This window comes from Peromyscus eremicus, chromosome X (assembly GCF_949786415.1).
Source record: "Peromyscus eremicus chromosome X, PerEre_H2_v1, whole genome shotgun sequence".
Taxonomy (NCBI): domain Eukaryota; kingdom Metazoa; phylum Chordata; class Mammalia; order Rodentia; family Cricetidae; genus Peromyscus; species Peromyscus eremicus.
The window spans coordinates 133,455,636-133,599,814 of record NC_081439.1 but is presented as its reverse complement, the minus strand read 5'-3'; the positions used below and the strand labels follow the sequence as shown (position 1 = coordinate 133,599,814).

At 38.0% G+C, this 144,179-nt stretch overlaps 3 protein-coding genes across 3 annotated transcripts; 2 read left to right on the top strand and 1 right to left on the bottom strand.

Annotated features, from left to right (window-relative positions):
* The first annotated feature begins 50,968 nt into the window (after positions 1-50,968).
* Positions 50,969-64,199, top strand: Clic2 (chloride intracellular channel 2). The gene is given in 6 exon segments (XM_059251569.1): positions 50,969-51,061; positions 52,192-52,301; positions 52,426-52,551; positions 62,650-62,754; positions 63,554-63,755; positions 64,015-64,199. Coding segments are annotated over 6 exon segments (792 nt in total). The 3' UTR covers positions 64,171-64,199.
* A 22,864-nt stretch (positions 64,200-87,063) lies between these two features.
* Positions 87,064-91,933, top strand: Rab39b (RAB39B, member RAS oncogene family). The gene is made up of 2 exons (XM_059250656.1): positions 87,064-87,456; positions 90,635-91,933. Exons 1-2 carry the CDS (start codon positions 87,242-87,244, stop codon positions 91,059-91,061), a joined length of 642 nt encoding a protein of 213 aa, XP_059106639.1. The 5' UTR covers positions 87,064-87,241; the 3' UTR covers positions 91,062-91,933.
* Positions 91,934-122,596: 30,663 nt separating this feature from the next.
* Positions 122,597-136,959, bottom strand: Vbp1 (VHL binding protein 1). The gene is made up of 6 exons (XM_059251246.1): positions 136,829-136,959; positions 133,764-133,888; positions 132,461-132,527; positions 130,165-130,263; positions 126,265-126,403; positions 122,597-123,628 (listed from the first exon to the last, which is right to left on the bottom strand). The coding sequence occupies exons 1-6, from the start codon at positions 136,916-136,918 to the stop codon at positions 123,558-123,560; spliced, it is 591 nt and encodes a 196-aa protein (XP_059107229.1). The 5' UTR covers positions 136,919-136,959; the 3' UTR covers positions 122,597-123,557.
* Between the last annotated feature and the right edge of the window lie 7,220 nt (positions 136,960-144,179).

Genomic DNA, 144,179 nt, shown 5'->3' with positions numbered 1-144,179 from the left:
GATATGCAGTATAAGGACAATGGCCTCAAAATTGTGACAATATTCTGTGGTGATATATTGTGTACACCAATAAAGCTTACCTGGGGATCAGAGAACAGAGACAGCCACTAAATTAGACATAGAGATCAGACAGTAGTGGTACACACCCTTAATCCTATCACTCAGGAGGCAGAGATCCATCTGGATCTCTGTGATTTCAAGGTCACACTGGGCTACATGAGAGAAACAGAACCAGGCAGTGGTGAAACATACCTTTAATCCCAGAAAGCAATATGACAGGACACAGGCTCCAAAAAGTCAGCTCATGCACCAGGAATGGATCCTGATCCTACTGCCAGGGGGCCCCTTAAGCAGATCAAGCTACACAACTGTCTCTTTTATGTAGAGGGCCTAGTCCTGTCCCATGAAGGCTCCACAGGTGTTGGTCTAAATTTCATGAGTTCTAACTAGTTTGGTTTGGTTGTCTCTATAGGTTTCCCCATCATGATCTTGATGCCCCTTGCTCATAGAATCCCTCTTCTCTCTCTTTGACTGGACTTCTGGAGATTGGCCTAGTGTTTGGCTGTGGATCTCTGCATCTGCCTCCATCAGTTACTGGAGAAAGGCTCTATGAAGACAATTAGGGCATTCACCAATCTGATTACTGGAGTAAGCCAGTTCAGGCACCCTCTCTACTATTTCTAGTAGTCTAAGCTGGGGGTCATCCTTGTGGATTCCTGGGAACTTCCCTAGCACCTGGTTTCTCCCTATCCCCATGATGTGTCCCTCTATCATGGTATCTGTTTCATTGTTCTCCCACTCTATCCCTGTTCCAGGTTGACCATCCCATTCACTTAAGTAGGGGATGGGGGAATGAGAACATAAGAGAATGTAAGATAACTTAGAATTCTGTTGACGTGAGACATGATTGCTCCTGGTAGCACCAATCTACTCCTGAGAGAATGTTGGGCATCTAAGACACTCTGAATGAAATTTTGTCTTCTTCTTGGCACAAAATGGCCCGCTGGGCAAAGAACTGCCCTTGCCTCAACTGCTGACAATATGCATGCTGTCCTTTCTAGACAAGCAGGACACAAGGAAAAACGACTGCTGAACCTTGCCAAGACAGGGTAAGACACTCTTTCAAAATTACTGCTTCTAATAATGGTCTGTCAGATATTCTAGGCCTGTAGCCAAAATGGATGCCCCAACCGTGCTGAGAAACATTAGGTAACTGTCCAGACTGCCAGCTGTCTCTGTCTATTCTGACAATTTTTCAAAAATTGCTTGCTTGCACTTCCTGTTTGCTCAGGTAATATTATTTTAGTTCTCGGGTCTTTGATGTGGTTAAAGACTAGATAGTTACAGTTATGCTGTGGGATGGTCTGTATGTCAGATGTGTTGCTCTGATTGGTCAATAAATAAATCACTGATTGGCCAGTGGCCAGGCAGGAAGTATAGGCAGGACAAGGAGGAGAATATAGCTGGGAAGTGGAAGGCTGAGTCAGAGAGACACTGCCAGCCGCCACAATGACAAACAGCATGTGAAGATACCGGTAAGCCACAAGCCATGTGGCAAGGTATAGATTTATAGAAATGGATTAATTTAAGCTGTAAGAACAGTTAGCAAGAAGCCTGCCACGGCCATACAGTTTGTAACCAATATAAGTCTCTGTGTTTACTTGGTCGGGTCTGAGCAGCTGTGGGACTGGCAGGTGAGAGAGATTTGTCCTGACTGTGGGCCAGGCAGGAAAACTCTAGCTACACAGTTATAATCTTCTCATATCTTAGTTAAGAACATTTTAGTTACTAAAGTTAGATTCTTCAGGACAGGACAGCTATTGGAGTAATCTCTCTAACTTGCCATTTACCTATGGTCTGGACATTTCTGGATGTTTAGTATGTGTCTCTTGTTTGATGTTGTTCTTGTTGGTTGTATTTCTATTTTGTTTATGTTATTACCTTTCCCATCTCCTGGACAATACTTAACAATCGTTCTTATTGTATATGGTTTTGTATTAGTTTAGAACTTTCTTATTTAGACAAAAGGGGGAGATGTAGTGGATACCTTTCCACCTATGACCTTGAAGTACCTGCCCCTGGGGAATGGCCTCAAGGCTACCCTTAAGACCTGAGAAGCATGTATGCCACTCGCTTCTCTCTCTCATGGGCTTGGGTGGTGTAGACTGACTCAGGCAACAGAACAGCATGTGACAGGACCTCAGCCTTCCAGGACCCTGTGACAATTGGCCTATTCTGTTTTGTGAGTTGTCTTTTCCCTTTTATGTCCTAATGAAGTCATTAAACCCCTTAAGCAGACTCCCTTGGATTTCTCGCTATACTTCTTTTTTTTTCTGGTCTGCATTGGAAGTGTTTTTTAAAGTTTCTTAATTTTTCAGAAAAGCACTTTGGAAAACCCCTGAAGTAGAAGAAAGAAATAAGTATTTCCAAATTAGATAATAATGAAAATATTCTGTGTTATTTCAAATAGAAATTAAAGTTTCCTAAACCCTTATATTAATTCTTTAGTTTTTCCATTTATTTTAATTCACTAATGGAAATATTCAGGACAATATTATTAATAATAACAAAATTAAACTCATATGGTGCCAGAGTCCTTTATAAATACTCTTAAGCACTTCATGTGCATTGCTTCATTTACTAACATCAACTTAGAGCACAGGTTATTTAATAGTACTCCTAGTAGCAACATCAATAATGGTGATAATTACTATTTCATTAACAGTTTTTGTTTGTTTGTTTGTTTGTTTGTTTGTTTTTTCAAGACAGTTTCTTTTTTTTGTTTTGTTTTTTGTTTTTTTGTTTTTCGAGACAGGGTTTCTCTGTGTAGCTTTGCGCCTTTCCTGGAACTCACTTGGTAGCCCAGGCTAGCCTCGAACTCACAGAGATCCGCCTGGCTCTGCCTCCCGAGTGCTGGGATTAAAGGCGTGTGCCACCACCGCCCAGTTATTAACAGTTTTAACTTACATATGTTCCATCTACAGATAAGGGTAGATTTGATCAAAACACATTGTGTGCATGTATGAAATTCTTAAACAATAAAAATGTAAGTTATTACAATATTATAGTACAATTTTACTAATCATTTCTAGGTATGTATACTAAAACAATGAAGTTTCAGTGACATTTCTAAAACTACATAACCTCTTAGTGGCTTACAGAGTCATAAAATATACTTGTTAAACATTTATTGGCAAAAGTAATACTCTTATAACTATTTCAGGTTAATAATATCACATATATTCACCAAAGACTTTATCATGCTGTGTTTTCAAAATTATAACAAAAAAACTCTTTAATTCTTGAACAGCAAGATAATCCAAATCAATTTTATTAACTACTTCTCTTATCTCTGGATTATAGAAAAACATATTGACTCTTCAATTAGTATATAGATGTCCTGAATTTTTAACTTACCATTTACATCTACCAATTCCAACAAGTGATAATGCTTCTCTATAGGGAAACTAAAGTGTTCTTTTTATCTAAACTGTTCCCTCAATTCAACCATATTTCTCAAGTCAGTTGTTGGCACTTCCTTATGTACTTATCTTCATAGATTTCCATACCACATTTGGATAGTAATGTGAACACATATTGGATGAGCAAATGTTGAATGAAAAAAAACCTTTAGCTTACTAACCTACTGAGTACTCAGTATATGACAGGAAATGTACTGAGGGGTTTATTATTAACCCTGTTTTATGGATATAGAAACTAAAGCAAGGAGCACCTAGGTAGCTTTGTCTAAAGTCATACAACTAATGAATCAAAGAGTTTGAATCTTGATTCATTAAAAGATCTACATCTAATTTTATTCAATTGTTTTCAACTGGGTGAGCTTTTAGTAAAAACTTGCAGAATTTCATCAAATAGAATGCTTTAGATATAATCTTTTGTAATGGTAGTGGTACAAATTACAAATTTTCTGTAAGAACCTTGAGTTATACATGGACCAAGATTCTTGTTTTGCTTTGCTCAGACAGATGTTCCACAGATCTCTAGGAATTACACAGAAAATACAAGGGGAGGACTTAAGTGGTAAAAACAGTAAAACGCTAATGAGCAAGTTTAAAGATGAAATGAATCTATTGGTTGTAGTTTAAAAACTCTACCACAACTTTTTGCAACATATTAATATGATTCTAGAAAAGATTAAGTACTTTCTTGCCACAGTTAAGAAGCCATATCAGTGAAAAATTTCATTTTACCTAAATACAAGGCTCATCTAATGATTTTTTTGTTCATTGCTAAATTTAATATTTGATTTCTCTACCAAGTACTCTAAAATTATATTGTAGTATATTTATAAAAAATTTGTGGAATCAAACATTTAGATTTTGAATTCAATCTTTTTGTTGAAAATTTTTTTTTAATATTTTTATTTTTATTTTGCAATACAATTCAGTTCTACATATCAGCCATGGATTCCCTTGTTCTCCCCCTCCCACCCCCCTCACCTTCCCCCCAGCCCACCCCCCATTCCCACCTCCTCCAGGGCAAAGCCTTCCCCGAGGACTGAGAACAACCTGGTAGACTCAGTCCAGGTAGGTCCAGTCCCCTCCTCCCAGGCCGAGCCAAGTGATCCTGCATAGGCCCCAGGTTTCAAACAGCTGACTTATGCAATGAGCACAGGACCCAGTCCCACTGCCTGGATGCCTCCCAAACAGATCAAGCCAATCAACTGTCTCGCCCATTCAGAGGGCCCGATCCAGTTGGTGACCCCTCAGCCATTGGTTCATAGTTCATGTGTTTCCATTCGTTTGGCTATTTGTCCCTGTGCTTTATCCAACCTTGGTCTCAACAATTCTCGCTCATACAAACCCTCCTCATTCTCGCCAATTGGACTCCCAGAGATCCACCCGGGGCCTAGCCATGGATCTCTGCATCCAGATCCCTCAGTCGTTGGATGAGGTTTCTAGCACGACAATCAGGGTGTTTGGCCATCCCATCACCAGAGTAGGTCAGTTCGGGCTGTATCTCAACCATTGCCAGCAGTCTGTTGTGGGGGTATCTTTGTGGATTTCTGTGGGCCTCTCTAGCACTTTGTTTCTTCCTATTCTCATGTGGTCTTCATCTACCATGGTCTCCTATTCCTTGTTCTCCCTCTCTGTTGTTGATCCAGCTGGGATCCCCCACTCACCCAAGCTCTCTTTCCCTCGACCCTCGCCCTTCACTACCCCCACTCATGTCCAGGCTGTTCATGTAGATCTCTTTTCTGCGGCACCAGCTTTACAGATCTCATTCCATTTCTCTGTCATTGGGCGATCCCCGTGTCCTTCCTGGGGTCCTGTTTTCCAGGTAGCCTCCCTGGTGATATGAGTAGCAGTCCAGTCATCCTTGTTCCACATCTAGTATCCTCCTATGAGTGAGTACATACCATGTTTGTCTTTCTGAGTCTGGGTTACCTCAGTCAGGATGATTTTCTCTAGATCCATCCATTTGTCTGCAAACCTCATGATGTCATTGTTTTTCTCTGCTAAGTAGTATTCCATTGTGTATATGTACCACATTTTGTTTATCCATTCTTCAGTTGAAGGGCATCTAGGTTGTTTCCATGTTCTGGCTATTACAAACAATGCTGATATGAACATAGCTGACCAAGTGCTTCTGTGGTGTGGTTGAGCATTCCTTGAGTATATGCCCAAGAGTGGTATAGCTGGACCTTGGGGGAGATGGATTTCCAATTTTCTAAGAAAGCACCATATATATATATATATATATATATATATATATATATATATATATATATATATATATATATATATGAGAGAAGAGATTCTGCTCTTTCCTGAATGGTCACACCATTTTCAAACTCCAATCTTGGGATTATTACAATGACTACTTAAAATAAAAATCCAATGTAAGTATTGGGTGAGTATTGAAGAATGGATAAGACATTCCTAGATTTGCTAAGTGAGAAGAGTGTATTTGTTATTAATTCTTCACTAGCTGAGTGTTTTTGAGAAAGCCAGTCTGTTTGTGCACCACTTTCCTGAACTTAAAGCAAGAGCAAAACAAAGTCTATCTCACAGGATCATCTTCATTGTAAGGATTAAAGGAAGCAAGTTGTAAGTCACAATGGTTGACAACATAATAAACATTAAATACTGGCTATTATTTTCCATGTTTAGAAATATAGATCACAAACAGAAAAGGTTGGTTTCATAAATGACTGCCTTTTTCATCTAAAGATATGAAAGAAATAATTTGTCACTTAGTGTTAGAAGTTTATATCCTAAAAATTCATGTGATGACACTTTAAGTCAGCATAACTAAAGAGAAAACAACTTTGAACTTTCCTGTGAAACTTCACTGCATTTCCCCCACTCATCAGTGTTTTGATTCTCCTCTTGCCAAAGGTGATCCACCCTTCCTGCTATATCTACTTTCAGACTTCATTCTTCTTCCTGTCTCTCAACCGTAATCATATTTTCCTTCACTAAGCTCATATTTGATTGGATTCTTAGTCTGTTATAGAGGAAATACAAGACTTATTGCCTCTTTCTGTGGTGATATATTGTGTACCCTAATAAACTTTGCCTGAAGATCAGAGAACAAAACAAGCAACTAGATTAAACATAGAGGCCAGGCAGTGGTAGCACACACCTTTAATCTTAGCACTTGGGAGGCAGAGATCCGTGTGGATCTCTGTGAGTTCAAGGCCACCCTGGACTACATGAGATTGACTCAGACTAGGAGAGAAAACAGAGCCAGGCTGTGGTGGCACACACCTTTAATGCCAGCACTGGGAAGCCTACATGCCTTTAACCCCAGGAAGTGATGACTGGGTGGAGAAAGGCATATAAGGCCTAAGGAGATAGGAACTAAAGGCTTTTCAACAGAAGCGTCCCTTTTAGCTAGAGGCTTTTTCAGCTGAAGCCTTTTTGGCTGAGGAAGCTCATTTGGCCAAAGGCCTATCAGCTGAGACTTTTTTCAGGCTGAGGAGTTGGTGGGGTAAGAGGTGGTGGCTGTGTCTTGTCCTTTTGTCTCTCTGATGTTTCAGCATTTACCACATTATCTGGCTGTGGTTTTTTGGTTTTTTTTTATTAAAAGACCATTTAGATTTTGAGTTATATCTTTCAATTCCTATTCACTCTGACATCAGGAAAATGCAGCAAAAAATGTAATTTCCTTCATTGAGTGCACTGTTAGGAAAGGAAATTTTTCCAAACAACTGAGCTTATACTCAGGTTTTCTATGACCTTATATTGCTACAAATAGCAGGGCATAGCAGCTTTAAGGCAAGTGACATTCATTTCCTTCTTCAAGCTACAGACTAGGATCTAAGAGACTTGAGGCCAGAGAGAAAAAATTAGTCTACAAAAGATAAGAGATGCTGATAGGTTAGACTTCAGTACCTGACAACCAACTGTCTGACAGATACCAAGTATCAAATAAACATTGGATGGATGAGTGAATTAATGAATAAATGGAAAAGGAGAGAATGGAACTTATCTGTAAGATATAGAACAGATAAAATTGACAAAAATTAAGGAGGGAATCAATGTTGGGATTAAGCAGAATGAGGCTCCCCAATTTCTAGATTAGGCAAATAAATTGATAGCAACACTGACTAAGTAGCTTAATCAACAGTTCTGGAAGCCAGAAGTCTCCTCTTGCTAACACAAGAATCCTAGATTTCTCCCTATATGAGATTTGGTGGTGGTGGTGGGGTTCCAATTTCTTGGGATCTATTGTTTCAATAGTCTGATAGTCAAAGGGAGGGGGACAAGTGTCTCTTTAGAATATCCTCATCCCTGCTGAGATAGTTACAGGACCACTCACAGAACTGGGAGCTCTAAAGAATGAATAAGTCTGTGGGTGGAGTAAAGAAAAAGTATTAAGGGCTGGGGAGATAGCTCAGTGAGTAAGAGTGCTAACTTCACAAGCACAAGGACCTGAATTCAGATTCCTAGAAACCACAGGAAAGCTAGGCATGGCTGTGCATCTGTAATCTCAGTGCTGAGGGTTAGAGATGAAGACAGGAGGATTTCTAGTGCTTGCTTGCCACCAGCTTAGTTCCAGGTTCAATGGGACACCCTGTCTCAAGAGAATAAGGCAGAGAGAGAGAGATTGATAGAGGACACCTAACAACCTTCTTTAGCTTTGGCACATGCACACCTAAAGACAAGTGCACATATACCATGTATACACAAAAGTGAGTTTGTATTCATTTTGGTGAAACTGAAATTAAAGTGTCTTTCAAACCTAGATTTTTGTAGATGAATTTCTAAATGGTCTTATTAAATAAAAAACATGGAGCCAAATATAGGGGTGAAAGCTTTAGCAAGATCAGGGAAATAGGGAAAGCCACCAGCCAATCTTACCTTACCAACCAGCAGCTTCCAAATGCAAGATACTTCCTGTCTACCTACACACATATATATTTTGCTGTTCTGCCATCTGATTTGTTCTCTGTCCAGCTACATTACTTCCTCTTCCTACACAGCTCTGTCACTTTCTGTCTGTCTGTACAAACTCCATGGTTAACTAGTGTTGGAATTAAGGCGTGTGCCACCACACCTGGCTCTGTTTCCAGTGTGGCCTTGAATATACAGAGATCCTACCTGCTAAATGATAGGATTAAGAGCGTGTGCTATTGTTGCCTAACTTCTTTGTTTACTTATAATGGCTGGCCTTTTTCCTCTGATCTCCAGGCAAGCTTTATTTATTAAGGCACAAATAAAATATCACCACATTTCAGCACAAATAACCACAAGATTTCCCATATAGACACTATGTAAGTTATAGCACCCTAATTCCTCTTATCACTGAGCCTGGATATGGGGTAGATGTTTCTTAAATAACTTTACTCCTCATTGCTATTTTTAGACTATTCTGCCTACTCTGTCTGGGAAAATACCCATGCTGAACCTCATAGTAATACAACTAGCCATCCACTAACCTCCTATTACTGTAGTCTTCTAAAACCCTAGGACACTTTCTCTTCTGTGTGTGTGTGTGTGTGTGTGTGTGTGTGTGTGTGTGTGTGTATGCTTGTGTAAGCCAGAGGTTGATGTTGGGTATCTTTCTCAGTCTTTCTCAACCTTATTTTCTGATATAGGGTCTCTCACTGAACTGAGATGTCTCTGATTTGGCCAGTGAGCTGTAAGGATCTGCCTGTCTCTGCTCTCCCACCATTGTCAAGCCTGGGTTTTTTTACAAAATGCCAAGGATCCAGACACAGGTTCTTAGATTTGTGGTGCAAACACTTTACTGATGGAACTATTTCCTCAGTCTTTATTGTCCCTTATTTATTAAAGATCATTGTCAATCTTCCAGTACTATACTTCTATTTTAGTTCTTGCAGATTTTAATATTTGGACAGGTGACCTTTCCAACATAGCTCAGCCCATTGTCTTCCTCTCCTCCATATCTTATTCTCCACCTCTCATGTAACCTGCTTCTCATAGTCACACACTTACCCTTGACATTGCATTGTCTCTAAACCCTACATAATATTTACTTGAGTTTTAGGAGGATTCTGCTTTTTGAGATTTTATGCTTTAATATCCTTTATTAAGGTAAAACTTACAACTTAAATAAAATAAAATGCATAGTTCAATGAGGTTTGACATATAAACACCATTCCAATCAAAATGTAAACTATTTCCATTACCTCAGAAAGTCCCCATATATCAATTTGCAGCCAATAGTCTCCATCCTTCTCCACAACCCCTGACCCTCCAGGCAACCACTAATCTGCTTTCTGTAAAGATAGGTTGACTTTCATTTTCTATGCATGGAAACATATACTATGTACTCTTTTCACATGGCTTATTTTAGTTAGCATAATTATTTTTGAGATTTTCACATGCTATCTTCTTTATCAATAGTTTTTTGCTGAAACATTATATTTTGTGATTTTGTCATAATTTTTTCAAGCATTCACCCCCTATACGCACATGATATTTTTCAGTTTTAAGATACTATAATTAAAGTTTCTCAAAGTATTCATATACGTGTCTTTCTGTGTCATATGCTTTTAATTTTCTTCAGTTAATACCTGATATTAGAATTGTTAGGCCATATGATAGGTACAGTATGTGTTTAAATTTGATAAGCTTTTATATTTATGTTGGGTGTGGTGGCACACACCTTTAATCCTAGTGCTAGAAAGGCAGAGGCAGGCAGATCTCTATTAGTTTGAGAACAGCCTAGTCTATATAGAGTTCCAGGCCAGCCAGGGATACACAATGAGACCCTGTCTTAAACAAAGAAACAAAATGTTTTATTTTTGTTAAGCAGGTGTACCACTTTACACTCCAATATTTATATACATATATACATGATAGCTGCTGCTGAATTAGATAGATAGATTATAAAATAAAGATGGTCAAATTTTAAATATAATTTGTTCAGTGGGTATATGTTAAGTGGATTAATGAAAAACAGAAGATCCATAGATTAACTCAGTATATGTTAAAAATAGAGTAGAAAAACATTACTGTTCTTAATCAGTATGAGAAAGATGTATTGTATTTAATTAATGCTATAAGACCATTATTAACAATTTTCACAGTAAAACTTCAAAATGCTACAGCAAGCTCAATTCTATTCCCTTGGGACTCAGCCTCATTGTGTGGACCTAGAGTCTCCTAGTTCTTACTCACCACCCCCTTCAGCCATTCTTCCTAGCCTATCTCCATTACTTTGTGATCCCCTCAAAAAGTCCAGAGAACTGCCCTCTACCAGGTACCTTGCATCCAACACTTTCAGCTGGTACTCAGGTAGGCTACCTGCCCTCCTTTCCCTCCTTGATTCTGTTCACAGCTGCATACCTTAGCCCCTCTCCCATCCCATCTCCATTCCCTTTGGACTCTACACCATCTGTGGCTGGACCCAGAGTGCTCCTAATTCTGCTCCTGCCACTCTATGTGGAGCTGTATCCAAGTCCTACTAAGGAAACTTCAGAGTCATCTAGCCTATCACCGATCACACTAATTGTACTGATCAACTGCTTGAGTCTGAACACAGAATTCCAACCAAAACTTTAGATCTGGGACCATTTTTAATTTGAGCCCTAAAACCCAGAGTAGCCCCAAGACTGAAAACCAAGCATCATTCTTCTGGTTCAAAATCTGTCATTGGGGTAACAGCAACCATAGAGCTGAAAACCCACCTAATGAAGGCAAGAATAGATAGCCACACCAAGAAACATCAAAAACATCATAACTCCAGATACCTACATCCTAACACAAAAATACAAACATGAACAATTAGGACAATCTACCTCTTCCAGAAACTAGAAAAGCAATTTATCTAAAGCATAAGAAAAGGACTTCAAAAATAACAATTATGAATATGTTCAAGGACCTTAGAGAAGAAATTAATAAATTCCTCATTGAAGAACATGAAAGCAAAGCCTAACAGTTGTATGAAATAAGGAAAACAATTTAAGATATGAAAATAGAATTTAACAAAGAAATAGAATCACTAAAGAAAAGTCAAACTGAAATAAAACTGGAAATGAAACATTCAGGAAGTCAAACAAGAAGGTCAGAGGTAAGAATCACAAACAAATTAAAAGAAGTAGAAGAGAGAATTTCTTGGCATAAAGAAAGGGAAGAAATGAATAGTTCAGTCAAAGGAAATGTTAAATCTAAAAAAAATTGCAGGCACAAAACATCCAGGAAATCTGAGATACTAAGGAAAGAACCAACCTGTGAATAATAGGTATAGAAGAGGTAGAAGAAACTCAGGTCAAAGGCACAGAAAACATTTCTTAAAACATAGAAGAAAAATTCCCCAATCTAAAGAAAGAGATGCCTATCAGGGTACAAGAGGCATACAGAATACCAAATAGGACTAGAAAAAAAAGAACTCTCCACAACAAACAATAATCAAAACATTAAATATAAGGAACAAAGAAAGGATATTAAAAGCTGCAAGAGGATTGTGGCTGAGCATGGTGGCATACACCTTTAATCCCAGCACTCAGGAGGCAGAGGCAGGTGGATCTCTGAGTTCAAGGCCAGCCTGGTCTACAAAGCGAGATCCAGGATGGCCAGGGCTATTACACTGAGAAACCCTGGCTCAAAAAAAAAGAAGTCAAGGAAGGAAGGAAGGAAGAAAACTGCAAGAGGAAAAAAGGCCAAGTCACATATAAAGGCAGGCCCATTAGAATAACACTTGAATTTTCAATGGAGAGTGATAGCCAGAAGGGCAGGGACAGATATTCTACAGGCTCTGAGAGACCACAGATGCCAGCCCAGAGTACTATACATAGCAAAATTATCAATTGCAATTGACAGAGAAAGAAAAACATTTCATAATAAAAATAAATATAATCAACTTATGTCTACCAATCCATCTCTACAGAAGACACTAGAATGAAAACTTTAGTCTGAAGAGAAGGTTAACTATACCCAAGAGAACACAAGAAGTAAATAGTCCTAGAACAGTTAAGAAAAAGAGGCAAAGACAAGAACAGCAACAAAATAACAGGAATTAATAAACACTGCTCATTGATAACTCTCAACGATAATGGTCTCAGTTCCCCAATAAAAAGATACAGACTAACAGATTGGATTAGAAAACAGGATTCATCTTTTGGCTCACCTGAGAAATATACATCACCATAAAGATAAGACAACAACTTAGAGAAAAAAATGGAAAACAATATCCCAAGCAAATGGAACCAAGAGGCAAGCAGGAATAACTATTTTAATGTCTGAAAAAATAAACTTCAAACTAAAACTAACCAATACATCAAAGGAAGGACATTGCATGCTCATTAAAGAAAAAAATCTGTCAATAGGATATTATAATGCTATATATCTGTCAATAAGATAATATAATTCTATATATTTATGCACCAAGTACAATAATACTCAAGTGCATTAAAAAACACTGCTACAGTTAAATTACATATTGATCCTAACACAATGATAGTGGATGATTTCAATACCCCATAATTAGCAATATGTCAATAATGGTAGCTTGAATGTAAGTGGCCCCATAATTTCATAGGAAGTGGCACTATTAGGAGGCATGGCTTTGCTGGAGTGGGTATAGCCTTGTTAGAGGAAGTGTGTCACCATGGGGGGAGGCATTGAGGTTTCCTATGCTCAGGATACTGCCCAGTGTGTCAGTTCACTTCTGTTCCCTGCAAGATGTAGGACTCTCAGCTACTCCTTCAGCAACATGTCTGCCTCCATGCCACCATGCTCCTCACCATGATGATAATGGACTGAACCTCAGAAAATGTAAGTGAGCCCCCTCAATTAAATGTTTTCCTTGGGTCCTATGGGCAGGCCAATCTACCACCACTGCCACCCAATGGACTCTATAACCTACAAGACCCACTCCACCACCTAAACCCACAGAACCCATCATACTGCCCCTGGCCAAACATCCCCCTCAACATCAGTAGCCCTAGAGGCACAAGCACTACCCACATCAATTAGAAGAATAGGAACAGGAAAAACCTATACCAGTTGGAAGAATAGACTCCATAGACATAGGCACAACCCACACCAGTTGGAAGAACAGACCTCATAGGCACAAGTAAAGCCTGCACCAGCTGGAAGAACAGGATGATATGCTGGATCTAGGCACCCAAACCCCACAAACCTCATCTGAGACAACCCTACTCAACCTGACACCAGCCAATCACCAGAACCCTTGGCCATTCAGGCCAAAAGACAATAAAGGAAACAAACAAAATCCAACACCACTTCATGATAAAGGTCGTGGAGAGATCAGCGATACAAGGAGCATACCTAAAAATAATAAAGAATTTATAGCAAGCCAACAGCTAACATCAAATTAAATGGAGAGAAACTCAAAGTGATTCTACTAAAATCAGGAACAAGACAAGGCTGTCCACTCTCTCCATATCTGTGGGCCAGGCAGGAAAACTCTAGCTACAGAGAAGAATTCTGGGAAGTGGAAGGCTGAGAGAGAGACATTGCCAGCCGCCATCATGACAAGCCGCATGGGAAGATCCCGGTAAGCCACGAGCCATGTGGCAAGGTATAGATTAATGGAAATGGATTAATTTAAAATATAAGAACAGTTAGAAAGAAGCCTGCCACGGCCATACAGTTTGTAATTAATATAAGCCTCTGTGTTTATTTGGTTGGGTCTGAGTGGCTGTGGGACTGGCGGGTGAGAGAGATTTGTCCTGACTGTGGGCCAGGCAGGAAAACTCTAGCTACAGAGAAGAATTCTGGGAAGTGGAAGGCTGAGAGAGAGACACTGCCAGCCGCCACCATGACAAGCCGCATGGGAAGATCCCGGTAAGCCACGAGCCATGTGGCAAGGTATAGATTAATGGAAATGGATTAATTTAAGATATAAGAACAGTTAGCAAGAAGCCTGCCACGGCCATACAGTTTGTAACTAATATAAGTCTCTATGTTTACTTGATCGGGTCTGAGTGGCTGTGGGACTGGCGGGTGAGAGAGATTTGTCCTGACTGTGGGTCAGGCAGGAAAACTCTAGCAACACATATCTATTCAATATAGTACTCAAAGTTCTAGCTAGAACAGTAAGATAACAAAAGGAGATCAAGGGGATACAAATTGTAAGTCAAACTTTTGCTATTTGCAGATGATATGGTAGTATAGATAAGTGACACCAAAAATGCTACCAGCAAACTCCTACAGCTGGTAAACTAAAGATAACAGAATTTTCCCAAGTTCCAGCCCTGAGAAAATTCCTCCCAGAGTCCTGGGGAAGATGCTACGTCAGATGTGGGGTATCTGAGGCAAAGGAATCTATACATACTACACTCTTTTGTCTGTTTACTTTATTACTCTATGACAAAATTCTATCTATACAGCTTCAGCTCTGTCCTCACATTCAGCTCCTCTCTGTGCCCAGTTTTCTTGTCCTCATAGTTTCAGTAAGCTCCTATGCTTTTGACCTGATCTTCATCCTCTGTTCCTTCATCCTCCATATATCCTTCCTGGCTCCTTACCCCTGCCCTGATAAACTCTACTAGAGATCTGCTTTATCCTCTACAGAATCTCTGTCTTCCTCTCCTCTCTCTGGCCATGAGGTTCTGTGTCTCCTCTGGAATTGTGCTCCAGTCCTTATTGTCCCTGGTTATGCAAAAAGCCCTATTGTCCTCAGTCAATCTTTCTTCCATGCCCCTAGGCCTGAAGGAAGGGGATGGTCTGAGCTTCATTTGCACAAGTAAAGCTATGCATCTACAGCCTGCTTGTCTCCTAGGCTCAGTAGGGGAGTTAGTTACCTAGAGGTTCAGCAGTTGTGAGAAGCTGAACTGTTTGTCAAATGGTCTAGTAATATATGGGCCCACAAGAAATTCATAGCAAGGCATAGCTGAATATTAAGGCTATAAAACACCAAATATTCCATGATAAATGGCTTCCCATTTGACAGACCCTTGGTCAGTCAAAGTATAGCTTTAATACACAACTGAATCTCTATAATATATTCTTGTGCCCTGCAAGAGTAAACACCTTCAGTAATGTAGCAGGATACAAGATTAAGTCAAAAAAGATTAGTAGCCCTCCTATATACAAATGATAGACAGGCTGAAAAAGAAATCAGAGAAACACCCTTTATAATAGCCACAAATAATATAAAATATCTTTGGGTAACTCTAGCCAAACAAGTGAAAGACCTGTATGACAAGAACTTTAAGACTTTAAAGAAAGAAATTCAAGAAGATAGCAGAAAATTGAAAATTCTTTATGCTCTTAGATAGGTAGGAATAACATAGTAAATATTGCAACCCTACCAAAAGCAATCTACAGATTCAATGCAATCCCCATCAAAATTCCAACACAATTGTTCACAGACCTCAAAAGAACAATACTCATCTTCATATGGAAAAACAAAAAAACCTAGGATAGCTAAAACAATCCTGTACAGTAAAGGAACTTCTGGAGGCATCACCATCCCTGACTTCAAGCTCTACTATAAAGCTGTAGTAATAAAAACAGCTGGGTATTGGCATAAAAACAAACACATGGATCAATGGAATAGAATTGAAGACCCTGATGTAAATCCACACACCTATGAACACCTGATTTTTAACAAAGAAACCAAAATTGTACAATGGAAAAAAGAAACCATCTTCAACAAATAGTGCTGCCATAACTGGATTCCACATGTAGAAGAATGCAAATAGATCCATATCTGTTGCCCTGCCCAAAACTCAGGTCTAAATGGATCAAAGACCATAAATCCAGTCACACTGAACCTGATAGAAGAGAAAGTAGGAAGTAGCCTAGAATGCATTGGCACAGGAGCATTTTCTCTTCTATCAGGTTCATTGGCACAGGAGACTACTTCCTGAATATAATGTCAGTAGCACAGACACTGAGATTGACAATTAATAAATGGGACCTCCTGAAACTGAAAACTTCTGTAAGGCAAAGAACATAGTCACTAAGACAAAATGGCAGCCTACAGAATGGGAAAAGATTTTCACCAAACCCACATCTGACAGAGGGCTAATCTCCAAAATATATAAAGAACTCAAGAAACTAGATAGCAAAATACCAAATGATCCAATTGGGATACAGGTTTAAACAGAGAATTCTCAACAGAAGAATCTCAAATGGCTGAAAGACATTTAAGGAATTGTTCAACATCCTTAGTCATCAGGGAAATGCAAATCAAAATGACTCTGAAATACTATCTCACACCTGTCAGAATAGCTAAGATAAAAAAGACCGATGACAGCTTATGTTGGGAAGGATGTGGAGTAAGTGGAACACTCATCCACTGCTGGTGGGAATGTGTAGATGTAAACAACCTTCTTATTAAATAAGAAACACAGAACCAATGCAAAGAAGAAAGCCAAGAGGTCAGAGCTAAGAGCTAAAACTTTACCCTTCCTCCTGCAGTGGTCCTACCTCTCCGAACCAGAGCTACCCCTGTGTTAAAGTCTTTATATATAGTTCCTGTTCTGCCTTCTCATTGGTTGTAATCCCAACCACATGACTGCCTCGTCACGGCCTGTCTGTATAGGCCTCCAGGTTTTCCATGATTGGTATTGAGATTAAGGGCATGTGTATCCAATAATGGCTGTATCTCTGAACACACAGAGACTTACCCAGCTCTGCCTACCAAGTGCTGGGATTACAAGTGTATGCCACCATTGCCCTGCTTTCCTATGGCTTGCTAATAGCTCTGACCCCCGGGCAACTTTATTTATTAACATACAAATAACATTTTAATACAAATAAAATATCATCATAGGAATGCAAATTTATACAGCCACTTTGGAAATCAGTATGGCAGTTTCTCAGAAAATTGGGAGTCAATCTACCTCAAGACCACTCTTGGGATGCTCAATCATACCACAAGAACATTTGCTCAACTATGTTCATAGTAGCATTATTCATAGTAGCCAGAACCTGGAAACAACCTAGACACCCCTCAACAGAAGAATGAATAATGAAAATGTAGTACATTTACACAGTGGAGTATTACTCAGCACTAAAAAAAAACCAATGACATCATGAAATTTGCAGGCAAATGGATAGAACTAGAAAAAATCATTCTGAGTGAGGCAACCCAGACCTAGAAAGATAAACATGGTATGCATGCACTCATAAGTGGGTATTAGATGTAGAGCAAATGACAACCAGGCTACAATCCACAGCCCCAGAGAAGCGAGGTAATAAGGAGGACCCTAAGAGGAACACACGGATCACCCTGGGAAGGGGAAATAGATGAGATCTCCTGAGTAAACTAGGGGTGGGGGTAGAGTGGTGGAGATGGGGAATAGGAACATAAGGGATCAGGATGGCTGAGTTGGGAGAGGGACAGAGAGGGAGAGCAATGATAGAGGGGGCCATTATGGGGTTAGGGTGAAACCCAGTGCCAGGGAAACTCCTATGAATCCACAAGAATGACCCTAGCTAAGACTCTTAGCAATAGTGGAGAGGGTGTCTGAACTGGCCTTCTCCTGTAATCAGATTGGTGACTACCCTAATTGTCATCATAGAACTTTCATCCAGTAAATGATGGAAGCAGATGCAGAGATCCACAACCAAGCACTGGGCTGAGCTCCAGGAGTCAAGTTGAAGAGGGGTAGGAGGGATCATAAGAGCAAGGGGGGGGGTCAAGATCATGAAGGAGAAACCCACAAAGACAGCTGAACTGGATCATGGGAGCTCAGGGACTCTAGACCAACAGCTAGGGAGCCTACATGGGACCAACCTAAGCCCTCTGCATGTGGGTGATAGTTGTGTAGCTTGGTCTGTTTGTGGCCCCTAGCAATGGGACAAAGATCTGTCCCTTGTACATGAGCTGGCTTTTTGGAACCCATTCCCTATGGTGGGATGCATTGCTCAGCCTTGATGCAGGAGGAAAAAGCTTGGTCTTGACTCAACTTGGTATACCATGCTTTGTTGACTCCCATGGGAGGCCTTACCCCTTCTGAGGAGTGAATGGGAGGTGGGCGTAGAAAGGAGATGGGGATAATGGGATGAAAGGAGGGAGGGAAAACTGTGATTGGTATGTAAATAAATTAAAAATTTTAATTAAAAAGTGTTTTCCTTGTAAGAGTTGGCCTAACCGTGGTGGCACACGCTTTTAATCCCAGCACTTGGGAGGCAGAGACAGGAGGATCTCAATGAGTTCGAGGCCAGACTGATCTACAGAGTTAGTTCCAGAACAGCCAGGACTGTTACACAGAGAAACCCTGTCTCAAAACAAACAAACAAACAAAATTAAAAAAAATAGTTGCTGTGCTCATGGTGTCTTTTCACATCAATAAAAAAAACCTTAATTAAGACAGTCATTCAGACAAAGACTAAACAGAGAAACTCTGGAGTTAAATAACATTGTAAATTCAATGGACCTAATAGCCATGTACAGAACATTCTACCCAAAATACTACAGAACATACTTTCAGCAGACCATGGTACTTTCTCCAAAACATACCACATATTAGAACACAAAACGAATCTCAACAGATATATAAAAATTGAAATAACATCCTGTATCCTATCTGACTACTATGGGTTAAAACTTGGTATCAACAATAAAACAGAAAGTACACAAATTCATGGAAGCTAAACATCCTACTATTGAATGAAAATTGGGTCAATACAGAAATCATAAAGGAAATTTCAAAATTTTTAGAATTGAATGAAAGTGTAAACACAACATACCCAAATCTATGGGAAACAATGAAGGCAAGACAGTTTTAAGAGGCAAGTTCATAGCACTAAGTGCCTACATAAAAAAAAAGTGGATAACCAATTGGTGTGCTCTTCCCTGGGGAAGACTATTTCTCCTACTCTCAGCATTCTGTAGTTGCCTATAGTTCTTTATGTAGGGTTGAGGCTTCATGGGTTTTCCTGCATCCACTTTAGCATATCTATTGTTGTTGTCAAATAGTCCTGAAAACATGCATACAAGTATCATTATACAGATTAAGCAGGTTATGTTTAGGAGTGTGTGTGTGTGTGTGTGTGTGTGTGTGTGTGTGTGTATGCGCATACGCACGCACGTGTGTGTGTGTGACAACAATTAATAAAAAGAGGCCATAAATTTGAACGAGAGCAAGGAGAGGTATATTTCTTTTAGTTTTTGATATGTTACTATCATTACATAATTTTTACCTTCCCATTCCTGTAGATGTAACCAACCTTCTTATTAAATAAGAAACACAGAACCAATGCAAAGAAGAAAGCCAAGAGGTCAGAGCTAAGAGCTAAAACCTTACCCTTCCTCCTGCAGTGGTCCTACCTCTCTGAACCAGAGCTACCCCTGTGTTAAAGTCTTTATATATAGTTCCTGTTCTGCCTTCTCATTGGTTGTAATCCCAACCACATGACCGCCTCGTCACGGCCTGTCTGTATAGGTCTCCAGGTTTTCCATGATTGGTATTGAGATTAAGGGCATGTGTATCCAATAATGGCTGTATCCCTGAACACACAGAGACTTACCCAGCTCTGCCTACCAAGTGCTGGGATTACAAGTGTATGCCACCATTGCCCTGCTTTCCTATGGCTTGCTAATAGCTCTGACCCCCGGGCAACTTTATTTATTAACATACAAATAACATTTTAATACAAATAAAATATCACCATAGGAATGCAAATTTATACAGCCACTTTGGAAATCAGTATGGCAGTTTCTCAGAAAATTGGGAGTCAATCTACCTCAAGACCACTCTTGGGATGCTCAATCATACCACAAGAACATTTGCTCAACTATGTTCATAGTAGCATTATTCATAGTAGCCAGAACCTGGAAACAACCTAGACACCCCTCAACAGAAGAATGAATAATGAAAATGTAGTACATTTACACAGTGGAGTATTACTCAGCACTAAAAAAAAACCAATGACATCATGAAATTTGCAGGCAAATGGATAGAACTAGAAAAAATCATTCTGAGTGAGGCAACCCAGACCTAGAAAGATAAACATGGTATGCATGCACTCATAAGTGGGTATTAGATGTAGAGCAAATGACAACCAGGCTACAATCCACAGCCCCAGAGAAGCGAGGTAATAAGGAGGACCCTAAGAGGAACACACGGATCACCCTGGGAAGGGGAAATAGATGAGATCTCCTGAGTAAACTAGGGGTGGGGGTAGAGTGGTGGAGATGGGGAATAGGAACATAAGGGATCAGGATGGCTGAGTTGGGAGAGGGACAGAGAGGGAGAGCAATGATAGAGGGGGCCATTATGGGGTTAGGGTGAAACCCAGTGCCAGGGAAACTCCTATGAATCCACAAGAATGACCCTAGCTAAGACTCTTAGCAATAGTGGAGAGGGTGTCTGAACTGGCCTTCTCCTGTAATCAGATTGGTGACTACCCTAATTGTCATCATAGAACTTTCATCCAGTAAATGATGGAAGCAGATGCAGAGATCCACAACCAAGCACTGGGCTGAGCTCCAGGAGTCAAGTTGAAGAGGGGTAGGAGGGATCATAAGAGCAAGGGGGGGGGTCAAGATCATGAAGGAGAAACCCACAAAGACAGCTGAACTGGATCATGGGAGCTCAGGGACTCTAGACCAACAGCTAGGGAGCCTACATGGGACCAACCTAAGCCCTCTGCATGTGGGTGATAGTTGTGTAGCTTGGTCTGTTTGTGGCCCCTAGCAATGGGACAAAGATCTGTCCCTTGTACATGAGCTGGCTTTTTGGAACCCATTCCCTATGGTGGGATGCATTGCTCAGCCTTGATGCAGGAGGAAAAAGCTTGGTCTTGACTCAACTTGGTATACCATGCTTTGTTGACTCCCATGGGAGGCCTTACCCCTTCTGAGGAGTGAATGGGAGGTGGGCGTAGAAAGGAGATGGGGATAATGGGATGAAAGGAGGGAGGGAAAACTGTGATTGGTATGTAAATAAATTAAAAATTTTAATTAAAAAGTGTTTTCCTTGTAAGAGTTGGCCTAACCGTGGTGGCACACGCTTTTAATCCCAGCACTTGGGAGGCAGAGACAGGAGGATCTCAATGAGTTCGAGGCCAGACTGATCTACAGAGTTAGTTCCAGAACAGCCAGGACTGTTACACAGAGAAACCCTGTCTCAAAACAAACAAACAAACAAAATTAAAAAAAATAGTTGCTGTGCTCATGGTGTCTTTTCACATCAATAAAAAAAACCTTAATTAAGACAGTCATTCAGACAAAGACTAAACAGAGAAACTCTGGAGTTAAATAACATTGTAAATTCAATGGACCTAATAGCCATGTACAGAACATTCTACCCAAAATACTACAGAACATACTTTCAGCAGACCATGGTACTTTCTCCAAAACATACCACATATTAGAACACAAAACGAATCTCAACAGATATATAAAAATTGAAATAACATCCTGTATCCTATCTGACTACTATGGGTTAAAACTTGGTATCAACAATAAAACAGAAAGTACACAAATTCATGGAAGCTAAACATCCTACTATTGAATGAAAATTGGGTCAATACAGAAATCATAAAGGAAATTTCAAAATTTTTAGAATTGAATGAAAGTGTAAACACAACATACCCAAATCTATGGGAAACAATGAAGGCAAGACAGTTTTAAGAGGCAAGTTCATAGCACTAAGTGCCTACATAAAAAAAAAGTGGATAACCAATTGGTGTGCTCTTCCCTGGGGAAGACTATTTCTCCTACTCTCAGCATTCTGTAGTTGCCTATAGTTCTTTATGTAGGGTTGAGGCTTCATGGGTTTTCCTGCATCCACTTTAGCATATCTATTGTTGTTGTCAAATAGTCCTGAAAACATGCATACAAGTATCATTATACAGATTAAGCAGGTTATGTTTAGGAGTGTGTGTGTGTGTGTGTGTGTGTGTGTGTGTGTGTGTGTATGCGCATACGCACGCACGTGTGTGTGTGTGACAACAATTAATAAAAAGAGGCCATAAATTTGAACGAGAGCAAGGAGAGGTATATTTCTTTTAGTTTTTGATATGTTACTATCATTACATAATTTTTACCTTCCCATTCCTGTAGATGTAACCAACCTTCTTATTAAATAAGAAACACAGAACCAATGCAAAGAAGAAAGCCAAGAGGTCAGAGCTAAGAGCTAAAACCTTACCCTTCCTCCTGCAGTGGTCCTACCTCTCTGAACCAGAGCTACCCCTGTGTTAAAGTCTTTATATATAGTTCCTGTTCTGCCTTCTCATTGGTTGTAATCCCAACCACATGACCGCCTCGTCACGGCCTGTCTGTATAGGTCTCCAGGTTTTCCATGATTGGTATTGAGATTAAGGGCATGTGTATCCAATAATGGCTGTATCCCTGAACACACAGAGACTTACCCAGCTCTGCCTACCAAGTGCTGGGATTACAAGTGTATGCCACCATTGCCCTGCTTTCCTATGGCTTGCTAATAGCTCTGACCCCCGGGCAACTTTATTAACATACAAATAACATTTTAATACAAATAAAATATCACCATACGTTCCTCCCTCCACATCCTCCCATATACCTCTCCTTGCTCTCTTTCAAATTTGTGGCCTCTTTTTATTAATTGTTGTCACATTTATGTTTCTATGAGTGATGATGGTGTTAGTGAAAGACAAAAGCTCAGTTACAGCAAGAACATTTTCTTAAATGTGCAAAATGTTGCTAAATATGCAAATAACAATATAAAGAGACCCTATTTGTCTTTGTTATTTTTCCAGACCTCTTTTTAGCCTATTGGCTGTCATTACTTTTAGACTGCTTCCATAGAATAGCCTTTCTTGGTTCTTCAGTCATTCATTTCTCTGACCTTGTTAACTTTCCTGATTTGATGGTATGTCTTATCTTCTATTGGAGAGATAACAGGTTCCCTGTACAAGAGACAACAAAGAAGCTTAATGTGGAAAAAGAAAAGAAATATTTTTCTAAAAAAGAGTTAAAAAAAACCTAGTGCTGTGGGATTTTTTGTATGCTGCAAATATGTGTTGCTCTAATTGGTTGATAAGTAAAGCTGTATTGGCCTATGGCAGGGCAGGATGGAGCCCGGCAGAAAAATCCAAGAGGTAGTGAAAGGAGAAAGGAGAGTAAGGGGAGACACCAAACCACCATCCAAGGAGCAACATGGGATGCAGGTAAAGCCATGGAACATGTGTCAATAAACAGATTAATAGAAATGGGTTAGTTTAAGATGGAAGAGATAGCTAGCAAGAAGCCTGCCATAGGCCATACAGTTTATAATTAATATAAGCTCTGAGTGATTATTCTATAAGCAGCTATGGGACCTCAGGGCTGGGCAGGACACAGGAAAACTTCCAGCTACATTTAAAAAACTAAAAGAAATATTTTTTTCTAAAAAAATAGTTTAAAAAACCTGGTGAGAGCTCTTATTAATAATTTAGTGGTACACTTAAAATATTTAGAAAGATCAGAAGAAATAACACCTCAATAAAATAAAAGGGAAGAAATGATCTAACTCAGGCTGAAATTAATGAAACAGAAACAAGAAAGAACACAAAAAATTAATAAAACAAAGAGAAGATCAACACAATTGACAAACTATTATCCAAACTAACCAAAAAACACACACACAGATGGTATTCAAATTAATAAAATTAAAGATGAAAAAGAAGATATTAGAATGGACACCTAGGAAATTCAAAGAATAATAATGACATAATCTAAAAATCTGTATTCCACCAAATTGGAAAACTTAAAAGAAATTAATTTATTCAGCTACAAAAGTTAAGTCAAGATGAAATAAACAATTCAAACAAATTCATAACCCCAGGAAAAAATAAATAATTAAAACAGACTCATAACCCCTAGTGATATAGAAGCAATAATGAAAAATTCCCAACTAAATAAAACACAGAATCAGATTTCTATAGTGGCTGCACAACTTTGCACTTCCACCAATGAAGGAGTGTTCCCCTTGCTCCACATCTTCACCAGCATTAGCTGTCATTAGTGTTTTGATCATAGTCACTCTGACAGGTGTAAGATGGAATTTCAAAGTCATTTTGATTTGCATTTACCTGATGGCTAAAGATGTTGAACATTTCTTTTGGTGATTTGAATTTCCTCTTTTGAGAATTTTCTGTTTAGATATGTACCACATTTTTAATTGGATTGTTTGGGTTTTTGATATCTAGTTTCTTGAGTTCTTTATATATTTTGTGTATTAGACCTCTATGGGATGTGAAGTTGGTAAAAATCTTTTCCCATTCTGTAGGCTGCTGCTTTGTCCAATTGATGGTATCTTTTGCCTTACAGGAGCTTTTCAATTTCTTTTTTTTTTTTTTGCTATCATTGAACTTATTTTATTTTTTTTTTGCTATCATTGAACTTATTTTTTTTTAGCTTTTCAATTTCATGAGGTCCAATTTATTAATTTGTTGATCTTAGTATCTGTGTTATCAATGTTCTGTTGAAAAAGTTGTCTCCTGTGTCAATGTGATCATTGTGGATGGGTTTTTTTGATGTGTTCTTGGATTCAGTTTGCAAGTATTTTATTGAGTATTTTTGCATCTATGTTCATGAGGGTAACTGGTCTGTAATTCTCTTTCTTTGTTGAGTCATTATATGGTTTAGGTATCAGGGTAACTGTGGCCTCATAAAATGAATTGGGCAATGTTTTTTTCTGTTTCTATTTTGTGAAATAATTTGAAGAGTATTGACAGTAACTTCATTGAAAGTCTGGTAGAATTCTGTGATAAAACTGTCTAGGCTTTTCTTGCTTTGGAGACTTAATGACTGCTTCTATTTCCTAAGGGGTTATAGGTCTATTTAAATTGTTTATCTGATCTTGATTTAACTTTGGTAAATGGTGCCTATCGAGAAAATTATTCATTATCTTTAGATTTTTTCCATTTGGTAGAGTACATGTTTTTAAAGTATGTCATTACAATTCTCTGGATTTCTTAGGTGCTTGTTGTTATGCCCTCCTTTTGTTTCTGATTTTATTAATTTGAATATTTTCTGTGTATATTAGTAAGCTTGGATAAGGGTTTGTCTATGTTGTTCATTTTCTCAAAGAACCAACTCTTTGTTTCATTGATTCTTTGTATTGTTCTCTTTTGTTTTTTATTTTAGTGATTTTTTTGGCCTCAGTTTAATAATTTCTTGCTGTTTACTCCTCTTGGGTATGCGTCTTTTTGTTCTATAGCCTTCATGTGTATTGTTAAGTTGCTAGTATGAGATCTCTCCAACTATTTAAATGTAGACACTTAGAGCTATGAACTTTACTCTTAGCACCACTTTCACTGTGTCCCATAAGTTTGGGTATGTTGTATATTCATTTTCATTGAATTCTAGATAGTCTTTAATTTCTTTCTTTATTTCTGTCTTGACCCAGTTTTAATTCAGTAGAGAGTTGTTCGGTTTCCATGAGTTTGTAAGCTTTCTGTTGTTTCTGTTGTTGATATCCAGCTTTAATCCATGGTGGTCTGATAGGATGCTGGGAGTTATTTCAATTTTTTTGTATCTATTGATACTTGCTTTGTGGCTGGGTATGTGGTCAATTTTGGAGAAAGTTCTGTGAGGTGCTGAGAACTTTTGTGTTTGGGTGGAATGTTCTGTAAATATCTGTTAGGTTCATTTGGTTTATAATGCCAGTTAGTTCCAGCAATTCTCTGTTTAGTTTTTGTCTGTATGAATGCCCATTGGTGAGAGTGGGGTATTAAAGTCTCCCACTACCAGTGTGTGAGGGTCAATATGTGATTTAAGCTGTAGTAATGTTTCTTTTACAAAAATTGGGTGCCCATGTGTTTGGGGCTTAGATGTTAAGAAATGAAATGTGTAGATGAATTTCTAAGCAGTCTTATAAAAGAAAAAACATGGAGCCAAATATAGGGGTGAAAGTCTTAGAGATCAGGGAAACAGTGATAGCCACCAACCTTACCTCACCAGCTCTGCATCTCCCAAAAAGTGAATTACTTCTTGTCTACCTGTGCCTTTATTGCCTAGCTGTTCTGCCCTCTCATTGGCTCTTAGCTTAGCTACCTCACTTCCTTGTAACTGCCTGTCTGTACAGACTAACAGGTCTCTATGGTTGGTACTGGGATTAAAGGCATGTGTCACCATGCTTGGCTCTATTCCCTAGTGTGTCCTTGAACACACAGAGATACTGCCTGCCAAGTGATCAGATTAAGGGCATGTGCTACCTCTGTCTGACTTGTGTTAATGGCTTGTTATTTCCTCTGATCTCCAGGCAAACTTTATTTATTAACATACAAATAAAACATCACCACATTTCAGCACAAATAAAATATCACCACATTTTCCCTTTTTTGTATAATAAAAATAAAAAATAATAAAAAAGTTATAACTAATACAAGAAAAACTGTATACAATAATAATATACAATATATACAAGCAACAAACACATCAACAATGTCTAGTTCATTTGCATTTGACAAATTCAGAGAAAATATTCCATTATCTATCCTATTTTGGTGAGTCCAAAATGTACCTGATTCACTTTCTACCCTAACTTGTATTAGTAACAGAGAACCATCTTATGATGTCTTTCAAATTTATACACTTTACACTTTCAGTTTCTTTTCTGAAATTTCTTAACAAAGAAAACTATAACTACAACTATCTAATCTTCAACTCCCTCAGAGATCGAAGAAAAAAATAATATTACCTAGTAAAACAGGAAGTGCACACACAAGCAGCTTCCAAAAAAAAATGTGAGTTTACAGAAACAGCCACCTGCCTGGACAGTCACCTGGACAGTCTTAGCGTATCTAACAGACTCATTTGTGAAGGAGGATGTACACAAGGCCTACAGTTCAACCTCATATTCGGTGAGAGTAGTCCATGTACCACATAAACCTGAATTCCGCCAATGTCCTGTCATGATTCAGGATTTTGAATTCTGAAAATTGTTGGTGTTTTTTGAATTTGGCTGTCCATTCTTCTGGGCTTGTGGGTGGCTTCATCTCTTTTATTAAATGTCAGTCTACCATTGAGAGGTTAAACTCCATCAGCCTAGTTACTCTTACAAGAATAATTGTTTCATCTACTGTTCCACTGCACACCAGAAGCCATCTGTCCATTGCCTGTTCAACTGCCTTTAAAGAAAGGGGTACTGTACCTTTTCTGGATTGCAAAGCCACTTCAGTGATGGTGCTATTATCCTGGCCTCAGAGGTCACCTGTTGCTAAAGCCACAACTGCACTTGTCTTGGCAAGGATCAGTAGTCCTTTGTTTTGGGTCCTGTCTATCCATTTTGGATAGCATACTATCAGCAGTCGATGTGAGGGCACTTTGTTGTCCAGTGGCTAACTTTTGCCACAATGAAAATTAACTCTGTATGTAGTTTCTTCAATGCCCATATCTTCTCTGAAGTAGATTGTTACTGTCAAGAGCCAACATGTCTCATAGTCATAAAAAAAGAAAAAATTCTAAGTTATTAAAACATTTTTAAATGCCATATTCTGTGGATCTCTGAAGGGTTTGAAGATGAACTGTCTATCTGAAATATATCTCTGCTTAGCATTGAAAACATACCTAATATGACTGCAAGTTCAATTGTCATGTCTAACTACTAACTTTCATTTCTTTATATCCTAATATTTGGTAATAATAACATTCAAGGATTAGCAAATTGCATTACATTGTTAAATGAACTGTATAAGTACAATATCCTGAACAAGATTAGAAAAAATATATACAGCATTTTCTAGCAATATCAATATATATATATATATATATATATATATATATATATATATAATTTGTATACAATATATAAAAATCCAATCCAATGTAAAGTATTTAAAACTAGCAATTGTCTTTTAAAAGTAGATTAAAAAATCTACCTTTTTATCTATATCATATCTATATCCTCTTTCCTTTTCAGAGTAGATTCAATAATCTACCCTCTATTCTATGATTACTATATATCTTTTTTTAAAAATAAGAACCTTAAATCTAATCCCCTTTGCTTAGCCCTTTTCCTAACCATTAACAACAACAACTTGTAGCCAATCCTCCTAAAGAATGAAAATTATCCCAAACCCAAAACCCATTGAAAGATCACAACCTCTTTGGGTATGTGGGCATTGTGTTCTTAAAATTGCTTCCTGCTGTTTGTGGGCAAAGGCATCTTTAGGGGACTCTGAAAAGAAAATTTTGGGTTAATTGTCAAGTTCTATAAAGGTAGCTATATCATTTGTTGTCCAGTCTCTGCATAATGCCAAAGTTCAGGGCTTATCTCAAGTACTCGTTTGAGTAGTCTGTGAAACTGGATCATCTCAGCTAGCCATCTCAAAATTGTTCTGAGCAGTTTGTAGTCCAAAGCTTATCTGTGGGTGATGTTTGTCAGCTTAATGGTGTTATTATTGTCCACGTGGAATCGTTGTTGTGGGCCCCATCATCTTTCTGGAGACTTCAAATTCAATGTTAGGCCTGGTTGTGATTCCCTGTAGAAAACTGATACTCAAACACAAAAACATGTATAGGCAGCTAATTGAAGCCTTTTTTCTAGAATTAGTTAGTACTCTATATGACCATTAATATCATAACAAAAGTTTAAAATATATATATTAATCTTATAAATTTTAATATCAAATTCATACCTTAAGAAAAGTTTGAAGAATCAAAATAGAACCAAACAATTGAGATTAGTAGCAACAGAATACTCCCTTAATTTTTTTTGTTTTCTTCTGTCCCATATCAGAAGATGGCTCTTTCTTCTGGCATGATACAGAGATTTTGCATTTTCCTTTTAACAACATGCTTGGGTTTAAAGGAGGAGAGAGCCATTCCCCAAATCCAAAGCTAGCTTTAATTTTTAATTGAACTGGGACTACAGAAAAAAACCCATTTGTGTTAAGTGTTTGTAGAGACTAGCAGAAGCAAACATTTAGGCAGACTTATGAAATTTTATAGATGATATACCAATAGGCCAATTTACTCCTTTTCTTGGGGCATTTTTTCTAGATGATTTGTCCTTTTTCTTCAGATGTCTCATTTGTTCTTCAGATTCCTTAGCCTTCATTCTCCCCAAAGACAAAAACAAAAACCCTTCCCCAAGCCTAACATTGGGGAGGTTCTCCTTTGGCAAGTTATATCTGATTAAATGAAAAGCATTTGTTAGAGGTATGTTAGTTTAAATTGAATGGTCATGCTGGTTGATGAACTATTGCCTCTTCTAATTAAGAGATATCTTTTTCAAATCAAAACTTTATCAATTTTTACAGTATCTACAGCTTATCTTCTCCTGTAGAAACAAAAGCAAAATCTTGTTCCCAACATAACACATATCCTGGTTTCCATCCTGAGGTCAGCATATATCTTTAAAGTATACAGGCTGATTTAATTCTGAAGTTTTTTCTATTATCCAATGTCTCTCAGCAGCTGTTGTTCCTTTATCATTAGCACTGAGAAAATTCAAAGTTAATAGAGCATTATGCAGTCTATTTCTGGGGTTTTTTGTTACCTCTTTCTGTTTATTTAGCATATCCTTTAGAGTTTGGGGTCTAATATTTTGTAGACCTATTGTTTTATCCTAAAGAATTAATAGAATCTCCTTTTTGTATCTTTTCAGGAGCAATCTGTAATCCCCAATAAGGCAAAAATTGTGTAATCTATTTCTGGAGGGGGGTGTTTCCCTTTCTGTTTATTTAGCATATCCTTTAGAGTTTGATTTGATCCTTCTATAACTGCTTCGCCTGTAGGATTATGTGGTATACCTGCAATATGCTTTATATTGTAATAAGCAAAAAAAGTTTCATTTTAACAGAGACATATGCTGGGGCATTGTCAGTTTTAATTTGTGCAGGTATACACATAATGGCCATAACTTCTAGCAAATGCATGATTACAGAATCATCTTTTTCAGAACACAAAGGAGTTGTCCATTGAAATCCTGAAAAAGTATCGATGGTATGGTGTACATATTTCAATTTTTCAAATTCTGCAAAGCGAAACACATCCATCTGCCAGATTTCATTCCTCTGAGTACCCTTTGGGTTACATCCTGCTAGTAATGGCATTTGATTGTAGAAGAAATAAGTAGGACATTTCCTTACAATTTCCTTAGCTTGTTGCCAGGTTATGGAAAAATCTTTTTTTAAGCCTTTAATATTGAAATTATTTTCCTATGAAATTCTGAGGCCTCCAGCACATTTCCTATCAATACTTTATCAATATCATCATTATCTTGTGCTAGAGGGCCTGGCAGACCAGTATGAGATTGGATGTGAGTTATATATAAGGGATGCTTTTTTTTCCTGATTATATCTTGTAACTGAATAAAGAGTAAAGTTAATTCTGACTCATCAGGGATAAATTCTGCAGTCTCAATATGTAATAACCACTCTTTCAGCATACTGAGAGTCAGTAACTATTTTGAGAGGTTCTGAAAAATCCACTAATACTGACAGAATAACATACAATTCTAATTATTGAACTGAATTATAAGGATTTTGAACCACTTTACTTGTTTTCTGATTTGTAACCTCCCTTTCCTTGTTTGTTTGCATCTGTATAAAATGTATGAGCTTCAAATATGGGTGTTTCCCATATAATGAGAGGCAAAATCCAATCAGCTCTCTTTATAAGATCAATTCTATCATCTTGGGGATATGTTCTGTTAATCTCTCCCAAAAAGTTACTGCAAGCTCTTTGCCAAGGTTCACATTCTGCCCATAATTTTTCAATGTCCTCCTTAGTTAAAGATATGACAATTTCTGCTGAATATATTCCTGCTAATTGATGAAGTGTTAATTTTCCTTTTAAAATCAAATCAGATCTTTTCCACATAAGTTTTTAATTTTTTACTCTGTTTATTTGGTAGAAATATCCATTCCAATATAATATCTTCCCCTTGCATTAAAATTCCTGTAGGAGAATGCCTAGAGGGTAAAATAACCAAAATCCAATCAAGCATTGGATGCACACAATCCATATGTCCTTCCTGTACTTTCTTTTCCACCAAGGCCAATTCTTTCTCAGCTGCAGGTGATAATTCTCTTGGATTATTTAAATCCTTGTCACCTAAGGTTTTGAACAAATTACTCAGTTCATGATTTTTTTTTACCCCAGCAATAGTTCATAGATGAGAAATGTCTCTGAATAATCTTTGAAAGTCATTAAGAGTCCATAATCGTTCTCTCCTAATTTGCACCTTTTGGGGTCTAATATTTTGTAGACCTATTTTTTTATCCTAAAGAGTTAATAGAATCTCCTTTTTGTATCTTTTCAGGAGCAATCTGTAATCCCCAATAAGGCAAAATTTTCTTTACTTCTTCAAACATTCTCTCTAAGGTATCTGCATTTGAGCCAGCTAGTAAAATATCATCCATATAATGATGAATTATAGATTTAGGAAATTTTTAATATATCACTGTTTGCTGTGGGATGGTCTGTATATCAAATGTGTTTCTCTGATTGGTTAATAAATAAAACACTGATTGGCCAGTAGCCAGGCAGGAAGTATAGGTGGGACAAGGAGAGAGGAGAATTCTGGGAAGTGAAAGGCTGAGGCAGAGAGATACTGCCAGCCGCCTCCATGACAAGCAACATATGAAGATACCGGTAAACCACAAGCCATGTGGCAACTTATAAATTAGTAGAAATGGGTTAATTTAAGATATAAGAACAGTTAGCAAGAAGCCTGCCACGGGCATACAGTTTATAAGTAATATAAGTGTCTGAGTGATTATTTTACAAGTGGGCTGTGTGTAGCTAGGGTTTTCCTGCCTGGCCCACAGTCAGGACAAATCTCTATCACCTGCCAGTCCCACAGCCGCTCAGACCCGACCAAGTAAACACAGAGACTTATATTGGTTACAAACTGTATGGCCATGGCAAGCTTCTTGCTAACTGTTCTTACAGCTTAAATTAATCCATTTCCACTAATCTATACCTTGCCACATGGCTCGTGGCTTACTGGCATCTTCACATGCTGTTTCTCATCATGGCGGCTGGCAGTGTCTCTGTGACTCAGCCTTCCACTTCCCAGCTTTATTCTCCTCCTTGTCCCGCCTACACTTCCTGCCTAGCCAATGGCCAATCAGTGTTTTATTTATTGACTAATCAGCAACACATTTGCCATACAGAACATCCCACAGCAGCTGTGGGACTGCGGGGGCTTGGCAGGAGCTGGAAAGAAAACTCTCTAGCTACAGCTGTTGTACAAAATATTGGCACAGAGTTGGGCTATTCAACATTCCCTGTGGGAGACCCCTCCATTGATATCTCTTAACTGGTTGAGAATTATTATAAGTAGGCATCAAGAAGACAAATCTTTCTCTGTCTTTTTCTTGTAAGGGTATTGAAAAGAAACAGTCTTTTAAATTGATAACTATAGGAGGCAATATTTAGGTAACAGAGTTGGCAAAGGAATTCCAGATAGTAGAGAGCCCATTGGCTGAATTACTTTGTTAATTGTTCTTAGGTCTGTTACCATTCTCCATTTACCAGATTTCTTTTTAATAACAAATACAGGAGAATTCCAAAGGCTGGTTGATTCTTCAATATGTTGAGCATTTAACTGCTCTTGTACCAGCTCTTCTAAAGCCTTGAGTTTCTTTGTTGTTAAAGGCCATTGCTGAATCCATACAGGCTTGTCTGTTAACCATTTTAAAGGTAGAGCTGATGATGTCTTTGAAAGATCATCAGTTGTTGTTCCCTGTTCTTGTACAATCTGGATGGCTAGTGACCACTTGTTAGAATAATACCTTCTAATATTTCTCTCAGAAACATGTGTTAGTTTATGATTTGTTTCTGAAGTTGGAGGAATGTTAATCTGAGTATTCCATTGCTGTAATTGATCACAGCCCCATAAATTCATACTATGTTAGCCACATATGGCTCTAATTTTCCTCTCTGTTCTTCTGGACCTATACATTTGAGCCATCTTGCATTCTGTTTCACTTGAGATAATGTTCCAGTCCCTAACAGCTGAACATTTACCTCCTAAAGAGGCCAATTTGGATGTCAAAATTCTGATGCAATTATTGTCACATCTGCACCTATGTCTACTAAACCTTCCAAGAGAACATCATTTATTCGTATTTTTAATTTTGGTCTTTGTTCATTTATAGAAGTTTGCCAAAAAATTGCTTTATCATTTCTTCTAAATTTTCTATTCTTTCTGCTATAGCTCTTCTATCACCCCAAACAGCCTGGTTTATTCCAATAGGCATTTGGTTATTTAATTGCTCTGAGCAGGGGTTTCTTCTATGATGGCAGGAAAGTTCTGAACTGAGTTTCATTTCTTGAGGACAGAGGCAAAGGACTACCTAGTCTGTCCCTTGTTGATCTACATTTGTTAGTCTAATGTTTACAGTTACCACACCTTCTGCATAATCCGGAAGGGAGGGGCATTCTCTTGTCATTGTTCCTGCAATAAACATTCTTTCTAGGAATGCCCTGTTTAATTCCCTTTTCAAATGTCTTTGCTTTCCACACCCAAAACATCTGAAATTCCTCAAATCTTTTGAAGTTGCTTCTCCTATCCACATATCATGGCCATGAGACTCAACATTAATTGTGTCTCTGATGCAATCCTCCAAGGATACAGATCTTGCATTTAATGGCCTGATTATTCTTTTGCATGGTGCATTCATGCTCTCAAAAGCCAAAGATTCAGTTATTTATCTGTCTAGCTTCTGAATCTGGAACCATTCTATTTACTGCTGAAGACAGCCTTTGTAAGAAATCCATGAAGGATTCTTTCGGGCCCTGTATAACTTTCTTGAATAATTCAATTCTCTTTCCTGCTTCCTCAATTCTGTCCCATGCATTCATGGCTGCCATGTGCCATAGAATTAAGGTTTGGTTATCATATAAACTTTGTCTTTGTATTTCAGCATATTGGCCTTCTCCAAGAAGCTGATCCTGGGAAATTTCCACACCTCTAGCTCTACACTGATTTTCTATTGTCTTAGCCTTGTATCTATACCAAGTTCACCATTTCAATTGTGCTCTGGGTTCCAGGACAGCTGTTATTAATTCTTTACTGTCCTGAGGAATAATCCTACTACAAGTTGACCACGAGTTTAACATTTGCTTTACAAATGGAGAATGCATGCCATAAGGTACTATAGCTTCCTTAAATCTCCTCAAATCTAACATTTCAACTGGAGTCCAATTAGTTTGTACATGCCCTTTATCAGGTAGTTGCTGTATGGCTACTGTATAAATTAAGTTTGACTGTTTGAAAACACGCTGTCTCTCTGTAACCTTATAATTCAATCCTGAAATAATTTCACCTTTAAATTCTTCTGTCTGAGTCTGAATTTCTCTATAATTCATTTTTATAGGTTTTTCTAAAACTTTTGTCTTGGCACTTAAATTAACCAACTTTTTTAATGTTAAAACAAGGATAATTAAGCAAATAATATGCATAATTGATGTTATATACATCCCATCAACATTAATTATCCTCTCATTTAATTGTTCCATTTTCAGACTGCCTAATGTGTTATCAATCAAAGACCAATTTCTTCCATTATAAAGATATTTCCCATTTTTTAATGTGGGAAAATTTTTTTCTATTTTAACTGATTTCTCCATTTAAAATATCTAATATCTTAATTGACTTACCAAGTCTGCATAGAACAGAAGAAATCCAAGGGAATTTCAAAGCAGCTACCTGTAGCAGGAATCTTTAAAGTTCTTATTAATAAAATCAAACCTGAGCCAGTTATTGGGATGAACACTGGAAGATCAGAGAACCAGAACAAGCCACAGCTACCTCACCTTGCCAGATCCTCAGCTGGTTTTGTTTTCTCAGACTGGAGGCCTCTGAGTCCTCATCCAGAATGGGTCTCAGGTGAACTGTGTTGCTAGAAGCCTGAACGCTTAACTGGCCAAATGCTTCTAGTTTCTCGTCCTCATGCCTTATGTACCTTTTTGCTTTCTACCACCACTCCCTGGGATTAAAGGCTGGCTTTCTGGGATTAAAGGTGAGTCATCATGCTTGGCTGTATCCTTGAACAGATGGATTTCTGCCTCTGGAATGCTAGAATTAAAGGCGTGTGCTACCACTGCCTAACCTCTATGTTTAATATTGTGGTTTTTCTGTCTCTGACCCCAGATAAGTTTATTAGAGTGCACAGTATTTTGGGGAATACAATACCACCACATTTCCCCTGTTTTTGTATAAAATTAAGAAAAGATAGAACTAATACAAGAAAAATTATGTCCAATAAGTATATACAATATACACAGTCAAGATTACATTAACAATGTCTAGTCCATTAACATTTGACAGATTCAGGCAAAAAATTCCATTAATATATAACAATGTCCAGTCCAGTAACATTTGATAAACTCAGACAAAAAATTTTCATTACTTATCTTATTTAAAACAAGTAGTTCTTTTTAAAAGTATTTGTTCTTTTCATAATAGATTCAGTAATCTACCTTTTGTCATGTTTATATCTTCCTCTTTTTCTTTTTAGTGTAGATTCAGTGATCTACCCATTTATCCTATTATTCTTTATCTTTTTTCTCATCTCATCTATCTCATAGCTATATTCTTTTCTCTTTTTTCTTTCTCTTTTAAACAAAACCTCTGAATCTAATCTCCATGTTCAGCTTTTTTCCTGACCATTAACAATTAACAGCTTGTAACCAACCATCATAAATAATGACAATATCCATAACTCATTAAATGACCAAAAACCTCCCATCCAACCTCTTGGGAATGTGGGCGTCATTTTCTTAAAATTACTTCCATCTTTAGGGGATCCTGAAAAGAAAATGTTTGGGTTAATTGCCAAGTCCTATATCATTTGTCCAGCTGCTGCATAATGAGAAAGTGCAGGGCTTGTTTCAAGTCCTTGTTCAAGTAGTCTGTCAGGCTGGATCATCTGAGCTAGCCATCTCAAAATTGTCCTAAGCAGTTTGTAGTCCAAAGTCAATCTTTCAGTGGTGTTAATCAGCTTAATGGCTTTACCATAGTCCTTGTGGAATCATCATTGTGGAGTCCTGTTGTTTTTTTGAAGATTTCAAAGTCACTGTTAGGCGTGATCATGGTTCCCTGCAGCTACCTATTGTGGTTGCAGTCTGAGATGGGAATCCAGAAAGGAGAGAGAGAGAAAGAGAGAGAGAGAGAGAGAGAGAGAGAGAGAGAGAGAGAGAGAGAGAGAGAGAGAGAGTACTACCTACCAGGAGAAGGAAAAAAAGCTAAAAGCTAAAGTCCAGCCATGTGCTCTGGCCTGAACTGTTTTGGGCCTGAGCCAGGGGGTCTAGAAACCCACAAGCAGTCTAGCAGCTTGTAGTTCAGGCCCCTTTAAGCTTCAGTCATGTGAATTGGAGATCCAGCCACAAGTATCTCCAGCTGCATGTAGCCAGACCACTTGTAGCTATGGTCGAGTGCAGCTCTGGCTGCATATAGTCCGGATCCCTTGTAGCTCCATCTGGGCCTGGGGGCCTTTAAACTCCAGCTGAGCAGAGGCCTGTAACCCCTGGCCTGTAAGGCCACCAATTTTTTTTAAAGAATTCTTGCCACATTGGGCACCAATTGTAGATGAATTTCTAAACAGTCTTATTAAATAAGAAACACAGAACCAAATACAGAGGTGCAAGCCGTAGAGATCAGAGTAATAGCCACCAACTAACCTTAGCTTACCACCTGGCTGTAGCTTCCCAAGAGAGTCTCTTCCTGTCTAACCTGTGCCTTTATTGCCTTCCTGTTCTGCCTTCTCATTGGCTCTAAGCCCAGCCACATCACTTCCTCATCACTGTCTGTCTATAGAGACCTCCAGGTCTCTCTGTTTGGTACTGGGATTAAAGGCATGTGTCACCACACTTGGCTATGTCCTTGAACACACTGTGCCTTGTGATAGGATTAAGGGAGTGTGCTACCACCGCATGACTTCTGTTTATGGCCTCTGATCTCCAGGAAAACTTTATTTATTAACATACAAATAAAATATCACATTTCAGCACAAATAAAATATCACCACACTACCTCTTATCTATATCCTTTTTTTTTCAAACAAGAACCTTAAATCTAATTTCCTTTGTTTAGCCCTTTTCCTGATCATTAACAACAACCACTTGTAACCAACCCTGCTAAACAATGACAACTATCCCAAACCTGAAACCCATTGAAAGACCAAAAACCACCTGCCCCACCCCACCTCTTGGGAATGTGGGCATCCTGTTCTTAAAATTACGTCCTGCTTTCTGGGGGCAAAGACATCTTTAGGGGATCCTGAAAAGAAATTTTTTGGGTTAATTGTCAAGTCCTGAGAGTTAGTTGTATCATTTGTCCAGTATCTACATAATGGGAAAGTGCAGGGCTTGTCTCAAGTCCTTGATTGAGTAGTCTGTGAATCTGGATCATTTCAGCTAGCCATCTCAAAATTGTCCTGAGCAGTTTGTAGTCCAAAGTCGATCTTTCTGTGGTGTTAATCAGCTTAATGGCTTTATCATAGTTCATGTGGAATCGTCATTGTGGGATCCCATCATCTTTTTGAAGATTTTGAAAATTGCTGTTAGGCGTGGTCATGGTTCCCTGCAGAATTTTTTTTTCTGCCTCTTCTGTAGTTTGGAGTAATCACAGTCTGATAAATGTCTGCCTCTTGGAACCACAAATGGTCTTCCCTAGAATAGAATATCTTCATAGCAACTTCTTTTCCCCACCATTTGTCTCGCCAAACTTCTCCAAACTGATCTTTGCCGATGCTTTCTTGTAACATGATGGTCCTGGCAATTGTTCTCTGAACAAGCAGTGGTAAACCCTTCATCCCCAGTAGCAGCACCACTGCCACCACCAACATAATGAGAAGCAGCTGGCAATGCAGTGCCACCTCCATGGTCCCTCTGCTACTGTTTGTGGTCCGGCCTGACCCCAGCTGCAGCTTCCCCTCAGCAAGCCTCTTACATTGGTCTCAAACTTGGGATCCTCCTGCCTCTACCTCCTTCAACAAATCCTACCTCGTGTGCCACCACAACTGGCCTCATGCAGCTTGGGCCTGATATGGGGAATGCAAGGCCACAGGCAAGTGGCTGTTTTGTGGATTCATACCCAACAAGTTGGGCACCAGATGTAACATGAATCTCTAAATGTCTTATTAATAAAAACAAACCTGGAGCTTGGTATTGGGGAGAACAGTGAAAGATCAGAGAAACAGAACAAGCCACAGCTAGCCTCACCTTGCCAACTTCTCAAATGGATTTTTCCTTTGATGAGTATGTAATATCCTTCCCCATCTCTTTTGATTGATTTTGGTTTGAAGTCTATTTTGTTAGATATTAGAATATTTACACCAGCTTACTTCTTAGGTTCATTTGCTTGGAATATCTTTTTCCAACCCTTTACCCTGAGTTAATGTCTATCCTTGATGTTTAGGTGTGTTTCTTATATGTAGCAGAAGGATGGATCCTGTTTTCACATCCATTCTGTTAGTCTGTGTCTTTGTATTAGGTAATTGAAGCCATTGATATTGAGAGGTATCAATGAGAAATGATTGTTAATTCCTGTTATTTTGTTGATGTTGGTATTGTTGGTGTTGTTGGTGATGTATTGTAGTAGGACAGGTCCATAGGTTCAAGGAAATTGGCTCAAACCAATTGCCAAGGAAAGCACTTGATGTACTTCCTCATGAGCCAACATACGGTCTGCCTGAAGGCCTAGCAACAGGTGCTGTCAGAGTTCCTGGTCCCTATCAGAATTCCTGATCATGCCCAGCCAACGAGGGACAACTGTGCAATGCCACCAGATTGTGTCACAGACTGGGATGCTGGGAGGAGGGTATATAAAGCCTTTTCCATTATTGAATAAATGAGTCTGCTGTTTGCCTTCAACTGACTCCCAGTGTCTGTGTCATTGATGCCTTCTCCCCTTCTCCCCTGAGGGAGCCATTAGGATCCAGCAACAGTGTATGTGTGTGTGTTTCCCTTCTTTTGGTGTTGCTGGTGTTGGTTTCTGTTTCCTATCTGGATCTTCAGAGGGTGTGTTGACTGTATGTTGCCTGTTTTTCTGGCCTGCTCAGCTGGTGTGTTCATGGGTAATACTTGCTGGTGTTGGAGTCTGGGGAAAGAGGAGGCCAGGGGGAGATAGTCTGTTGCAAAACTAGGGGCGACCCTGAGGATTGGGTCTATGGTAACAGAGAGAGTGGAGGTCTGCAGGCAGCCTACCTGGTCTTCTGGTAGGTGCAGCCTTGGAAAAGCCATTCTGAACAGGACCCTAATGACACAGGCATTAAGACCAACTAAAAAGCTTCTGTACAGCAAGAGATACCACAATTTGAGCAAAGGAGCAGCCTACAGAATGGCAAAAATCTTTATCAATTATACATCTGACAGAGGGTTAGTATCTAGAATATACAAAGAACTAAAAAAAAACCTGGACATCAAGAAAACAAAAATACAATTTAAGAATAGGATATAAAACTAAACAGAGAGTCAATAGAAGATGAAATAAAAATGTCTGAGGAGCAATTTTAAAGTTGTTCAACATCCTTAGCCATCAGGAGAATGAAAATTAAAATTCCTTTGTAATTTCATGTTACCTCAATCAGAACGGCCAAGATTAATAAAACAAATGACAGCAGATGTTGGTGAGGTTTTAGGGAAAGGAGAACACATATTCATTGCTTGTGGGTGTGAAAACCGGTAAAGCCACTATGGACATTAGTGTGGAGGATTCTCAAAAAATCAAAATAGATCTGCCACAAGATTCAGCTATACAATTATTGGGCATGTACCTAAAAGATTTTATATCTTCCTACAAAAATACTTGTTCATCCGTGTCCATTGCTCCTCTATTCACAATAGTCAGAAATTGTAAAGGGCATAGATGCCTAAAAAGTGATGAATGAAAATGGAAGTGTGATACATTTACACAATGGAATATTATTCATCTGTTAAGAAAAATTAAATTTGCAGGTAAGTGGGTGAAACTAAAAACAATCATTTTGAGTGAAGTAACCTAGAGCTATAAAGACATATTTCCTCTTCTCTGTGCATATTAGCTTTTAATCTATAAATATGTGTGTTTCATTTAGAATATCCACAGAGGTTATTAGCTCATAAAGGACCAGAGTTAAAGAGGGAATCTTCAAAGGAAGGGGAAATAGAATATAGTGTTATAAAGAGATAAAAGGGAAACTAGATTACAAGGATTAAATGGGGAGAAGGATGGGAAGACATAGTAAAAGAGGAAATGTGGAGAGGGGTAACTAACACTACTGGCCTTTTGAAAACCCATATGTTAACTTACTACTTTAGATTTTTTCTAAAATATATAAAAGAAATGTAAATGGAGTTACCGTATGTTTCAGACAATATCTCAACTGAACATCATCTGCTACAAGTAAAACTCCCAGCATAAGAACAACTTCTTTTTGAGTTGTTGGCCTTAGAGGTTCCCTAGACCCCCTCCAAAATTGCAGTCTAGTAATAGTGCCATTGTTTGCCCTCTACAACCTGAAGGTAAGGCCCAATTGCTAAAAACACCACTTACTTACATTATTGAATATGGAGAAATCAAGCCTGTGCCCAACTAGAAGCTTTACCCTTCCTGACTAGTAGCCTTAGTGCTGGAAGGTCCTTTGCATACTACCAGAAGAGAAAATTAACCACCACTCTCTGTAGGTAGAAGTTTCTCTCCTGTCTGCCTGTTCCCAAATACCCAGCAGCCACTTCCCAAATAATTTACTTGGGAGCTTAATATTAAATTATAAATTTCAGAGTTCTTGTTTTGAAAATAAAAAAATGGAGATATAGAACTGATAGGATAAAAGGGTAAATTATTGACTCTACTTTTAAAAAGCAACTACTTGTTTTAAATATTTTACATTGATGTGGATCTTTGTATATTGATACAACGTTGAGATTATTTTTTAGAACATACTGTACATACATTTCTAATCTTGTTCAAGGTATTGTACCTGTACAGCTAACTTAACAATGTAATGCAAATTGCTAGTCCTTGAAAGTTATTATTACCAACTAATTAGGATATAAAGAAATGCAGGTTAACAATTAGTCACCTATTACAATTGAACTTGTAGTCATATTAGGTATGTTTTCAAGGACAAACAGATATATTTTAGATAGGTCATCTTCAAACACTTCAGAGATCTATAAAATATGGCATTTAAGATTTTTTAATAACATAGGGGTTTTTTATGACAATAAGACATGTCTGCTCCTGGCAGCACCAATCTACTTCAGAGAAGATGATGGGCATTGAAGAAACTCCATATGGAGTTTACTTTCTTTGTGGCAAAAGTTAGTCACTGGGCAAGAAAATGCCCTTGCCTTGACTGCTGACAATATGCTGTTCAAATGGGACAAGCAGGACACAAAAGAAAGGACTGCTGAACTTTGCCAGAACACAGTAGGACAGCTCTTCAGATAATCCTACTTCACAGATAAGTCTGTCAGATATTCTAGGCCAGTAGGCTAAAGATGGGTGCCCCAACATTACAGAGGAGCCTTGAGTGACTGAACAGGAAGTCAGCTGTTTTTGTCATTTCTCACATTTTTTGAAGTCCTTGCTTACACTTCCTGCTTACTCAGTAAATATTACTTCCTTCTCAAATCTCTGAGGGAGTTGAAGACTAGATAGTTATATAGTTATAGTTTTCTTTGTTTATGAGACTCAGAAAAGAAACTCACTAAGAGGTGTAAAATGTATAAGGTTGAGAGACACCCAAAGATAGTAGATTAGATGGTGATGCAAGATAAGATAGAAAGTGAATTAGGTAAAAGACTTTAGACTCAAAGAGAGGATAGATAATGGAGTATTTTCTCTGAATTTGTCAAATGCAAATGGCCTAGGCATTATTGATATATTTATTGCCTGTATATATAGCATATAGTTATTGTATTTTGTATATAGTTTTTCTTATATTAGTTATAATAAGATGGAGACAGGAAGTGATATGGTTTGGTGGAGAGGGGAATATAAGGTGGGAGGAGACAGAAGCTCACTCTCTTTCAAGCTGAGGAGTTGGCCAAATAAGAGGTGGTGGCTGTGGCTTCTGGATTTGTCTCTCTGATCTTTCAGCCTATATCTGCATCTGAGTTTTTTATTAAGACCAATTAGGATTAGTGCTACATTCTCACTCTGCTATGAAGCACTCTACCTACAACAATGACTTGCCTGCAAGGTATACTGGTGTGATAGTGGCACAAATGTTAAGGGAGTAACCAATCACTTTTTAAAATTGAATTTGAGTGCTGACTTGACTAAGAGGGGAGTCTTTGTGCTCATAGCCAAACACCCCAGCCTCTAGGCTTTGGGCCCAGGGGAACAACCCTGTACCCCCATGCTGTGGGATGTTCTGTATGTCAAATGTGTTGCTGATTGGTCAATAAATAAAACACTGATTGGCCAGTAGCCAGACAGGAAGTATAGGTGGGACTAACAGAGAGGAGAATAGAGAGAACAGGAAGGCAAAGGGAGACACTGCTAGCCTCCGCCATGGCAAGCAGCATGTGAAGATGCTGGTAAGCCACGAGCCACGTGGCAAGGTATAGATTTATAGAAATGGATTAATTTAAGATGTAAGAACTAGATAGCTAGAAGCCTGAGCCATTAGGCCAAACAGTTTAAGTAATATAAGTGTCTGCGTGTTTATTTTATAAGTAGGCTGTCAGACTGCCAGGACTTGGTGGGAGCTGGAGAGAAATTCTCCAGCCACACACCACACCACCACCCATTGCAGTCCCAGTTTCAGGCGTCACCTGCAGACAGATCAGAATACTACTGTCCCCCACCAAACCCTGTAACCCTCAAGCCCCACCTCCTGCAAACCTCACACTCCCTCAGAGACTGCAACTGATCCCTGAGACAGAGCCCCCCAGCACTGATTGGAGTAAGAGCTGCTCCCTAAAACACAGTCCATCCAGCAATGATTAGACCAAGATCCCTAATTAGACCAAGAGCTCCCATTAGACCAAAAGTATCAAGTGGACCAAGAGAGGCTCCCTCAGACACAGAAACCACTTACACGGAGTGGAGAAAGAGATGGGTAGATGCCAGTGCAAAAATATAGTCAACAACATAAAGACAAACATGGATCCATCAGAACCTACTGGCTCTACATCAGCAAGACCTGAACATCCCAGCACAAAAGAAACAGAAGAAATTGACCTTAAAAAATGACTTTAAGGAGATGACAGAGGCCTTTAAAGAGGAAATGAAAAATTTCCTTAAAGAAATCAAGAAAAAGACAAACAAAAAAATAAACAAAATCAATAAATCCCTTAAAGAACGCCAAGAAAATCATAGAAAAGCAATTAAAGAGGTGAAGGAAACAGTTCAAGATTTGAAAACTGAAATCAAGACAATAAAGAAGACACAAAATGAGGGAATGCTGCAAATGGAAATGAACAGGAACTACGGATGAAAGCATAACCAACAGAATACAAGAGATGGAAGAGAGAATCTCTGGCATTGAAGATACAATAGAGAAAATAGATTCGCCAGTCAAAGAAAACACTAAAGCCAAAAAAATCATAACACAAAATGTCCAGGAGATTTGGGACACCATGAAAAGACCAAACCTAAGAATAATAGGGATAGAAGAAGAATACCTACTCAAAGGCACAGAAAATATATTAAACAAAATCATAGAAGAAAACTTTCTGAACCTAAAGAAGGAAATGCCTATAAAGATACAAGAAGCTTACAGAACAACAAATAGACTGGATCCAAAAAAAAGGAAGACCCCTCCCCACATAATAATCAAACCACTAAAAATACAGAATAAAGAAAAAATATTAAGAGCTGCAAAAATAAGGCCAAGTAACATATAAAAGCAGACTCATCAGAATAACCCTTGACTTTGCAATGGAGACTCTAGAAGCCAGAAAGTCCTAGACAGACGTTATGCAGACTCTAAGAGACCATGAATGCTAACCCAGACTATTATACCCAGCAAAACTCTCAATCACCATAGACAGAGTAAACAAAATATTCCATGATAAAACCAGATTTAAACAATACCTATCCACAAATCAAGCCCTACAGAAAACACTAGAAGGAAAAATCCAACTTCAGGACATTAGATGCAACCATTAAAACACAGGCAATAGATAATCCCACTTCTGTGGATATCGTTCTGTATAAACGAAACACTGATTGGCCAGTGGCCAGGCAGGAAGTATAGGTAGGACAAGGAGAGAGGAGAATTCTGGAAAGAGGAAGACAGAGGAGCGAAACACTGCCAGCTGCCGCCATGGCAAGCAGCATGTGAAGATGCTGGTAAGCCACGAGCCATGTGGCAAGGTATAAATTTATAGAAATGGATTAATTTAAGATGTAAGAACAGTTAGCAAGAAGCCTGCCACGGCCATACAGTTTGTAAGCAATATAAGTCTGTGTTTGTTTGGTTGAGTCTGAGCAGCTGTGGGACTGGCGGGTGACAGAGATTTGTCCCGACTGTGGGCCAGGCAGGAAAACTCTAGCTACATCCCACACCAACAAATACCAAAGAAGGGAAACATACAACACTACCACCAAAAAATAACAGGAATTAACAGTCACTGGTCATTAATATCCAGTAATATCAATGGTCTCAATTCACCTATAAAAAGACACAGGCTAACAGAATGGATATGAAAACAGGATTTATCCTTCTGCTGCATACAAGAAACACACTTGAACTTCAAAGACAGATACTTCCTCAGAGTAAAAGGCTGGGAAAAGACTTTCCAATCAAATGAAATTAAGAAGCAAGCTGGTGTAGTTATCCTAATATCTAATAAAATAGACTTCAAACTAAAATCAATCAAAAGAGATCAGGAATGACATTACATATTTCTCACAGGGAAAATCCACCAAGATGAAGACTCAATTCTGAACATTTATGCCCCAAATACAAGGGTACTCACATTTGTAAAAGAAACATACTAAAACTTAAATTACACATCAAACCCCATACACTAGTAGTGGGAGATTTCAACACTCCACTCTCACCAATGGACAGTTCTGCCAGACAGTAACTTAACAGAGAAATAAGGGAAGTAACAGACATTATAATTCAAATGGACTTAATAGATATCTACAGAATATTCCACCCTAACAAAAAAGAATATACATTCCTCTCAGAAACCCATGGAACCTCCTCTAAAATCAACCACATATTCGGTCACATAGCAAATCTCAACAGATAAAAAACACTGGAATAACCTGTATCTTATCGGACCACCATGGTTTAAAGTTAGATTTCAACAACAACAAAAATTACAGAAAGCCTACAATCTCACAGAAATTGAATAATGCTCAAATGAATCACCTTTGGGTCACGGAAGAAATAAAGAAAAATATTAAAGAATTCTTAGAATTGAATGTACAACATACCCAAACTTATGAAACACTATAAAAGCAGTGCTAAGAGAAAAAATTCATAGCACTAAACACAAACATAAAGAAGTTGGAGAAATCTCACACTAGTGACTTAACAGCACACTTGAAAGCTCTAGAACAAAAAGAAGCAAACTCACCCAGGAGGAATAGATGGCAGGAAATAATCAAATTAAGGGCTGAAATCAATAAAATAGAAACAAGGAGAACAATACAAAGAATCAATGAAACCAAGGGTTGGTTCTTTAATAAAATCAACAAGATAGACAAGCCCTTTTCCAAATTAACCAAAAGTCAGAGAGAGACCATCCAAATTAACAAAATCAGAAATTAAAAGGGAGATATAACAACAGACAATGAGGATATCCAGAGAATCTTCAGGTCATACTCAAAAACCTGTATTCCACAAAATTAGAAAATCTGAAAGAAACAGACAATTTTCTGGATAGGTACCACATACCAAAGTTAAATCAAGTCCAGATAAACTATTTAAACAGACCAATAACCCCTAAGGAAATAGAAACAGTCATAAAAAGTGTCCCAACCAAAAAAGCCCAACACCAGATGGTTTCAGTACAGAATTCTACCAGAATTTCAAAGAAGAGCTAATACTAATACTCTTCAAATTGTTCCACACAATAGAAACAGAAGGAACATTACCAAACTCTTTTTATGAGGCTACAGTTACCCTAATACCCAAACCACACAAAGATGCAACAAAGAAAGAGAATTACAGACCAATCTCCCTCATGGACATTGATGCAAAAATACTCAATAAAATATTGGCAAACCAAATCCAAGAACACATCAAAAAATTATCCACCATGATCAAGTAGGCGTCATTCCAGAGATGCAAGGATGGTTCAACATATGAAAATCTACCAATATAATACACCACCAAACAAACTGAAAGAAAAAATCCACATGATCATGTCATTAGATGCTGAAAAAGCCTTTGACAAAATCCAACACCCCTTCATGATAAAGGTTCTAGAGGGATTAGGAATACAAAGAACATACCTAAACATAATAAAGGCAATTTAGAGCAAGCTGAGAGCCAACATCAAATTAAATGGAGAGAAACTCAAAGTGATTCCACTAAAATCAGGAACAAGACAAGGCTGTCCACTTTCCCTTTATTTATTCAATATAGCACTTGATGTTCCAGCTAGAGCAATAAGGCAACAAAAAGAGATCAAGTGAATAGAAATTGGAAAGAAAGAAGTCAAATGTTAGCTATTTGCATATGATATGATCATATACATAAGTGGCCCGAAAATTTCTGCCATGGAACTCCTATAGCTCATAAACTCCTTCAGCAATGTGGCAGAATACAAGATTAACTCAAAAAAATCAGTAGCCCTCCTATATACAAATGAAAAATGGGCTGAGAAAGAAATCAGAGAAACATCACCATTTACAATAGCCACAACTAATATACAACACCTTGTGGTAACTCTAACTAAGCAAGTGAAAGGCCTGTATGATAAAAACTTTAAGTCGCTAAGGAAAGAAATTGAAGAAGATATCAGAAAATGGAAAGATCCCCCATGCTCATGGATAGGTAGAATTAACATAGTAAAAATAGCAATCTTACCAAAAGCAATCCATAGATTCAATGCAATCCCCATCAAAATACAAACACGAACACAGTTCTTCACAGACTTGGAAAGAACAATACTTAACTTCATATGGAAAAACAAAAAACCCAGGATAGCTAAAACAATCCTGTAAAATAAAGCAACTTCTTGAGGCATCACCATCCCTGACTTCAAGCTCTAATATAGAGCTATTGTAACAAAAACAGCTTGGTACTGGCATGAAATCTGACATGTGGACCAATGGAATCAAAATGAAGTCCTGACATTAATCCACACACTTATGAACACCTGATTTTTGACAAGGAAACCAAAACTGTATAATGGAGAAAAGAATCTTCAACAAATGGTGTTGGCATAACTGGATGTCAACATGTGAAAGATTGCAAATAGATCCATATCTGTCACCATGTACAAAACTCAAGCCAAAGTGGATCAAAGACCTCAACATAAATCCAGTTACACTGAACCTGATAGAAGAGAAAGTAGAAAGTAGCCTTGAACGAATTGGCACAGGAGACCACTTCCTAAATATAACACCCAGTCGCACAGACACTGAGAGCAACAATTAATAAATGAGACCTCCGGAAACTGAGAAGCTTTTGTAGGGCAAAAGACACAGTCAATAAGACAAAAAGACTGCCTACAGAATGGGAAAAGATCTTCACCACCCCCACATCTGACAGAGGGCTGATCTGCAAAATATATAAATAATTCAAAAAAATAGACATCAAAATACCAAACAATCCAATTAAAAAGTGAGCTACAGAGCTAAACAGAATTCTCAACAGAAGAACCTCAAATGGCTGAAAGACATTTAAGGAATTGCTCCATATCCTTAGTCATCAGGGAGATGCAAATCAAAACAACTTTGAGATACCATCTTACACTGGTCAGAATGGCTAAGATAAAAAGCACCGCAGACAGCTTATGTTGGAGAGGATGTGCAGCAAGGGGGACACTCCTCCACTGTTGGTGGGAGTGCAAACTTGTACAGCCATTTTGGAAATCAGTATGGTGGTTTGTCAGAAAATTGGGAATCAATCTACCTCAAGACCCAGCTATACCACTCTTGGGCATATATCCAAGCAATGCTCAATCATACCACAAGGATCCATGTTCAACTATTTTCATAGCAGCATTATTCATAATAGCTAGAACCTGGAAACAACCTGGATGCCCTCAACTGAAGAATGGGTAAAGAAAATGTGGCACATATACACAATGGAGTACTACTCATCAGTAAAAAACAAAACAAAACAAAACAAAACAATGATATCATGAAAATTGCAGGCAAATGGCTGGAACTAGAAAATATCCTGAGTGAGGTAACCCAGACTCTGAAGGACAAACATGGTATGTACTCACTCATAAGTAGATGTAAAGCAAAGAATAACTAGACTATAGCCCACAACTCCCGAGAAGCTAACTAACAGGGAGGACCCTAAGAGTGCAGACCCAGTGCAGGACAAATAGATGAGATCTACATGAGCAAACTCAGGGGTGAGGGGGTAAATGGAGGGCAAGGAATAGGGGATGAGAACATAAGGAAATGGGAGGTTCGAGCTGGAACAGGGACAGAGTGGAAGAGCAAGGAAAGAGATACTATGATAAATGAAGACATCATGGGAATAGGGAGAAACAGAGTGCTAGGGAAGTTCCCAGGAATCCACAAGAATGACCCCACCTTAGACTACTGGCAATATTTGAGAGGGTGTCTGAACTGGTCTACTCTGGTAACCAGATTAATGAATACCCTAGCTGTCATCATAGAGCCTTCATCCAGTTACTGATGGAAGCAGATTCAGAGATCCATGGCCGGGTGCCAGCTCAAGCTCCAGAGGTTCAATTGATGAGAGAGAGAGAGAGAGAGAGAGAGAGAGAGAGAGAGAGAGAGAGAGAGAGAGAGAGAGGAGTGATTCTATAAGCAAGGGACATTGAGATCATGATTGGAAAATATACAGAGACAGCCAGCCAAACTAGTGGAAATGCATGAACTTTGGACCAATAGCTGTGGAGCCCCCACAGGACTAGACTAGGCCCTCTGGTTACACGAGGCAGTTGTTTAGCTTGAACTGTTTGAGGGGGCCCCCAGGCAATGGGATCGGGATCTGTCCCTGATGCATGAATGGGCTTTTTGGTGCCTAGTGCCTAAGGTGTGACACCTTGCGCAGCCTTGGTACAGGGGTTAGTGGCTTAGACCTGCCTCAACTGAATGTACCAGGCTCTGCTGACTCCCCATGGGAGACCTTGACTTAGAGCAGGTGGGAATGGGAAGAGGGTTGGGGAGGAAGGCTGGGGGTGGGAAGAAAGTGGGGGAATCTGTGGTTGGTATGTAAAATGAATAGAAAATTTCTTAATAATAAAAAAATGAAAAAATAATAAAACAAATAAAATTGAATTTTATGGACCACTCTGTGTGATGGAATTCACATCTTTCACTGAAGACTATATAGATTATGGGCCTTAGAGAAAAACCTGATACTGTTATTCTGCTAAGGAAACATAATAATAATCTGGCTTCTAATGACATATTGCTTTACATGTAGACCAATCATCACTCAACCCACACCAGAGAACTTTTTCTTGCAGTAAATGGTAATTAACACAGAGACCCACAAATGGCCAACATGCAATGAAACCTTGGAGAACTCAATCCTAAATGGGATGTCTTATCAAACCCCTCCTTTGAAGACTCAGGCATCTACACAGAAGAAGAGGTAGAAAGACTGTAAGAACCAGAAGTAATGGATGACTCTAAGGAAATAACATCTTTCAGACACAATAGGGCTGGTGCATATATGAACTCACAGAGACTATGACAGTACACACAAAACCTGCACAAGTTCAAACTAGACAAAAATACCCAGATGGAGAAGGGGAACTGAGCACAATCCCATCCCTAACCAAGAAGCTGTTTATAATTTATAACTAATGGGAAAAGGAAAATTTATTTTTCTGTGGTGGAGTGGCACTGGGTATATCAGCTACACTTCAGGGCAGGCTCATACTCAGGAGTGGTTGACCAACAGAAAACAAACTTCATGTATTTTGTGTGTGCCTATGTTTGATAGGATTTGGTATTGTCTTTTCAGTCTTTGTTTTATCGGAGTTTGGGAGATTGGGAGGTTTTTGAGAGAAGTAACACAAAGTCAAGTGGATATAGGGAGGTGGGGAAGATCTTGGAGGTCTTGGGGGAGGGAAAAGAATACAATTGAAATATATTGTATTAAAAAATATAAAATAATAAAAAACTACAGCAGAAGTCCCAATATACCTAACACCAAAAATTCTAAATAGATAAAGCACATGTAAAATTAAACAAAAAAGGTTCCTAGAGGAAAATATCATAGAAGATACTTATGGTTAAACAAGGTAAGACTATAAAGTTTTTTAAATCTTGAATATGCAGATCAGGAAAACAGGCTGTATAGAAATAAATAATAATAAATTTTATGTAAATTTAAATTTTTTTATCCATTTTACATACCAATCAAAGATCCCTCTCTTCCCTCCTCCTGCCCCTCCAACCTCCCCTTTCCAACCCACCTCTCATTACCTCCTACAAAAAGGTAAGGCCTCCCATGGGGAGTTACATTTAGAAGAGGCAAGTCCAAGCCTCTCCCCCTGCCTCAAGGCTGTATAAGGTGTCCCATCATATGTAGTGGGCTCCAAAACACCTGCTCATACACCAGGGATGGATTCTGATCCTACACCAGGAGGCCCCTTTAAGCAGATCAAGCTACACAACTGTTGCACTATGCAGAGAGCCAAGCCCAGTCCCATGAAGGTTCCACAGCTGTTGATTCAAATTTCACGAGTTCCCACTAGTTTGGTTTTTTTATCTCCTCAGGTTTCCCCATCATGCTCTTGATGTACTTGCTCATAGAATCCCTCTTCTCCCTCTTTGACTGGATTCCTGGAGCTCTGCCTGGTATTTGCCTGTGGATCTCTGTATCTGCTTCCATCAGTCACTGGAGAAAAGCTCTGTGATGACAGGATATTCACCAATCTGGTCACTGGGGTAAGCCAGTTCAGTTCAGACACCCTCTTCACTATTTCTAGTAGTCCAAGCTGGGGTCATCCTTGTGGATTCCTGAGAACTTCCCTAGTACCCGGTTTCTCTCTATCCCCATGATATCTCCCTTTATCAGGAAACAGATGAGATCTCCATGAGTAAACTGGGCATGAGGGGTGGGCAATGGAAGGTAGGGGATAGGAGATGAGAACATAAAGGAACAGGATGGTCAAGCTGCAACAGGCATGGAGTGGGAAAGCAATGAAAGAGATACCATGATAGAGTAAGCTTAAATTTTAAATAACATTATTTTTATTTATTTAGCCCCTATACAGTTTCATTTATGTGTATAATATTTTCCTTATTGATCTGAAAAAAAACCTTAATAGAAAAATGAAAAAATGAAGTAAAACTGGTTGTAAAAGTGTTCATACCATCCATTGAAATTGTATCAATAAAGAAAAATAATTGGTGCTCTTGCTTGAATGACAAAAAATAAATAAAATAAAAATAAAAATGTTATGCTGTGAAAAAAAAGAAAAATGGAAAAATGTTATGAACAAATAACTCACACAAAAAATAAACGAAATGTTTTCTAGAAATATTGAAAGAATCTTTTCAAGGGGAAAATTAGAAAGGATCTATAAGAAAATGTATTTTTTTACTTAAATCTCAAAAGTGAGACAAGTTATATGCTCATGTTTGTTGCTAAAATACACAATAGGAAAACTATTATATAAATTATGGTATTATAAGATCACATTTGAAAATTTTATATTATTTCATTTATTGTCTCTATCAGAATCCAAGAGATTAAGCACTTCCAATTTCTCAATAGGCACTTAATACATGCTTGTGTAACAAGAAAATGAGTACATTGAGGACTTTCTTTATCTTACTAGGCTGGAAGTGATGGGGAAAGTATCGGAAATTGTCCCTTTTGCCAATGCCTTTTTATGATACTCTGGCTTAAAGGAGTTAAATTTAATGCGACTATTATTGACATGACCGGGTAAGATAAATTAGGATATATTGGATTCTGGTGCTTGATATTGATAGACAACAATATAATGTTGGTATTTGATAGCATGTACTTTATCTAGAGATCTAACTCTTCTTATTCTCAATGATCATAGAAAATCTGAAGAACTGAAGAACTTAGCCCCAGGTACCAATCCTCCATTCTTGGTATATAATAAGGAGTTGAAAACAGACTTCATTAAAATTGAGGAATTTCTAGAGCAGACACTGGCTCCTCCAAGGCACAACATGTTATAGGATATTATTATGCTTATGATAATTTTTGGTCTATTGATACTTCCAGATTGATTTTTCTCATCTTTAAAATTATACTTATTGATTGATTAATTGATGTGTATGTGTGTGTGTGTGCATGTTTTTGTGCACATGTACATGCATGCCATAGCACATGTGTGGAGACTAAAGAAAAACTTGTGGGTGTCGGATATTTCTTTCCATCAATTGGGTCCCAAGGATCAAACTTGAGTCCTCAGATTCAGTGATAAGTACCTGTATCCACTGAGCCATCTTACCAGTTCCAGATCGTGGATTCTTGCTAACTCGAAAGTGGTTTGGGAATCTGGGATTACAATAAGACACATACATAAACCTCCTCCTTCAACTTCAAATACATAATAGATATAATGATCCAAATGATTTTTAAATTCATAGCAAATTTTAAAACAGGAAAATTTCTATAAACTTGAAATAAAGAACTCATGGGATGGGAGTGAGGAGACAGAGTACTAACACTGTATAATTCATAAGCGCTAGTCATCTGGCTTAGGAGAGTATCTTGGACTCCTGTGACCAACAAGTTGAAGAGAAGTATCAATCATCTGCCTAGCACAGACATTTTTGTTAGATAGTCCATCACTCCTGGGGAGACCATTACCCTAATGTGGGGCGTTTACCCAACCACCCCCACAGTTCCCCAGAGTTTTCTTGAGTGCGAGCAGCAGGAAATATTAGATAGAAGGATTTATTGCGGAGAACATCGCGGAGATAAACAGATAGAAAATAAAGGATAGCCTCGAGAGGGCCTGGAACCTATTCCAACGGGCCCCGACTGTCTCTGCCCCAGGGTTTTTATAGAGACGCCAAGGGGTGGAGCAAAAGACCTCCTCCCCCAGCACAGCCAAGTGCAGACCATCCCAGACACCTGCACTTAGGCCCGTGGTCTAATCATCCTCTATGCGGACCTGCTGGGGAAAGCCATGAGGAACCCGAGAATGGGCTCCCACAGGTCCCCCTTTCTTAATATATATAAAAAAATAACTATTAATGGCTTACAGCAATCTCCATAGCTGTTATACCTCCCAATATGGGAGTAGAGGATGATAAAGATGGCATTTCTTTTGAATTAGGTCCAAGGTAACTACAGCAGTCTTAGCTGCCTCAAGCCCTTTCTAAACCAAAAACTCTTAAGGCTACTACAAACTTAAAGAATCCCTTAGCTTCATCATTACCATTAACAGGTTAACATAAACATTGCTATACATAGTCACAATTCTCTCAATCTTATAACACAAAGCAAACTCTTAACAGAACCATTTGAATTAGCATATATGGTGCTAAATATAGTTAACAATTTTCTCCATCTTACAACTTTAACTCAATCATTTGAATTTTCTTGCTAACAGAACATAGGAAAAACTTCGATGTATTCACATCAAACTTAAATATTTCTTAACTCCACAAAACCAGGGTGCATTAATATCAATAGGGTTCTGCAAACATAATTCAATCTCATAGCTCCTCCTTTTCTTTATAATTTTTTAAAGAAAACCTCAAACCTAGTTAGAAGAAACTCATACAATTCCTACAAACCCATATTGAAAAGCAGTCTTCTCAATCTAACCATTAACACTTTGAAAACTTAGCAAAACATCCAAAAGCAGTTTCTTAATAAAACTCTTTATACTTTAAAAGTAGTCTCTTAATATACCCCATTTGCATTTCTTACTAACAAAAACATGACATTAATCCACTCAAACAACTTTTGAAATTAGACTAAGGAATATTAACTCTCCCCCTTTTCTTTATAATTTAAGCAAAATCTCAAGCCTAGTTAGAAAACTCAAACTTCTGTTTAAACAGTTCCATTTGTAACACAAACCAGTTCCATAAGTAATTCCATTTTTACACAAACAGTTCCACAAAACAATTGCATTTTTAACACAGAATACATGAATCACCAATTAATAAAGCATACACGCATACACAAAACTGCATCTTGATTCTAGGTAGAAATAAATTTCCTCATTTAAACAGTTCCATTTTTAACCCAATTCCAGCAAACAGTTCTAGGTCATTACTATGAATAAACTCAAAATTGTCCCATTGCAATGAAATCTCTACTGTTCATTTCATTTCTTAAGTCCCAAAATTCACATGATAAATTCTGGTACGAGCCTTCCAAATATGAAGAAATCCATAACCAAAATCTTTGTAGTTTTATCTCATTTTAAGTTCAAAAAGTTCAAACAAGAAATAAATTCTAGTATCAGGCTTTCACTTCCAAATATGAAGAGATGGTTTTCAACCAAAACTTTCTGCCGTTAACAATTTTACTTCAAACAAGCGTCTCTGCAACTTTTGTTCTCACAGACAGAGACCTTTTTAGGTACAGTAGTATTCTAAACCGCACCGTTTTTGATGTTAGCTCAGGTTTTTCTGTGTTGCGTTGATTTTCCATGAATCTCAGCTGCGGATGCCTTGTGCTAGTTCTGGCGTCCGCCATTCTTAGCTTCTTAGTGGCTTCTGGAGCTTTTGAAAAACCGCTCAGACTGCCTGTTTTGCAGTCTGCTAGGACACTAAGTTCTGTATCTCAGGTTTTTTCAGCATATACATTAATAGACTCACACTTAACATTTACACTTTTTCACAAACTCACATATAACCTTTTGCCTTGCAAAGCATTTAGACTCACATTCAACATTTACACGTTTTTACAAACTCATATAACACTAACATCTACTTATTTAAACTCCTTAAGGAAACTATAGAACTACTTTAGCAAATATATTTCTTATTACTTCTTATGTACTTATTTAAACTTACGTTTACAACTAGCATCTTTACTTATTACAACCTTATTACTACATGTCTTAAGACTACATTAGATACTTCTTGCAAGCTTATATTCTTAAAGGAACTCTGTAGATCTATTTTACAAACTTATATAGGGCTACCATTAGCATATATATAATTTAGCAAACATCTGAAGATTTCTTTAACACAGATCTAACAAGACAGAATTTTTACAAACTCACATATCTTATTTTCATCTTTTTCTACTTCTTACTCTTAATTATTATCACTATCTCTATTAGAAAGATTCTTAACTAGACAGGAAGTACATACATCGTTGCTAACGTTTAGAGTTTATAGTCAGCTTTGTTATAAAGCACTGGGATTTAGTGAGTGTTGTTATAGAATTGAGATAGTTGTTGCTAGGGGACTGTAACCTTCCCAGGATGACGCCACACTCCAAAGTTGCCAGTTCTCTCAGCCGTTCCGGAACCGGCAGAGATGCACTGTCAGCGGTACACGGTTTTTAACTAGAGGCTGTCCCTTCACCCAAATTCATAATAGTCCCCCTAAATGCTTCAATTCAGACAAACGTTTCTATTACAGCAGTATTTTTGGTTTGTTCTACCGAAAAATTTCACTTCACACTGACGGTGAAATTACCGTATTTAGCTGCTGTAAGCTCTTTGCCAAATACCGCACAGCTATAAGATGATTTAAAGTATTTTTCTAAAGAAGCTAGTAAAGCCAAAAGCGGCACAGCTCCGAACTGTATTTAGTATTTTCACTTCATTAGCTTTAACTCCTGATGTATTAGCAGCTGTAATATTTAGCATTGATTTCTTATAAGGAACTTTCAGGCGAAGCAACTCTTTTGTAAGACAGCTAGATTGTCTGAATTTTTCCCCCATCTCTAAAGCAGTCATTTCTTTTTGAATGCCTGTTTCCTTGTATCCTTATTAGATTTGCAAAGGAATCACTCATTGCAGGCAGTTTGTTCAAAAGGCAAAGGACTTTAATTTCAACATAAGTTTCTTCATATCTAAGACAACGTTCAGTGTATAAACTGCTTTCTCTTGCTTTAAGGATTTTAAAGTGGCTTGTTTGATCTTATAGGTAGCTTTCTGTCATCCAACTACCATTAAAACTTTGCACAGCTATTAGGGTAAATAAGTCATTTTACCACCCCCCAAACCGCGAAGTGCCTAGTTCCATATCCTTTCAATGTTTCATTGGAATGGACACTTAAAACTCTTAGATGATTTTCCTCCTTATTCTTTTAAAAGCTGTATTTTAAAGTTTACCATGAACGTATTTTCGAGCTGACAAAAGTGTTTCAGGACAATGTCGCCATCTTTAGTGGAAAAACTACCTTTCCCAGAATGCATTTCCCTTATATCAGTCCATAATATCAGTCCCTTATATCATTTCTTTATATCATTTCCCTTATATCAGTCATTCCCCATAGTTCTTTTTGGGTCTGAGAGTCAACTGGTTCTTTTTTACCAGACTTGCTTACAAATTCTTGCCCGGGAGGTTTGAACAAAGTTTTTTGCTTTTGCAACGGGAGATTTGAACAGGCATTTTACATTTTCAATTATGGGACATTGGGAGGTTTCTGGTCTCTCCTCAGCTGGCTTTAACAGGTGTCTCTCCTTTAATTGACACTGGCCCCCAAATCAGAACTGCACCTGCCTCGTTAGTGCGCATTGAGGTGGGCAATTTCTGATAGCAACTTTCCTCGGGGCTTGTGTTTGTCTTAGCCAGTCAGTGAAAAACAAGATCATGCACTACAGCTTTTCCATAGCTCTTTCGGAGAGATTTTCTCCCACTGATTTATCTCATTTTGCTTGTTCCTTCCCCCCCCAGATGCAGAGCTTCAGGTATCTGTCTGCGGCTCTGTACCTCTGCTAGCTGCCTTTGGAAGTAGGGGCTTTTCCCCCCCAAAATCTGCCTCAAATTCTAGCAGCTTTTCACAGGTCATGCATTTTCTGGGGAGGATTCTGTCCCTTCTGTTTCTTCAGAGTCTTTCTCCCAGACAGTTCCCAGTTTGGTCTCAAGTTTATCCCCTCTACCCCAGGAACAGTTTCCAATACTACAGTGGCGGCTTTCCCTGCTACTGAAGGTAGGGAGGGGCTTTTTGTCCGTTTCTGTTTTCAGGGTCTGTGTGGTTTGCATACAGACTGAAAATCTAACAAGGGAGGTTTTTGCCATTTCTAAACTCCCATTAGGACAGGTGTTTTGCCTTATCAGACCTTCACCCGGCCCAGTCCCCCAGTGGGTTGCGTTTGCTTGTCTGGGTGCTCAAGGACAGAGCTTATTCCAGAGGCAATCACCCCTCAGGGCTACACTCCCTCATCTCAGGGGAGTCAGTTGAAACAAAGCTTTTCTCAAAGAGGTGTTTTCTCTGACAGAAAAACTTTACTAGTTCTGTTCTGCCCTGACTGGGCTCTTTCCCCAGACAGCGTTCTGACTCAGCAGCACAACTGCTTCAGACACAGTTCAACTTTACTGTTTTTCCAGAAAAGTCCTTACTTTGATAGAAAAGCTTTTTCTCAGATTTCTTTTTGCAGCTGTGGACCTATCAACCCGGGACTTTTAGGAAAGTGGACAACTGTGCCATTCTCACTGGCTTTAGTTTTGTTTGTTCATTAGCAATCTTCCCCTGGGTCCTGCACCTTCCTGCCTCAGCTCTGTGCTCCAGGAAGTTTGCAACTGCAGGAACCCTAGTATCCCCGAAATGCACCCCAACTCAGAGACGCTGGCCAGTCACCTCTGGGTTTTTGGTCAGAATCGAGGATACAATGCTTCAGGGGATCTTTGCGTTAGGACGATTAGGAGCACCTTTTCATTCTGAAACGCTCACTCAAACAAAACCCTTGATGCCTCAGCTCGGCTGTAACTGAGAAGCTTGACTTTTTTGCTTTTCTCAGGTAAAGTTTCCTGCCCTTTTGGGCTCTGTGTAGCTCTTTACCCACACTCTCCCAGCATTTCCCTCAGGGTACTCTGACCCACTGTCTTTTACTAGTTTAAAGAGACAGAGCTTAGAAGAGGTTTTTTTTAGGAACTTGTCCCTGCCTCCTGCATTGCAGGGAGGATTTTTAAAACTTGAAAGAGAACTTAGAGGTTTTGCTGTCTTAAGTTTGTTGTTTTCCCTTTGAGCTAATCACAGGTGGTCCCCATATTAATATCTTCAGGTGATTCTAATTTTTGTCCTTTTGAGAAAGTTAAAGGCTTTAGTTTTTAAGTTTAAGAGCTTTTGAGAAAGATTAAGGCTTTTTAGAGAGTTCAAGTTTTCCAAGAAAAGCTTTTAGTTTAAGAGAAAGATTTTTTTCCCCAGGAGAAAGACCAACTTTTCCCAAAACTTCCCAACTTTAAACTTTGACTTCTTATACCCCCATTTTTGCCTCAGGGAGAAATTACTTTCTCCTGCCGCTTGGACTTAGCATTTCAGCTGTCCCCAGGTCAAAAGCTTCCATAGGAAACTTTTTCTTCCCCATAAGCTCAAAGAAGAGCTTTTTTACTACCCAAAAAGCCCAAAGAAAGATTTTTTTTCCCAGTTTGCATTCATAGCCCCCAAAGTTAGAAAATTGTAGAGTTTTTCCTGTCTAGTTGCCTTATTTTTTTCTACACAATCTTACACTTCTAAGTTTTTCCTAAACTATATTACTACCCTATGCCTTATACTTATTTTTCACAGATAGAAATTGAGAAAGGGATAGAAGATAGAAAATTTTGACAGAAGAGAATTTCGCTGCAGCATCGGACATCCTTCCAGTCCGCTTTCCTTTTCTCTCGAGGATAAAACCCCTGCCTCTCAAAAATATATATAAAAAATATATATTTTCCATAACACCGGCATGCCTCATCCACTGGCAGGGCTGAACTCAGCACTTTCGCCAAAAACTCTGTAATAAAACTATTATTTTCCTTTATCTTTAGTCCCTATTACTTTGTCTTTAGTCCCTGTTCATTTGTCTTTAGTCCCCCCTTTTTTTAGTCCCCCCTTTTTTTCTTTAGTCCCTTTTTTTTTCTTTTTTCTTTAGTCCCTGTTCATGGCGCCATTCTGTGGGGCGTTTACCCAACCACCCCCACAGTTCCCCAGAGTTTTCTTGAGTGCGAGCAGCAGGAAATATTAGATAGAAGGATTTATTGCGGAGAATCTTGCGGAGATAAACAGATAGAAAATAAAGGATAGCCTCGAGAGGGCCTGGAACCTTTTCCAACGGGCCCGACTGTCTCTGCCCCAGGGTTTTTATAGAGACGCCAAGGGGTGGAGCAAAAGACCTCCTCCCCCAGCACAGCCAAGTGCAGACCATCTCAGACACCTGCACTTAGGCCCGTGATCTAATCATCCTCTATGCGGACCTGCTGGGGAAAGCCATGAGGAACCCGAGAACGGGCTCCCACACCCTAACACGTAGAATAACTACTTCTAAGTAATCTTACAATATAAATATAATAAGTTTTCCCAGTGGCTTTTCCAAATATCATTTCTTTTTTATCCCTCATCTATCCCTCTCTATATGAAACTGTCCTCCATATTAATTAGTTTTCTACCATTGTGACAAAATGGCATGACCTAGGCAACTTATTACAGAACATATATAATTGGGCTTACAGTTCAGAGGGTTAGAGTCAATGATGGTAGAGCAAAGGCATAGTGGCAGATTGCATAAGTTATGACAGCATTATCCAGCATTAAAGAGGGGCAGGAGGAAGGTTAGTTGGTTCATGGAGGAACACCATGCTCTTTGGTTGGTATATGTGCATAAAACTGGAGATGTTGGAAGCACCTTGGGAATAGATGACAAAGGAATGTCACAATTGCTGGTGATGTGCAAATGGATGGAATCAGCTTAGGAGAATAAGCAAAGCAAGAAAAGAGAGGGTTCCCCTGTGAAGAAACTTGCAGCATAGAAAGGAATAAGACCCAATGGTACTTTAAGAGAGGATATTTGGAGAGGAAGGGAAGATAATTTTAGGTTTAATAGGACATGAACATATTTATTAGCTAAGAGGAAAGAGCTAACAGAGGCAAAGTGATAGATTATTAAGGGGTGTATTAGTTAGGGTTCTCTAGAGGAACAGAACTGACAGAATAAATATATATGGGATTTGTTAGCATGGCTTACAGGCTGTAGTCCAACTACTCCAACAATAGCTGTATATCAAAGGGAAGTCCAAGAATCCAGTAGGTTTTAGACCATGAGGCTGGATGCTTCAGCTAACGTTTAGTATATGCCAGAATCCTGGAGAAGTAAGCTCTTGTGCCAGTGAAGGAATGAATTCACCAGTGAGAGTGAGGACAAGCAGGAAAAAAGCAAAAGCTTCCTTCATCTCTGTCCTTTATATAGGCTGTTAGCAGAAGATGTGGCCCAGATTAAAAGTGGATCTGGATTAAAGGTGGGTCTTCCCATTTCAAATGATTTAATTAAGAAAAATCTCTCACAGGTATACTGAGCTGCTTGGGTTTTAGCTAATTCCAGATGTAGTCAAATTGACACCAAGAATAGCTATTACAAGTCCACCTCTTGTAAACATGACACACAATCATATCTTATGTAGTGGGTAGCCATTCCAGTTTTAATCTGGAAGTTCCAACCCCCATTGAGGCTTAGGTAACTGTCACGCCTACAAGGCATGGCCAAGAGAGGACCCTGAAGACCGAGATCCAGATGCGCCGGCTCTCTTGGTTCCTGGACCCTGGACGCTGGAGGTAGACCGAGCAGAGTTCTCCAGAGAACACCACCGGACTGTGCTACACCTTTCCCAGACCCTGTAAACTATCCCTTCACTTGTAAGTTACCCCACAAAATAAACCTCCCTTTTAACTATGTGGAGTGGCCTTAATAATTTCACCAATATTCTCATGTCATGCTTTGTTTTCAAATGAAAACAATAACCAGGTTATAGGTACACCTAACATGATATAACTATCCCATGTACAACCACAAACACATTATAAGTTTTAGAATAAGTGGCAATGTCCCTTGAGGGACATTCTTTTGGTATCTCAAAATTTAAATATAATAATCACTGGTAGTCTCTTAATTGATGTTACATTACAAGATAAGGCAATTGAAGAAAGAAAATACAAATATCTGTGCAAACATATCCTTAACAAAATATGACAGAAACACTCATGTCAATTCTAATCCTTGTTTCTGCAATTGGTCACATGGCTTTAGTTGGTATTTAGAACTACCTTCCTCTAATACCCCATTCTGTATTTCCTCCACCTTTGGCAAGCACCCCAGCAGGTCTTGGTTCTTTTCCTGGAGGAGTGGCCCATACATTCCTGAAGGTTCTATGCCCTTTGTCATCCTGCCTGGATTAAGCTGTTATAGTTTCCCATTGGCTTCGATCACAGGACATAGTAGCACCAAGAGACACCCTAAAGTATCTCCTTGCACTCCAGACATAATCTTTCTTACCTCCATTGTGGAGAATCAATCTAATTTGGTTAGATTTATTCCAAGATACTTTATTTTTGAAACTATTGTTCCCTTGATTTCTTTCTCAGTGTGTTTGTCATTTGTATACAGGAAGGTTACTGATTTTTGTGTGTTAGTTTTTTATTCTGCTATTTTGCTGAATGAATTTATCAGCTGTATGGAGACTTTGGGTTCTTTATGGAGAATCATATCATCTGTGAATAAGGATATCTTGACATCTTCATTTCCTATTTGTATACCTCTTGTCTTATTGCTGTCTAAGACTTTAAGCACTACATTGAACAGGCATGGAGAGAGTGGACATCCTTGTGTTGTTCCTGATTTTAGTGGAAATACTGAGTTTTTCTCTATTTAGCGTGATATTGGTTGTGGAGCTGCTGTAAATTGCCTTTATTATGTTACATCTTTTGTATCTCTAGTCTCTCTAGGACTTTAATAATGAAGGGTTGTTGGATTTTTGTCAAAGGTCTTTTCTGCGTCTAATGAGGTGATCATGCTTTTTATGTACTTGAGTCTACAAGAAAGACATTTTACCTGCTTGTTTCCCAACTACTTTCTCAAAATGTATTGCTTTTGTTCCTTGCACAAATAGGAACATAATCAAGAATCTAAAGCATCATTGTTATAGGTATATAAGGTTTAAATCCCAGGCCATAATTTCCACTGAATTTTAGAAACTAAAATATTCTCAATTTGAGGAAAAATATATTTCTAATGAGAGGTTTCTGAATACCTTAAATTTTCAGTACAATTTAGAAATTTAGAAAATTTCTATTCTTTGTAAAGTCTAGGACACCATGGATCTATAATACAGTTTGGGAATTATAGTCACCTGCATTCCTTTTTAAGATATCCTCACCTGAGTCCTAAGTACAAGGAATCTTTTGATATGGGCTATAATCTCTTTGCCAAGTTTTCTGCATATATTAAGAATATACAAAAGAAAGCAAATAAGAGTAAGAATTATTTTTAAGACTTTATTTTTCTCAGATACTTGTTCATTCTCCCATTGTCACTCAACTAAAACAGAATTTTCACAAAAATTAGTGCATTTTGGGGAACAGCCCACTTCCCCCTTCATTTTCTGTTCTGTCCTCAGAAATTCCCTTGCATTGAGTTTTAGTGTATTTAGAATCCAAGATTCAATATATTAATTACCAACACAGTTCAAATAGAGCATTCATGGCTTTTTGGAACCTACTCCCTATGGTGGGATACCTCGCTCACCCTGGATATAGGGAGGGGGAGAACTTGGTCCTGTCTCAACTTGATGTGCCATGCTTTGTTGATGCCTATGGGATGCCTTACCTTTTTTGAGGAGTTGATGGAGGGGGTTGAAAGGAGGTGGGGGAGGGAATGGGATGAGAAGAGGGAGGGGAAACTGTGGTTGGTATGTAAAATAAATTTTAAAAGTTAATAATAATAAAAAAGAAAAAACAAATAGAACATTTGTTGACTAGCTGTGAACTAGCTGAAAAACTATGCCTTTGAAGTTCTTTAAACTGAAGGACCTAGCATCTCCAATAAACATTCTTGAATAGGTTTGTTTTCCTCTGAGTCATAAAAACATAGTCTCCTTTCTTGGACCTTAAGTCCAAGATATTTTACTCAACATTTGAGCTGACTCTGTCTCATCAGTGTATTAGTGGAAAAGAGCTAGTTCAAGCAGTGTGTACACCATGAAAGCTTATTAAGAACATATTTACTTATCAAGATAATACATTTGTAAGTGACCTTATTACTTCATTGCCTCAAATTTTGAAAAATCTCTGCTAAGAGAATTTAAACATCTGAATGACAACTTAAATATTCCAATTTTGGACAAAATTGATCAAGACAGTTTCTTGAAAACTTCTTGAACACACTTGAACACACAGTTTCTAGAAAACTTCTTAGATGGAGATCAACTAACACTGGCTGACTGCAGTTTGTTATCCAAACTGAATATTATTAAAGTGAGTTTGAGTATGAGTGGCTGCATAGAGTGAGGGGTTTGTGAGTTGGTAGTATATATCACACTGACCTTCTAGTAAGGTAAACATATGGCTTCCTCTACATTTGTAGACAAAACATTAAAACAGTAAATTCAATATTCTTTATGATTATTTTATACTTTATTTTGTAGTACCTGGCCTTTGAGGTGCATTTCTACATAAGAGAACATAAATGATATATTTTACTATCAACTTTTTTCATTTTTTTCTAAAACCCTAGGTTACTGCCAAGAAGTACTGTGACTTTGACATTCCGGCAGAATTCTCAGGAGTCTGGTGCTATCTCCACAATGCCTATGCCCATGAAGAATTTGCCTACATATGTCCTGAAGACAAAGAAATTGAAAATATGTATGCAAGTGTGGCTAAACAGTAGAGACAAGACAACTCTTTCAGGAGAAAAAGTTCTCTTTGTTATCAAATTTCACTTTGTACCTTATTAGAAATATTATTGGAAATAATAGCTTGTAAAATACTATTTCCTCCAATAAACTCAGTAATGGAAAAAAACTTAAGTTTTCTGTTATCTAGTTAGCCATAAACAATCTACCTCTTTGTATTTTACAGATCGTCATATTTTCACTTCATTTATTCCTATGACAAACCATTGAATATTAAAAACATGGAAAGCATCTTTTGTTTTTGAGTTCCTAGGATGCATAACATGTGAGATAAAACATATGTGAATGAAGTAAAGATTGGCAAAAACTGTATGATATCACTCATTTGTAAACTCACAAATAAAAATTGATGTCGCAGAAGCTAAGATAGTACTTATCAAAGGCTGGGAGAGTACAAAGATAGAAAAATGGTGAAAAACTTGATCAATAGGTATTAAGTTACAATTAGATACGAAATAAGTTCTAGTGTTCTTATGCATTCTAACATAACTGTACATAAAAATAATATGAGTGTGTATCATTAGAGAAGGTGAAAACATTTATTGTTTATGTCCCAAAAGTGAAAAAATGGAAATGAAAAGATTTGAAAAGTTTTCTTGAGTTTTAATAATAGCCAGTATAATCCAGAAAAGAAATAAAAATAAAACACATGTCGAGGTTCCAAATTATGTAAGAAGAGCCACAATTTAAATACTACTTAGAAACAATTCCATCTAAATTACTATAGTAATTTTACACTTGGTTAATACATACATTAGTCTGTTTCTGAAATGAAAACTGACATCAAAGCACCACTTCAAAGACAGGAATTCCAAAACAATGATTTTTTTCTTAAAAATCATTAAGCAGGTCAGGATGGTAGTATTTTTCTCTAATCTCAGTTCTTGGGAAGAGAGGCAGGCAGATCTCTGTAATTTTAAGGCCAGCCTGGTCTACATATCAAGTACAAAGTCAGAGCTACACAGTGAGACCCTGTTTCAAATAAATAACTAAATAAAAATCATTAAAGAGATCAAGACCAATTAGTCATATAAGAGCACTCAATACCTAGAAATATGATCACATCACAGACATGAGACTATGGCCTTTGTGACCATTTTATTAAATGAACAAGTATTAATTTAGGAAAACTTAATTTTATAAAAAGAGATGAGGAGGAAATACATAGCAAAGCTGCAAAGTCAATTGGATCTTTCATTCATATAAATAAGAAAATGAAGAAGCTTAGTTAACAAAAAGGTTTTTGAGATATCCATTAAATTATAATGTAGATGGAAGATGATCATAAAGCTTTCTATTGAGTTTTTAAAAGTACCATATATATTAAAATTCATAAATACCTTGTATGTCACATGTCAAAGTATCATTCAAATCTGGGAACAAAAGCTGAACTTGCTCCTTTGAAGAAGAAACAAGAAAATGGGAAGCTTCAAGAAAGAAAAACATTGTTATTATACGCTTTGAACAGAGTGTAGTTTAGATAAAATTTAAATGACGTAGCATTTTAATAGATTTGAAGAAAAGTGAGGCAGTGAGTTAGGAGTCAGCATCAAGTCTAGGCATATAAATGGTACAATGTACTGTCTTTGATAATCAGTCAAAGTAAATATATAAAGTCAAGCTGTTTCTTCACTGGAAGTCTTCTGATCTGATAAATTGCACCTATAATCTGGTGGAGTTGTGGCTTCTCTGGACATATTTGACATTTCCATTTTCATTAATATGATTTCAAAAGGTAAATTTGTTTAAGATTTATGATTTTAAGGCACAAATCTCAACAAAGTTTCTGTTGAGCCTTGAAATTTATTAGCTCAAGCTGTTTTTTTTTTTTATTTTGCAATACAGTTCAGTTCTACATATCAGCCATGGATTCCCTTGTTCTCCCCCTCCCGGCCCCTCACCTTTCCCCCAGCCCACCCCCCATTCCCACCTCCTCCAGGGCAAAGCCTCCCCCGAGGACTGAGATCAACCTGGTAGACTCAGTCCAGGGAGGTCCAGTCCCCTCCACCCAGGCCGAGCCAAGCGACCCTGCATAGGCCCCAGGTTTCAAACAGCCAACTCATGCAATGAGCACAGGACCCGGTCCCACTGCCTGGATGCCTCCCAAACAGATCAAGCCAATCAACTGTCTCACCCATTCAGAGGGCCTGATCCAGTTGGTGACCCCTCAGCCATTGGTTCATAGTTCATGTGTTTCCATTCGTTTGGTTATTTGTCCCTGTGCTTTATCCAACTTTGGTCTCAACAATTCTCGCTTATATAAACCCTCCTCTTTCTTGCTAATTGGACTCCCAGAGCTCCACCCGGGGCCTAGCCATGGATCTCTGCATCCAGATCCCTCAGTCGTTGGATGGGGTTTCTAGCACAAGGATTAGGGTGTTTGGCCATCCCATCACCAGAGTAGGTCAGTTCGGGCTGTATCTCGACCATTGCCAGCAGTCTGTTGTGGGGGTATCTTTGTGGATTTCTGTGGGCCTCTCTAGCACTTTGCTTCTTCCTATTCTCATGTGGTCTTCATTTACCATGGTCTCCTATTCCTTGTTCTCCCTCTCTGTTGTTGATCCAGCTGGGATCTCCCGCTCCCCCAAGCTCTCTTTCCCTCAACCCTCGCCCTTTATTATCCCCACTCATGTCCAGGCTGTTCATGTAGATCTCTTCCATTTCTCCATCATTGGGCAATCCCTGTGTCTTTCTTGGGGTCCTGTTTTCCAGGTAGCCTCCCTGGTGATGTGAGTAGCAGTCCAGTCATCCTTGTTCCACATCTAGTATCCTCCTATGAGTGAGTACATACCATTGTTTGTCTTTTCTGAGTCTGAGTTACCTCAGTCAGGATGATTTTCTCTAGATCCATCCATTTGCCTGCAAACCTCATGATGTCATTGTTTTTCTCTGCTGAGTAGTATTCCATTGTGTATATGTACCACATTTTGTTTATCCATTCTTCAGCTGAAGGGCATCTAGGTTGTTTCCATGTTCTGGCTATTACAACCAATGCTGATATGAACATAGCTGAACAAGTGCTCTTGTGGTATGATTGAACATTCCTTGGGTGTATGCCCAGGAGTGGTATAGCTGGATATTGGGGGAGATTGATTACCAATTTTCTAAGAAAGCACCATATTGATTTCCAAAGTGGTTGTACAAGCAGCTCAAGCTGTTTTTACAGCTTAGTGATAAAGTAAAATCCTGAATATAACAGGATGGGAATTTATGACAAGGAAGTGGTTACCCAACTACTCTTAGACAAAAAGAAATATTATCTTTTGCCATCAGGCTGTTTGGGGCTTCCAGGGCCAGTTGAAGTGGATCCTGGAAGTTTCCCAGTCAATTATCTTCTTAAATGATATTAACAGGGCTCAATTCAGCAGCTATTTAATGAATGCTTACTATGTTATTATTTTACTATTTAATCCCCACAACAACTCTGTGAATTATATAAAAGTACAGTTATCTATGAATTAAATAAAACACAATTCTCAAATGCTGTTATTTACTTATAAGAGAACTAATATGAAGATAAGTTACTCATCTGAAGAGAATCAGAGGATCAGAGATTGATAACAGTCAGAAGAGAAATGCTAAGCCAGGCTTGATGGCTCATACATGTTATCTCAGTACTTGGGAGATTGAGTCAGTAGGATCACAATCTCAAGGCCAGAATGAGCTATATATGAATTCCAAGCCAGGCTTGGCTACAGAGTGAGACCCTGTCTCAAAAGAAAAACCAAAACCCAGAACAAAAAAGGGATACTCACAACTGATTACTAATTTAACTGGCTAACTTTATGAAGAAAAGTAAGATATTTCTCTAAAGGTTTAAGTTCTCCATGTAGCTATAAAATTGCAAGAATATATCAAGTCTTGCATATTTACTGTACTAACCTTACAGGATTCTAAATCATTTATCTTTAATGATCTTGGATATTCAAATATGCTGTGACAACAAAGTTAGATTCTTCAATGAGTGAATAAATTTTATCAGAAAATACTCTAATGTAACGGCAAAGTGTTGATAGCATTATTTTTATTTTGTTAGGTTCAGGATAATTGTTTTTATTTCAAAACCAACTATTATGATCATTCCCATTTTATATGCAAGAAAACACAAAATCTCAGTAGCTTAATAATTATTATTTTATTTTTATTAGTAAAAAGACTAAAGTTCATAGAAGTCATATGCTGTGGGATGGTGTTTCTTCATGCTGTGAATATGTGTTGCTACCATTGGTTGTAGCATGAATCTTAAAAGTCCTTATTAATAAAATCAAACCCGAGGCCAGTTATTGGGGTCAATGCTGGTAGATTAGAGAGACAGAACAAGCCACAGCTACCTCACCTCGCCGGATCCTCAGCTGGTCTTGTTTCCTCAGACTGGAGGCCTCTGAGTCCTCATCCAGAATGGGTCTCAGCTGAATTGCTGCTCAAAAGCCTGAATGCTTAACCAGACAAATGCTTAACCAGCCAAATGCTTCTAGTTTCTGGTATCCACGCCTTATATATCTTTCTGTTTTTGCCATCACTCCCTGGGATTAAAGGCTCGCTTTCTGGGATTAAAGGCGTGAGTCACCACACTTGGCTGTATCCTTGAACAGATGGATTTCTGCCTCTGGAATGCTAGAATTAAAGGCGTGTGCTACCACTGCCTAACTTCTATGTTTAATATTGTGGTTGTTCTGTCTCTGACCCCAGATAAGTTTATTAGCATGCACAATATTTTGGGGAACACAATACCACATTTCCCCTCTTTTTGTCTAAAATTAAAAAAGCTTATAACTAATACAAGAAAAATTATATCCAGTAAGTATATACAATATACACAGTCAAGATTACATTAATGATGTCTAGTTCATTAACATTTGACATATTCAGATAAAAACTCCATTAATATATAACAATGTCCAGTCCAGTAACATTTGATAAATCAGACAAACAATTTTCATTACTTATCTTATTTAAAACATGTAGCTCCTTTTTAAAAGTAGATTCCACAATCTCCCTTTTTATCTTATCATAACCATATTCTCTCTTTTTTCTTTTCATAATGGATTCAGTAGTCTACCTTTTGTCAATTGGTTAATAAGGAAGCCTCTCTGGCCTATGGCATGACAGGTTATATTCAGGCAGGAAATCCAAGAGAGATAGAGGGAGAAGGGTGGAGTCAGAGGCAGATGCCATTCAGCTGCTCAAGGAACAAGATGCCAGCAGACTGGTAATGCCACAGCCACGTGGCAAAGTATAGACACTCTGATTGACACTCTCTATGGAGTTTATCTTCTTCTTGGCAAAAAAAAGCCATTTGGGCAAGAAACTGTTCTTGCCTGGACTGCTTGACTGTCTGGACATGTAGGACCCATAGGAAGGTGACCACTGAACTTTGCTTGGCAAAATTGTCCTTCAGGTTTCTACTTCGCAGAGGAAACTGCCAGACATTCTACAGGACACAGAAAAAAGTGACTGAGAGACTCTAGCCCTGTGGGCTGAAGACAGATGCCCCAACTTTACAAAAGTACTTTAGATGATTGTCCAGGCTGCCAGCTGTCTCTGTCCTCTCTCGCAAGACTCTCAAAAGTCGCTTGCATCCTTCTCCCATTTCTCAGGTAATACTATATCCTTCTGAGGTCTTTGGTGTAGTTAAGACTAGAGTTATAATTTCCTCAGTTATGATAAAAGATAAGTTAGATATGAAGCCTTAGGCACAAATATAGGATAGATAGGGTATCTTCTTTAATTTTGCCAAATACAAATAGACTAGATATTATAAAAAGACTAGATATTGTAACTGTAATTCTTGCTTGATAATTGTTTTGTTATATGTAATTTTACTATGTGAAAGTTAAAACCTTCCTTTAGGAAAAAAACAGGGAAGTGCTGTGGGATGCTCTGTATGTTAAATGTCTTGCTCTGATTGGTTAGTAAATAAAACACTGATTGGCCAGTAGCCAGGCAGGAAGTATAGGTGGGACAAGGAGAGAGGAGGATTCTGGGAAGTAGAAGGCTGAGGAGAGAGATGCTGCCAGCCACCACGGTGAGAAGCAAATGTTAAGATACCCTTAAGCCATGAGCCACAAGGCAACTTATAGATTAATAGAAAATGGTTAATTTAAGATATAAGAACAGTTAGCAAGAAGCCTGCCTCAGCCATACAGTTTGTAAATAATATAAGCATCTGTGTGTTTATTTTATAAGTGGACTGTCGGACTGCCGGGGCTTGGTGGGATCCAGAGAGAAAACTCCAGCTACAATTCTTTGGTTGAGGGTCATCTAGGTTGTTTCCAGGTTCTGGGTATTACAAATAATGCTGATATGAACGTAGTTGAGCACGTGTCCTTGTGGTATGATTGAGCAGTCCTTGGGTATATGTCCAAGACTGGTATAGCTGGGTCTTGAGGAAGATTGATTCCCAATTTGCTGAGAAACCACCATATTGAGTTGCAAAATGGCTGTACAAGTTTGCACTCCCACCAACAGTGGAAGAATATTCCCCTTGCTCCACATCCTCTCCAACAGAAGCTGTCCTCAGTGTTTTTTATCTTAGCCATTTTGACAGATGTAAGAGGTATCTCAGAGTCGTTTTGATTTGTATTTCCCTGATGACTAAGGATGTTAAGCAATTCCTTAAATGTCTTTCATCCATTTGAGATTTGTCTGTTGAGAATTCTCTGTTTAGCACTGTAGCCCATTTTTAATTGGATTGTTCGGTATTTTTAAAGTCTAGTTTCTTGAGTTATTTATATATTTTTTGGAGATCAGCCCTCTATCAGATGTGGGTTGGTGAAGAACCTTTCCCATTCTGTAGGCTGTCATTTTTGTCTTATTTACAGTATCCTTTGCCTTACAGGAGCTTCTCAGTTTCAGGAGATCCCATTTATTAATTGTTGCTCTCAGTGTCTGAGCTACTAGTGTTATATTTAAGAAGTGGTCTCCTGTACCAATGCATTCAAGACTACTTCTGTAGATGTAACCAACCATCTTATTAACTAAGAAACACAGAGCCAATTCAGAGAAGAAAGCCAAGAGGTAAGAGCTAAGAGCCTCACCCTTCCTGCTTCAGCGATCCTCTTCAGCCAAGAGAGCTCTCTGAAAGGGAACCTACTTCCTGTGTGTTTGTCTTATATAGTCTTTCTGTTCTGCCTTCTCATTGGTTGTAAACCCAAACACATGACTGCCTCGTCATTGCCTGTCTGTAGAGACTTCCAGGTCTTCTATGGTTGGTATTGAGATTAAAGGCATGTGTCTCCAATGCTGGCTGTATCCTTGAACACACAGAGATCTACCTAGCTCTGTCTACCAAGTGCTGGGATTAAAGGCGTGCACCACCACCGCCTCACTCTTGCTATGGCTCTAATAGCTCTGACCCATGGGCAACTTTATTTATTAACATACAATTAAAATCACATTTCAGTACAAATAAAATACCACCATATTTCCCCTTTTCTATTTTAATAAAAAGAAAAAAAGAAAAAGGTTATAATTAACAAAAGAAAAACTATATACAAAAGTACAATAACTATATACAATATATACAAGCAATGAATATCTAAACAATGTCTAGTCCATATGTATTCGACAAATTCAGAGAAAATAATTTCATTATCTATCTTATTTTTGGTAAGTCCAAAATGTATCTAATTCACTTTCTATCCTAATTATCTTCAACTATAACTTGTAGAAGTAACCAACCGTCTTATTAAATAAGAAACACAGAGCCGATTCAGAGAAGAAAGCCAAGAGGTCAGAGCTAAGAGCCTCACCCTTCCTGCTTCAGGCAAGAGAGCTCTCTGAAAGGGAGCTACTTCCTGTGTGTTTGTTTTTATAGTCTTTCTGTTCTGCCTTCTCATTGGTAAACCCAAACACATGACTGCCTCATCAGGTCTTCTATGGTTGTGATTGAGATTAAAGGCATGCATCTCCAATGCTGGCTGTATCCTTTTACACACAGAGATCTACCTAGCTCTGTCTACCAAGTGCTGGATTAAAGGCATACGCCACCACCCGCCACGCTCTTGCTATGGCTCTAATAGCTCTGACCCCTGGGCAACTTTATTTATTAACATACAACTAAAATCACATTTCAGTACAAATAAAATACCACCATATTTCCCCTTTTCTATTTTAATAAAAAGAAAAAGGTTATAACTAACAAAAGAAAAACTATATACAAAAGTACAATAACTATATACAATATATACAAGTAATAAATACCTAAACAATGTCTAGTCCATTTGTATTTGACAAATTCAGAGAAAATAATTTCTTTATCTATCCTATTTTGGTAAGTCCAAAATGTATCTAATTCACTTTCTATCCTAATTAATCTTCAACTATAACTAACTAATCTTCAGCTATAACTAACTAATCTTCAACTCCCTCAGAGACCCAAGAAGGAAATAATATTAGCTAACAAAAAAAAAAACAGGAAGTGCATGCAAGCAACTTCCAAAAATTTGTGAGTTGACAGAAACAGCCAGCTGCCTGGACAGTCACCTGAGGTTTCTCCGCAGTGCTGGGGCATCATCTTCAGCCTATAGGCTTAGCATATCTGACAGACTCATTTGTGAAGTAGGATATACACAAGGTCCACAGTTCAACCTCACATTGGGTGAGAGCAGTCCATGTACCAGAAACACCTGAATTCTACTAGTGTCATGTCATGATTCAGGATTTTAAATTCTGGAAATTGTTGATGGTTTTTTAATTCAACTGTCCATTCTTCTTGGCTGTGTATATATGGCTTCATCTCAGCATCCCATTCTTCTCCACATCCCTCTATCAAATGCCAGTCTACTATTGAGAGGCGTGAGCTTAGTTACTCTTCAAGAATAACTGTTTTGGCTGCTGTTCCATTGCACATCAGAAGGCATCAGCCCATTGCCTGTTCAGCAGCCTTCGAAGAAAAGGGCACTGTACCTTTTCCGGCCACTTCAGGGATGGTGCCATATTGTGCTGGCCTCAGAAGATGCCTTTTGATAAAGCCATAACCAGAATTGGTTTGGCAAGAATCAGTAGTCCTTTGTTTCATGTCCTGTCTGTCCATTTTGTCCTGTTCATTCAAGGATACTTTGTTGTCCAGTGGCTAACTTTTGCCACAATGAAAGTTAACTCCATATACAGTTTCTCCAATGCCCATATTTACTCTGAAGTAGATTGGTACTGCCAGGAGCCGACATGTCTCAAAAAGAAAAATTTTCTAAGTTATTAAAACATTTTAAATGTCATATTCTATAGATCTCTGAAGGGTTTGAAGATGATCTGTCTAAAATATATCTGCTCAATTTTTTAAAACATATCTAATATGACTAAAAATTCTATTGTAATGTCTAACTACTAACTTTCATTTCTTTATATCCTAATAGTTGGTAATAATAACATTCAAGGATCAGAAAATTGCATTATTTGTTAAATGAACGGTATAAGTACAATTAGAAATATACATATAGCATTTTCTAACAATAGCAATTTCAATATATATATTTTGTATACAATATAAAAATCCAATCCAATGTAAAGTATTTAAAACTAGTAATTGTCTTCTTTTCTTTTTTTAAAAACAAGAACCTTAAATCTAATCTCCTTTGCTTAGACTTTTTCCTAACCCTTGACAACAGCTTGTAACCAACCCCCCTAAACAATGAAAATTATCCCAGACCCAAAACCCATTAAAAAAGACCAAAAAAAACCACCCACCCCACACCACCTCTTTGGGAATGTGGGCGTCATATTCTTAAAATTGCTTCCTGCTGGGTATGGGCGAAGTTATCTTTATCCTGAAAGAAAAATTTTAGGTTAATTGTCAAATTCTAGGAAAGGTAACTATATCCTTCATTATCCAGTCTGTGTATAATGCCAAAGTTCAGGGTTTATCTCAAGTCCTTATTCAAGTAGTCTTTGAGACTGGATCATCTCAGCTAGCCCTCTCAAAATTGCTATGAGCACCTTGTAGTTCAAAGCTGATCTGTAGATGATGTTTGTCAGCTTAGTGATATTATCATTGTCCACGTGGAATTGTTGTTGTTGTGGGGCCCCATCTTCTTCCTGGAGACTTCAGTTGATGTTAAGCCTGGCCGTGATTTCCTGCAGAAAACTGATAAGAGACTCAAACACAAAGACATATATATATATATATATATATATATATATATATATATATATATATATATATATATATATATATATATGCAGCTAATTGAAGCCTTTTTTCTTTCTAGAATTAGTTAGTACTCTATATGCCCATTCATATCTTAACAAAGTTGAAAATGTATATGTATCTATATATATATATATATATTAATCTTGTAAATTTTGATATAAATTTCATACTTTAAGAAAAGTTTAAAGAATCAGAATAGAATCAAAGAGTTGAGATTAGTAGTAGAATAGTCCCTTAATTAATTTGGCTTTTCTCCTGTCCCATAGAAGAAGATGGCTCTTTTCTTCTGGCATGATACAGGGAGGTTGCATTTTCCTTTAAACAACATGCTTGAGTTTAAAGAAGGAGAAAGCCATTCTCCAACTCCAAAGTCAGCTTTAAATTTTAATTGAACTGGGATTATTAGAAGACCAATAGTGTTAAATTTTTTTAGAGAAGAGCAGAAACAAACATTTAGGAAGATTTATAAAAAAATTTATAGATGATATATCTATACGCCATTTCACTCTGTTTCCTGGGATAGATGATTTGTCCTACTTCTTCAGTTGTCTCATTTGTCTAGTGTTCTTCAGATTCCTTAACCTTCATTCTCCTAAAAGACAAAAACAAAAACATTTCCCCAAGACTAATTTTGGTGATGTTCCTTTTTGGCAAGTTATTATCTAATTAAATGAAAAGGCATGTGTTACTGGTATAAGTTAGTTTAAATTGGATGTTCATACTGGTTGATGAACTATCACCTCCTCTAATTTAGAGGTCCCTCTTGTTCAAATCGAACCTTTATCAATTTTGATGGTACCCACAGCTTATCTTCTCCTGTAGAAACAAAAGCAAAACCTCGTCCCCAACATAACACATATCCTGGTTTCCATTCTGAGGTCAGCACATCCTTAAAGTATACAGGCTGATTTAATTCTGTAGTTTTTTTCTATTATCCAATGGCTCTCTGCAGCTATTGTTCCTTTCTCATTGGCATTGAGAAAATTCAAGGTTAATAGAGCATTATGCAGTCTATTTCTGGAGGGTTTTGTTACCCCTTTCTGTTTATTTAGCATATCCTTTAGAGTTCTGTTTGATCTTTCTATAACTGCTTGACCTGTAGGATTATGTGGTATGCCTGTAATGTGCTTTATATTGTAATAGGCAAAAATCTGTTTCATTTTAACAGAGACATATGCTGGAGCATTGTCAGTTTTGATTTCTGCAGGTATACCCATGATGACCATAACTTCTAGCAAATGAGTGATTACAGAATCAGCTTTTTCAGAACTCAAAGCAGTTGCCCATTGAAATCCTGAATAAGTATCAATGGTATGGTGTACATATTTCAGTTTTCCAAATTCTGCAAAGTGAAACACGCCCATCTGCCAGATTTCATTCCTCTGAGTACCCTTTGGGTTACATCCTGCTGGTAATGGCGTTTGATTGTAGAAGGAACAAGTAGGACACTTCTTTACTATTTCTTTGGCTTGTTGCCAGGTTATGGAAAAATCCTTTTTTAAACCTTTACTATTGACATGATGTTTTTTATGAAATTCTGAGGCCTCCAGCACATTCCCTATCAAAAATTTATCAATCTCATCATTGCCTTGTGCTAGAGAGCCTGGCAGACCAGTATAGAATCGGATGTGAGTTATATATAACTCCTTTTTCTGATTGTATCTTGTAATTGAATAAATAGTGAAGTTAATTCTGAAGCATCAGGGATAAATTCTGCAGTCTCAATATGTTATACTACTCTTTCAGCATACTGAGAGTCAGTTACTATGTTGAGAGGTTCTGAAAAATCCATTAATACCAACAGAATAGCATACAATTCTGATTTTTGAACTGAATTATAAGGACTTTGAACCACTTTACATAAATTTTCTGATTTGTAACCTGCCTTTCCTTGTTTGTTGGCATCTGTATAAAATGTATGAACTCCAGATATGGGTTTTTCCCATACAATTCGAGGCAAGATCCAATCAGCTCTCTTTATAACATCAATTCTATCACTTTTGGGATATTTGCTGTTAATTTCTCCCAAATAATTACTGCAAGCTCTTTGCCAAGGTTCACTTTCTGCCCATAATTTTTCAATGTCCTCCTTAGTTAAAGGTACGACAATTTCTGCTGGGTCTATTCCTGCTAATTGACGAAGTCTCAATTTTCCTTTCCAAATCAAGTCAGAGATTTTTTTCCACATAAGTTTTTAATTTTTTATTTGGTTTATTTGATAAAAATATCCATTCCAATATAATATCTTCCCTCTGCATTAATATTCCTATAGGAGAATTCCTAGAAGGTAAAATAACCAAAATGCAATCCAGCTTTGGATCAATATGATCCACATGCCCTTCATGTACTTTCTTTTCTACCAAGGCCAATTCTTTCTCAGCTTCAGGTGATAATTCTCTTGGACTATTTAAGTCCTTGTCACCTTCTAAGGTTTGGAACAAATTATACAGTTCATCATTTTTTACCCCAACAATAGTTCTTAGATGAGAAATGTCTCCAAATAATCTTTGAAAGTCATGAGAAGTCTGTAGTCGATCTCTCCTAATTTGCACCTTTTGGGGTCTAATTTTTTGTAGCTCTATTTTATATCTTAAATAATTAATAGAATCTCCTCTTTGTATCTTTTCAGGAGCAATTTGTAATCCCCAGCAAGGCAAAGTTTTCTTTACTTCTTCAAACATTCTTTCTAAAGTATGTGCATTTGAGTCAGCTAGTAAAATATCATCCATATAATGATAAATTATAGATTTATGAAATTTTTTATGTATCACTTCCAATGGCTATTGTACAAAATATTGGCACAGAATTGGGCTATTCAACATTCCCTGTGGGAGGACCCTCCATTGAAATCTTTTAACCGGTTGGGAATTATTGTAAGTAGGCACTGTGAAAGCAAATCTTTCTCTGTCTTTTTCTTGTAAGGGTATTGAAAAGAAACAGTCTTTTAAATCAATAACTATGTGAGGCCATCCTTTTGGTAACAGAGTAGGCAAAGGAATTCCAGATTGTAGAGAGCCCATTGGCTGAGTTACTTTGTTAATTGCTCTAAGGTCTGTTACCATTCTTCATTTACCAGATTTCTTTTTAATAACAAATACAGGAGAATTCCAAGGGCTGGTTGATTCCTCAATATGCTGAGCATTTAACTGTTCTTTTACCAGCTCTTCTAAAGCCTGGAGTTTCTCTGTTGTTAAAGGCCATTGCTGGACCCATACAGGCTTGTCTGTTAACCATTTTAAAGATAGAGCTGTTGATGTCTTTGGAAGATTTATTTAATGGCATAATTTACAAATGAAGGGATAGGTAGGTTGAGGGTTCTGGGAAAGACGCAGCAGTAGTCTGGCGATGTTCTCTGGAGAACTCTCCTCTGTCCACCTCTAGCGTCCGGGCTCCCAGCCGCAAGAGAACGCTGCACGTCCCGATCTCAGGTCTTCAGAGCCCTCCCTTGGCCCCGCCTTGTGGGTAAGATAGTTACCAAAGCCTCAATGGGGGTTAGAACTTCCAGACCAAAGCTGGAATGGCTACCCACTACATCTCCCCCTTTTTGTCTAAATAAGAAGGTTCTAACTTAGTACAAGACTATATACAAAGGAATGATTATCAAATATTGTCCAGGAGTAATGAGGGATAATGACCTAGATAAGATGGAACTACAATCAATGCGAACAATATCAAGCAAGAAACACATACAGAGAAGTCTAGAGCGTAGGTAAATAGTATGTTACAAAGATCATTCCAAAGGGTGTCATATCCTAAAGAACCTGAATCTAATACTTAATATGTTCTATCTAAGATATTATATATATGTGTATATATATATGTGTATATATATATATATATATATATATATATATATATATATATATAAAGTTGTAACTATAACTGCTAATCTTCAATCCCATCAAAGACCTGAGAAGGAATATAATGGTACCTGAGAAATGGCACCCAATGGCTCGAGTTTCCACCTTAAACCTAAAATATTTAATAAACAATTCTCAACAGAGCCAAAAACAGGTTCCTGCTTCATGTCTCATATGGACAGCTAGACACCGCAAAATGCAGGTTTCAACTATGGGCGGGTTCCTGGTGTTTGTGTTTGACTGCCAGTATGGTGGGAATGAGGCATGTGCCAGTGGCACATTATGCTGTGTGGTAGATTTAGTCTTTACTGGTATTAAAAAAAAAAGAGGTTTCTGGGCTACACGCTACTTTGATAAAAGCGTAGACCCACTATTTCTGAGACTTGATGACTCCCAGAGCTGGCAGAAAACGTACCACCACCATGTTGGGAAGCTAAAGTGGGTGGAGCCAGCAGCCACAGCGCCTTTTGAGCCTTAAAATGCTGCAGTTTAAAGCAATAGGTTCACAATAAGACTGATTCAGATACAATAGTTTACAATGTGTGTAAAATATACGTAGGCTTGAAAGAGACAAAAAAGGTAAATTAATATAAAAAAGCCACGTAACGATGAATATTACACAGAGAATCTGGATTGTGTTGTCTTTGAGATTTTTAACTACAGAAAAACATTTGATTGTAAAAGCTGTTGAACTATACCAATATGTATATTTTAAAGGTACCTTGACTTCAAAATTTGGATGCAAGGATATGTTACTTTGGAAAGGAGGCTCTGCTTTTGTTTCTACAGAAAGCCAGAGGCTATGCATTTATTCCAGATTAAGATACATCAGGTTTGACCAGCCAAGACCACCTGAAAGGTCTCCAATGACACCATGGCCCAGATGATCCAACATCCAGAACCGTTTCAAGGCGACTGGCTCAGACAATACACCCTCACGGACTATTCCATAATCCTAAAATTTTCTTTGTGTCCCCATAAGATACAGCACCCTCTTCCAGCAGGAAGTAGTAAGAGAAGCTAAGCCCAAATTCCCAAATATACTAAGCTGGCTTTGGAGATGGAATCGGCTCACTCCCTCTCTAAATCCAGACATATTCCTAAAATAAAAGGTTAAAAGATTCTTTTGTCCCATATCAAAAGAACCCTCTGGTGTGGGACAGAGAAAAAGCAATATTTTTATTTAAAATAGGTTGATTATAAATACAATCTCTTTCTAAAGAAAAGGAGATATGATATAAATATATAGGACATAGATATGATAAGATAAAAGGGTAAATTAATAAATCTACTATTAAAGAACAACAACTTGTTTAAAATGTTTTACATTTGGTATAGATTTTAGTTTATGTTTAAAATGTTTTACACTGGTAAAGATTTTAGTTTATTGATATAAGTTTAAACTTAATTTTGTTATACTGTATATATATTTCTATTCTAGTTTAAGGTATTATGTTTATGTAACTCATTTAGATTAAAATGGATAATTAAGTAGATTAATAATTAGTCATCTATGATAATCATACTTATGGCCATGTTAGTTAAGTCTTCTAGGTATACATAGATATATTTCAGATAGATAAATAATGTTCAAATACTTCAAAGACCTACAGAATATGGCATTTAAAATATTTTTTAAAATTTAGACTTTCTGGACAGTGAGACATGTCTGCTCCTGGCAGCACTGGATTTACTTCAGAGAAGAGGATGGGCATCGAAGACACTGCATATGGAATTTATCTTCACCTTGGCAAAGATAGCCATTTGGGCAAGAAACTGTTCTTGCCTGGACTGCTTGATTGACTGGATATACAGGACCCATGGAAGGATGACCCACTAAACTTTGCTTGACAAGATGGTCCTTCGGTTTCCTGCTTCACAGAGGAGACTGCCAGACATTCTATAGGACACTAAAAGGAATGACCAAGAGACTCTAGGCCTGTGGGCTGAAGACAGATGCCCCAACTTTACAAAGGAACATGAGGTGACTGTCCAGGCTGTCAGCTGTCTCTGTCTACCCTGCAAGACTCCCAAAAGTTGCTTGCATCCTTCTCCCATTTCTCAGGTAATATTATATCCTTCTGAGGTCTTTGATGTAGTTAAAACTAGATAGTTACAATTTTCCTTAGTTATGATAAAAGATAAGTTAGATATAAAACCTTAAACTCACAAATATAAGGTGGATAGGATATCTTCTTTAATATTATAACTGTAATTCTTGCTTGATAATTGTTTTGTTATATGTAATTTTACTATGTTAAAGTTAAAAACCTTCCTTTTTGAAAAAGAAAAAAAAGGGGAAGTGCTGTGGATATCGCTCTGTATAAATAAACACTGATTGACCAGTGGCCAGGCAGGAAGTATAGGCGGGACTAACAGAGAGGAGAAAAGAGGAAACAGGAAGGAGAAGGGAGATTGCCTGGAGCCGCCACCAGGACAAGGAAGATGTAAAGTACCAGTAAGCCATGAGCCATGTGGCAAAGTAAAGATTAATAGAAATGGGCTAAATATAAGAGTAAGACCTAGACAATGATAGGCCTGAGCTAATGGCCAAGCAGTTTAAATAATGTAAGAGTCTGTGTGTTTATTTTATAAGTGGGCTCTGGGACTGGCAGGACTTGGCGGCGAGAGCTGGAGAGAAATTCTCCAGCAACAAGCCACAACACAGCATATGTATATACATATTCATAGATATATATATATATATATATACACATATATATGAACCCATATATACGAACTGCTACAGCATGAACAAAACCTGCATGAGTTCAAAGTAGACAAAATCTCAGCACTGAGAAGGGGACATGAAACAAAGTTCCATGCCTAACCAAGAAGGTGTTTGCAATTGATACCTGCTGGGAAAGAAAAACTAGTTGTCTCCAATGGAATGTCACTGGGTATATCAACCATACTCCAGGGAAGGATCCATGCCAAGGAGAATTTGGCCAAAACAAAACGCACTTCATGGCTTTTAATGTGCTTTTATTTTGCTTTGGTATTTTTTGTCTTATGGGGTTTTTTGTTTCTCAGTTTCTTTGTTTAGGGTTTTTGTTTGTTTTGAATTTTTATTTTGTTTTGGAGAGAGAGTGGGGGAGATGCTGAAGTTGAGTGGGGAGGTGGGGAGGATCTGGGGAAGGAAAAAATATGACAAATATATATTGTATAAAATATCAAATAAAAAGTATATTAATTTTTTTAAAATCTAGATTACCAGAAACCTTAAAAAAACAAGCGAACAAAAAAACCTACCAGAATACTAGAAAGTATATAATATAATGTAGAACAGACTCTCCTAAAATCAGCTGCATAAACATGAATAGAACAGTGATAATATCAATAGACATCCTAATTTGGAAGGAGGAAATTTTCATGGCAACTCACCTTTAAACAAAGAACTATAGACAACTAATGACTGCTGGGAATGGAAGAACTAGCTTTGCCCAGGACTGAGCCTTCTTGTTGTTTATCCAACATAAAGTGGTCAGACCTAAAGTCATAAACACAAACAACAAAAATGGACTAAGCAAGTTGTATTTGTATATGTGTAACAATAATAACAAAAGAGGCTACAAATTGAGAGTGGAGGAGCATGGAAGGAACTCAATGAAAGTGTGATGCCATGGCCGGGCGGTGGTGGCACATGCCTTTAATCCCAGCACTCGGGAGGCAGAGCCAGGTGGATCTCTGTGAGTTTGAGGCCAGCCTGTTCTACTGAGCGAGATCCAGGAAAGGCGCAAAGCTACACAGTGAAACCCTGTCTCAGAAAAACCAAAAAATAAAAAATTAAAAAAAAAAAAGAAAGTGTGATGCCTATTCTTGGTGTCAATTTGACTATATCTGGAATTAACTAAAATCTAAGCATCTGGGAACATCTGTGAGGGATCTTTTTCCTAATTAAATAGTTTGAAATAGGAAGACCCACCTTTAAACTGTATCTTTTGAGGTGGGAAGATCCACATTTAATCTGGGCCACACTTATATAGAGGATATAGAAGAAGGAAATTCTTTGTCCTTTTTCTGCTTGCCCTCACTCTAGATGGCAAGTCCACTCATTTACTGGTATTGGAGCCTATTTCTTTGGGATTCTGGCATATACTGAAGACCAGCTGAGACATCCAGCCTTGTGGACTGAATTTAAAGATTATTCACCATAACTAAATAGGATTCATCCAAAAATGCAAGGAGGGTCCAGATACAGACAACTAATATATACAGATATATATTATATACAGATACAGATATATATAGAAATATACAGATATATATACAGATATATATATACAGATATATATATATATACAGATATATATATATATATACAGATATATACAGATTCAGATATACAGATATATACAGATCAATGAACACAAAAACAACATCCACAGATTGAAAATCAAAAACTACATGCTCATCTCAATTGAAGTTACCCAATAAAAATCAACATCTTCATTATAAAACTGTTGAACAAATTTGGTATACAAGTAATATACTTTAACATGATTAGGGCCATTTTAGAACAAGCCAACAATTAATATTATATTGAATTGGAAAAAAAGTTGAAAGCATTTTTTATGAGACCTGGAACAAAACAAAAATACCTACTTTCACTTTTATTCAGCATAGTGTTTGAAGGCCTAGCCAGATCAATCAGGAATAGGGGGGTGTCATCCAAATTGGAAAACAAGTCAAACTGCCCCCTGTTTATAGATCAGCCAAAATATAAGCAATAAATGAATTCATCAAAGTTGTATGTAGCACCCGCGCTAGCCAGTTCCAGGTCAAAATAGCCATTTCCAGGTCAAGGCATCTCGAGTGACTAGGATCCATGACTTTGCATGGTTGTGTAAGAGTGCACAACGTAGCCATGTGATCTGCACAGGTGTGGAGTAGTTACGTTGACCTGTGTACGCACATACGCCACCCAGCCTTTATAAGCCGGCGCCATATTTCCGGCTTTCTCTTCTTCTGTCGAGTTTCGTGACATTTCCTCGCAAGGTAAGAGCGCCGCTAAATAACTAACAGAAGCCATCTCATTCATCTTTTAAAATACTTTGGAAAGACTCAAAGAAGCATTTGGGCAAAATCTTCCCTCTAAAAGAAGGTACAAATTACTAGAGCTCATACTATGTGTATTGGTTCCTAAACAGGAAAAGCCGCAAGCTCTGAAGTGCTTTTCTCCTGAACTTCCTCAGAACGGTTTCCATGGGAAACAATAAGGCACAAAGCCCACAAGTCTTGAGGCTTCATGGCCCTTCTCTGACCCAGAGAGCTCCCTACTATGCCCTTTCTCTGTGACCTCCTCAGCTTTAGCAATTGAGATGAAATTTTCTATTAGAAGATCTTCTGTTTATCAACAACCATTGAGTAGTACTGCCTGCATTCAGGGCTGTTTTTTTCTCCTAGTTAGCCCTGCCTGAAAATACCCTTCCAACTTACTCTAAAATATGTTTCATTAATCTCCTAGGTAATTATCAACCCAATCAAATTGACAATCAAAATTATCACATACCAATGGTAAATTGCTTGAAATAGAAATTCAGAAAGAAATCTTATTTACAATATCTACACAAAGTAAAATACCTAGTAACAAATTTAGGTGAAAGAGCTCTAAACTGAAAATTATAAAACATTAGTGAAAGAAGTTGACATGGAACACAAAATTGGAAAGCCATCTTACCTTCCTGGATTGAAAGAATCAGTATTGTTAAAATGTTTACATTAACCAAAGAGATTTACAGATTGAATGTAATCTTCGTCAAAATATTAATGACATTCTAAGTATCTGAAGAGATGACCCAGTGGTTAAGAGTACTTGTTGCTCTTCCAAAGGATTTGAATTTCACTTCCAAGAACCCACATTGGGTGCCTGTTACTCCAGCTCCTAAGGAGCTTCCAGCCTCCTTGAGCACACATGTGCCATTCACTCTCAGAGATACACACATACACATAAAGAAAAAAATTAAAATACCAATGACATTCTTCACAAATTTCAAAAAATATCTAAATTTTATATGGAACCACAAAAAGAATAGGACAAATAACTTTTTTCAAAAGGAACAAAGCAGGAAGTGTAATGTTACCTGACTTTGAAAAGTTGTAATGATTAAACAGCATGGTATTGTCTTAAATACAAACACATACAGCAATAGAACAAAAGAGAGCTGAGATGTAAACCCATGCATCTGAAGCCAAATGATTTTGACAAAGATGGTAAGGACATACACTGGAAAAAAAAGGTTTTTTTCCCAATAACTAGTGCTGAAATATTAGATATTCAAATGCAAAAGAATGAAGCTAGTCTCCAGTTCCTCACATATTACAGAGATGTATTAAATACTGACATGAAGCACCTGAAATTATTCATCTCCTTGAAGAAAATACAAGGAAAATGCTTCAGAACATTGCAGTGAATAATATTTTTCTTTAAAGCCTCCAAAAGAACAGAAAATAAAAATAAAAACAGAACAGTTACGTAAAATTAAAAAGAGTGTTCATAAGAAAGGAAACATTCAACAGAGTGCAAAGACAGCATGTAGAATAGAAAAAATATTTATAATGCATACGTCTGACAAAGAGTTGATATTCAAAACACAGGAGGAATTTCAAAAACTCAATAGCAAAATAAAAAACTACTCAAAAATAAGCATTAAATCCAACAGATGTGTCTCACAATTTATGCAAATGGTCATGAAAGGAATATGAAAAATATTCAATATCATTAATCACAAAGAAAATGCAAATCAGAACAGAATATCACCTCATCAAGGTAGGAAGTACTATTATCAAAAAGATAAAGAGATACCATGATCACTATGGGGGTCTACCCAGATGAGGCTTATCATTTGCACTCAGGATGTGCTGACCCCCTGTGATTTCCTCAAATACAGGGAAACTCAACTGCATAATTTGTGGTAATGATTTGCGGTAATGGGAGCACTGAGTTCATGTTCTTCCATAGTGGAGGACGGGGGGAAGGGTAGAACAAAACTAAAGATAACAAGTGCCTGTGCCGATGTAGAGAAAGGGGAACCCTTGCACCCTGTTGGTTACAGTTTAAATTAGGAGAGCTATTAGGGAAAACAGTGTGGATGGTTTTTAAAAAATGAGTTGGAAATGAACATAGCTGAACAAGTGCTCTTGTGGTATGATTGAGCATTCCTTGGGTATATGCCCAAGAGTGGTATACCTGGGTCTTGGGGGAGATTGATTCCCAATTTTCTAAGAAAGTGCCATATTGATTTCCAAAGTGGTTGTACAAGCTTGCATTCCCACCAGCAGTGGAAGAGAGTTCCCCTAGCTCCAGAACATGGAAACAACCTAGATGCCTTTCAACTGAAGAATGGATAAACAAAATGTGGTGCATATACACAACGGAATACTACTCAGCAGAGATAAACAATGACATCATGAGGTTTGCAAGCAAATGGATGGATCTAGAAAAAAATCATCCTGAGTGAAGTAACCCAGCCTCAGAAAGACAAACATGGTATGTACTCACTCATAGGAGGATACTAAATGTGGAACAAGGATGACTAGACTGCTACCTGGAAAACAGGACCCCAAGAAAGACACGGGGATCGCCCAATGACAGAGAAATGGAAGAGATCTACATGAACAGCCTGGACATGAGTGGGGGTAATGAAGGGCGAGGGTTGAGGGAAAGAGAGCTTGGGGGAGCGGGAGATCCCAGCTGGATCAACAACAGAGAGGGAGAACAAGGAATAGGAGACCACATGAGAATAGGAAGAAGCAAAGTGCTAGAGAGGCCCACAGAAATCCACAAAGATACCCCCACAACAGACTGCTGGCAATGGTCGAGATACAGCCCGAACTGACCTACTCTGGTGATGGGATGGCCAAACACCCTAATCCTTGTGCTAGAAACCCCATCCAACGACTGAGGGATCTGGATGCAGAGATCCATGGCTAGGCCCCGGGTGGAGCTCTGGGAGTCCAATTAGCAAGAAAGAGGAGGGTTTATATGAGCAAGAATTGTTGAGACCAAGGTTGGATAAAGCACAGGGACAAATAGCCAAATGAATGGAAACACATGAGCTATGAACCAATGGCTGAGGGGTCCCCAACTGGATCAGGCCCTCTGAATGGGTGAGACAGTTGATTGGCTTGATCTGTTTGGGAGGCATCCAGGCAGTGGGACCGGGTCCTGTGCTCATTGCATGAGTTGGCTGTTTGAAACCTGGGGCCTATGCAGGGTCGCTTGGCTCGGCCTGGGTGGAGGGGACTGGACCTGCCTGGACTGAGTCTACCAGGTTGATCTCAGTCCTCGGGGGAGGCTTTGCCCTGGAGAAGGTGGGAATGGAGGGTGGGCTAGGGGGAAGGTGAGGGGGGGCGGGAGGGGGGAGAACAAGGGAATCCATGGCTGATATGTAGAACTGAACTGTATTGCAAAATTTAAAAAAAAAATGAGTTGGAAATGGAGAGATGTCTATGATACTTTGTTATTTGCACAAAAAGTATCACATTAAAAGTAAATTTTTGTCTGTTTTTTAAGAAAGAAATAGTGATAAATGCACGAATAATAATATTTGCATGTTTGAGCATAGAAACATGTAGACAATTATTTAATTATGGACTTTTTTGTATTGTTTTTCTAGCTTTAATGAAAATGAATTGTATTTGCAATTTTAATGCAGAGAAATGTTTAAATTAAGAGGAGAGTGTTTGATGTAATTAAGAAGGGAATACACTAGTTTCCTGTACGTTTTTGTATGCGCTCCTCTTACAAACAGTGTGGTGGAGATAGTGTCGCATCTACGCGAAGAATTACAGTAACCCGGTTTTTTGGTGATGAGTCAGAGTGCGTGGTGCTGATGCTGCTGCCATTTCATCACCTTTGCGAGCACGGCATCCATCCCTCTGCTCCCCCAGAGCCTGGGCCTACCTTGCTTCAGTCTACCAGGCCAGTGATGAGCTCACGGCTGAGCCAGATAAGGGCTGATCAGAGCTAAGGCCTTGGTGGGGCGCCCCCTTCCGCCTCCCCAGGCCCGGGCCGAAGAGTCCTGCCAGGCCACGGCCATGGAGGCCATCTGGCTGTACCAGTTCCGGCTCATTGTCATCGGCGACTCCACGGTGGGCAAGTCCTGCCTGATCCGCCGCTTCACCGAGGGCCGCTTTGCTCAGGTTTCAGACCCCACCGTGGGGGTAGATTTTTTCTCCCGCTTGGTGGAGATCGAGCCAGGAAAACGCATCAAGCTCCAGATCTGGGATACAGCGGGTCAAGAGAGGTTCAGGTGGGAGTGCAGCACGGGCCCGCGCGAGCAGTGGGAGGGTCTTTGGGGCTTATCCGATCCCTGGGGGAAAAAGGACTTCCTTGGTTCTTTTTCGTGATGCCACACAGGTGACAAACAAGGGTCTGGGGCTTTTGCTCAAGCTCACTTTGAGCTAGCTAGGAGTTTAGTTCAGGAAAAGAATCTCCCAGGCAGGGGAAGGCCATTCATTAACACATTGTTTGCACCACAACTCCATCAACCTGCTTTTTGGTAGCCAATAAATCATCTGTAATTGACTACTATATAATTCATCAAAATCAGAGCCTATATTCCATAGTTTAAAAAAATATTTCCCAGTCATCTTAATGTAACTGAAAGTTATAGGTAGGTAGGTAAGTAGATAAACTAGATAGATGTATATTGACTTCTTGCTATATCTCTGTTTATATTTGGGGAGAGAGAGAGAGAGAGAGAGAGAGAGAGAGAGAGAGAGAGAGAGAGAGAGAGAGAGAGAAAGAAAGAAATAGAAATATGCCCTAATATAAAGGAACTAGAGACTGATTAATTGATTCTCTCTTGGAACCACCATACATTCAGTTGCCAGAGAGAGGAATTGTTTGTTACTCACAAAGGGAATGCCATATAATTTAAATAGACAGAGCCCCTAACCTCTTGGAACTTCAGTACTAGTATAGTCGGAAGAAACATATACAGAGGCAACACACAAAAGAGTGTTTTGTTGTTTGTATTTATATGCCACTCCCTACTGTACCACTGGGCACTTATTGGGTAATCAGTGAGTATGTTTATTTTTTCTCTCACAATCCTTTGTTCTTCCTTTTAGTATGTATTTGTGATTTTATGTATGGATACAGAGGAGAGAAGTTTAACTGGAGAAGATGAAGCTCAAGCAAAGATAGGAAATGCCCAGAGATGAATAAAAACAGAAAGAGCATGAATAAAAACAGAAGTGACAGAAACAAAATTACATAAAAACTTGCAGAGAACAGTTTGAACTAAAGTATGGTAGAGCAGCAGGAACCAGAACAAAAGGACTCTATACTCCATATATATGATCTTTTATTCATTCTCCAGTGAACATTAGTTGAGCATAGAAGATACTGGTTAGGTCGTTGAAGAAGGATACAGGTAATAAATACAAACTTAAGTTGCCTCTAACTTCCCACTTGTACAAAGCTTTGGCAAATATTTTATACAAGTTCTCATAAATAAAGAATAGTATGTTGTATATGTTTGCTGGGGTCTTTGTTTGAACAGCTTGTTCATACTTACTACTCATTATGTATTATGCAGTATTGATTTGTAGGACTTCTTTACATATTAAAAATAATAATCCCAGCACCAACAGTGGTGGCACACATTTATAATTGCAGCCCTCTGAATGCTGAAGAAAGAGGATGATGAGTAGTTGAAGGCCAGCCTGGACTTCTGTCTAATAAAAAAATTAACCCTTTTATGTCATACATGTTGTAAAATATTTCCCCAGTTTGTCATTAATCTTTTCATGTTAAGATTTCTTTTTATTTGGGGAAAATGTCTACTTCTATGTAGCTTTATGTTATGCTTAAAATATTTTGACACTTTCTGTGCTAAATACAAACCACTAATGCATAAATATATTCTAGAGCTTTGATAGATTGCTCATTGATTTCTCAAATCAACAGTTTCACAAAATATAATATTTTCTGATATAACTATCATTCTCCATGAATCTTCAAACATAAAAGACTTAGGAATATTTTTGTTCCCCAGGGCTAATCTCCCTAGTTCTGGAGAACTTGAACTCATTTGTAAGGCCTACCATACCATCCTTTAGCTTGGGCTGCAACTCCCTAGACATTTCACCATTAACACTGGGCCATTTTCCCTTAAATTTTCAGCTATAGATCTCTTTATTATTTATCATACCCATCTGAGAAGACAGAAATCCTAAAAATAGACATATATTTTAAAAATTGTAGTCTAAAGCAAGTGATTATATGGGCAAATTGTTCTACATCCTTTCATAAGCTCCTATATTCTTAAGCAAAGTACCATAATACATATTTATAATGAGGCTCATAAACTCAAGAAATTAAAATATGTGATGTTTCTTCTGTTTGAGCACAATAAATGTACAAGTAGGCTTTAGAAATAACCTAATTACTAATTACATGAATCAAATTAAATAATATAACTTGATGGGAATGCTTTGACTATTTTGGCAGATTCTCCCAGCTAGTGCTTCCTCAGCCACTCCCTTTGGATTTTGTCAATGAGTAGAGATGATAGGCATTTTTCTCCAGAGCATTTTTAAATTTACTATTTTATGTGTATGGGTGTTTTGGCTGTATATGTGTCTATGAATCATGTGAGTGCCTGGTGACCATAGAGGCCAGAAGAGGATGTCAAATCCCCTGGAACTGGAGTTTAAGACAGTTGTGAGCTACCATGTGGGTGATAGAAATCAAGTTCTAGTCCTCTAAAAGAGCAGTCAGTGCTCTTAACTACTGAGACATCTCTGCATCCCTGGCCCAGAACATTGTACCATCCCCATTTTCCCATTCTCGTGTGGCTTAGGAAATACAAAACAAGATTGTGTTTTCTTTTCACAAAAGTGACTGATGGCCCCTGCTTGAAAAAAAATAGCAATAATGGAAACAAAGAAATGAAAAATTGAAATATTTTGCAAGATATTTTTCTGGGGTTGTCAATTATATTTATAATCTCTATTGATTATAATAAAATCATCTAATTCCTGAAAATTCTTTTAAACTACTAGCACTTGCATGAATTTGCCATGTCAAAAAAACAAAAACACTTTATTGCCCATTATTTTGTTTTGCTTAATGGTTACTCTGTAACTCAGATGCCTTATTTTGCAGAAGAGAATTGTGTTTTAGTTGTTCAGACTTGGAGTGGGAGAGTTAGCTGTGGTGGAAAATAGAACTCAATCATCTCCTAGGGGTTCTTTCCATGCTGGATCAAGGGAAAACACCTGAAAGTTCATGACCATTCATTTCTAGGAAGGGCCATCTTAACATTTTAGCCAATTGAAAATTTATCATTATTGTTATAGAATGGCATTTATATTTACTGAAGGACTGTCAGTAATCAGGAACACTAGCATACACTGAGTTCATTGGAGTGAAGGAGTTTGGGCACGAACTTTATTCTTTACTTCTTTCTTGTGTTTTAGATCCATCACTCGCGCCTACTACAGGAATTCAGTAGGTGGTCTTCTCTTATTTGACATTACCAACCGCAGGTCCTTCCAGAATGTCCATGAGTGGTTAGAAGAGACCAAAGTACACGTTCAGCCCTACCAAATTGTATTTGTTCTGGTGGGTCACAAGTGTGACCTGGATACACAGAGGCAAGTGACTCGCCACGAGGCCGAGAAACTGGCTGCTGCATACGGCATGAAGTACATTGAGACGTCAGCCCGAGATGCCATTAATGTGGAGAAAGCCTTCACAGACCTGACAAGAGACATATATGAGCTGGTTAAAAGGGGGGAGATTACAATCCAGGAGGGTTGGGAAGGGGTGAAGAGTGGATTTGTACCAAATGTGGTTCACTCTTCAGAAGAGGTTATCAAATCAGAGAGGAGATGTTTGTGCTAGTCAACCCTTCCATTTTCAAAACATACTCTCCACTTGAACTTAAAAGTTATAGAAATAAGTAGAATCCTTATGTGACTGAAGAGAACTCAACCTTTGGATAACAAATGAGCCTTCTTCCTAGGGGTAGAGCTCTGACAGGCTCATGTGTGGGTAGATAGGGAGCCTGGGTGCTGTGATTGAGGAACTAAATTGCTAACATGGGCTAGATCAGACATTGTTTTGTGGCTCAGGCTCGGCAATGATTGCTTTGTGTGCCCTTTGTGGACCACATATTAAGGATGTGGGGTTTTGGAGGTTAGGTTCCAGGAAAACATACCTACAGAGAAAAAAACTGTTCCTTGATATTTCAACTTTTCAGAGGTGGTGACCATAAAAAACATGTAGAAGGAAATCAAGTATCAAATTGGGGACAATTAAGATAACTGAAAAAAAGAGTATGGTATCAATTTATTCAATGGTAATACCATGCCAGATGTGTTCTGAGTTTGGTACAAACACACTAATTCACTTCTAACAGTTCAACTGTAAAATGAAAGGCCCATATGAATCAGCTATTTGGTAAGGCCCTTTCAAGGTCGAGCATTCTAGTAAAAATGCTGTGAATATGAAAAGGGAAGTCATTCACACCTTGTTATTAATCACATTTGAGAAAGTGTACACTCTCATGATAGAGTTACCAACTGTATGAAAGAAACTGTCCCATGTAAAATGACCATGTGAGGAGAAGAAAGAAACATTGTAACTCAAAGGCCACATTCTTTGTCCTCTAACCATACCTGGCTTTCACTGCATCAGCGAACCACAATCTGGAAGTAAGCATACTGCCTGCTTCTTTAGGTACCTGATGGTGACAACATAGAGATTGTCTACAAAAAAAAAAACCTTAATCAAGCCCTTGTTCATTGGTTCTGTGCTGAATATTTGCTCAACATGTGGCCCTGGAACCCTTAAAATTTCTGCACATTAATTTACTTTACCTATTTGATCACTATAATAGGCCTGTGAGATTTTTTACCCCATTTTACAGAATAAGAAAGCAAGAACCAAGTCTACCTGATTCCTAACTTTTTTCACTGGATCATAATGCTGTCACATGAATAAATAATTTGTTAACTTTGGAAGTCATGTGATTATAAATTAATGTTCTCTACATGATAGGATATGTTTTCCTTGTTGTTTTACAGCTCAGCTATAATCCTGCAGGAATCTAGGAATAAATTAAAGGTAAAGCCCATTCAGTTATTATTGACAGGAGGGCATTAAATAAGGGATTAACTACACAACTGAAAACACATTAAAACTGTGGGTTTCTAAGTGTTTGTCTCACAAACACTATGAACATTTTATTGAAAGGAACCAAATACAACAATGGGGAGTGGGATAGGGGTAAAGTACTCACACCACAATGACCTTGGCTACCTGTCTGCTATGTACCTACACTTGGCTCCTGTCTACCCAAGAGAGTCAGCTTTTAATTCTCAGGTGAACAGACAGCTAACCACATCAGCAAATTAGAATGGCTGACATGAAAATTTCATTATCTTTTGAAAAGAAGTGATGCTTTAAATTACTTTTTGGATTGTAGCCAGTTCAGCTAGGCAAAAGCCATACTTTTCACAGTAAGAAAACTATTCTGATTAGAGTCAAATTTCTCATATCCATTGTGGTAGAAAGATTGGCAAATTGTTTTTGCAATATCCTGTTCAAGTTCAGTATGAATATGCTTGAATCAGAAAATCTGGGAATTTGTTTCAGCTAAAATAAACCAAATAATAAAAATTATAGAAAACCCTTCTGCCACCTTTGCTCCAACTTAGATAAGCAAATCATCTTGGACCACTTCACATCATCAACTGCAGGTGAAGTGATCATTTAGTCTATATTCATTTCATACAGTTTAAATTTTAAATTGTCAGCTTCTTGGTTGTAGAAGACAACCTTTTTGTGGGTTAACACAAAATTTCAACAACTATACTCATGTCTAGATGGTTCCAAAGCCAAGATTATCCCATGGATAAATAAGAGTTGACTAGATTCATGTCAACTCAAAAGGGGGCGCATAGAAATAAAACATGTCTCCAGTTTTCTTGACTAAAATACATTATATACTTTCTCATTTTTGGCTTTTTAACGTGGGTTTCAAAAAACCCAGCATAGATGCAGCAGAGGTGGCTGAACTTAACTGCTTAAATAAGTTCTAGAAAAATCTTAAAAATCATTTTAGTAGAATTCAGTCCTGTTGTCACTGCAATAAGTGGGTTTTAGAAAATAAGTGTGAAATAGAATACTGAGGATAAAGCGTTAGAAGCTATTTTACTACATAGGTAAAGAAAAGATTAACTTGTAACAATGATCACAACTGCATGTTGGATTAGATTGTCTTATATTCCAGAACAAAATGTACTGTATACTTTGCCTCACTTTGTTGTGCACTGTAATGAAATGTGAAAAATTCTTTATTTAGCTGTATGTGAATGAAAATGCTTGTATTTAGTAAAATGGTTGATTATGTGACTGTGAGATTCCACATGTGTGTTGTAGCTATTTCTAGAATGTGTCCTTTCATTGTAGCAAACAAGGATACCAGTAAGATACCAATCAGATACTGTAGTGTATACTAATATGATATGACCTACTGTGTGTAAACAGAGTCATCAGTATCTGAAAGCCAAAGAGAGGACACAATTTCTTAAAAGTATATGATTCTCATGTTGAAAACCACAGAAATCTCATTACTTCATTTTCAGCCCAAACCACTATGTAAAAAGTTGAATTTGAAGCCTAAAACTTCAGCATTATAATTTTTAATCAAGAGCAGGCAAGTGGTTAATTACAACTATTGTCTTCACTGGAAAGTCTTTTCTAAGCTAAATTGCCTTTTTTTTTTTTTTCAGAACAACTGTAGCACACTGTATCATGTGAGGAACATTGCAAGTGTGCAGACCAGATTGGAACATAGTCATGTAGCACATTTTCTAAGGTGGATAGTGCATATCTGAGAGAAACACAAGAGAAATCTTTGATTCTACATCTAGGTAAACACAGGCTAATCTCAGCACAGCTTTACCACTTTTGCAGTCAAGTAAATTAAGAAGGGGAGTGAGAAAAGAAGAAATAAAAAATTAACAATGAAGCAGCATTTCATAGAGTTTTCCACTCTCTTAAAACTTTCTCTAGGCTTAGTCATCTTTTCTTCATTTATATACCTTGGTGACATCAGCCATTCTGTGGTTTTAAGAACCATATGTGAGCCAGTAAGCCCTTGACTGATATGTCCAGCTCATATGTCCAGTCATCCATGGACTCCAGACTTTTGTAACCAACTACTTACCTATTGTCTTCATTTAATTGTTCATTAGCGCCACAAGTTTAAATGTCCCAAATCAGGCTCCCGATCTTCTACTTCAAACCATGACATAACCTTCTCCTGGGTAAATGGTAACTTTCTCCTCTGTATTCCTGACAAAAGCTTAGTCATTCTTCTTTCCTTCTCTTTTTTACTCCACATTTGAGCCATCTGAAAATTATGTTGCCATAAGAGTAAAACAACAATCTGACAACTTTTCAACACTTTCAATGTTAACACACTGATGTCCAATGTTACTTATCACCTGAGTTATTGTAATAAAACTTGTCTCCCTACAGCCATTCTTGCTACCCCTCCCCTACTACAGTTTATTATCCACATAGCAGCCAAAGGGAACCTGATGAAGCATGAGTTGAAAACAAAGACCTACTCATAATTTTCCAGTGGTTATCAATTTCACTCAAAGCACGAAGTCCTTCCAATAGTCTGCAGAAGAATCATTAAAAATGAATTCCATTCTATCATCTCTGCAACCTCATTTCTTACAGCTGACCTCTTATTCATCTCATACCAGTTATAGTTTCCTTTCTTGTTCTTTAGTTTAAATTATTTTTTCATTCCTAATTATGTATATACATGTGAGTCTATGTGTGGGTATGTGTTCTGTTCCTCAGAAGCCAGAAGAGGTGGACAGATTACTTGGAGCTGGAGTTACAGGCAGTTGTGATCCACATGATATGGCGACTGAATTCAGTTCTTCTGCAAGAGCAGTATGTGCTGCTAATTGCTGAGCCATCTCTCCAGCCCCTCCTATTTTGCTTTTCAAACATTCCAAGAGCATTCCCACCTCAGGGCTTTTGTACTTGCTCTACACTTGTTTGTAATTCCTTTCTAAGATAGCTGCATGGATTGCTTTTCATGTCCATCAAGTTATAGGACAAGCAGCTTCCAAAATCTTTGAATAGCTTACAGATACTAAGGAACACATCTATCCAGATATCATTGCTGACAGACAGCCCAGAGTCCTGCTCTTTAGCCTTGCCTGTGGAACAACAAAGATTCTGTAATACTGAAAAGGAAGAAAAACTTAAAACAGCAGTGACCCCTTTGGGGGTCGAACAACTCTTTCACAGGGGTTGCCTAAGATCATCAGAAAACAGATATTTACATTATGATTCTTAATAGTAGTGAAATGACAGTTATGAAATAGCAATGAAAATAGTTTTATGCTTGGGGGTCACCACAGCATGAGGAACTGTATTAAAGAGTCACAGCATTAGGAAGGTTCAGAACCACTGACCTAAAAGGACATCATGGAAACCCTGGAGAGTAGATGGTAATGTCATAATGCAGCAGTGGATTTAGAAAAAGAAAGAAAGAAAGAAAGAAAGAAAGAAAGAAAGAAAGAAAGAAAGAAAGAAAGAAAGAAAGAAAGAAAGAAAGAAAGAAAGAAATTGTACTCGTAGGATTTGTGGGTAGAATGGCTTCTGCATTCACTAAGCCTCTCAGGAAATTGTGTGGAAAGACAATACTCTTCCTTTGCTCTTCAAAATTTCTCCTTCCCGGACAATCTAATCTACTCCCATGACTTCAAATACTCTGTTTTGCAAAGTAATTTAGCCCATTCTTTTAAGCATCAAGCAAAGGCATGATTTCTCTTCACATTTTAACAAAATTGAAATAAATCTTAGATTTTGTAACATGGCTACAAGGCTCTCCATCATCTGGTATGTCCAGTTGTGAGTTCTATAAAAATAGTAATCTTACTTTCATCACCAGAGTTTCTCCAACCTATAGAGCAGATATATACTTGAATAATTAGTAAAAATTTAAATGATTTTCTTATCCTAATTTAATCCAATAAACTTAACTCTTCCAGAAAACACACACATGATCCTGCTCTGTAGCCTCTGGAATTATCTGATTATAAGATCTGGTTGTCACTGTCTCCTACAAGGCCTGTTTTAAAATTCTGTTACGACTTTAGGCAATCAACCATAGTGCACTACTAGTGTATCAATATAGGCCTTTTTCTTCCTCCTTTTCTTGGCTCTTGTAGTCAACTGCATTTAATTATCAATTCCTAAAGAAAAATGTTTATTTTTTGTTTATTTTATTTGAGATTTTTTAAATTTGCTCTTCCAAATGTTGTTTAACGAAAGAATAAAAGTATGGATTTTTTTTTTATTGAGACAAACATAGGTTCAAATTCTGACTCTACCAGAAATTAAGTGCAATTCAGTATCTCTGAGTCCCACTTTATACATATATAAAATTGAATGATGATATTTAACTCATAAGGTTGTGGTAAGGATGAAATGAGACAATCCATTAAGAAGCACTTGGTCATAATAGTCATAAGATGATGAGTATCATATTTGCACATAAATGAATCTCTTACACAAGTGGTATCATGTAACACACTGTTCTGGTTTTTTTATTTTTTTCTTATACAGTATATTTTCTGGAACTACATGAGGGCAAAAACTATGTCCAGCTTTGATAATTACTATATAACTACAGTCAATCAGTGCAAGTACGTATTTATTGAATGTGATCAAAAGAGGTAGTTAAAACATGGCAGAGCAGAGACTCAAGAAAACTGAGTCCTTGATAATATAATTTAATCATAGATTTCCCTACACTGGAGCTACCCTGTATTAAGATTCTTTGAAACATTAGATAATAAATCTCTTTTTGGTTTATGCCTTTCACCCACTCTTATAGTTGAAAGTCTCCTAACTGGCACAATAACATTCCACTGCATGAACATGTGATATTTTATTTAATCAAGTCTCATTAAATATATGCACATATATATTGTGTATTTGACTATGCCAAGTTAAAATTCTTAGAAATGAAATTTATGATGCTTACTTAAATTTTTTATAATTCATTAAATTATTTTCTAGAAATGTTTTACTGAACATTCATGAACAGTGTATGGTAATATCTATATTAAGTGTTACTATAATTTTTAACTCTGAGAGGTTAATAATATATCAACGTTTTAGTTTTTAGTGAGAGACAGGTGACATAGAGTCTCTCTCTGTAGCCCAAGCTGCCCTGAAACTCATATATAATACAGGCTGACCTCAAACTCATGGAAATTCTCCTGCCTCACACCAATATTTTTAAATGTGCATACCTTTGATTATTGAATTTTTGTGCTTGAAGTTAAAAGTAGTTCCAACTAATAAGAGTGCTGACCTTTTTCTTATCAGTAAAACTGCCTTATACACAGAAATTTCTTCTCTGCTTTACATATGTGGCAAAAAAATTTTCTTAAAAAAATTCTGGTGTTTGGTAATACAGAAGTCTCTAATACTTAGCAATAAGATCTATTATCTGTAAGAAACTGGAAACAACCTTTGTCTCAGCATTGATGAACCAAATAGCTGGAAGACATGCTGGGAGTAAGAATTACTTTCCACTGGATAAGAGTTTATATCTTTTAATTTTAAAGATTTTTGTAAAGATCTGTTTTTGTATTTTTTAATTGTGTATGTGTGTGTACACGTATGTACATACATATGTTTGTGCCAATGCCCATGGAAGCCAAGAAAGGGTGTTGCATCCCCTGGAGCTGGAGCTACATGCTGTTGTGAATCACCTGATATGGGTTGGGGAAACTGAACTCCAGTCCTCTGAAAGCGGCAAGTGCTCTTAACCAGTTAGCCATCTCTCTAGCCCCCCTCCCTCATGTGCCTTGATTTTTGTATCATGTAATTTACATAATATTTCTTACACAGTATTTTGTCTTGATATTTTGTAGCAATAATGTTCGGTGCAAATAGGTCTTCTCTGCCTAAAACCTAGAAAACATCTCCATCCTTATAATGGATTTCAGATTTCTTCGGGAAACATCATGTCTGGCCATTGATCTATTTTTCTACTCCTAGGCGAATACTACATTCTTTTAGTTTGGGTAACTCAATCAGATTTTTCAAATTACTTTTTTTCTCCTCAAATTTGTCTTTGCTACTTTTATGCAGGATGTTAGAACTTGAGCATAAATGTGTCAACTTTTCCCTGAGACAGGGTTGGGATTTTGATTGAAACTAATTTCACTCAGTAACAATGCTAGATGGTTAGGCACACTTTATCTTTGCAAACTTTACATAATATGTCATCTAATGTTTTGTGTCTGTTAGTAACTGTTTATTGTTTTCTCATTTTTAGCCATTTTTTGTTTATTCCAAGGTTGTTGTTTTTTTAAGTTCTAAATGGATTGTGTCATTATACTAGTTCCAATTGTTCTAACTGATCATTTCTAGCATGTAGGAAATTTGTAGATTTGTTTATATTTATAGCTTATAACAAAATCCTTATTAAACTCTCTATTATTTAACTAATTTTTCAATGATTTTCTTCTACTTTTTAGGCAAACATTATAATCCATACATGTTTTCTTTCTCTAATATCTACATTTCATTTTTTCTTATTTACACTGATTAAAATCGAACTAACATGGTAACAGCAGTGATGGTGGATGTCTTTGTCTTTTTTTCATGCTTCTCTCATTTTAACCTTGAAATATATATATATATATATATATATATATATATATATATATATATATATATACCATATTACTATTCTACTAAGTATTTGGAAGAAGACTTTATGTTGAGGTTTTCAATTGTCTTTCTGGTATTCATTGAGAGAACCAAATGGCTTTTAACCATTAACCTGTCAATGTAATTGTTTCAGTAAAGTTGTTCATGTTAAAACACATTTCTTTGTTGGGAAGTGGTCCCAGCACTTGGGAGGCAGAGGCAGGAGGATCTCTGTGAGTTCTAGGACAGCCTGGTATACAGAGCAAGTTCTAGGACAGCCAAGGCTATACACAGAGAAACCCTGTCTTGTAAAACCAAAAACCAAAACAAAACAAAACATTTCTTCACATTCTTAGACTGAACACTTCTTACAAAGTCATGATGCATTTTTAAAATACTGCCTGATTTTTATTCACTAACATTTATGATATTTACATTTATAGTCATATTTGTGACTGGTTCATAACAGTATTTCCAGAAATGTAGTCCATGGCAACTAAGAGAAATCTTAAGGGAGGCATGCACAAGTAAATAAATTTGGAAAAACATAGTTTAAACAGAGTGAATAGTATTCTGTAGGACCACACTATTTTAGATTGGAGCTCCCCATCTGCGAGCAATTTTATAGAGCATCTCTTCAACTTCTGTGGCAAAAGCTGTATTTTATAGAATATCAGTTTTCAATAATATAACATTTTGTTTTTCACATATATTCATTGCTCTTCCCTGGAGTAGGATTACCTCTCCTATGAAGCAGGCTTCAATGTAGGCTGACAATTCCCCAGCTAACTGGTTTTCTAGCAGCAACATGGATTCTGAAGTTAACAAAAAGCACACACTCTTGGCTTGGAGTGGGCATGTGGTCACTAGGATTGGGAATGACTACAAAAGCATTATGTAGCCTGTCAATGCATGAATTCTTATGAGTAAATTTTAGTAATATATATCATCCTTGAAAATCATCTACTTCAGGTAAATTTTCAAATGTGGTGTACAGTTATACTTTGTGTAATTAAAATAAATTGAGTAGATAGAAATTTCTTTCATTTTCATGTTGTTCATTTTTGTTTTTATAATTCAGCATTGTTAAAGGTTTACTTATTTTTAATTAATAATTTCAAAGAACCAGCTCTTGGTCTTAACAGTTTTGCTTTTCCTGAATTATAATTTATTTTTATGTTACTTACATAAACTCATATATTTCTGTGGTTTTTCATATGCCAAGCTTTTTATTATACTCCATACATTTAAATATAATGCATTCATATTATGTGATTATGATTCTTATTTAAGTCTTCTAGGTCCTTTGTGGGTTATGATTCCAATGCCAGTTCAACTTTCAAAGCCACTTAGCTCTTCCTGTGTTGGCTCACCATCAGGTGGCCAGTCTGGGAACTGGGCAGTAGTCTATCTTTTGGTTTAGTTCTTAGAATCTAGAAATAGAGTTAAACTTTTATAGTGCAGACAGGAGCCTGAGAGTTCAAAATCAACACTATGGGGTCATTTTCCGGACTTTCTCTCCATGTTCCCTTCCCTGGTAGTCTCCATTTTCCTTAGGCTTCCTTTGGGAACTCCAGGGAAAAAAACATCCAGAACTTTAGTTACCTGGTTGTGCCATGACATGTCAGGTTGCCACATAGAAAGACCAAAAGAAAAAGTGGCAAGCTCACAGCAAAGTTCCAAAGTACTGAGGATTCTCTTGCTCTCTTGTGATGCTTCACTGATATTTTCTTTTCAGTGTCTCAAATATTTGCTCTGTAACAAATTTTTCTCTGTCCCCCCAGCCAGCTCCCAAATAACAACAGAGACTTATTAGTTATGAAAGCTTGGCCATTAGCTTAGGCTTGTCTCACTAGCTCTTGTAACTTAGCCCATATTTTTTAAATTAATCTATGTTCTACCACATGGCTCATGGTTGTTACCTCTTCTCCTGTATGTCCTGCTTGTTCTGTATCTCCTGATGTCTCTCCCATGTGCTTAGATTCATCCTACTCTTCCTCTCTTGCCCGGGAAGTTCCACCTATATCTCCTGCCTAGCTATTGACCATTCAGATCTTTATTAAACCAATTAGAAAGCACCTTGGCAAAACCACATCTTTACAGTGTAAACAAATTTTCTGCAACATTGCTCCATATAATTTGTCTTCACTCAGTGAAAAAGACACAGTGAAATCCTCTACATTAAATCCTCTACATTAAATATGTGTGCCTCCACATTAAAATTGACTCAATTTTTGACAGAGATTAGCAGAAAAGATACTATTTTTTAGTATTAAACAATTTATATTCTGAAAATTTTATATTTGTAGATCTAAATGTAACATATATGAAAGAGAATTTTCATTATTGGAAGTTGTGCTGTACATTGAACACCAAAATTGCAAGTTGTTTTAATAAAAATATTTGACTTAAATTTTCTAAAATATTTGATGGAACATTCAGCTATTACTGGAAGAAAATAATACTATATGTTTTTAGCAAATGTGGTGGTTTGACTAAGAATGGCCCCCATAGACTCATATTTCATTGCTGAGGGAGTGGCATTAGGAGGTATGGCCTTGTTGCAGGAAGTGTGTCATTAGGGGTGGGATTCAGGTTTTAAATGCACAAGCCAGGCCCAGTGGCTCTCTCTCTTCCTGCTGCCTGCCTATGATCCAGATGTAGATCTCTCGGCTCCTTCTCCAGCACCATTCATGCCTGCATGCCTCCATGTTTCCTGCCATGATGACAATGGACTAAACCTCTGAACCTGTAAGCCAGAACCAATTACATGTTTTATTTTATAAGAGTTATCAGGGTCATGGTGTCTCATCACAGCAATAGAAACCCTAATAAGATATCAATCAAAACTCAAGATCTAAGATTCCAGCCCAAATTTATTCTTCTATCAACCCCATTTTTTGCTGATACCATGTTTTATTTAAGGATAATATTTTTAATAAATGGTGCTGAAAGTTGTGTGTAGTGGTACATGCCTTTAATCCCAGCACTCAAGAGGCAGAGACAGGTGGGATTTTTATTAATTTGAGGCCAGCCTGGTCTAAGGAGAGAATTTCAGGACATCCAGGGCCAAATAGAGACCTTGTCTAAAATAATAATAATAATAATAATAATAATAATAATAATGCTGAAAGAATTGAGAATGCTTTTGCAAATAAATGAACTTTGACTTTTACTTCATAGCATACACAGAAATTGAATAAGAACTAAAGAGCTAAGATCAAAACTTCCTATTTTATTTTATTTTATAATTAATTTAATTTTACATATCAGCCACGGATTCCCCTGTCCTTCCTCATCCCATCCCCAGCCTTCCCCCCCAACCCTCCCCCCATTCCCACCTCCTCCAAGGCAAGGACTCCTGCGGTGATATTGTGTTTCCCAAAATATTGTGTACCCTAATAAACTTATCTGGGGTCAGAGAACAGAAAAGCCACTAGATACTTAGGATAGATAGTGGTAGCACATGCCTTTAATCCTAGCATTCCAGAGGCAGAAATCCATCTGTTCAAGGATACAGCCAAGCGTGGTGACTCACGCCTTTAATCCCAGAAAGCGAGCCTTTAATCCCAGGGAGTGGTGGTAGAAAGCAGAAAGGTATATAAGACGTGAGGACCAGAAACTAGAAGCATTTGGCTGGTTAAGCTTTTAGGTTTTGAGCAGCACAGTTCAGCTGAGAGCCATTCGGATATGAGGACACAGAGGCTTCCAGTCTGAGGAAACAAGATCAGCTGAGGAACTGGCAAGGTGAGGTTAGCTGTGGCTTGTTCTGGTTCTCTGATCTTCCAGTTCACCCCAATACCTGGCTCAGGTTTGATTTTATTAATAAGACTCTTTAAGATTCTTGCTACAGAATCCCCTGGGGATTCAGCTCAGCCTGGTAGATTCAGTTGAGGCAGGTCCAGTCCCCTCCTCCCTACCTAAATAGAAAGCTTGGCATCTTGGGGCATACCTACAATCCCAGCACTTGAGAGATGAAAGCAGGAAGATTTAGAGTTTAAGGTCAGTCTCAACTACACAGTAAGTTTAAAGCCAGCCTAGAATACATGACACTGTCTCAAAAACTGAGGGGTTGGAAGAGAGAGAAGAGATAATAAACAAAATAGGGATATATAAAGACATAGTTTGTTTATTGTGGTTCTGGGAATAAAATCCAGGCCTCATATACACTAGGCAAACAATCTAGCACTAAACTACATTTCCAGTGAGAAATAGAAATGTAAATAAAGAAAACATACTAGACAGTTTTAAAAACTAATATGTATAACTTAATCAAAATTGAGGGGCTGAGGTGTGGTTGATATATTGTGCACCCCAATAAACTTATCTGGGGGTCAGAGAACAGAACAGCCATAATATTAAATGTTAGGCAGTGGTAGCACATGCCTTTAATCCTAGCATTCCAGAGGCAGAGATCCATCCGGATCTCTGTGAGTTCAAAGCCACACTAGAAACAGCCAGGCATGGTGATTCATGCCTTTAATCCCAGGAAGTGATGGCAGGAAGCAGAGAGGTGTATAAGGTACAAGGACCACAAACTAGAGCTGGTTAAGCTTTTAGGCTTTTGAGCAGCAGTTCAGCTGAGATTCATTTTGGATAAAGACTCAGAGGCTTCCAGTCTGAGAAAACAGGATCAGCTGAGGAATTGGCAAGGTGAGGTGGCTGTGGCTTGTTCTGCTTCTCTGATATTTCAGCGTTCACCCCAATACCTGGCTCTGGGTTTGTTTTTATTAATAAGAACTTTTAAGATTTGTGCTACACTGGGGAAATGGTTTAGTTGATAAAATGCTTGTCTTGAAAGCACTAGAACCTGAGTTCAATCACTAGAACCTAAGGTGCTGGGAATAAAAAGACAAACAGATCTCCATGGCTCATTGCTCACCCAGCCTAGCCTAATTCATTAACTCCAGGCAATTGCAAGACTTTGTCTCAGAAAAAGCAAGGTTGATAACACCTGAGGAATGACACCTGCGGTTATCTCCTGGCTTCCACTTGAATACCCACACACATGCATGTACACCTGCACAAATGTGTATATATACTACAGATATAAACACCTGCACACAAAAAGACAGAAAAAATGAAAACTAGTTTTCAAATGACTCTTTAGAAAATGGAAAGGCAAGTCACTGACCTGGAGGAAATATTCGTAATATCTGACTAAAAATTTATAACTAGAATATATAAATGGTTCTCAAAATGCAATAATATGAAGATAAATAGTCCAAACACTATACATGATAAACATTAATAGGAAAACACAGAAGAAAAAGATACATTCTTATTTCCTAAATTTCACTAAAAGTATAATTTTCTTTTACAGCTTGGAACTCAAGTGATTTTCTTCGACTAATTTTAATGTAAAGTTCAATCTACTAGTGTACAACTCAAATATCATCTCTTAGAAAATTTCTCTACCTTATTTAAGCAACATTGAGATATCTTTGCATTGTGGAGATTGTATACAGACCATAAACATATATTGTATCAAATGACATAACTGTATCTACTGTACATTTGATTTTCTTATAAAAACATGAGTTCTACCAGACATTATGGTGCACATCTTTAATCCCAGCACTTAGGAGGCAGATGCAGGTGAATCTCTGTGAGTTCAAGGCTGCAATGCAAAGCAAATTCTAGGCTAGCCAGGGCTACATAGTGAGAACCTTTCTCAAAAACAAAACAATCAAAAAAAAAAAAAAACCCATACCAAAAGTTCCTTGAAGGTAGAAACTTAAGTCTTAATTGGAGGAGGAAACAGAACTAAAACCCTAAAAATGAATTTTATTTCAAGGAGGTACTGACAAAAAAATGGCAAACTGGAAAGAGTTAATTTTGAATTTAATAAAGCTTATTTTTTCCCTTAGGGCAGAATGAAGCATGTTTCAGAGAAACTTTCAAACTTCCACACTTAGATTCCTATAGTTTTCGACAGCAATTTCTTAAGTATTTTTTTCATACCCATAGCAACTTCAGTGGCATTTGTCCTCATATATTCTCCATGAGGCAGTCAGACTCACTCCTTTGTATTTGGGCATATTTTATTAGAGTTTTTTTTTTTTTTATTTTGCAATACAATTAAGTTCTACATACAGGCACAGATTCCCTTGTTCTCCCCCCTCACGCTCCCCTCACCTTCCCCCCAGCCCGCCTCCCATTCCAATCTCCTCCAGGGCAAAGCCTTCCCCACAGACTGAGATCAACCTGGTAGACTCAGTCCAGGTAGGTCCAGTCCCCTCCTCCCAGGCCGAGCCAAGCGACCCTGCATAGGCCCCAGGTTTCAAACAGCCGACTCATGCAATGAGCACAGGACCCAGTGCCAGTGCCTGGATGCCTCCCAAACCGATCAGGCCAATCAACTGTCTCACCCACTCAGAGGGCCTGATCCAGTTGGTGACCCCTCAGCCATTGGTTCATATTTCATGTGTTTCCGTTTGTTTGGCTATTTGTCTCTGTGCTTTATCCGACCTTGGTCTCAACAATTCTCTCTCATATAAACCCTCCTCATTCTCGCTAATTGGACTCCCAGAGATCCACCTGGGGCCTAGTCATGATCTCTGCATCCAGATCCCTCAGTAGTTGGATGAGGTTTCTAGCACGACAATTAGGGTGTTTGGCCATCCCATCACCAGAGTAGGTCAATTCGGACTGTCTCTCGACCATTGCCAGCAGTCTGTTGTGGGGGTATCTTTGTGGATTTCTGTGGGCCTCTCTAGCACTTTGTTTCTTCCTATTCTCATGTGGTCTTCATTTACCATGGTCTCCTATTCCTTGTTCTCCCTCTCTGTTGTTGATCCAGCTGGAATCTCCCACTCACCCAAGCTCTCTTTCCCTCGACCCTTGCCCTTCACTACCCCCACTCCTGTCCAGGCTGTTCATGTAGAGTTTAAAACAATGTTTCATTCATGCAAGTAGTATTAGGATGCTATTTGCCAAGCATTGTTCTAGGTATTAGAGATAGGTGAAGAATAGCACAAAAATTTCTACTCTTGGAACTTAACATTTTAGGGTGAACATATAATTAAAATGAAATATACAGCATGCTAATATTAGTAAGTAGGCTAATCATGTAGTATAAGCCAGCTTGGGATACCCAAAACCCTGTTGTGGTTTGTTAAGTGATTCTAAAATATGAATGTGTGTTATCTCCTCTACAACAGCAATAAATCATGGCATACTATTACCCTAAAACTACTAAGGGGAAAATCAAGCAAAGGAAAGAGCCAATGATATATGTCTATGTTGGGAGAGGAATAGTCTGCCAATTTGCATCTGCTGACCATGTGAAGGATATATAAGAAATTATATTTGAGAGCTGTAAGTTGAAGAGTAAGCCATGTAGATATGTGGTGGTATTGTGTTCCCCAAAATATTGTGCACCCTAATAAACTTATCTGGGGTCAGAGACAGAACAGCCACTAGATACAAAGGCTAGAAAATGGTGGCACTCACACCTTTAATCCTAGCATTCCAGAGGCAGAAATCCCTCTGGATCTCTGTGAGTTCAAGGACACATTGGAAACAGCCAGGCATGGTAACACATGCCTTTAATCCCAGAAAGTGAGCCTTTAATCCCAGGGAGTGGTGGTAGAAAGCAGAAAGGTATATAAGGCATGAGGACCAGAAACTAGAAGCATTTGGCTGGCTAAGCTTTTAGGTTTTGAGCAGCACAGTTCAGCTGAGATTCATTCTGGATATGAGGACACAGAGGCTTCCAGTCTGAGGAAACAAGACCAGCTGAGGATCTGGCGAGGTGAGGTAGCTATGGCTTGCTCTGGTTCTCTGATCTTCCAGTTCACCCCAATACCTGGCTCAGGTTTGATTTTATTAATAAGAACTTTTATGACTCCTGCTATATAGATATCTATGAGTTCCTGCAGACACACTTTTATGAATAGCTAATAGAAAAGTCCTGAGGTAGGAGGCATATTCCAAGAAAGCAGAGACTGGTATGTTAAAACCAAGTGATTACAATGTCAAGATATTTTCTCTGAGAGGAAGAGGAGGAATGACAATTTGAGAGAATTTCAGAATAAAGAATTATGTTAAGATATGAAGAATTCATTCACACCTGGGTGAGACTGTTGATGCCAATTCTTCCCCAGCATGCACCTTATAGTGTTATAAAAGCTAGCCAGTAGGAAGAAGCTTTCAAGTCAGTTCCAGTTTCAGGTCTCCAATCCATCATGAATTGGGGAGGAGCTCACAAAGTCTCATTGTCATTGAGGAGCTATTGCAGTTGATGACTCCTAGAGAAGGGAGAGTCAGTTTTCTTCAGAGATGCTGTCCCTCATAGGTTGACCACACTCCAGTGGATGGCCCTATACCTATGCATATATTGGAAGTATTAATTAAAGAGACTCAGTTTTTAAAAAGAAAAGTACATAAAATTGGGAGGGACACATGTCTCCTGGCTATCTTGGTCTGGAAGGAGTGGAATCAGGAGTAAAGGTGGATTTGAACTAAATACATTGTACAAATATGTGGAATTATCATAGAATAATTCTTTATTTTTTGAGACTATAATATAACTACATCATTTCCCCTTCCCTTTATTCCCTAAAAACTTTCCATGTACTCCCTTCCTTGCTTTCTCTCAAATGTATACACACACACACAAATACAACCTACTCCCTCTGTATAATGTTACTTATATGTATATGTTTTTAGGGCTGACCATTTGGTATTGGATAACCAACTGGTGTGCTCTTCCCCAGGGAAAGACTATTTCTCCCACTCTCAGAATTTCTTAGTTGCCTGTAGTTCTTTGTCTGGAGTTGAGGCCTTATGAGCTTTCCCCCAACCATGTTAGCATGTCTATTGTTATTGTCTTTGTTCAGGTCATGTTTAGGGAGCCACACATAAAAGACCAAAAAGTGAAACATGAAACACTGAAACAACTAGAAGAAAACATAAGTAGTACTCATACTGGTATAGGAAAGGACTTTCTGAATAGGACACCATTTGTCCAAAACTTAAGGCCAACAATTGACTAATGGTACTTCATAAGATTAAAAGGTTTCTACACAGTTAAGAAACAATCAGCTGGGTAAAGAAGTATACCACAGAATGGGGGAGAATCCTCTTTGCCAGCTATACATCTGACAATCAATATGTAGAATAAATGAAGAATCAAAAAAAAAACAATAAAAAAGTGACCCATTAAAAATATTGGCCTGTGAGCTGAACAGGGAGTTCTCAAAAGAAAAAAAGGCTAAGAAATTCTCTAAAAAATGTTCATCATCCATAGCAATTAGGAAAATGCAAATAAAAAACTGAGTAATCCTAGCACTTAGGAGGCAGAGGCAGGCAGATTCCTGTGACTTTAAGGCCAGCTTGGTCTACAGAGTGAGTTCCAGGACACCCAGAGCTACATAATGGAGAGACCCTGTCTCAAACAAATAAACAAACATAAAAAGCAAGCAAAAAACAAAACAAAAAAAGCTCTGAAATTTGATCTTATGCAGACAGAATGACAAAGATAAACAAAATAACCAACAACAAATGCTAGATTCAAAATGTGGGGAAAAGGGAGCTCTCATTTGAGGTGGTATTGTGTTCCCCGAAATATTGTGCACCCTAATAAACTTATCTGGGGTCAGAGACAGAACAGCCACAATATTAAACATAGAGGATAGGCAGTGGTAGCACACACCTTTAATCCTAGCATTCCAGAGGCAGAAATCCATCTGTTCAAGGATACAGCCAAACATGGTGACTCATGCCTTTAATCCCAAAAAGTGAGCCTTTAATCCCAGGGAGTGATGATAGAAGGCAGAAAGATATATAAGGCGTGAAGACCAGAAACTAGAAGCATTTGGCTGGCTAAGCTTTCAGGCTTTATAGCAGCACAGTTCAGCTGAGACCCATTCTGGATGAGGACTCAGAGGCTTCCAGTCTGAGGAAACAGGAGCAGCTGAGGATCCAGCGAGGTGAGGAAGCTGTGGCTTGTTCTGTCTCTCTGATCTTCCAGTATTTACCCCAATAACTGGCCTCAGGTTTGATTTTATTAATAAGAACTGTTAAAATTCCTGCTACACTCATTCACTGTTGGTGGGGTTGCACTCTGGTCCAGCTACTTTGAAAATCAGTGTGGAGAATCCTCAAAAAGCTAAAAATAAATCTACCGTATGACCTAGCTATACCACTCCTTGGAATATGCACAAAAGGACTCAACAAGATATTCCACAGATACTTGTTCAACTATGTTCATTGCTGCTCTATGCAAAATAGCTAGGAAATTGAAACAACCTAAATGTCCTTAACCTGATGATTGGATAATAAAGATGTGGCACATATACACTAGGGGAAAACACCATCAGCTTTGAAGAAAAATGAAATTTTCAGGTAAGTGGATGAAACTAGAAAAGATCATGCTGAGTGAAGTAATACAGACACAGAAAGGCAAAAATCACATGTTCTCTCTCATCTGCAGTTCCTAGCTCAAAATCTTCAGATGTAAGTGTAGTTACCACCCTCATTAAAGAAATTTCTGTTTGCAACAGATGAAAACCACAAGCAATCAATATGCAGAGCTGTGGAGCCCGGTCCCAACTAACACATCAACAACACAACTCTGGCATCTAAGGCCCAGAGATCATTAGAGAAGAAAGGAAGGAAAGATTGTAAGAGCCAGATGGACAGAAGTTTGCTGTGAGACTGTCTCCTAGAAATGTCAGAAGCTACACCCATGAAGTTTCAAGAAAAAATTTTTAAAGCTATGAAAAATTTAAAAAAGATTAAGAGCACAGGGAAAAGACTATAATTTCTTCTCTATGCTTTAAAACTTTTTGAGAATTTCATACATGAACACTGTAAATTTTCACTCCTCCCTCTTCCCCTCCAACTCTTCCTAAGTGTCCCCCACCAATTCCCTCAAATTCATGACTTCTTCTAAATTATTGTTATACACACAACCCACTGAGCACAGTTAGTGTTTTTCTTGCTTCTAGAGACTATCTTCTAGACATAATAGGGATGCTGCATCCATGAAATCTCATTAAATTGGTTACCTAGACAAAACCAGAACAATGATACCACCAGTTGACATGCCAATGGGGATAGGAGAAATTTCACAAGGCCTCACTTCTACTGTCAATCAATGACTTCTGAGAAAGAGAGACAGCCTTCTTTGGGGATGAGTCCTGATGGGTTATCCAATCTCTCTCTACTTTAAATTTTAAAATTACATTTATTTGTGCACACACAAACACACACACCATCTGCGGAGGTCAGATGACAATTTGCAAGAGTAAGTTCTCTCTTCTACCAGGGTCTCAGGGATTGAACTCAGATTTTCAGGCTTGTCCACAAGTGTCTTTAACCACTGAGCTATCTTGCAGGCCCTCTATTTAAAACAAGGTTACACTATGTAGCACTAGGATCACAGGCAGGCTCCACCATACCCAGATATCTTCTAAGATTGCAAAGGCCCCCATCCAGAGAAATAAGAGAGGAAGTAGAGTACTGTTCTGCTATATAGTTGTATTAGTTACTTTTCTGTTGCTGTGAAAAACTCCATAACAAAAAGCAACTTATGGAAGAGTTTATTTTGGCTGATGGTTCCAGAGGAGTGAGTCCATCATGATAGTTGGCAGCATTTGGCTGGAGCAGGAAGTTGAGAGACATCTTCAAGCACAAGCACAAAGCAGAGAAAACAAATTTAGTGGGTCAAGGCTTTGAACTCTCAAAGTTTACCTCTTTGAACTCTCAAAGTTTACCTCAGTGATATGCTTCCTCCAGCAAGGCTACAGGACCTAAAAGTTCCATAACCTACCAAACAATGTCATCAAGGAACCAAGCAATCAAATATTTGAGCCATTAAGAGATATTTCTCATTCAAATCACCATAATACTACAATTTAACACATGTAAACAGTCTATAAATTATACATCAACTATTATGGGTTAAATTGTGTTGTCATATTATGTTGAAGTCCTATTCCTGTAATTGTAAATATGATCTTATTGAAAATAATGTATATATTATTAGAAATAAGATCACTGCAGGTATAATTAGCTATAATGAGGTTATATGGGTACAAGGTAGGGACTCAAATCCAGTACAATTGAGACCTTCACAAAAAGGCTAAATACAAAAAGGATAAAAAATAACAAATTAATGCATACAGATCGAGATCGCCTTCTCTCTCTCTCTCTCTCTCTCTCTCTCTCTCTCTCTCTCTCACACACACACACACACACACACACACACACACACACACACACACACAAAATGACAAGAGAAAGGGAGCGAGGAAAGGAAAGGAACAGACTATAAAACACCCAGAAAGCATTTAACAAAATAGTGGTGGAAGGTCCTTCCCTTTCAATAACTACATTGAATGTAAATGTAAATTACTGAACCAGAGGCTGGAGAAGTAGTTCAGTATCTATTTAGCATGTAGTTAAGTGCCTGCTTAGCATGAAGGTAGAAACCCTGGGTTATATGGAACATACACACACATATGCATATATACACATACACATTCTCTAATCAAAGCAGTGGCTGAATAGATTTATAAAAAACAATACCAGAGCCAGGTGGTGGTGGCACACGCCTTTAATCCCAGCACTCAGGAGGCAGAGCCAGGCAGATCTCTGTGAGTTTGAGGCCAGCCTGGGCTACGAAGTGAGTTCCAGGAAAGGCGCAAAGCTACACAGAGAAACCCTGTCTCGAAAAACAAAACAAACAAACAAAAAATAAGACCAGGACTGGGGATGTAGGTCAGCAGTAGAGCACTTGCCTAACATGCTTAAGGCCCTGGACTCAATCCCCAAGAACTGCAATAAAAATAACAATATCCATAAATATAAAATATAAGATACTACCTCAAAAGACTCAACTTTTTTTTAAAAAAGCTGAAGTTAAATAATACAGCAGATAGCAATAGTTACATCAAATAAAACAGACTTTAAGTAAAAAATTGTAAATTAAGGCAAAGGTAATTATATAATGAAAAAAGATTTTGTCATCAAGAGATATAACCGTAAGAGATATAGCTACATATATATGCACTCAAAATCAGAGCACATAAATATACAAAGCAAATATCAACATATGAAAAGAGAAAAACTACATAATACATTAATATGAGAGTACTTTGGTATCTCAACTTCAAAAATGGACATAATCCAGGCATAAAATTAATAAAGAAGCATTGAACTTGAGTCATACCTTACATCAAATAGTACCAACAAACATTTACAGAACATCTTATCTAACAGCAACAGAACAGACACGCCTGTGAAGTTCATATGAAATATTCTCAGGCAGGGGGCATCGAGATCATGATGGGAAAACGTGCAGAGATGACCAGCCACACTAGTGGAAACCCATGAACTGTGAACTAATAGCTGTGGAGCCCCCATAGGACTGGACTAGGCCCCCTGGATACAGGAAACAGTTTTTTAGCTTGAACTGTTTGGGGAGAGGGGGACAGGCAGGGGGATTAGGATCCATCCCTGGTGCATGGGCAGGCTTTTTGGAGCCCAGTGCCTGTGGTGTGACACCTTACACAGCCTTGGTGCAGCGGGGAGGGGCTTGGACCTGCCTCAGCTGAGTGTGCCAGGCTCTGCTGACTCCCCATGGGAGACCCTAACTTGGGAAATGTGGGGATAGGGGATGGTTGGGGGGGAAGGTTGTGGGAGGGAAGGAGGAAGAGGGGGGGGATCTGTGGTTAGTATGTAAAGTGAATAGAAAATTTCTTAATAAAAAAAAAAGAAATAGTTCATGTGTTTCCATTCGTTTGGCCATTTGTCCCCGCGCTTTATCCAACCTTGGTCTCAACAATTCTCGCTCATATAAACCCTCCTCATTCTCGCTAATTGGACTCCCAGAGATCCACCCGGGGCCTAGCCATGAATCTCTGCATCCAGATCCCTCAGTAGTTGGATGGGGTTTCTAGCACGACAATTATGGGTCATCAACTGGATCAGGCCCTCTGAATGGGTGAGACAGTTGATTGGCTTGGTCTGTTTGGGAGGCATCCAGGCAGTGGGACCGGGTCCTGTGCTCATTGCATGAGTTGCTGTTTGAAACCTGGGGCCTATGCAGGATCGCTTGACTCGGCCTGGGAGGAGGGGACTGGACCTGCTTGGACTGAGTCTACCAGGTTGATCTCAGTCCTCGGGGGAGGCTTTGCCCTGGAGGAGGTGGGAATGGGGGGTGGGCTGGGGGGAAGGTGAGGGGGGCCGGAGGGGGGAGAACAGGGGAATCCGTGGCTAATATGTAGAACTGAATTGTATTGCAAAATAAAAATTAAAAAAAATATTCCTTATATTAGTCCTCAAACAAATCAACAAATGTAAACACACTGAAATTATATAAACTATCTTTTCTGGCTACAGAGTATTAAAGCTGAAAATGGTAAAATGAAATTCAGAAAACTAACAAATATGTATAAATAAACAATGTGTTTATAAACAACCAACAAATAAATTAAGAGAGAAAAAAATTAAAAGGGACTCTTAAAACACCTTGAAATACAATATTCCAAAATTTACAGACTATAGGAAAAATCACTTCTAAGAGGAGGGAGATTTCTAGCAATAATGAGTGTATTTAAAGACAAAGATAAAAAAAAATAAAGACAAAGATGTCTAATAAATAACCTAATATCATTATCTAAAGGAAGTTAAAAAAACAAGAACAAATTAAGCCCAACATTAGTACAAAGAAAATATCACACCAGAAATGAATAGTTAGAAAGACACAAATAAATAAAATAAAATGAAAGACTTTACAAATGAAATCAAATAGAAACAATCATAAGATATTAATATGAATAATTACACACAGAGAAAAGGATAAAGAAACCCAGAAACATATGAAATCATGAGAAATAGAAAACCAGAAATCCAGGCAGTGGGACCGGGTCCTGTGCTCATTGCATGAGTTGCTGTTTGAAACCTGGGGCCTATGCAGGATCGCTTGAGCAGAGTGTGCTTACAGCTACTTGGGAACATTGAAGCAGGAGGATCAAAGGAGCCCAGGAGTTCCAAGCCAGCCTGTGTCAATATACAGATGGGATAAAGAAGGGGAAGGGACAAGAAAGAGGAGGGAAAGGAGGAAAAAAGGGAAGAGAGAAGGGAAACTGCAAGGGGCAAGAAAATAAGAAAGGGAAAGGGGAAAGAAAAACCATAACAGAACAAAAATAAGGAATATTTGTAGCTAGAGTTTTCCTGCCTGGCCCATGGTCAGGGCAAATCTCTCTCACCTGCCAGTCCCACAGCCGCTCACACCCAACCAAGTAAACACAGAGATTTATATTGATTACAAACTGTATGGCCATACCAGGCTTCTTGCTAACTGTCCTTACAGCTTAAATTAATCCATTTCTATAAATCTATACCTTGCCACATGGCTCGTGGCTTACCGGCATCTTCACATGCTGTTTCTCATCATGGCGGCTGGCAGTGTCTCTGACTCAGCCTTCCACTTCCCAGCTTTATTCTCCTCCTTGTCCCGCCTATACTTCCTGCCTGGCCACTGGCCAATCAGTGATTTATTTATTGACCAATCAGAGCAACACATTTGCCATACAAAACATCCCACAGCAAATATTGCATCAGTAAAAAAACATCTCCCACCAAAGAAGTCCAGGACCTGAGAACTTCAATGATGAAATAAAGCAAACATTTAAAAAGGAACTAATATCACCTCAAACTATTCAAAAAATTGACAAGAAATGGATAGTTATCAACTTATTTTTATTAAAAGGCCAGAATTACCCTGATTTTTTAAAAGAAAAATCCAGACAAGACACTGGGGAGATAGTTCAGTAAATAGAATGCTTATTCAACAAGCATGTGGAACTGAGTTCAATTCCGCAACCCACTGTTGTGGAATATTAGTTAAAGATGTGTTACATTTGTTTATGCTGTGGAATATTTGTTCAATGATGCAAAGATGTGTTGCATTCTTTTATGTTGCATTTGTTTAACTCTGTGAAGCTGTGTTCCTGTGCCTGTCTAAAACACCTGATTGGTCTAATAAAGAGATGAATGGCCAATGGCAAGGCAGGAGAAAGGATAGGTGGGGCTGGCATGCAGAGAGAATAAATAGAAGGAGAAATCTGGGAAGAGAGATTAGAGAACAAGAAAAGGAGACAGAACACCAGGGGGCAGCCACAACTACACAGCAAGCCATGGAGTAAGAAGTGAAGAAAGGTATATAGAATAAGAAAGATAAAACCCCAGAGGCCAAAGATAGATGGGATGATTTAAGAAAAGCTGGCTAAAAACAAGCCTAGCTAAGCCCGAGCATTCATAAGAAAGAATAAGCCCCTGTGTGATTTGAGAGCTGAGTGACAGGCCCTCAAGAGCCAAAAGAGTAAAAAAACAAACAAACAACAACAACAAAAAACAACCAACAACAACCCACTTTAAAAACTGAGTGTAATGGCAAAATGTATGTAATCCTGTCACTGGAGAGGCAGAAACAGGAGGATTACTCGAGCTCACTGCCCAGGCAGCTTAGTCAAATCAGCAGGCTCCAAGGCAATGAGAAATCCTGTCTCAAAAAGTAAGATGGAAAGTAATTAAGGAACCATACTGGACACTGACCTCTGGCCTCCACATTCATATGCACACACATGTAGGAACACACAAAGAAAACAAGTGCTACACAAGAAGAAAGTTACAGACTAATAACTTATTTTTTTAATTACAAGTTACAAAATCAATATATAAAAATCAGAGACAAACATGGTGATATATCTATATGTGAGGCACTTGAGAGGCTGAAGCAGGAGGACTGCCAGGAGTCCAAGGCCAGCCCGGGCTACCTAATGAGATCCTGTCTCAGAAAAGCAAAACAAAACAACAACAAATAAACTTCACCAAAATCAGTACCATTTAGGGGCTGAAGAAACAGCTCAATAGTTAAAGAACATATACTGTTATTCTAGGGGACTCAAGTTCACTTCCCAGCACCCAAATTGGGCATCTCATAACCATCTGTAACTCCAGCTCTAGAGGGATCCAAAACCTCTGCCCTATGGGGATATCTGCACTCTTCATACTCACACTCACAAACATACATTTAATTAAAAATATCAAAAGTAACTTTTAAAAATCAGTACCATTTCCATATGCTAACAATAGATTATCTGAAGAAGGAATCAAGAAGACAATCCCATTTGTTACAAAAAATAAATTAGAAATGAACTTAAGCAAAGAAATGAAAGATAGTACACTTAAAATTATGCAAGAAAAATGCAATCAATCAAGCAATAAAAAGATACCCTGCATTCAAAGAATACTGATAAAATATCTAGCCAGGTGGTGGTGGTGGATGCCTTTAATCCCAGTACTTGGAAGGCAGAGGCAGGTGGATCTCTGAGTTTGAGGCCAGCCTGGTCTACAGGGTGAGTTCCAAGATAGCCAGGGCTACACAGAGAAACTTTATCTAAAAGAAAAATATGATCTTGAGCAATCTACAGATTTAAGTTTGATTTCTATTAGAATTAGAAACAGAAATTCTAAACTTTGTAAAGCACACACACAAAACAAAAACCCATCAAATAACCTAAGTAATATTAAGCAAAACACAACCAGAGGCAATACACTATCTGATATTAAATCAAATACAAAGACATAATAAGCAAAACAGATACTGAATAAAAAAAAACACATTGACCAATGGGACAGAATACAGTTAATATCCAAAAGACACAAAATCAATATGCCAAAGGGATGGAAACCCAAACAATCACCTAAGTGAAGAAACACTCTATGCAATGGGAGATAGATTCATAAACCATACTAATAATTTGTGAACCATAATAGAATAATAACCAAAATATATTAGGAAATATAAACAATTTGACAGTTAAAAATTTTAGTTTAGGCAAAGAACCTGAATAAAAATTTCTCAATAGACACATAAATGAACAATAGCATATGACAAAATGATAAACATCTCTAATTAGAGAAATACAAATAAAAACCCTAAGTGTTAATGCCTCACATCTGTCAGAGTTGCTAATTTTTTTTAAAGTTGAAAGATAAATGTTCATAGGGATATGGGGAAAACCTTGTGCACTCTTATTGGGAAGTAAATTGGACAACGGCATGGAAGTTTCTCAAACAACTGAAACTATCATATAATCTAGCAATCTTGCTATTGGGTATATTTTCAAAGACTACAAAAATCAGCATGTCAAAGAGCTAACTATACTCCCACGTTCCCTGCTGGGAGTATAGTTATTCACAGGAGTGTAGCTCAGTAGAAGAACATTTGTCTGGCCTGCATTAGTCCCTGAGTCCCATTCCCATCATCAAACAAAACAAATAAAGAGGTGAGCCATGGTCCATTAGCACATGTATGAATAAGAAAACTTTAGTACATATGCACATTAGTATACAAGTTGGAGCCACCACCTGGAGCTATGGTGACATCCGGATCCAGGCTACTGCCAAGGACCATGTTTGGGTCCGTGGTCCTACCAGAGTCTGGATCTGTGTTGAAGCCCATGGCTCATGTTGCCACGGAGGGCAGTGTGGATTCCTGGCATCAGGTAAGTCATCTGAATCCATGTTGGTGGCTGAGGGCCATACTGCAACAGGGGCCATGCAGATCTCAGTGGTCTGTGCTGCTACCCAATGCCATGGTGACAACTGGGCCAGACCTGCAGCTGAAGGCCATGCCTGTGTCCGTGGCCCTATTGCAGCCAGAGTCTGTGTATTTGTCTGAGGTTTTTATTACCATCCAAGGCTATGTGGATGTCCGAGATCTGGGGCCATATTACTGTCCAAGGGGGCCACACTGTCACTGGGGCCATGCCAATCAGAGTGGCCTGCACTGCCACCTGGGGCAATGGTTACATCCAGACCCAGTTGCTGCTGAGGACCATGTCTTGGGCCTGTGTTGCCACCAAAGGTTACACGGAAGCCCAGGGCCATGTTACCAGAGCCATCCTGATCTGAGTGGCCTGTGCTTATACCTGAAGCTAGGATGTCATCCTGGCCCAAGCTGCTGCCTAGGGCCATGTTGAGTCTATGGTTCTGCTACACCTGGGGTTTGTGGCCCATGTCAGGGGCCATAGGAACTATGTGTGATGAAATCAAGGGGCCATGCTGAGCTGGCTCTGCCCCTCACTGAACATGGTAGCAAGAGAGCTGGCCCCAACCCTCATGGGAGAGCTATCCACCCCCCTGCATTTGGGAGATACGGCCCCACCCCTTATAATGGGCAAGGGAGAACTGATCCTGATGGTATGGGTATAGGGAAGTGGGTTTCCCGTCCCTCACCTGAGGGGGACAGCTTCTGTGGCCTGAACTGACCAACTCAACTACTACCACCCATTCCCACAGCTGGGCCTGGGGCTGGTCCATCCTAACATCTACTCCATCTAGGACCTGCTGGAGCTCATGAAGGGACTGGCTGGGGTGGCCACAGGATATTCGAGTTTTGGTGAGGATCCAGGAATGATGGTGTACCAGAAATCAGAGGTTTTGAACCAGACCAATGACACATTGCAACTAACATTTGCAAGTAAAGCTGACTGGACAAAAGGATATACAAAGTGATACATGGGGCTCCCAATGCTGCCAGAACAAATGAAGAGGTGTTGAAGAGGCAGGAAAGATGGAGAAGCGAAGAGGTTTTTTTGTTTTGTTTTTTATTTGTTTTGTTTTTTCATTTTTCTTTTTGTTTTGTTTGGAATTGTTTTTTAAATTTTCTTTTTGGGGGCACTGCATGCGTGAGGGGAGAATATAGAGGGACTGGGAGATGGGCAGAATTAGGGTGCATGATGTGAAATTCCCAAAGATTCAATAAAGAAATTATGTCAAATTAAAAAAAAAGAATACTAGTTGGCCATTAAAAGGATAAATTTATGCATGGAACTAGAAGACATTCTGTTAAGTGAAATAAGCTAATCACAGAAAGACAAGGACCACACAATCACTCTCAAATGGAATCTTAAAAGGTCCAACTCATAGAAACAGTAAAATGGTGATTACCAGAGGCTGGAGAGTATGGGAACTGAGATGCTGTTGGTTAAAGGTCACACAATTCTAATTAGGAAGAATAAATCTAAGAGCGCCATTGGATAATGTAGTAACAATACTTAATAACACTGTGTGTACCTGAAAATTGTTGAGAACATTTTAAATGTTATTACCTCTAATAAGAAAGTGGAAGCATAGGGCTAGTGAGATGGCTCAGTGGATAAGTGCCACACAAGTCTGATGACCTGAGCTTGGAACCCAAGAACCCATGTAAAACCCAAAGCTGGGCAGAGCAGCACATGTCTGTAATCCCAGTGTACCCCTACTGGGAGATGGGAGGTAAAAACAGAATTTCTGGAAGCTTGGAGGATCAGTTAGCCTGGCATAAGCAGTAATGAACAATAAGAGATCCTGTCTTAATGCAGGCAAGACTGACACCCAAATCTGACCTCCACATACACACCCACATTCACTCAACATGAAACAGACACATACTAACAAGAGAATGGGACAGTTATTAGTCAGCTTCTTACCATATGAAATAACTTGAGATGAGCTACATTATACAGGTTTTTCCCCCTTAGTTTTAGAGGCTGAAAGCTCAAATGGTATGATGCAGGCTTAGTAAGTCACTTCTATTTCACTTCACAATGCAAACAGCAACAGCAGGAGCAAACAAGTGGTTACTTCTCAAACCAATAGCAGAGATAGGTAGGTGGGACCAGACATATTTCTTTTAAAACAACCCCTTCCTAAGAAATATCTTCTGAGGACATGCTTCAAGTTCCTCAAGATCTTCTACTAGGTCTTACTTCACAAAGGTTCCCTGGCACGTTCCAACACTGCCATCTTGTAGGATCAAATCTTCAATCATAATAGAGACCTCATGGTAGAAACATTTAAAGCAAAGCTGTAATAAGCACTAAACCTTAATTTGGTGATTCCACAAAGCATACATTTTTTTCATTGGCTTTGTTTTGAGATCCAGCTGACAATGAATTCATGATTCTCTTGCCCCTACTTCCTGAAACTGGAATGATAAGGCATGCACAAAATATAGCTTTTTGTTCATTTGTCTGTAGCTCAGGCTGGACTTTTCCTGAGATTACAAGCAGGTACCACTACACCTGGCAGTAAATAAAAGTTTCACTCTTAAGCCATTTCTGAACTACTTCACTGAGAAATTATTTCCTGGCTAGACAGAGTGGAGAACATCTATTATAATTCCAACACTTGGAAAGTAGAGGCAAAGGATCAGAAGTTCAAGGTCATCCTCAGTTATATAGTAAGTTTGAAAGCCTGGGACTGTGAGACTCAGCCTAGGGAAAAAAATCATCACAAACAATAGAAAAGGGGGAGGGAGAGAGGAGCAGGAGAGGAGAGAAGAGAGGAAGGAAGAAAGGAAAAAAGGGAGAGAGGGAAGAAGGGCAGGGTGGGAGGCAGACAGTCCACCCTCAATTTAGTCCAGCCATGCAACAAAGTAGCTCTGAACTTTAGAAGGAAAATCAAGAGACTGTTTACTCATTGACCCTCTTGCTTTTCTCTATTTTTACTCTCTAGATTTCAGTTGTAATTTAGGGAATCCAAAATTATTCAGGCTAAGTTGGTTTATTTAAGAAACTAAAAATATCTAAAATATAGTTCCTATTTGATCACTGTCTACTTTTATCTAACTATCCTTGTGTCTTAGTCTATTTTGTACTACTATAACAAAAAATGGAGACTAGGTGCTTTATAAAGGATAGAGGTTTCTTTAGTTCATAGTTATGGATGTTTAAAGACATGGTGTCAACATCTCAGTTCTGTTAAGTGGTCCTTTGTATCACAACATGAGCTCAGGCTTGTGTTTTTATAATGTACTCTTATAAAACTCAACATAGTTTAGACATAACCCAAATGTCTAATAATAGAAATGAGGTTAGTGTAGTTCACTTAGAAGTACTGTGAAACTAATAAAATAATATTAAAGTATTAAGTTGGTCTGGTGGTTCATGCCTGTAATCTCAATTCTTGGTAGGTAGAAGGACCTGAAAATTTGAGAACATTGAGACTGTCTCAAAAAAAAAAAAGAGCATTATATAAGCAAATTCCATGTTAAATATGAATGTATTATAAACATACAATTACTTCGTTTTCTATAAATTTATGCATACAAGAAATAGAAGCTGGGCATAAGGACATTAATACGGAAGTGGGTGGACATGGTAGCATATACCTATAATCCTAGCTTTTAGGACATTGAGGCAGGAAGATCATGAGTCTGAGGTCAACTTGGGATACACAGTGAGTTTCAGTCCAGCTTTGGCTACATAGTGATGCCTAATCACAGAAGGGAGATAGGAAGGGAAGATAAAAGAAGGAGGTTGGTTGGTTAAGGACTGCAAGTGGAACTTAAGCATCTCCACTCCCACTATTTTTCAACATTTCTCAAATGTTAACAATCATTTTATGCCGGGCGGTGGTGGCGCACGCCTTTAATCCCAGCACTCGGGAGGCAGAGCCAGGTGGATCTCTGTGAGTTCGAGGCCAGCCTGGGCTACCAAGTGAGTTCCAGGAAAAGGCGCAAAGCTACACAGAGAAACCCTGTCTCGAAAAACCAAAAAAAAAAAAAAAAAAAAAAAAAAAAAAAAAAAAAAAACCCACAATCATTTTATAATGGAAAATAGTTAAACTGAAGTTTCATATCAAGTTTCATAGTCAATCTTCTGCCCACATATTCTCACTCAGTATATTGTGCTATTAAGACTGATGATATCACATTATATCTAGATGGTTATATTATTCTAAAAATGCATATCATTATGAAAGAAATGATTTTATAGAGGTAAGATTAAATACCTTTCATTTACTAGGGACTAACAGTGCTCATTTTCTTCTTCACATTCCTTACATCAACTACAAATTCATATTTAATCTTTCTAGATATTTAAAACAAAATAGATGTTTACAGAAGAGAAATATCATTCCTGTATTAAAAGGGACATCTTGTACCAATATACCTACTACAGTGTGGGAAAATAGTACTTACAAACTTCAAATTCTAAAATTTAAAAAATTTATAAATCAAGAAAGTTTGGGAAGAGCTGAGGGAAGGAAAAATCATGATCAAAATATATTATCAAAAAAATTTAATAAAAAAGTTTGGGCCGGACGGTGGTGGCGCATGCCTTTAATCCCAGCACTTGGGAGGCAGAGGCAGGTGGATCTCCGTGAGTTCGAGGCCAGCCTGGTCTACAGAGCAAGATCCAGGAAAGGCGCAAAGCTATACAGAGAAACCCTGTCTTGAAAAACCAAAAAACAAAAAAACCCCAAAAGTTTGGTATATTTCAAATTAAAATCTTATTTGTTTATCTGTATTCCTTCCAAGGGGATTTTCTGTTGTTTCTACAAATATAAAAAGCTCTTAAAATATACTAGTTAGGTACAAGTAAATGAACCTCTTAAAAATGTGAAGAGACTCATATTAACTTTAGATATCATCTGAACTGTTTTTCTCATGTTAAAACATAAGGTCTAATACCTCAATGTATTAGGATGAGTGTGGTAGGGGATGGGGTAGAGAAATGAGTACACCATGAGGGCTTTGCCCTTGCACTTCAATTGGACTTCCAGTCTCCAGACCCATACAATATAAATGCCCATTTTACCTGATTGCCAGAAACCTATATAGATTAAGACAAAGATTAACATAAAAAGGCATCAAGCAACAATTTGAATATCACTGCTTTAATAACATGAAATACAAGTACAAAACATCATACAAGTATACTTTTTCCTACATGGAGATGGAATAACATGCACGTGTTTTTACCAGAATCTGAATCACCAAGTACTTTTGCCACAGTACCAATGGCTTTCCAAAGATTTTTCATTCCTATGCAATTTTATCACAAATAAAAAAAGCTTACAACTCTTTCCAAGCAATGCAGATTTACATTTATGTTAATATTCCTGTTCAAGGTGCTTTGGAGAACTGTTACATAATATAAAATTACCTTAGCTTAAAGTTTTGAATGGGTAGTACTCTCACATTGATCAAGTCTCCCTTATACTGGCATTGCAAAGACACAGTGCACTTATTTGGGCTCAAAGTTTTATATATGTCAACAGCCCTCAAGCTGTGTAGGAAAGTAAATAATCATTTTCTAAAAAGGTTAGAGTATCATAAAAGCTACTGGTTAAGCAGAAATGCATGAAACCCCATTTATAGAACACAACAGCAACAAAGGATGATAATGTCCTACAAGTACTAAAGAAAAACAAGTTTACAAATATTAAACTGTCCTTCTTGCCTTTAAAAGGTTTACTACATCAAGTGAGAGTAAAATCAATCAATAAAGAAAAAATTGTGTAAACTGTGCTGGTGCCCAGCATTCAGCAGCCTCCATAGCATTCCTCACAGTTTTCGGCCATTTCAGTTAAGAGTTGTCATATAACAGATAAAATAAAACAAAAGCAGCATCACTTTGCAGGGGAAATATGAAAAAAATACTGTTAGCTTCATAAAATATCTGAAAGTAATTTTTGTTTTCATAAATAAATAAAATGGTGTTTTTAAAGTTTTAATTATTCCTGCTGCGGAAAAAAAAAAAAGTTACATCAATCTTTAAGGATAAACACTGGCTTATTTAACATGTATGGAAACCTGAACCACATTTTCAATTGCTGGTGTTATGCTTTGTTCTTGGTAGAATCATCTTTGTTTCTTCTTTTTACATCCCAATTATAAACCCTAGCCATATCTGCAACAATTGTCAAAGAAAATGCAAATATAATTCTAAAGATAACAAATGAAATTTCCATTTACTCATACAGTGAAACAGAGACAGAGAAGTCACACAAACAAAAATACTAGTGGCAACTACTGTTGACAGCCATGTTGCTATTCTATCAATTGCTAAGAAAATTCTGGAATTAACTTCTACAAAAATCAAGACTTCCAATCAATAATTGCTTAGCATATCTAGTCAACTTTGGTACTACACTTAATGACTATGTGCTAGATACTCCCAACAATTTTTGAGACATCAATTTACAGTATTGTCCAGGTTGTCCTGAAACTCATGGGCTCAAATCAGACTCCAACCCCAAACTCCCAAGTATCTAAAACTGTAGTGTACACACCACTGTGCCTAACTCATTTTTTTTCTATTATTTTCTTATCTGTCAAGTTTTAAAACTAATCCCTCATTCGCGAAATTTCAAAAATCTGACTCTATATCAAAATGTTAAAAATGAGTACAATTATCTAAAATTTTATCCCTTACATTTCTCTGGGTTTAACAGATCCTTTAGTTTACTAAGTATCTACTGTGTGAGTAGGTACTCTACAAAGCCTTGAATAAGCTAGGCAAAGTCCCTTTCCCTCATGGAGCTTAGATTCATTAATGTCTGTCTACTATTCTAACTTTTCCAGTTTATATAGTATTATATCAATGATAAATGGCACTTCTCTAAGTTTCTAAGATTAAACTTAGATGACTTTCTTTCATTACATCTCATTTTCTCTCACAATTAACAGCTTTTCTTTTCCACAAGGTCTAGCTCTCCTAGGTCCTCAGAATTTCATAGTTGAATCAAAGTATTTACATCACTAGCCACATGATGATCCTGGCACCAAACCTCAAAAAAAAATCTATCTTGCCTTACCCAAGAACTTACCTACTACATACTACATGTTGGGGGAGACTGCAACTCAGGGTTAAGGAAAGTACTATGTGCAAAGTACTATGTGCAAAGTGGGAGAAAAAAACCACTCTGATGGGATTAGAAAATGTTGAGGAATGTTTTGATGCTTAGACTGAAATATGAAGGATAAAGGAGTATCTCCAAATAAAAATCATTCCAGGTAGGAAGAATAGATGAAGGAAAGAACAAAAGGAAACACAAAAGGCCTGAAACATTTTAGGGGTGAGTAAAACAACTGGTTATTTGAAATCTGCACCATTCTAGAGAAGAAACTGTTAATGGAAGAAGTCATAGCATGTGATGACACTGGCTGAGGTATAAAATGAAACTAGTGGGAGACACTTGAGACTGCATATGTATATATTATACACAACAGCTAATAATTGAAATATCATAACTAGAGGACTAAAAGAAAGATGTGTGACTTGGTAAATTCATGCTGGAGATGTTGTAAAGAACATGCACGTCTGGAGCACCAAAACTAAGTAACATCATAATACAGAAAGCTTCATGGGGAAAAACACTTCCATACAGGCAAGAAAAACTGACATGACTGAATTCCTCCTGGTTGTTAGGAAATAAGTGTGAAGGACAACACCCAGGTGTTTTTCTTGAGTGAGTATGTCAGGAACAGGAAGAAGAGATAAAGCAGTGTCCCAGTTAGCTTTAGCTGTCATCTTGACACAGCCTAGAGTCATTGATCAGAACGGCCTGTGACATGTCTGTGTGGGATAGTCTAATCAAGAGGATCTAGCCTACTGTGGGTGGCACCATTCCAAGGCATTATAAGAAAGCTAATTGAACATGTGTGTTGGAGAGCCAACAAGCAGTGATCCTACATGATTTCTGCTTCAAATTTTTGCTCTGGCTTCCCTCAGTGATGAACTGTGACCTGGAAGTACACACCAAATAAATCCTTTCTTCCCCTAAGTTGCTTTTGGTCAGATTGTTTTATCACAGCAACAGAAAGGAAATGACAAGAGAGGAGAAAAGAACATGTTGCAAGCATTCCTTCCCCTCCAAATTTCCCCTATAAATTCTGTATTGCATCTCAAAATAGCTTAAATTTTACCTCCTAAAAAAGCATTCCCTGACTTAACTTCAGGGCACATCTATCATTCCCAAACTTTCAGTTACCTTGATGCTGAATACACGGAATTATTTACAATTGCTATGAAGTTATCATGACCTATTTTACATGTACAGTTTTAACAGGGAAAGACTTGGCACACTTTGCCCCTCCACTGATTTTCATGATTCATAGGGCTTAGCACACTTGGAGAAATTGCTAAGACTTTTTTAAGTCAGAGTCTTATCTAGTAGCCCAAGGTGGCTTCAAATTCATAATACTCTTGCCTCAAACTCTGAAGTGTTGGGTTTACAAACATAGACCACTGCACCTAACTTACTGAGGACTTTTAAATATTTGTGAAATTAAACTATTTGATTATAAAGTATAATAAAATATTTGAAAAAAACTTATTGACCAGTGTGAACCTGCTGTCCACATCTCTGCATTTCAAATTTATTAATTTATCTCTAAACTTTTTGATTCAAATAAGATAGTCATTATCTTATGCAATCTCCAACTTCACATTTATTTAGGAATAGTCATTCTTCCCATGAAAGCAATATAGGAATTTTTAAAAATCTTTCTCCTTCTTCCCTTTTTTATTTGTAAAAAGGATACTGACTTCAGTAGTAGTAAATTGATCTCGAAGAAAGTCAAGGTCTTCCTCAAGAGAATCCAGATTCTTTGTGGCAGTTGATAAGTTCTTTTCCAACAATGCCTGAGCTTCATCAATATCATATTCAAGCATTACATTAGCCTGAAGAGAAAAAGTCATGACAATTACTTAACAATCTCCACATTAGAGCAAGTGTTTGCAAACTGCAGCCCTTGGACCAAACCAGTCCATTGTCTTATGCTTTGCATGAAAAATAGAAAATATTACTATTTGACCCTTTACAGAAAACTTGCTGACCCCTGAGTTACAGGTATGTAGAAAATGAAGTTTCAATACACAAAATCACAACACACATTATGAAATGAAATGGGCAAAAAAAGGTAGAACAGTATGTGTTACCATTTCTGTAAAAAGGCAGATGGATATGGTCTTTACCTATGTATGTATAAAATTTTTCTTGAAGGATACCAAGAAATAGACTGTTGATTACTTTAAAGGCAGGTACACTGTGCTAATGAGAAGTAGGCTTTTCACAGGAGGTCTTTGCTATATATTTAATGTTTGTCTCCCAGAATGAAAAGTACCAAATTCATATACTAGTAGAATTTAGAGATGGGGTCTTTGGGAAGCAATCAAATTTAGATGACATCATGAGGAAGGAACATTCATAATGGCATTAGTAAGCTAGTATACCTTACTGCTTTACCATATGATCTCTTCTACCAAAATATGATACAGCCTGTGGCCCTCACCAGATGCTGGCACCATCCTCTTGGACTTCCCAGTTTCCAGATGCATCAAATAGACCTAATTCTGTATAAATTACCCAGTCTGTGATAACTGAGTTATAGCAAGAGAAAATAACTAAGATAGTGCTTTTGTACCTTTTAAATTGCATGTAAATATGTTATCTGTTAAACAAGTATTAAAGCTTAGCATAGAAACTCATAGTTATAATCCTGGAATGCAGGAAGCTAAGGAAGGAAGATTCCAAGTACAAGGCCAACCTGTGCTATAATAATAAGAGTTTGTCTCAGGAAAAAAAAAATTCACACCTATAATTCTAGTACTCAGGAGGCAGAGGCAAAAAGTTCAGGAGTTCATGGTTATTCTCAGCTACATAGTTTGTTGCAAGCCTGGGATACATAACAATCAGTTAAAAAACAAAAACAAAGAAGCAAAAAGCCGTAGGCAGAAGTTTCCCTCCTACCTGCTTGTTCCCAAATATTCAGCAGCCACTTACCAAACAATTGATTCAGAGGCTTAATATTACTTATAAATGCTCAGCCATTAGCTCAGGCTTATTACTAACTAGCTCTTACTCTTGAATTAACCCATAATTCTTATCTATGTTTAGCCATGTGCTTAGCACCTTTTCTCAGTGAGGCATTCTCACCTTGCTTCCTCTGCATCTGGCTGGCAATTCCTGACTACGCTCTTCCTCTTCCTAGCATTCTTAGTTTGGTTGCCCCACCTATACTTCCTGCCTGGCTACTGGCCAATCAGCATTTTATTAAACCAATTCAAGTGACAAATCTTTACAGTGTACAAGAGCATTATCCCAAAACAAAAAGCATTAACCCAGCACTTGAGACTCTGAGGCAGGAAGAATAGGAAGCCAAGGTTATCCTGGGCCACATAGGAAGACCTTGTCTTAAAAAACCAACCAAACAAACAAACAACAACAACAACAAGAAAAATACTGGGACTCGAGATGTAGTTCATTGGTAGAACACTTGCCTAGCTTACGCAAGGCTCTGTATTCTGTAAAAAGATGGGTAGCTGTAATATACTTATTGAACCTCAAATAACTAAAAAACAGTAAAACAAACAAAAAATCCACAAAACTATCATGAATAGCTGGATGTAATGATTCACGTCTTTAATATCATCATTTTGGAGGAAGAGGACGGAGGATCTCTATGAATTTGAGGTCAGCCTGGTCTACACAGCAAGTTCTAGGAAAGCCAGGGCTACATAGAAAGACCCTTTATCAAAAAACAAAGACAGAAAGGAAGCAAGCAAGCAAACAAGCAAACATTAATAACCAGGACACATACATAACTCAAGAACACTGAAAATATAAGTTGGCACAAAAATGTATTCACAATAGCCGAAAAGGAGAGATAAACCAAATATCTATTAGTTGATAATGAATAGACAAAATGTGGTTTATATACACACAACAGGGTATTTTGGACTATGAAGGAATGAAGTTGATACACAGAGAAAGGAAGTAAATTAGTAGTTGCTACTGTTTCTCAGCACCTGGTAAAGGTCAAGTGCAATAGATGCCAGAAGAAAGGAAGTAGCAAAAGGAATGTAGAATAAATGTTAATAGAAATGGGTTCAATCATAGTAAAACTATTTAAGCATGTCTCTTTTGAGACATTGAGAACCATTATCTTGGAGATACTGTCCTTTCCTTAAGCATCTTCTCTCTCCAAACACTCCCACTTAGATTTGAAGCATCTCTTATAAATAATTCATAAACTCTAACTTTGCTTCATGCAGACTTATCCCTGAAGTTATTATAGGCATCATAGTCAAAGATCCACTTTTATATAGTAGCAGTCCCTAAAGGGGAAGAAAGATCCTCAGGCTACTAGCAGCAGTGCTACAATGTATTTCCCTACCACCACCGACACTAGGACTGAAGGGTTTACTGAGGAATGTAGCACAATGGTATCTTGGAATATCTTGCACTGAAATGTGAATGACAGTTGTATACACACCTCTTCTCTACTGTACATTCCAGGACATCACATCAGGAATGATCTGAGCATTATATCATAGAAATCAGCAAATGTTACAAATAAAGGCCTTTCTTCCCTAACTGTTCATCACTTTGTCCCTAAATTGATTGCCACTTGCCAGCATACCAATGAATGTAAATATACTTTGAAAATAGGAAAGAGAAATTTGATTACATTCAAACTACTGTTAATTCCCTGGGGACTCTGTCTCTTAGTGCAGGCCTAGGGTCTCCCTAGTTCTTTGCCACCACCCCCTTTAGCTTTTCCTTCTAGGCCACATCCATTTCTTTCTTTCTTTCTCGTTTTTTTTTTTTTTTTTTGGTTTTTCAAGACAGGGTTTCTCTGTGTAGCTTTGTACCTTTCCTAGAACTCACTCTGTAGCCCAGGCTGGCCTCAAACTCACAGAGATACTCCTGCCTCTGCCTCCCGAGTGCTGGGATTAAAGGCGTGCACCAACACCGCCCAGCTTACCACCTCCATTTCTTTGTGAGACTCACTGACCACTGACTTCCAAGTCTTCCATGTCTTGCCTTTTTTATGTGAGTTCTGGGTATTGAATTCAGGTTTTCATGCTTGTAAAGCAAGTACTTTACCAAAGGAGCCATACCCGCTCCCTACTCTCTTCCTTCTGTTGCATTTTGAAAAGGCAAAAGACATCAACTGGAGAAGTAGTTGGGCATGGTGGCATGCCTGCAATCTCAGTAGTTGGTAAGCAAAGGCAGGAGGATTATGAGTCGAAAGACAGTCTGAGCTACATATGAGATCTTGTCTTTAAAAAAAAAAAAAAACAAAGGGCTGAGGAATGTGGATCCATGGTAGAGTACTTTCCCAGCATACTCAAAACCCCAAGTTTACCCACACACACACACACACACACACACACACACACACACACACACAGAGAACAAGAAGAGTAGGTTTGATCAATTTTGTCTTGACTGGAAAAAACTTTAAATGTGTGCAATCTTTTAAAAAGACAACCCTAATTCCAGTCAGTTTTTAATAAGGACTATTTGAACTCTACACCTTCATTCTTTCTAAAATCAAAGGGAGATAAAGACATTACATATTAAGAAAAAAATAGTTTTGTTGGTCAGAAAACATTATTTTACAAATATAGTAGCTGTGGCTATAACATTTACTTACCCCCAACCACAGGCACACTTTATCAGTAGGGGGAACCGAAGCTTTGCAGTACAGGTTATCTGCCAGTAAGAATCTGGTCTCCATTGAATTGGTGGACTCCTTTAAAAAAATGACAGTACCACAAACAGGCCAGGTTGATATCAAGGTTATAAAGGAGGGAATCGCAAGACATTTAAAACAGTACCATCATGAAGACTTACTTAGTTGTTAAAAAAAAAAAAAAAACAACGAATGGCTATAATATAATGAATGGCTAAAATGACTTGACATGGATTCTGATTCAGCTACTTGCTAGCTGTATAAATTTGGCATGTCACTATTTATCTATGTTTCAAGTTCCTCATCCATAAAATAAGGACAACAAAAATCCCTGCAGCTATGAAGGTTATGGTAAACCTCCAAGAAACACATCTTAGTTTTAAAATTAGGCAAGGCCTTAGAGTAAAAAGATGAACAAAAGTACTCCAATCAAGTGGGATCCAGAAGCAAGCGTCACTATCCTAATATCTGACAAAATAGACTTCAAATTAAAATTAATCAGAAGAGATAAAGAAGACACATCACTCTAATCAAGGGAATAGTTAACCAAGAAGATATTACTATCCTAAACATATGTGCACCACTCTAGGGTGCCCAATTTCACTTTTAAAAAAAATCTACTACTGGATTTAAAGATACAGATTAACATCAATCTATTAATAGTAGGTGATCACAATACCCCACTTTCTCCAATAGACAGGTCATCTGGCCAAAAAACAAACAACAAAAAAAAGCAGCAACATCAGAATTAACTGACATCATATATCAAACGGACCTAAGAGATATCTACAGAATGTTCTACCCAAAGACCAAAGAATATACATTCTACTTAGCAGCATATGGAAGCTTTTCTAAAACAGACCACATCTCTGAGACACATTGAAAACAGTTCCATGAGGAACATTTACAGCTCTAAGTGCCTACATTAAAAAAGGGAACTCATGAAAGTTGGATCAATGGCTGTGGAGCCTACATGGGACTGGACTAGGCCCTTTGCATGGTAAGACAGTTGTGTAGCTTGATCTGCTTGGGAGGCCCCCTGGCAGTAGGATCAGAATCCATCTCTGGTGCATGACTGGGCTTTGTGGAGCCCACTACCTATGATGGGACACCTCATGCAGCCTTGAGGCAGGGGGAAGGGCTTGGACTTACCTCTACTGAATGTGCCTCCACATGGGAGACCTTGCCTTCTTGTGGGAGGGAGTGGGGGATGGGTTGGGAGAGGAGGCTGGGGGGGACGGGATGAGGGAAGAGGGGAATCTTTGATTGGTGTGTAAAATGAATGAAAAAATTTTCTTAATAAAAAAAAAATCAGAAAGAGCACAAATAAATGGCTTAATGATGCAACTTAAAAAGTTGGGAAAAGAACAAACCAAATTCAAACCCAACCAACATCAAAAAAATAATAAAAATCAGAGCAGAAATCAACTACATAGAAACAAAGAAAACAATATTTTTAAAAAAAAAAAAATCAACAAATCTAAGATCTGGTTCTTTGAGAAGATAACCATAACTTAGATACCCTTGGCCCAATTAAACAAAAGAGGGATCCAAAATACAGAATCAGAAATGAACAGGGAAACATAACAACAGACACCAAAGAAATGTAGAATATTATAAGGGAATATTTTAAAAACCTGTACTCCATTAAGCTGGAAAACCTAAAAGAAATGGATGAATAGATTCAGCCAAACCATGAAAATTAAACCAAAAAGTCAATAACCTAAATAGAACCCTAAGAAATGAAGGGATGAAATAAAATCCTTCCAGCAAAAAAAGAAGTCCAGGACCAGATGGATTCAAAGAAGACTTATATGAGACATTCAAAGCAAAGAGCTACAGCCAATCCTTCTTAAATTATTCAAAGCAAAACAGAAACAGAAGGATCACTCCCAAAGTCCTTCTATGAAGCAAATATGCCAGCATCACACCCATAAAAATAAATAAATAAAAGCACCCTTAAATTTTGCTACCTCAGAATAAGACATTTTAAAAATACCTAACATCATTTCTAATTAAAATTTTACACACAAAAGTAATTTAAGTGAGGAGCATAAAATTAAACTTGATTTTAGGGGAAGGCTACAAAGCCATCTTTTTGACATAAGTATACTATTTTTAATGTTACTGCATATGCTAAAGAAGGTAGGGTGAATCCTACTGCACAAATGAAGTACTAGTAACCAAAGAGTCAAGGAAATCAGGCCTCTGTCAAAGAATTCTGATTTACTTATACGTGCAAAGAAAATACACTTACTTTTTTCTTCTGCATGTATTTTAGAATTTCCAAAGTCTGTTTAATTTCAGGAATCTGACCTTTCAGCCTGTGAGGAGGGATAAAAAGGTTAACATAGTATTTTACAGGCAAAAATAAACATCAGGACCATCTTACTACCCTTGCAATTTTCAACTGATATGTCCTTTAAAGACTATTTACAAATATAAAATAGTTAAGATACTTTATAAATTTTATTTAAATATTTTAGATATAAGAGAAAATATTTATGATAAATATTACAAAACAAAGTATATTTATAAACTATATAGAGAACTGTAGCTAGAAGTTTCTCCGGTCCTGCCTGGGCCCTGCAGTCCTGTGGCCTGCTTACAAAATAATCACAGAGGCTGACAGCCCGCTGTCCAGGGAGCAGCATGTAATGGCACACAGGTAAAGCCACGGAACATGTGGCAATATATAGATTAACAGAAATGGGCTGAGTTTAAGTGTAAGAGCTAGTCAGTGGTAAGCCTGAGCTAATGGCTGAGCAGTTTTAATTAATATGAAGCCTCTGTGTGATTATTTTATAAGCAGACCACAGGACTTAGCCTAACAACCTAAGTTCAATTCCTAAAACTCACAGGAAAACAGGATGCAGTGGCTGACATCTGTAATCTAAGGATGGCAAAATGAGAACTGCCCAGGAGACAGGGGAACTGCCCAGAAGCTCACACATCAGCTAGCCTGGAGTATACAAAGTGGCAGAAATAGCAAGAGACCCTGCCTCAACAAGGTGGCAGAAGAGAACTGACTCCAGAAAGTTGTTCTCTGACCTCCACAAATGCACTATGGCACATGAGAACCTATGCTTGCACAATGGCATGTATGAACCCGAACACATACATGTGCACACACAACTGAAAAAAATAAAAATGGAAATACTACCCGATTCAGCTATATTATTCCTAAGTACATACCCAAAAGGAAAGAAAGTAACCATACAAAAGTTGTGTGCATACTAATATTCACTATGGCACTATTCATAATAACCAAGACTAACAGATGAATGGATACACAGGTATGTGTGCATGGCACATGCATTTATGTGGAAATGGAACATTACACAACCATTAGTAAGAATGAAAATATGTCATTTGCAACATCATTAACAGAATTATATAGGTCATCATGTTAAGCAAAATATACCAGACTAAAGTAAAAGGAAAAATTTTAAGCACAATATTTGCATGTATGGGTATATCAGAATAAAATTCATTAGCTTGTACAACTTATATAATTAATAATTATAATAGTTTTTAAATGTAGAAATTGTTTTGATTACCTCCTTTTTTTTTGAGCAAGGTTGAGTTCCATAAACTTATACTTCTGATATTGTTCATCCAGCTTCTTTAACACTGTATCTGCAGTCTCATTCCCAGGCTGCTTCATGAAAGAATCTACATCCTCCTTTAGTATGTAAAATAATATATTATAAAATTTTAAATTCATATCACAAATCTGATTTTCACTTTGTTTATAAAATGAAAAAGAACAAGTTTTTTTTCTTCAAAGGCTTGTTTTATTTAATTTTTTGAAAATTTTTTCATAAAATATATTCTGATCAATTTCCCCTCCCCCAACTCCCCGAAGATCCTCCCACCTCCCCAACTCCATACCTTTTCTCTCTCTCGCTTTAAAATACAGGCAAATATAAAAAAAAAAGCATAATTTTAAAAACAGAAAAAATACAAGGAACACAAAAAAATCCATAAACACAAAATCTGAAATAACATCCAAGCAAAAGGCCAGTAAGAGAAAAAAAATGCTCAAACAAAGCAATACAAGACAAGTCTACAAAAATATCATTGAATTCATTTTATGTTGGCCACCTACTGCCAGGCATGGAGCCTACCCTTAAGTGTGTCTAATAAACCCAGTGAGACTCCATTAGCAAGAACTAATTTTTCTAAAGACATGTTTTTAATTAAAAACGTAATTATGAAACGTTAAAGACAGGTACAGCTGGAGCTCAGTGGTATACCACTTGCCTACCAGACATGAAGCCCTATGTCATCCCCAGTATTGCCAGAAGAAAAGTTATAGATAAGCTAGACATGATGGTACAGGCCTATAATCCCAGAACTCAGGAAGTAGAGGCACAAAGGTACTAAATTCAAGGACAGCCTCAGACATACAACAAATTTGGGTTAGCTTGGGCTACATAATGCCTGTCTCAAAAGAAGACAAAAATAAGTAAAAGAAAGACCATTTGGGGCAGTTTACATATATTATATAGCTAACTTATTCTTCTCTTTTTAATTCTGATTTATATATAGGTTGAGATATATGACCTTGCCTGTTTTATACATTTCTCCTGTGGCCCTAGTAGTAAATATGAAAATCACTAGCAATGAAACACACTGCCTATTCATGTGCCCTAGTCGCTAAAGAAGTGAGCAAACTGTGTGTCAAATTTGTCATTTTTTCTTACTGCTTTAATTCAATTGAACATGTTTTACTTTTCATAATAACTCTGTAAACATTGTCATCCCTATATACTCAAGGCTAAGCAGTAAATGGGAAGCTGGGGCAGGATTCAAATACTCTCTAATGTAGAATTTCATGTTGTTAAAATATCATACCACTACCATTAATTTTGGAACATCAAAATAATTATGTATAGATTGGGCTGCTTATTATATCTTATTGGTATATTTAACCATATTTAACTTTTTAAATTTTACTTAACCATAAAATTTTAGAACCAGGTGTCACCGTGTCTATCTTTAATCTCAACTCTTGGAAAGTATGACAGGAGAGTTGCTATGAGTTTGAGGCCAGCATAGTCCACACAGTGAGTTCTAGGCCAACCTGGACTACAGTGTGGGGCTCTGTCTCAAAAAATAAATAAAGTATATTTTAGGATAAGACTATACAACCCTCAGATAAGGTTTGTATTCATTAATTCAACTTCTAAAGTTACCTCTGATTACTGTTATATTTAAGACACATGGGAATGTGTGTGTGTGTACACAATCTTATGTATAAGGCATTGTGGTAGGATTAGGAGAAATAGCACAAAAGAACTACCTCACTTCTAAGTAACAGAGCATGACCAAAGAGGTTCTGAAGCCCACCTGTCTACTCAAATGCAAAATCTGGGTACCTCATTTATATCCTGTGTGATCTGGGACAAATTATTCAGGGACTCTGTTTCTTGGTTTCTTCACCTACATCTACAAAACTCAACTCACTTCTAAATTTTGCAAAATCTCTTTAATTTCTGAACCTCAGAAAATATTCATGTAAAAATCACTTGAAAGATTTTGTTTTGTTTGTTTTTCGAGACAAGGTTTCTTCGTATCTGTCCTGTATCTCACTCTGCAGAGCAGGCTGGTCTCAAACTCAGAGATCTGCCTGGCTCTGCCTCCCCAGTGCTGGGATTAAAGGCGTGTACTACCGCCGCCCAGTGAAAGATATTTTTAAAAGCACAGCACACTGAGAATACCCAAAACAATTATTACACCAGCAAATTAAAATATACAATATAAAATGTGATTTAAGTAAAAAACAAACAAACAAACAAAATGGGTCTTTTGAAGAATGTCAGACATAAAACAGAGTATATACTTTAGGTGCAAACCAAAAGGTCAAGGAAAATTCCACTAAAATTTTATAGCAGTGCTTCACAAATAAATGAGAAAATATATACAACTTCTACCTTCTCTTTGAATTTGTGTTGGTCTCCCTGTTATGTGAAACCTTCCAATTGCATTCCCCACAATTCTCACAACTGCATACAATTTGTTTTCTACCCAAACGGCTTGAATGGTATAAGTAAAACCAAACGGTTTCAGACACTTAATCACAGCCGGTTACCCACTGCATAAGGTTTCAATTCCTAAAAGCAAGACACACGAGAACTTCACATTCGTGCTAACTTTCTCCGCAGTCTGGTTCCATTCCCAAGGAAACGGCCCACGACCCTGCTCAAACTGACTAGGTGCCACTTAGCTGTCCTGACTACTCACTGTACTAAGTGTCCTCCTGCATCATAGTTGTCTTGTGCTCCTCAATAACCCGCCTTATGTTTTTTTTCAACAGTAGATGACAACTGGCAAGAAGTGGACAGTACCAAAGGACGCCCGCCTAGCATCCGGGTCCTACTCCGCAGTGCTCCTCCCCGCTCCCTCTTCTGGGCCCTGGTAGGGTTACCACTCTTCCAAGCCATCCATCCCCTCACAGGGTCTGAAAAATCAAGATGCGCGGGTTGGGACAACAGGCCGGGCATTACTTTCCGGGACCTTTTAGCTCAGTCTCCCTCCTCCCCCCAAACACCAGGCCTCTGTGGTGATTGGGAAGCAACCTTCAACTGAGAGCAAGACGCCAAGGAACAGGGTCTCTTACCACAAACACCGCTTCAGGAATCCCTAGGTGGAGCCGCCGCCCGTTTCCAGCAGCAGCTTCTAAGCCACATCCGTCCTTAGCCGCGGCCATCTTAAGAAAGCCCAAACGCAAATAACTGCCTTCTGAGGCGGCGTCCGTTGGCGTCCGTGATTGGATCGTTTGCACCTGCAGGACCGCCTCTCTTCCTATGAGTCTGCGTATTCATTGGTGCTTATGTCTAGGTGGTGATTGGCTATACGCATATGAGTGACAAGTTTAGAAAGGATGTGGCGGAAAAGCCGGAACTGTTGGAGGACCAATTCCGACTCCTGGGAAAAGGAATGTCAGAGATTTAGGGAATGGGCAAGGCTAAAGCCCTGGGAATCCAGACCATGCCAGACCGCACTTCCTACCTACACCTCAAAATGGAGCGCAGTCTCCAGAGTGGCTTCCGGGGCGATCCCAATTCCCTTTCGAAGACGATGGACATGATTCTGAGTATATCCCCTAGACTCATTAAAAAATACCCCACATTTTACACCAGTCTTCCTCAAAAGACACCTTCATTGAGAATCTCATCACCCTCTGGGTCAAAAGCTTTCAAATGCTTATAATTTACGTGCAAAATCCCAAAAGCTGTGATTAATTTCATAGATCCAAGGACTACACCCAGCGTTGTCCTCCACAACAACCGTTTAAAAGCAAATGTATTGATAAACCGGGTGTGGTGGCATAAGCACTGCATGAGACACTGTTTGCAAATAAAAGCAAATGTAGCATATAGAACCAAGTAATTATAAATTGGTATTTTTTTAAAGTGTGTGTGTGTGTGTGTGTGTGTGTGTGTGTGTGTGTGTAAAGTAAGATCTCTAGACATCCTTAGGAAATGGGTGGGGTTAGAAGAAGACTCAGGGACAATTGGTTGAGTTGCTGTGAAGAAATGAAGCAAGACTGAAGAAGCTAAGAAAGCTGGTTTTCAATGTAGTGATGTAGTGGTTTTTGTTTGTTATTGCATTGTAGGTATATACATTCAACACACATATGAAAACAGAACAAATAAAGAAAAATTTAAAAGAATGTTTATAGCAGATTGTATATGTATATAAATTTAGTTTAATTTTTAAAAATGCTTATAAGGACCAGCAAGATGAATCAATGGATGAAGGCTCATTGTCAAGTTTGAAATCTGAGTTCAATTTCCAGGATCTAAATGGTGGAAGAAGAGAAACTACACTAGCAAGTTGTCTTCAGACCTCCATATCTACTTTCTGGTATGTACCCCTACTCGTGCACCCACCCCCACACACATATTAATAAGTAAAATTAACCAACATCTCTATCATTGGCATGTAATTACAGCCATCTGATATTTGACAAAGAAAGATGCCAAAAATACACACTAGAGGAAAGACAGCATCTTCAACAACTGGGAAAACGGGATGTTCACATGTATGTAGCATGAATTGTTAGAAGGTCTTATTAATAAAAACATTGGGGTGAACGCTGAAAGATCAGAGAAGCAGAACAAGCCACAGCCACCTCACTGCGCCAATTCCTCAGCTGATCCTGTTTCCTCAGACTGGAAGCCTCTGAGTCCTCATTCGAATGGATCTCAGCTAAACTGCTGCTAAAAGCCAAAAGCATAACAGACTCTAGTTTCTGGTTTTCATGCCTTATATATCTTTCTGCTTCCTGCCATCACTTCCTGGGATTAAAGGCGTGTGTCACTATGCCTGGCTGTTTCCAGTGTGGCTTTGAACTCACAGAGATCCGGAGGGATCTCTGCCTCCAGAATGCTAGGATTAAAGATGTGTGTGCCACCATTTTCTGGCCTCTATGTCTATCTAGTGGCTGTTCTGTTCTCTGAGCCCAGATAAGTTTATTAAGGTGCACAATATACTGGGGGACACAATATCACCACATTTCCCCTTTTTTTTGGTCTAAAATTTAAAAAAGCTTATAACTAATACAAGAAAAATCTGTATCCAATAAGTATATACAATATATACAGTCAAGAATTACATTAACAGTGTCTAGTCCATTAGCGTTTGACAGATTCAGACAAAAAAATCCATTAATATATAACAATATCCAGTCCATTAACATTTGACAAATTCAGATAAAAAATTTTCATTACTTATCCTATTTAAAACAAGTAGTTCCTTTTTAAAAGTAGATTCAAATAATCTCCCTTTTTATCTTATCATATCCAAATTTTCTTTTTTTTTCTGAGTGGATCCAAAAATCTACCATTTATCTTATCATTTCTATATCTTCCCTTTTTTCAGAGTAGATTCAATGACCTACCCTTTTCTATATCTTCGTTTTTCTTTTCTTTAAACAAGAACCCTGTATCTAATCTCCTTTGTTTAGCTTTTTTTGACCATTAACAATTAACAACTTGTAACCAACCATCATAAACAATAACAATTATCCATAAGCCATTGAATGACCAAAAAACACCCACCCCACCTCTTGGGAATATGGGTGTCGTTTTCTTAAAATTACTTCCTGCTTTCTGGGGGTGAAGACATCTTTAGGGGATCCTGAAAAGAAAATTTTGGGGTTAATTGTCAAGTCCCGGGAGAGGTAGCTGTATCATTTGTTGTCCAGTCTCTGCATAAGGGGAAAGTGCAGGGCTTATCTCAAGTCCTTGCTCCAGTAGTCTGTGAATCTGGATCATCTCAGCTAGCTATCTCGAAACTGTCCTGAGCAGTTTGTAGTCCAAAGCTGATCTTTCCATGGTGTTAATCAGCTTAATGGTTTTACCATAGTCCGTGTGGAATCATCATTGTGGGGTCCCATCATCCTTTTGAAGATTTCAAAGTTGCTGTTAGGTGTTGTCATGGTTCCCTGTAGATTTGTGTGTGTGTGTGTGTGTGTGTGTGTGTGTGTGTGTGTGTGTGTGTGTGTCTTCTGTGGTTTGGAGCAATCACAGTCTGATAAATGTCTGTCTCTCAGAACCATGAATGTTCTTCCCTAGAAGAGAAAATCTTCACAACAATTTCTCCCCACTATTTGTCTTGCCAAACTTTTCCAAACTGACCTTTGTTGATGCTTTCCTATAACACGATGGCCCTGAAAATTCTTCTCTGAACAAGCAGCAGTAAACCCTTCATTCCAGTTAGCAGCATCACCGTAGTCACCAACACAATGAGAAGCAGCCAGTAACTTGGAGCAGCAGGCACTGCCTCCATGGTACCACCGTCACTGTTTGTGGCTTGGCCCGGACCACAGCTTCTCCTTAGCAAGCCTCCTAGCCTGGCCTCAAACTCGGGATCCTCCTGACTCTGCCTCCTTCAGTAAATCCAACCAAGTGTGCTACCACAACCAGCAACGTGTAGCTCGGGTCTGAGCTGGAGCCCGCAAGGCCACAGGCAAGTAGCTTTTTCTCAAATTCATACCACGAATGTTGGGAGCCAGATGTAGCAAAAGGTCTTATTAATAAAAACAAACCCGGAGCCAGGTATTGGAGTGAATGCTGAAAGATCAGAGAAACAGAACAAGCCACAGCCAACCTCACATGTAGAAGAATGAAACTGGGCTTATAACTATTACCATTTACAAAAATCAGCTTAAAATGGACCAGAGACCTCAATGTGAAACTTGAACCCCTGAAACTGCTAGAAGAAAACATAGGCAGAACCCTGCAAGATTTAGGTGTGGAAAGGACTTTCTGAATAGGATTCCATTCATTCAGGAAGTAAGGCCAACAACTGACAAATGGAACCTCATAATTCTAAGAGGCTTCTGTATAGCTGAGGAAACAATCAACCTAGTGAAAAGGAAGTCCACTGAGTGGGAGAGAATCTTTGCAAGATAGATATCTGATAAAGATTGATATCTAGAATCTATAAGGAACTCAAGAAACCAGGAGTCAAAAAAAATGACCCAATAAACTGGAAGAAATAAAAATGGCTAGGATTGTGTTCGGCTCCCTTAGCAGAGAAGGTCCAGCCTCTGATGAACTGAACCTCAAACAGCATTACAAAAGCATATTTATTGATTGTTACACAGTTGTTTTTTGGGGTAAAGTATTTCTTCATACCAAGATGTTGTCTAATCTCTATGTCTCTCTAAAGGAAAACATCACATGCCCACATGACTTTAGTCCTTTATTGTTTATCATTTGCAGTACACAATAATCTGAAAGCCTCAGGTGTGCCAGAGGTGTCTTGTGACCAAAGTCATGTAAAGTCTGTAATGCCGCTTCAGAAAAACAATTCTACAAATCACGGAAAACAATCACTGTTTTCCACAACGATTCTTCAAGGTCAAAGTACTTCTAGAAAACAACTATTCACTCTAATGTTTTCCCTGGATACAGTGAAAACTATAATGTTTACCCTAGATACAGTGAAAACTAAATTCCTACAACAAAAGGAGAACTTTCATTTACTGTTGGTAGGATTGCAAACTGGTGTAGCTGCAGCCACTATGGAAATCAGTATGGAGAATTCTCTAAAAGCTAAAAGTAGATCTACCATATGGCCCAGTTATACCATTCCTTGGCACATACCCAAAGGATTTAGACATCCTACTCCACAGACACTTGTTCAGACATGTTCATTGCAGATCTATTCACAGTAGATAGGAAATAGAAGCAATCTCATTGTTCATCAGTTGATAAATAAATGAGGTAACCCAGACTCAGAAAGACAAATGTTGAATGTTGCATTTTATGTGTGGGTCCCAACTCTGGATCCTTAGATTTGATTATATAACCTGGAATAACAGCAGAAGCCAGGAAATTAGAGGCTATGGAGGAGTGAAGAGCTCTAGAGAGAGGAATAGTAGGATACAGGTGCTATAAAGGAGAAGGAAAAAGTGGGGAGGATAACAACTGTGGAAGGGGAGGGAGGATAATACAGAAGAAGAGGGAAGAAGGAGAGCTAAATAACCCTAAGAATGTTGGCAAAAGTCATAGGGAAACATTGCTCTATAAGCTTACTTAAAATGCATATAATAATGCATATAATATAATAATATAATAAATACAATATGTGTATACATATACACATGTGTATGGTTTAAATGAAATGAAGCCACATGGGGTGATAATGCTCCCCGCTAGGAGCCATAGACTAACAAATACCCCAGTACCAAATAAGGGAAACATCCTTTCAAGTTATTGGTCTGGGAATCTAAGAGACCCACACAACAATATAAACCATTGCTAATGCCCTTGGTTGCCTTCCAGAAGTTGAAGGTTAAAACCTTATTGCTGAAGACACCATACACTTCAGACACAGGACAGAGGAATCAAGCTGATACTGACCTGAAACCCCTCCTCCCCAAGATAGCTCTCATTGTATAAGAAGGTCCTATGCAAACTGCCAAGGGAGAAAAGTAATCAGTAGTTCTACCCAGCTGTTAAGCCTGAAAACCACAATGACTAGTCCAACAAGATATCCCAATGGTGTGATATTGACACGTATACCTTGGAAGTAACCAACAGCTGTTGAATTGGATTTAAGGCCTGCTCAGTACAAGAGTACTATAAACCTACTCAACTACCAATGGCTGGAGAAATCATAGGCCCTGGAGGAGAAATTATTACTACCACTTTCCTAAATCATATGTCCACAAATAAGGGTTAAAAACAATTTCTTCATCCTTCTCCTTCTCCTTCTTTTCTTCTTCCTTCTCTTCTTCTTTTCTTCTTCTTCCCCTCCTCCTCCTTTTCTTCTTCTTCCCCTCCTCCTCCTTTTCTTCTTCTTCCCCTCCTCCTCCTCTTCCTCCTCCTCCTCCTCTTCCTCCTCCTCCTCCTCTTCCTCCTCCTCCTCTTCCTCCTCCTCCTCTTCCTCCTCCTCCTCCTCCTCCTCCTCCTTCTTCTTCTTCTTCTTCAGCAGACAGAGATCCATAGCTGATCAAAATGCAGAGAATAGGTGACCGCGGGTGCATAGCCACAATTAGTACATCTATAACACAATTCCTACACTTAAGACTCAGGGAACATAGTAGAAGAGAGGGGCAGAAAGACTGTAAGAACAGAGGACCAGAACACCTGCTGCAAGATAGTGAGTTCTAGACATGACAGGGATATGATATCCAAGAAATCTCAACAATGTGGGTGCCTAAACAAGACCTGCATAATGACCACACCAGAGAACATGCCAATCGGAATGAAGGAAATTTCATATGGCCCTGCTACTCAGCTACTGAGGGAGGGAGAATAATCTTTTTCCAGAGCAAGCTCCCTAATAGGTTGCCCAATCCTAAATGGTCAGCCCTAAATACATGTAAATATGAACCATATTAAATGGGCTCAGTAAGTTATATATGTTTATATAAAATACACTAATAATCATGCAAGAAGAGGCCATGAATTCAAGAGGGAGTGGGGAAAAGAAAGAGTTGGGAGGGGAAAAGGGAGGGGTGGAAAAATAGCAAAAATAAAATACATGATAAAGTTAGATGAGATTTGTACAATTTGGGAAGCCTTGGTATTTAGTTTATATATGATTTTGATAACTAAAAACAAAACAATGAAAATTAAAACTTTCTCTACCACTAAAAAAATTTTAAAATGAGTATTAGCTGGGCATAGTGGTATATAGCATCTTATCCCAGAAACCAGGGAGAAACAGGAGAATTCTAAGGAGGCCAGCTTGGATCATAAAGTTCAAGACCAACATAGACCACAAAGCAAGACACTTTCTCAAAAAAAAAGAACATGATTTTATTTTCAGATTAAAAAAAAAAACCTGAGTTTATCACCAACATGACTACATTAAATGCACATCTAAAAGAGTTCTTTCAATGAAGAGATATGATCCTAATACAAAAAGAATGGTTAATAAAGAATTTGTAAATGTGCAGCTGAATCTAAATAAAAACTACTATTATTAATATTAACACTTACAGTTTTAATTTGCAGGGGCTAAACAAGGAGGCATCAGATCATACTATGAAGTACTAAAATATATATCAGGAGTGTGCCCTGGAGTAAGTATTCTAAGATCTTTGTATTACTTGGAAGGGAAATTAATATATTACGTTTCTTTATTTTGTAGTCAGACTTTCTTGTCAGAACATTTTTTGGGGGGTAGGACAGTGCCAGATCCCCAGTAATGACATGGAGACTTTTTATTAATTATTAAAGCTTGGCCTTTAGCTTAGATTTGTTCCCAACCTGCTCTTATAACTTAAATTAACCTGTTTCTATTAATCTACATTTTGCCATGTGGCTTTCTACCTGTCCTCCTTCTGTATGTCCAATTTCCTCCATGTCTCCCTGGTAAAATCCCCTGTGCCAGATTCTAACCCAGAGTTCCTATCTCTTCCTGGAAGTCCCACCTAACCTCTCCTGCCTAGCTATTGGCCATTCAGCTCTTTATTAAACCAATCAGAATAAAACAGTAATACATTT

Coding starts and splice junctions, on each gene's coding strand:
- Vbp1 (XM_059251246.1), bottom strand. CDS start 136,918: ATGGCCGCGGCTAAGGACGGATGTGGCTTAGAAGCTGCTGCTGGAAAC. Junction 132,528..133,763: donor CTTGCTCAAAAAAAAAGGAG/GTAATCAAAACA, acceptor CCCTCCTCACAG/GCTGAAAGGTCAGATTCCTG. Junction 123,629..126,264: donor ATTTACTACTACTGAAGTCA/GTATCCTTTTTA, acceptor CAATTGTTGCAG/ATATGGCTAGGGTTTATAAT.
- Rab39b (XM_059250656.1), top strand. CDS start 87,242: ATGGAGGCCATCTGGCTGTACCAGTTCCGGCTCATTGTCATCGGCGAC. Junction 87,457..90,634: donor GCGGGTCAAGAGAGGTTCAG/GTGGGAGTGCAG, acceptor CTTGTGTTTTAG/ATCCATCACTCGCGCCTACT.